Below are 144,179 nucleotides of genomic sequence, written 5' to 3' on the forward strand. Positions count from 1 at the left end.
TTGAGTGTTGGGGAGACTATCATTTGAAGCACAAGAGCAAGGAGTTCATCATCAACACACCATTTGTTACTTCTTGGAGAGTGGTGTCTCCTAGATTGGCTAGGTGTCACTTGGGAGCCTCCGACAAGATTGTGGAGTTGAACCAAGGAGTTTGTAAGGGCAAGGAGATCGCCTAGTTCGTGAAGATCTACCGCTAGTGAGGCAAGTCCTTCGTGGGCGATGGCCATGGTGGGTTAGACAAGGTTGCTTCTTCGTGGACCCTTCGTGGGTGGAGCCCTCCGTGGACTCGCGCAACCGTTACCCTTCGTGGGTTGAAGTCTCCATCAACGTGGATGTAGGATAGCACCACCTATCCAAACCACGGGAAAAACATTCGTGTCTCCAATTGCGTTTGAATTCTCCAAACCCTTCCCTTTACATTCTTGCAAGTTGCATGCTTTACTTTCCGCTGCCAATATACTCTTTGCATGCTTGCTTGAATTGTGTGATGATTGCTTGACTTGTCCTAAAATAGCTAAAATCTACCAAGAACTAAAATTGGGAAAAGGTTAAGTTTTTATTTGGTCAAGTAGTCTAATCACCCCCCCCCCTCTAGACATACTTCCGATCCTACAACCCGAAACGGTCAAACAAGTTAGGAGGTTCCTTGGTCTAGCCAGTTATTGTTGCCGCTTCGTTGAAAACTTCTCCAAAGTGGCCAAACCCCTCACGGAGCTTCTCAAGAAAGATAGAAGGTTTGAGTGGACCCCACAGTGTGAGCACAGTTTTCAGGAACTGAAAATACGCCTGACTTCTGCGCCCATACTCGTGCCACCGGATTTCACTAAAGACTTTGTTATCTATTGCGATGCTTCGCGTCAAGGACTAGGTTGCATTCTTATGCAGGATCATCATGTGATTGCCTATGCATCTCGACAGTTGCATCCACATGAGGAAAATTATCCTACACATGATCTAGAGCTTGCAGCCGTAGTCTATGCACTTAAGATTTGGCGACATTATCTTCTTGGTAACCGTTGCGAAATCTACACTGACCATCAGAGTCTCAAATATATCTTCACCCAACCAGATCTGAATCTCAGACAGAGACGTTGGTTGGAGTTGATCTCGGATTACGACTTAGGAATCACCTACACCCCAGGCAAAGCCAATGTCATGGATGATGCTTTGAGTCATAAATCCTATTCCAACAACCTCATGTTGCAACAATGTCAACCACCCCTCCATGAGGAATTCTGTAAGCTTAATATTCACATAGCTCCTCGTGGTTCCCTTTCTACCTTGGTGGCGAAACCTACCCTTACGAATCAGATCATAGAGGCTCAGAAGCATGATACGGGAATCTCCCGAATCAAGAAGAATATTTCCAAGGGAGTTGCCAACTGTTTCTCTATGGATGAACGAGGTGTTGTTTACTTTGGAAACCGTTTGGTGGTTCCCAAATGTCAACAGATGCAGCAACTGATCCTTAAGGAGGCCCATGAATCCCCTCTCACGATTCATCCCGGTAGTATAAAGATGTATCAAGACCTACGCCAGAGGTTCTGGTGGACTAGGATGAAGACAGAAATCGCTCAGTATATCACCAACTGTGACGTTTGTCGTCGCGTTAAGGCAGAGCATCAAAGACCTGCTGGCACCCTTCAACCTTTAGCTATTCCCGAGTGGAAATGGGACAAAGTTGGTATGGACTTCATCACTGGCTTTCCCAGGACCAAGAAAGGAAATAATGCTATCTTTGTAGTCATTGATCGTCTCTCCAAAGTGGCTCACTTCCTACCTGTTCGAGAGAGTATCACTGCTAGTCAGCTCGCTGACTTATATATCTCCCGAATAGTGTCACTCCATGGTGTTCCACTAGAGATCAATTCAGACCGTGGCACTCTTTTCACCTCTCATTTCTGGGAAAGTTTCCAAACTGCCATGGGCACCCATCTTTCCTTCAGTACCGCTTTCCACCCTCAATCAAGTGGTCAGGTGGAAAGGGTCAACCAAATTCTCGAGGACATGCTTAGAGCTTGCGTTATCTCATTCGGTATGGATTGGGAGAAATGCCTTCCCTTTGCCGAGTTTGCTTATAACAATAGCTATCAATCTAGTCTTAAGAAAGCACCCTTCAAAATTCTGTATGGACGAAGATGTCGAACACCTTTGAACTGGTCAGAAACCGGTGAAAGACAATTTCTTTGGACCGGATATGATCCAGGAGGCATAAGAGCAAGTTCGCATCATTCGTGAGAATTTCAAAACAGCCCAATCTCGTCAAAAGAGCCAGTATGACCGTCGTCATAAGGAAGTGGCTTATGAAGTTGACGACAAGGCTTACCTTCGGGTTACTCCTTTGAAGGGTACCCATCGTTTCGGTATCAAGGGCAAGTTGGCTCCTCGTTACATCGGTCCTTTTCGCATTCTCGCTAAACAAGGAGAGGTTGCTTACCAGTTGGAACTACCCCCACATCTCTCTCGAGTTCATGATGTCTTCCACGTCTCTCAACTCAGGCGTTGCTTCTCGGATCCCATCCGCGGAGTGGACCACGAAACGCTTGATCTCCAAGATAACCTCACTTATCGAGAGTACCCCGTTCGCATTCTGGATCAAGCAGAGCGTGTCACTCGACGTCATAACATCAAGTTTCTCAGGGTTCAATGGTCTCATCATTCTGAGAGAGAAGCTACTTGGGAGCGAGAAGATCGTCTTCGACTTGAGTACCCCGCTTTCTTTCCGCCAACTCCTGAATCTCGGGACGAGATTTTTTCGAGTGGGGGCGAGTTGTCACATCCCTAGTTCTGGTATGGTCCTAGGCTTGCTTTGTGCATCATGGTTATATTTCAAATGAAATTGAAATGGGGATGTTTCAAACCCTAGCACCAAAGCAAATTCAAATAGGTTCAACTTTAAAATGGATTTTCAATGAACCCAAAATGCTATTCAAAAATGTTCATGCTCTTTGGATAATGTTGGGAACAACAACCAGAGGTGATGCACATTTTTGCTACTCATTTTGGATTTTTGAATCAATGCATAAATATTTGATTTGGAGTTGTTTAAATTATATAAATATTTTTAATGGCTCCAAAAATGTTGGGAATTGGTGAGGGCCTCTGGAATATTATATCTAGATGCCACAAATATTTTCAGCATTTATGAAAATGTTTTAACATTTCTTTTAGATACAAAACAAATGTCAGAAATAGAAAAAGAAAATAGAAAAAGGAAAAGGCTTACCTGGCCTTACCTGGTGGCCCAATAGGACCGGCCCAGCTAGGCCCAACCCACCACCGCACCTCGCTGTCGTCTTCCTCCCCGGACTGAAGGACGAGTGCGTGCTCGCCGCGCGCTGGCCACACGCCTCGCCAGCTCCTTCTTGCCGCTCCCCGTCGACGTCCTGGCCTTCTACGGAGACGCCACGCAAACCCCGACCCCCTCTCACTCTCCCCCGTGCTTCTCCTCTCCTCTGTCTCGCTCTCCCCCTCTGTCCCGAGCGCATCGAAGAGCACCGTCGTGCGCCACCACGACCACCGCCTTCCAATCGCCTCTCCGACGTGCCCACGAGGTCCGCCTCATCGCCCTAGTCCTCTCCACCAGGCCACGCGGCGCCGGACGCCCCCGAGCGCCTCCACGTCGTCGTCTTCAACCTCCTGACGCGGGAGATCTCCATCGCCGCCTCGCTTGCTCCGGCCCCTCCCCGAGCCCACCGATCAACCCTGCGGAACCGCTGTGAGCTCGTACGCCCCTCGCCCCTCTCCCCGTCGACGCGTTCGTCCTATAGCCATGATTTCCACCTCGGCCGAAGCTCGATGCCGCCGTCCATGGTCCCGCCGTCCATGGTGCCGCCGCGGCCACAGCTGCTGCCACCCGCGTCCGAGCTCATCAGCGCGCTCAGCGCACCCCTAGGAGCACGGTGCACTCACCAGCTCCTCCCCTAGTGCTCCATAGCTCCGTTTTCATCAATGGCCGAACCACGGCCGCCGCAAACCTCGTCGCCGGCGTCGATTCCGGCGACCATTTGGTCCAGCTCCACCACCCACACACGCGGCTCAGCCCCGGCTCTCCATAGGACCCAACCACGCTCCAAACCGTGGTTTGTAACGCGATCCCGACGCGCTCCGCCGCGTCTGGGCTCGCCGGCGGCTAAACGCCGGCGACCGCTGACCTTTGACCGGAGTGGGTTGACCCCCACAGCCCAGTTGACCTCCCCCCTCTCTCTCACTGACCTGCGGGCCCCGGCCCTGTTAAGTTTTAGTTAGGATTAGTTTAACAACTAATTAAACCTTGTTTAGCTAATTGGGTCACTGACGCGTGGGCCCAACCCCATTAACTAAACCAGTTTAGGTTTATTTTAAATTAGGATTAACCACAGACACTGACGTGTGGACCCCACACATCAGGTTTGACCTGGTCAGCCGCCTTTGACCTGCTGACATAAGCATGACGCTGTGCTGACGCATTATATCATTTTCTGGTATTAATCTAAATCAGGAAATTCCAGAAAGTAGTTAAAACTTCTAAAAATCATAGTAATTCAACCGTAACTCCAAATCAAATAATTTATATATGAAAAATTATCAGAAAAATGCAAGGAATCCATTTATGCCAGTTACATGCATGAAAAACCAACTTATACTTGCTGTATAAGTGTAAACGTAATAATGGCATGTTATATAATTAATTTGGGGTTAGCATATGAACCCTTGGTTCATATGGACTTCAACCAAATTGATGCTAGATGCATTAGGGAAAATCATAGCATCTTTGAAATGTCATCTTCATGCATCATATTGTTGCATATAGTTGTTTATTGATTGCCGACACCGTCCCCTCTCGATAGGTTCCACTCCAGAAGGTGTCCCGAGTACCTGTCTGAGGAGCAGTGCTTCTTCGTGGATCTATCAGGCAAGCAAACCCCCTTGAGCATCTCGATAAATCCCACTCTCTCGCTCCTGCTCCTTTTACTGCATTAGGACAACAACGATTCAAACTGCTACTTTCTGCTGCGGTAGCTGAACCCATTCCTCTGCATGACCTGTCATTGCCATAGTAAATAGTTGAAACCCACTAGCATGAGTAGGAGTTGCTTGAGCCTTGATGTGCCTGCTCATCCATGCTTGTTTTTCTTTATGCCAGCTATGCTTAGAGTTGTGTCAGGTCTGATTCATTGGGAATGAATCGGAGTGGTGAACATGTCCTACCGGTAAAGGCCAAGTGTGTGTGAACACGTTTTGGTAAAGGTAGCGATGAGAGGCCATGTAGGAGTACATGGTGGGTTGTCTCATTGGAACCGTCCTTAAGCACTGAGTTCTGTGTATGTTATCCAAGTCCAGTTACTACCACACATTGGGTTCCGGTTATCCGGCCCCTCTCGGCTTATTAATCCACTTGATCTCTGTCCAGGAGTTGCAACTAGTTTCTGGCGTTTGTAGGTAGTGCTATTTGTCTACCAGGTGGTGTTCGATGGGACGGGCTTGGGACAGACTAGGCACCGTGGCACGGTGTACCAAGTGGCACCCGGATGGTGGGCTTGGGAACCCTGCACACATTGTTTGGGGCCGTGAGCGACACCCCGGCCGGATCTCCTTGCGGATGGAACCCGAATAGGCGATAAACCTGGACGAGAGACTTGTGTGGTTAGTCAGGTCGTGGCCGACACCCTCGCCCGGCTTCCGCTTGAAGGTTGCCGAGGTACATGACGTGTACAGGGCTATAAGTGGCGAGAGCGTGTCTGACGAAGTACACCCCTGCAGGGTCAATATTATCTATTCGAATAGCCGTTTTCCTCGGATATGGAAACTTGGATGACTTATGTAGTACATAGACAATCTGAAGTGGATACTCTAAAATACGCAAGATAAGCGTGAGTGCTATGGATGGCCTTCTCGTAGGAAGACGGGAACGAATCCATAGTGGAGTATTGATATGGTGAACATGTGGACTCGTGTGCGTCTTCTCACCTCAAAGAAGTTTCTGATACTCGTAGTATAGATTAGCCATTGAGTCAAAGCTGGCTTGCTGCTGTTAACTCCACCACCCCCTTTGTTGATAATGTTGCATATGTAGATAGCTCTGATGTAAGACTTGCTGAGTACCTTTGTACTCACGTTTGCCTATTTATGTTTTGCAGTTGGTTACACTAGTGGCTTCGACGAGTAGCTTGTATCCCAGCTACGATCTTGTACCCTCGGGAGGGTCGTGTTTATTCAGGCTTCTTAGTCTTTTCCTTTGTAGTTGTCTGTACTCAGACATGTAATGCTTCCGTTGTTTGTATGCTCTGAATGATGGGTCATGAGACCCCTGTTTGTATTGAATGCTACGTGGCTCTTCTGGGCCGTTATCTATATGAGTTTGAGTTATGTTGTGATGCCATGATGTACAGCACATACTTGCATGTTATGCGTACGTGTAACGTGTATTGCTATGTGTGGGATCCGACAACCTAGTTGTTTACCTCTGATAGCCTCTCTTATGGGGAAATGTAGTCTTGTGCTTCCATGTGCCATAGTAGTCCGCTACAGCCCGGTTCACCGGAGTCCTGCTAGCCAGCACTACTACTCCGGAACACTTGACTGGCCGGCATGTGATTCACTTCGTCCCTGTGTCTGTCCCTTCGGGGAAATGTCACGCGGTGACATCCGGAGTCCTGCCTAGCCTGCTACAGCCCAGGTTCCCGGAGTCAGTCCTGTTAGCCCAGTGCTACAGCCCGGATTCATACGCTGTTGACCGACATGCTCGAGGTTGATTCATGTATGCCTGTCCCTGTAAGTTAGTGCCACTTTGGGTTCACGACTAGTCATGTCGGCCCGGTTCTCTGTCATATGGATGCTAGCGACACTATCATATACGTGAGCCAAAAGGCGCAAACGGTCCCGGGCCAGGTAAGGTGGCACCCGTGGGAATACCGTGCGTGAGGCCGCAAAGTGATATGAAGTGTTACATGCTAGATCGGTGTGACTTAGGATCGGGGTCCCGACATTCGAGCCTCGAACCGAGCTGACATTTTTAGACGGCATTGCGATAAGCTGCCATTTTCGGATCCTTGTTGGCATCAAAGTCCCCATTTATTTGGCATATCGCGAGGTCGAATCCCCGCGCACCTCTAGGCGTTGAATGCCCATGGATACTGCCATCCGGAGACCATGTAGAAGGGCCTCATATTCGGCTGCGTTGTTGGAGTCCGTATACATTATCTGTAGTACGTATTGAACGGTATCTCTTGTTGGGGACGTCAAAACAACGCCAGCCCCTAGACCAGCCAACATTTTGGAGCCGTCGAAGTGCATGATCCAGTTTGAATATGTGTCGTACTCTTTAGGGAGTTCGGCTTCCGTCCACTCAGCGATGAAGTCAGCCAAAACTTGCAACTTAATAGCTCGCCGTGGCTTGTAAGTTATGTCGAACAGGAGGAGCTCAATGGCCCATTTGGCAATCCGGCCCGTCGCGTCGCGGTTGTTTATAATATCGTTAAGTGGTACTTCCGAGGCTACCGTTATCGAACACTCTTGAAAGTAGTGTCGCAGCTTTCGGGATGCCATAAATACCGCGTACGCTATCTTTTGATAATGCGGGTACTGTGATTTGCATGGAGTAAGGACAGTGGACACATAGTAAATCGGCTTTTGAAGGGGTAATTTGTGTCCGTCCACTTCTCGCTCGACGACGAGCACTGCGCTTACTACTTGATGAGTTGCCGCAATGTATAATAGCATTGGTTCGCCAATCTTTGGCGCGGCCAGGACTGGGTTTGTTGCCAATATGGCTTTTATTTCCTTGAGTCTGGCCGTGGCGGCATCCGTCTACTCGAAGTGTTCGGTGCGCCGGAGGAGGCGATAAAGGGGTAATGCCTTTTATCCCAAGCGGGAGATAAAGCGGCTTAGAGCCGCCACGCATCCAGTCAATTTTTGTATTTGTTTGAGGTCTGTTGGGGTAGCCAACTGTGACAACGCTCGGATTTTGGCCGGATTAGCTTCAATACCTCTACTAGAGACAATGAATCCCAGGAGCATTCCGGCTGGTACGCCGAAAACGCATTTTTCCGAATTAAGCTTGATGTCATATGTTCGAAGGTTGTCGAATGTGAGCCTCAAGTCGTCTACTCGAGTTTCGACATGTTTGGTTTTAACGCCCACGTCATCTACATATGCCTCCACTATTTTGCCAATCTGGTTTGCCAGACATGACTGAATCATGCGCTGATATGTTGCACCGGCGTTTTTGAGCCCGAAGGGCATTATGTTGAAGCAGAATGGGCCGTATGGTGTGATGAATGCCGTTGCGGCTTGGTCTGGCTCTGCCATTTTAATTTGATGGTAGCCGGAGTATGCGTTGAGGAAACACAATGAATCGTGTCCTGCAGTAGCATTGATGATTTGATCGGTGCGGGGGAGGGGGAAGGGATCCTTTGGGCAGGCCTTGTTAAGGTCCTTAAAATCGACGCACAAGTGCCAGGATTTGTCCTTCTTTGGTACCATCACCAGGTTTGCTAGCCAGTCCGGATGTTTTATGTCTCTGATGAATCCGGCCTCCAATAGCTTGGCTAGTTCCTCTCCCATGGCTTGTCTCTTAAGTTCGGATTATCCCACAATTTTATTTCGGTTTTCCAGGCACTTTCCATTGCACAGTACTTTCGTACTATGGACACCAAGTCGGCAAAGCATGTAATTTCGCGGCGACTTATGGCGTTGAGGATTCCCTTGTCCGTGCAATTATTGCAGAAGAATGAAATTGCGTCTTCCTCGCGGCAGTCCTTTATCCTGTTCATGACCAGGAGGAATCTGGCCCAGTAATGGTGTACTGTTTCTTCGGGCTCTTGCCTAATTTGGGATAGATCGCGTATGTTTGGGTGGGTGGGTGGAATTGAATCCGAATCCTCACCTAATCTGAGACTCAGGAGCCAAGGAGTTTCCGAACTTGGAAGTTTGGATTCTTGGATGTTTTTCGATAAATCTAGCCCGCTGCCTGATTCTAGGTTCAGGCCTTGAGTGACGTCCTCCCCTCCGCGGGTATCCGACTTGGAGGGATCAGGAATCCGGACATAGCTAGTCCTTAAGATAGATGAAGGGTTGCCGCATTGTTCCTCCACCACTGCAACGTGATGGGTGACCTGGGGAGAGTTGATCTATCTCAGATCGGGTTTAGGCTCAATCTGATCGTAGTCTGTAGCGACTCCCAGGGCGGCGATGCGATCCAAGAGCTCGTTCAGGGAAGGGAGCTCCATTGGATCTAACTGCTCGACAAGTTCCGAGTTGACGTGAAGATTGCTTTCGATGACCCGAGAAGTCATCGTTGACGCAGCGGCCGAACAGGCGGTCATAAGAAAACCACCTAGCCGGAGAGTTTGGCCAATAGCCAAAGCTCCCTCAGCAACAGTGTCGTCTTTAAAGACGGGATGAGACATCCTTCCTGGTGGCGACGGCACAGCGGAACTCTCAATGAAAGCACCAATGTCGGTGTCAAAACCGGCGGATCTCGGGTAGGGGGTCCCGAACTGTGCGTCTAGGCCGGATGGTAACAGGAGGCAGGGGACACGATGTTTTACCCAGGTTCGGGCCCTCTTGATGGAGGTAAAACCCTACGTCCTGCTTGATTGATATTGATGATATGGGTAGTACAAGAGTAGATCTACCACGAGATCAGAGAGGCTAAACCCTAGAAGCTAGCCTATGGTATGATTGTATGTTGTGATTATTGTCCTACGGACTAAAACCCTTCGGTTTATATAGACACCGGAGAGGGTTAGGGTTACACAAGGTCGGTTACAAAGGAGGAGATATCCATATCTGTATTGCCTAGCTTGCCTTCCACGCCAAGTAGAGTCCCATCCGGACACGAGACGAAGTCTTCAATCTTGTATCTTCATAGTCTAATAGTCCGGCAAATGGAGATAGTCCGGCTTTCCGGAGACCCCCTAATCCAGGACTCCCTCACCGCCCATATTGTTAAGCCAAGCCTCTAACCCACCTTGTCCTAGCAAACCATTGTTTGGCTATGTTACCGCTTTGCTCAGCCCCTCTTATAGCGTTGTTAGTTGCAGGTGAGGATTGGAATTTGTTCCTTGTTGGAACATGGAAATTACTGTTGGGATATCACAATATCACTTATTTAATTAATGCATCTATATACTTGGTAAAGGGTGGAAGGCTCGGCCTTATGCCTGGTGTTTTGTTCCACTCTTGCCACCCTAGTTTCCGTCATATCGGTGTTATGTTCCCGGATTTTGCGTTCCTTACACGGTTGGGTTATAATGGGAACCCCTTGACAGTTTGCCTTGAATAAAACTCCTCCAGCAATGCCCAACCTTGGTTTTACCATTCGCCACCTAGCCTCTTTTCCCTTGCGAGTCGCGCTCCCGAGGGTCATCATTATTTTAACCCCCCCGGGCCAGTGCTCCTCTGAGTGTTGGTTCAAACTAGAGCCCTGTGCAGCGCCCCCTGGGGGAAACTCGAGGTTTGGTTTTAGTTGTATGGAGCGCTCATCTGAGTGTTCCCTGAGAACGAGATATGTGCAGCTCCTATCAGGATTTGTCGGCACATTCGGGCGGTATTGCTGGACTTGTTTTACCATTGTCGAGGATGTCTTGTAACCGGGATGCCGAGTCTGATCGGATTGTCTTGGGAGAAGGAATATCCTTCGTTGACCGTGAGAGCTTGTGATGGACTAAGTTGGGACACCCCTGCAGGGATTGAAATTTTGAAAGCCGTGCCCGCGGTTATGGGCAGATGGGAATTTGTTAATGTCCGGTTGTAGAAAACCTGAAGTTTATCTTAATTAAAATACATCAACCGCGTGCGTTACCATGATGGTCTCTTCTCGGCGGGGTCCGGGAAGTGAACACAGTGTTGGAGTAATGCTTGACGTAGGTTGTTCTATGATCACTTCTTGATCATAGTTGTTCGGCCGTGCTTTTGCCTTCTCTTCTCGCTCTCTTTTGCGTATGTTAGCCACCATATATGCTAGCCGCTTGCTGCAGCTCCACCTCATACCTTTTACCCTTCCTATAAGCTTAAATAGTCTTGATCGCGAGGGTGTGAGATTGCTGAGTCCCCGTGACTCACAGATACTTCCAAAACCAGTTTGCAGGTGCCGATGAAACCATGCAGGTGACGTAACCGAGCTCAAGGTGGAGCTCGATGAAGATCGTGTTCTTTATGTTGTTCCGTTTCCAGTTGATCAGTAGTGGAGCCCAGTTGGGACGATCGGGGATCTGTGTAGCATTTGGGGTAGTCTTCTTTTATTTTGGTTCCGTAGTCGGACCTTGATTGTATCTGGATGATGTAATGCTTTATTCATGTATTGTGTGAAGTGGCAATTGTAAGCCAGATATGTATCTCTTTCCCTTATTTATTACATGGGTTGTTGTGAAGATTACCTCACTTGCGACATTGCTTTCGATGCGGTTATGCCTCTAAGTCATGCTTCGACACGTGGGAGATATAGCCGCATCGAGGGCGTTACATCATGTGAATGTACTTCCTCTTCATGCACAACCAGGGGGAGGTTGTACATCCACACAAACACAGGCTAGGTGCTATGTGTGCTTCTCTGCCTGCCAAATGGATTGACTCCATCGGTGCTCGTGCCCAGCACGATGTTCGTTGGATCGTCCCCAAATTCTGGGTGTTTGAAGTTCAACGCTTGCCACTGGCTCGCATCCTTAGGGTGACTCAGCATCTTGTATTTTTTATTTATTTCCGGATCATTTCTGTCATCTTCTCGCTTCTTCTCCTCCCTATCCGCGTGCCAACGCAGGAGCTTTGCTAGCTTAGGGTCCATGAAATACCGCTACAGACGAGGAGTGATCGGAAAGAACCACACCACTTTTCGAGGAGCTTTCTTCCTCTTCTTGTATCGAGTGACGCTGCACACCGGACATATGGTAGACTCCGCGTGCTCGTCCCGATAAATGATGCAATTGTTCATGCACACATGGTATTTCACGTGCGGTAAATACAGAGGACACACGATTTTCTTCGCCTCCTCGAAACTGGTCGGGCACTTGTTGCCCTTGGGAAGACGTTTGTGCCAGAATGACATGTTCTCGTCGAAGCATGCGTTGGTCATTTTGTGTTTTACCTTCATCTCCAGTTCCATGAGTGTTACTTTTAGGCGGGTATCCTCGGGCATGCATCCTTCATACAATGGAGTAACCGCGTCTATCTCCAGTTGATCTAGCTTGGCTTTCTCTCGGGCGGCAGCTCTTGCGTTATCCGTCTGCTTGAGAAGCAGCTCTTGAATATGAGGGTCCTGCACCCAGCCCATCGATGGTCCATCGTCGTCTGCTCCGGCATCTTCATCTTCATGATCATGCCCTTCGTCTACTCCGGCATCTTCCTTATCATCATGTCCGGCATCTTCTACATGATGACTGTGTACTGCATCTACTTCGTGATCATGTCCTGGTGATTCTTCGTCTTCTCACCCGCCCTCGCCGCGGTTGTATTGCTGCCCTTCCTCATTTCTTGCCCGGCCCCCATGGACGACTTCATAATCATCTTCATCACCTTGCCACCGATAGCCATCCATGAAATCACGCAAGAGCAGGTGGTCCCGCACCTGTACGGAATTCGGGTCCATAAGGCTCTTCAGCTTGCATCTTCGACACGAACATCTTATCTCCGTCTCGTTATTTTGAAGCATCTCGGCATTCGTGGAGGTCAAAAACCTATTCATGATGCCTTCGGTCATCGTGCGGACCATGGTCGCCTGCGGGTAGAGGAAAACGATATTTTATAACCAAAAAAATTTTTGGCATGACTTTGCCTAAAAATAGGACCAAAAAGAATGCGTAGTGCCAAATTCTCGCCGAAACGGAAATGAATCAACATTCCGGCAAAATATTGGCAACTATCGCATTTCAAATACCGGTACCCGCAAACACAAACATATGCAACACCACAAACATATGCAACACCACAAACATACGTAGATCTAGGCCATAAAAAGTGCATGTGCACGTTGTTGGAGGGAGAAAAAGGTAGATCTACAACATAAATAAAGCTTTCTCCTTACTTACCTATCAAAAAAAGGTAATTTAACCACTTAATTTGGGTGAATCTATGGTGCAAATGAGGTGAGGAGGAGGAGGCAGCCGAGACAAGCTTGGAGGAGGAGGTGGAGAGAATGAAGTGGGGAAAGTGAGTGTGGTAGGTGGCTGTCCAAAATATATATCTGCTCTCAGGTTACCAATGGCGTACCACCTAAAAATGGTTACTAATGGCGCACCTGTTACGTGGTGCGCCATTACTAGTTTTGCAAAAAAATAAAAAGAATTGTTAGTAGTGGCGCACCGTGGTTGTGGCGCGCCATTACTAGTTTGAACTAGTAATGGTGCACTATACACTGGTGCGCCATTACTAGTTTTAAAAAAATAAAAAAAAATTGTTAGTAGTGGCGCACAAAGCGTGTGGTGTGCCATTACTAGTTAAAACTAGTAATGGCGCATTATGCCCTGGTGCGCCATTACTAGTTTTGAAAAAAAATTGTTAGTAGTGGCGCACCGTGGGAGTGGTGCGCCATTAGTGATATGGACACTAATGGTGCACCTACACATGGTGCGCCACTGCTATATAGCAGTGGCGCACCACATATGTGGTGCGCCATTAATGTCCATATTACCTATAGCCCTTTTCCTAGTAGTGCATGTGATAGTTCAAATTTGAATTATGCACATTAAATGCCTAGAAACTCAATTAATGTATAAAAAAGCCAAACGAACCCGGAATAATTCCAAAATTTAGCACGGTACTTCTATTTGGTCTAATCTGGCTGTGTAAAAAATTAAGGCTGGAGAAGGCAGTGTACGTATGTCGTTTCGCACACGGACACTACTAGAGAAAACCTTACTAGTGGCGATGGTTTTTTACATACCAGTAGTGCGGGCACCCGCGCTACTGCTAGGGCGCTACAGCTATTACTTAACAGTAGCGCATTTCTAAACAAGCGTTGCAGCTAAGATACTTAGTAGTAGCGCCTCTTTCTCTACCAACGCTACTACTATCATCACGTACTAGTAGCGCCCTATTTTCTCCCCACGCTACAGCTAGGTAAATAGAAATAAAAAATAAAAAAAGAAGTCAGATGCAATATTCATGGAAATCAAGACAAGTCCATTGCAAATAAACTAAGTTCACAGAACCATCTCACAAGCATTAACAATAATACCACATTTAATATAACCACACAATCTCACAAACTCATATATAGTAGTCAACAATGCATGGATAGATCATAGTTGATAAGTCTACTAGGTAGTCATACTAGCATATATATGGTTCAGCAGCCACACGCATGCATATGTAGTTCTAGATGATATCGATGATGACCATCATCCTCAAGCCTGGGCGGTGGGTGTTCCTGATAGTAATTAGATTGCCTGTCCAACATGAAGATTCTTGCCAACGAGGAAGCTCTTCCACCCAACCGAGTTGAAGTGTGTGCGACCGTCCATGTCCACGCCGTACGCACAAGTGGTGACAGAGCCCCTCGCGGTAAGGCGTATTCCAGCAGAGCCTTCTTCATCAGGCTTGACACCACAACTCTCAGATAGGCTCTTTGTCAATTTCTGAATAAGAAAAACATATCAATTAATAAGTAGCCTCACACATTCTACACTATCAAAAGACAGTACTACATTTCTGCTAAGCATGAATTCTACTAATAAATATATATGGATTCTACACTATTAACAATTCTTTGGATTCTACACGAAGCATATATATCATCGGATTCACTAAGCATATAGATCATCAAATTCACTAAGCATATATATCATCGGACTCTACACTAAGTATATAACAATAAATCATATATATCATAGGATTCACTAAGCATATAGATCATCGGATTTACTAAGCATATAAGATTCACTAAGCATATATATCATCGGACTCTACACTAAGTATAACAATAAAGAATATAAGATTCCTTAAGCATATAAGATTCACTAAGCATATATATCATCTGACTCTACACTAAGTATAACAATAAAGCATATCATCAAATTACTACAGTAAATGCAACATACCATGATATGCCGATCAACCATGGTACTTGTCAGGTGGGTCACGAATGGCACCCCAACAAAGTCAGCACGTGGCGGAATGATGTCCCATAGGTTGCACACCTCCTTCTCGCTCAACCTCATTCTTTGAGCTATGATGGCTTCACCAAGTGGGTCGTCATCATTCTCATCATCTTCATCATCTTCTGCTTTGTTGACATAAATCATGGCCAGCTTGGGTCTTTCTGCTCTGAAGGAGAAGCAGATCAACTCACCACCGGTGATACATGATAACCCACAAGTATAGGGGGTCGCAACAGCTTTCGAGGGTAGAGTATTCAACCCAAATTTATTGATTCGACACAAGGGGAGCCAAAGAATATTCTCAAGTATTAGCAGCTGAGTTGTCAATTCAACCACACCTGGAAACTTAGTATCTCCAGCAAAGTGTTTAGTAGCAAAGTAATATGATAGTGGTGGTAGCGGCAACAAAACTAAAGACAGCAAAAGTAATGTTTTTGGTATTTTGTAGTGATTGTAACAGTAGCAGCGGGAAAGTAAATAAGCGTAAACCAGTATATGGAAAACTCGTAGGCACCGGATCAGTGATGGATAATTATGCCGGATGCGGTTCATCATGTAACAGTCATAACATAGGGTGACACAGAACTAGCTCCAATTCATCAATGTAATGTAGGCATGTATTCTGTAAATAGTCATACGTGCTTATGGAAAAGAACTTGCATGACATCTTTTGTCCTACCCGCCCGTGGCAGCCGGGGTCCTATTGGAAACTAAGGGATATTAAGGCCTCCTTTTAATAGAGAACCGGAACAAAGCATTAGCACATAGTGAATACATGAACTCCTCAAACTATGGTCATCACCGGGAGTGGTCCCGATTATTGTCACTTCGGGGTTGCCGGATCATAACACATAGTAGGTGACTATAGACTTGCAAGATAGGATCAAGAACTCACATATATTCATGAAAACATAATAGGTTCAGATCTGAAATCATGGCACTCGGGCCCTAGTGAAAGCATTAAGCATAGCAAAGTCATAGCAACATCAATCTCAGAACATAGTGGATACTAGGGATCAAACCCTAACAAAACTAACTCGATTACATGATAAATCTCATCCAACCCATCACCGTCCAGCAAGCCTACGATGCAATTACTCACGCACGGCGGTGAGCATCATGAAATTGGTGATGGAGGATGGTTGATGATGACGACGGCGACGAATCCCCCTCTCCGGAGCCTCGAACGGACTCCAGATCAGCCCTCCCGAAAGGTTTTAGGGCTTGGCGGCGGCTCCATATCATAAAACGCGATGATTTCTTCCCTCTGATTTTTTTCTCATCGAAACTCAATATATGGAGGTAGAGTTGGAGTCGGAGACACAACAGGGGGCCCACGAGGTAGGGGCCGCGCCCTATGGGGGGCGCCCCCCCACCCTCGTGAGAAGGGTGTGGGCCCCCTGGTCTTCGTCTTTGGCGAGGATTTTTTATTGTTTTTTTCTAAGATGTTTCGTGGAGTTTCAGGTCATTCCGAGAATATTTGTTTTCTGCACATAAAACAACACCATGGTAATTCTGCTGAAACAACGTCACTCCGGGTTAGTTCCATTCAAATCATACAAGTTAGAGTCCAAAACAAGGGCAAAAGTGTTTGGAAAAGTAGATACGAAGGAGACGTATCAACTCCCCCAAGCTTAAACCCTTGCTTGTCCTCAAGCAATTCAGTTGACAAACTGAAAGAAAGAAAGAAAAACTTTTACAAACTCTGTTTTCTCTTGTTGGTGTAACTATGTCAAGCCAGCATTCAAGTTTTTAGCATAGATCATAACTAACCACACTTGCAATAATTCTCAGGTCTCATCATTACTCATATCAATAGCATAATCAACTAGCAAGTCATAATAATAAATCTCGGATGACAACACTTTCTCAAAACAATCATAATATGATATAACAAGATGGTATCTCGCTAGCCCTTTCTGAGACCGCAAAACATAAATGCAGAGCACCTTTAAAGATCAAGGACTGACTAGACATTGTAATTCATGGTAAAAGAGATCCAATCATGGTCATACCCAATATAAATTAATAGTGATGAATGCAAATGACAGTTGTGCTCTCCAGCTAGTGCTTTTTAATAAGAGGGTGATGACTCAACATAAAAGTAAATGGATAGGCCCTTCGTAGAGGGAAGCAGGGATTTGTAGAGGTGCCAGAGCTCAGTTTTGAAATAGAGATAAATTGTATTTTGAGCGGTATACTTTCATTGTCAACGTAACAACTAAGAGATGGCGATATCTTCCATGCTAAACACATTATAGGCGGTTCCCAAACAGAATGGTAAAGTTTATACTCCCCCTCCACCAACAAGCATCAATCCATGGCTTGCTCGAAACAACGAGTGCCTCCAACATACATCAGGTCCCAGGGGGAGTTTTGTTTGCAATTAATTTTGATTTAGTTTGCATAAAGGATGGGACTAGGCATCCCGGTGACCGGCCATTTTCTCGTGAGTGAGGAGCGGAGTCCACTCCTCTTGAGAATAACCCGCCTAACACGGAAGATAAGGACAGCCTTGGTTGATACATGAGCTATTCAAGCATACAAAACAGAATGTTTATTTGAAGGTTTAGAGTTTGGCACATACAAATTTACTTGGAACGGTAGGTAGATACCGCATATAGGAAGGTATGGTGGACTCATCTGACATAACTTTGGGGTTTAAGGGATTGGATGCACAAGGAGTATTCTCACTTAGTACAAGTGAAGGCTAGCAAAAGACTGGGAAGCGACCAACTAGAGAGCGACAACAGCCATGTACATGCATTAAAATTAATAAACATTGGATGCAAGCATGAGTAGGATATAATCCACCATGAACATAAATATCGTGAAGGCTATGTTGATTTTGTTTCAACTACATGCGTGAACATGTGCCAAGTCAAGTCACTTAAATCATTCAAAAGATGATACCACCCTATCATACCACATCATAATCATCTCAATAGCATGTTGGCATACAAGGTAAATCATTATATCTCATAGCTAATCAAGCATGGCACAAGCAACTCTGATCTCTAATTGTTATTGCAAACATGTTTATTCATAATAAGCTGAATCAAGAACGATAGGCTCATCATATTTACAAAAACAAAAGAGGTCGAGTTCATACCAGCTTTTCTCATCTCAGTCAGTCCATCATATTTCATCATAATTGCCTTTCACTTGCACGACCGAACGGTGTGAATAATAATAAGAGTGCACGTGCATTGGACTAAGCTGGAATCTGCGAGCATTCAATAAACAAGGGAAGACATGGCAATATGGGCTCTGGGTTAAATCAACAATAATGCATATAAGAGCCACTTCCACAATTTAATTATGGTCTTCTCCTACTGACCCCCAAAGAAAAGAAAAGAAATAAAACTATTTACACGGGAAAGCTCCCAACAAGCAAAAGAAGAGCGGGAAATATATTTGGGTCTTCTTTTTAATTATTACTACTACAGTAGAAAAATAAACTACTACTAATTTTTTTTGTTTTTCTTAAGGTTTATTAAACACACAAGAAGAAAGTAGGAAAAGGAAAATAAACTAGCATGGATATTACAGTGAAAAAGTATGAGCACCGACATCTAGCAATGAGTGTGTGTGAGCATAAATGTAATGTCAGTGAGAAATACGTACTCCCCCAAGCCTAGGCTTTTGGCCTATGTTGGTCTATGGCCACGGCTAGCCTGGCGGATATCCATAATAATAGTTGTTGGGGTCGTATTGCGATGAGGAAGGATAGTTGGGATCATACTGATGTGCAGCGGTTATCGCCTGCTGAGCTGCAGCGTGGAGTCGGGCTGCCTCCGCTCTCCTCTCGTACTCTTCTGCCTCCTCTCTGGTAATAACATATCTTCCTTTTGCCTGTGAATCAAAGAAGGCAGGAGGAGGGAGAGTAATACGGAAAACACATCGTTTATCAAAAATTAAGCGATATAAGAGAGGTGATTCAGGCCTCTCGACAAACTAGTGCGAAGCCATAGAGTCATAATCTAAATATGCAGGAGGCAACTCCGTATCACCCTCACGAATGTCTATCTCAAGAAAATGAGCTAAGCGGGTTGCATAAATTCCTCCAAAGAAATCTCCATTATGTCTATTATGATGCAACCTACGAGCTACAATGGCTCCCATATGATAAGATTGGTCTCCTAACACAGCACTCCTAAGAATGCTGAGATCAGGGACACGCATGTGACATGCTTCATCCTTAGCATTTATGCATCTACCGATGAAAAGAGCAAAATAATGTATAGCAGGAAAGTGAATGCTCCCTATGGTAGCCTGCGTTATATCTTTGGATCCCCCCACAGTTATACTAGCAAGAAAGTTTCTAAATTCAAATTTAGGGGGATCCCTAATACTGCCCCATGATGGAAGTTCGCAAGTAGAAGTGAAATCCTCTAGGTCCATGGTATAATATTTGTCATAAAGATCAAACATGACTGAAGGAGAATTACGCGAAGATGAATACTCAAACCTCCTCACAAATGAACTTGTGAGATCATGATACTGGGGCATTTTTTAGCCTCAAAATCCTCAAGACCGGCATTGCGCAAATATGTTTTGAATTCTTCTTTAATTCCCGCACGGTCCATAAAATTTTCCGACGGCCATTCGCAAGGCCGCACTGGAGCGTCTCTTGGTGGATCCTCGTCAGCATCGCGCATAGCAATTCTGGGTCCTTGCTTCTTAGAGGAACCACCTTGGAACATCTTCCTAAACATATTGTTTTCCTCTGAAAAATTCTAAAAATTTTAGTAACTTCAAAATAAAAGTGAACCAAACTCAATAAAACTGATAGCAACTACTCCTACAAGTGCCTAGAGCCTATATCAAGCATTAGAACTACTTGGAACCATATAAATTTGACATGCAAGCTCAAGAACATGGTCACCTATGCAGCACAAATTTGCAAAGAATAAAGCACTAGAACAAAAACTAATTGGACCAATGGAGGAGTCACATACCAAGGAACAATCTCTCCAAGCAGTTTTGCGAGAGGTGCTTTGAGCAAGGAGATCGAAAATCGCAGCAAAAGTGTCTGGAACTCGTGCTTGAGTTGGCTTTTTGGGTTTGTGTGAGATAGAGGAAGAAGATGGGTGCTGGGATAAGTGGAGGAGGGCCACCGTGGGCCCACGAGGCAGGGGGGCATGCCCACCACCCTCGTGGCCAGGTGGCAGCTCCTCCCGCGGTAATTTTTGCACAGTAAATCCTCAAATATTCCTGAAAAATCATATTAAATTGGCATGGCATTCTGAGGACTTTTATTTTCGGGATATTTTTATATTGCACGGATAAGTCAGGAAACAGATAGAAAATACTATTTTTACTTTATTTAATCTAAATAACAGAAAATATAGAGAGGGTACAGAAGGTTGTGCTTCTAGTTTCATCCATCTCATGCTCATCAAAAAGAATCCACTAACAAGGTTGATCAAGTCTTGTTAACAAACTCATTCCGATAATCATGGAACCGGACAAATTTCGAATAACACTAAGTTACCTCAACGGGGATATGCACATCCCCAATAATAAGAATATCATATTTCTTCTTGACAGTAGGAAGAGGAAATTCAAAACCTCCAATTATAATCGATGGAATTTCTCCAATGGAGTTGATACTATGAACTTGAGGTTGTTTCCTCGGAAAGTGTACTGTATGCTCATTACCATTAACATGAGAAGTGACATTGCCTTTGTTGCAATCAATAACAGCCCCTGCAGTATTAAGAAAAGGTCTTCCAAGAATAATAGACATACTATCATCCTCGGGAATATCAAGTATAACAAAGTCCGTTAAAATAGTAACGTTCGCAACCACAACAGGCACATCCTCACAAATACCAACAGGTATATCTGTTGATTTATCAGCCATTTGCAAAGATATTTCAGTAGGTGTCAGCTTATTCAAGTCAAGTCTACGATATTTCAGCATCAGACATAGAAATATCATTTGGATTATCAGGTGGTTCAGCAATAGGTTCACTAGAAGTTTGCACAGTTCTATCATTTTTCTTCTTCTTCTTTTTAGAAGAACTAGGAACATCAATATTATTTCTTTGAGAATCTTGCTCGATTCTCTTAGGGTGGCCTTTAGGATACAAAGGTTCCTGAGTCATTCTACCAGTTCTAGTGGCCACTCTAACAGCATAATCATTTTTCTTTCTATTCATTTCATCAAGCACTTCTTTTTGAGCCTTAAGTACTTGTTCTACTTGAGTGGTAACCATAGAAGCATGTTTGCTAACAAGTTTAAGTTCACATTTAATATTAGCCATATAATCACCCAAGCGTCTAATCATATAAGCATTTTCTTTTAATTGTCTACCAAAATAAGCATTGAAGTCATCTTGCTTATACATAAAGTTATCAAACTCATCCAAGCATTGACTAGCAATTTTAGTAGGAGGGACTTCAGCTTTATCATATCTATAGAGAGAATTTACCTTTACTACTTGTGTCAGGATATCGGGATCAGGAGGTTCTTAAGTGAATAAATAATTGAGATCATATGTTTCTTCAACAGGCGGTATATTAAGAACATGTATTTCTTCAATAGGAGGTAAATTCTTAATGTCTTCAGCTTTAATACCTTTTTCTTTCATAGATTTCTTTGCCTCTTGCATATCTTCGGGACTGAGAAATAAAACACCTCTCTTCTTCGGAGTTGGTTTAGGAATAGGCTCAGTAATTGGAGCAGGAGATGGCTCAGGAGCTATCTCAGGAGGTTCCCAATTATTTTCATTTGTCAACATATTATTCAATAGAATTTCAGCTTCATACGGTGTTCTTTCCCTAAAAAGAGAACTAGCACAACTATCCAGGTAATCTCTGGAAGCATCGGTTAGTCCATTATAAAAGATATCAAGTATTTCAGGTTTCTTAAGAGGATGATCAGACAAAGCATTAAGTAACTTGAGAAGCCTACCCCAAGCTTGTGGGAGACTCTCTTCTTTAATTTGCACGAAATTGTATATTTCCCTCAAAGCAGCTTGTTTCTTATGAGCAGGGAAATATTTAGAAGAGAAGTAATAAATCATATCCTGGGGACTACGCACACAACCAGGATCAAGAGAATTAAACCATATCTTAGCATCACCCTTTAATGAGAACGGAAATATTTTGAGTATATAAAGGTAACGCGATCTCTCATCATTAGTAAACAGGGCAGCTATATCATTTAACTTAGTAAGATGTGCCACAACAGTTTTAGATTCATAGCCATAAAATGGATCAGATTCAACCAAAGTAATTATATCAGGATCAACAGAGAATTCATAATATTTATCAGGAACACATATAGGTGAAGTAGCAAAAGCAGGGTCAGGTCTCATTTTATCTCTAAGTGATTCTTTGTTCCATTTAATTAATAACCTCTTAAGCTCATATCTATATTTGCAAGCAAAAATAGCGGCAGAAGATTCCATATCAAAAAGATAACCCTCGGGAATAACAGGCACATTTTCATCATCACTATCATCATCGTATTCAGATTCAATAATTTATTTTTCTCTAGCCCTAGCAATTTGTTCATCAAGAAATTCACTAAGGGGCACTGTAGTATCAGGCATAGAAGCAGTTCCATCATAAGTATCATGCATAGCAAAAGTGGCATCATCAATAACATGCGACATATCAGAATGAATAGCAGAAGCAGGTGTAGGTGTCGCTAACTTACTCATAACAGAAGGTGAATCAAGTGCAGAGCTAGATGGCAGTTCCTTACCTCCCCTCGTAGTTGAGGGATAGATCTTGGTTTTTGGATCTCTCAAGTTCTTCATAGTGTCCAGCAGATATAAATCCCAAGTGACTCGGAGAATAGAGCTATGCTCCCCGGCAACGGCGCCAGAAATTTGTCTTGATAACCCACAAGTATAGGGGATCGCAACAGCTTTCAAGGGTAGAGTATTCAACCCAAGTTTATTGATTCGACACAAGGGGAGCCAAAGAATATTCTCAAGTATTAGTAGCTGAGTTGTCAATTCAACCACACCTGGAAACTTAGTATCTGCAGCAAAGTGTTTAGTAGCAAAGTAATATGATAGTGGTGGTAGCGGCAACAAAAGTAAAGACAGCAAAAGTAATGTTTTTGGTATTTTGTGGTGATTGTAACAGTAGCAGCGGGAAAGTAAATAAGCGTAAACCAGTATATGGAAAACTCGTGGGCACCAGATCAATGATGGATAATTATGCCAGATGCGGTTCATCATGTAACAGTCATAACATAGGGTGACACAGAACTAGGTCCAATTCATCAATGTAATGTAGGCATGTATTCCGTAAATAGTCATACGTGCTTATGGAAAAGAACTTGCATGACATCTTTTGTCCTACCCTCCCGTGGCAGTGGGGTCCTATTGGAAACTAAGGGATATTAAGGCCTCCTTTTAATAGAGAACCGGAACAAAGCATTAGCACATAGTGAATACATGAACTCCTCAAACTATGGTCATCACCGGGAGTGGTCCCGATTATTGTCACTTCGGGGTTGCCGGATCATAACACATAGTAGGTGACTATAGACTTGCAAGATAGGATCAAGAACTCACATATATTCATGAAAACATAATAGGTTCAGATCTGAAATCATGGCACTCGGGCCCTAGTGACAAGCATTAAGCATAGCAAAGTCATAGCAACATCAATCTCAGAACATAATGGATACTAGGGATCAAACCCTAACAAAACTAACTCGATTACATGATAAATCTCATCCAACCCATCACCGTCCAACAAGCCTACGATGCAATTACTCACGCACGGCGGTGAGCATCATGAAATTGGTGATGGAGGATGGTTGATGATGACGACGGCGACGAATCCCCCTCTCTGGAGCCCCGAACGGACTCCAGATCAGCCCTCCCGAGAGGTTTTAGGGCTTGGCGGCGGCTCCGTATCGTAAAACACGATGATTTCTTCTCTCTGATTTTTTTTCTCATCGAAACTCAATATATGGAGGTAGAGTTGGAGTCGGAGACGCAACAGGGGGCCCATGAGGTAGGGGGCGCGCCCTAGGGGGCGCGCCCCCCACCCTCATGAGAAGGGTGTGGGCCCCCTGGTCTTCATCTTTGGCGAGGATTTTTTATTGTTTTTTCTAAGATGTTCCGTGGAGTTTCAGGTCATTCCGATAATATTTGTTTTCTGCACTAAAACAACACCATGGTAATTCTGCTGAAAACAGCGTCAGCCCCGGTTAGTTCCATTCAAATCATACAAGTTAGAGTCCAAAACAAGGGCAAAAGTGTTTGGAAAAGTAGATACGACGGAGACGTATCAATACGTATGTGGGCGATGAAATGAACCCATCCATCTCCTCCCACCTACGTCATATTTCGTCCTTTCTCAACCTCCATAGTGTAGGGGGCCCCAGGAGCCTCAAAGGTCAAAGAGTCTCCGGTCAGCTTGTTGAATTCTGACCTCACATTGCATGGGACGATCTGTGTACAAAAATCAAAATGATATATACACGATGCATTAATGCCAATAACACTAAAAACAAAATAGTGGTTACTACTTTCATATAATTTATTACCGCTGCATGAAGAAAACTAGACTCGAAGTAGATGCCGAATAGCATGCCAGTTGCAAGGCTGCTGGCGCACCTTGACTTGCACCGTCGACATGGTGGTGGTGGGGGTGGTGCCATTTCCCTAAAGCAATATGATTAAAGGATTAACGATCCAAAAGGTAAACATAAAGTTTTCAATACACATCAGGTTTTGAATAATATACACATCAGGTTCACATCATAGAGAATACACATCAGGTTCACATGGCAAGCAAAATAACAACTAAATTGTAGTTCTGTTCAGACAATAACCTAATAGAGATCATGTAACCCAAATAGAGCCTAATAATAAGATAAATGGCATATTGCCATTATTGCGCAAGCAGACAAGCAAAAGTAGTTCAATCGAGAGAGAGAACCCATCTCTAAACCCTAGGACACTAGGCACCGCCGCCGCCACCACTAAACAAAAGTCATGGCAGGACGAGAGAGAGAACCCCTCTCTAAACCCTGGAACACTAGGCACCGCCGCTGCCACTACTCCAAGGACAGCAGCCAAAGAAGAAGAAACCAAGCCTCCGCCCTTCTGCTGCGCTTAATCCCCCCCTCGCTCAGGTCAGTTCACTCGCTCCCTTCTGCTGCCCTCAATCCCACCTCCCGCCTCTACCCGCTTCCTTCTCTGTCTCCTGGATTCGACCAAGTTTGGCTGACCAAACTTGTGCATCTGGATTAGTTCCTCACCTAACCCCTCTCTATACTCTCACCTAACCCCTCTCACCTAACCCCTCTCTTGCATCACTGAGGCTCGGCGCCCGGGCTGCTCTCGCCGGGAGGCCCTGCTGCTCTTCTGGGCCGTGCTTGGTGGCACCAACCCCGACTACGTGCTCTATAAGGACGCCACCAAACCATCAACACACGCTGCCTCTCCAGTCCGGTGCTAAAAATGGACAAAACCTGCATCAGCTTCACCGACGAGCAGAGCCGTACTAATAACTACACCTTCACCGCTTTAATCTCCAACAACAAGGGTCAGCGTCAGCAATGAACAGTCACAGTTCGTTTGGCAAGGGCAGCACAGTTCATTCGATTTGGGTCGATTTGGATCCATCAGATACCCTGGCGAATTGCTAACCTAATTAACTTGCCGCCCTCTCCGCCATTCTCCTGCTCCTTCCCCTTCCCATTCTCCCTGGTCCTCTGCTTGCCGACCGCCGACTCCCTGCTCTCTCGCTGCTGCTCCTCCCACCGCGCGCTGTCCAGCAGCTCCCGCCGCCTCCTGTACCTCTCTTGCAGTGCTCCCGCCGCCCAACAAAAAGCCTATACTTCTCTCTCACCTAACCCCTCTCTCCCTACTCTCTCCCCAATCATGTGAGGAAACAAGCCTGGAACACGTCGCATCGAAGCGTGGAGCCACCGTGCAATCCCTAAATCCCTTTCCCCCACGTGAAATCCCAAAACATGGCAAGCCGCCATGGTGAATCGGTCGGAGCCTAGCTAGCTAGTGGTGGCGCACGTGGGGAGGAGGAGATTGAGGGGGACTTACGGGGCTGGAGTGATACGTCTCCAACGTATCTATAATTTTTGATTGCTCCATGCTATATTATCTACTGTTTTGGACATTATTGGGCTTTATTATCCACTTCTATATTATTTTTGGGACTAACCTATTAACCGGAGGCCTAGCCCAGAATTGCTGTTTTTTGCCTGTTTTAGGGTTTCGAAGAAAAGGAATATCAAACGGAGTCCAAACGTAATGAAACCTTCGGGAACATGATTTTCTCAATGAACAAGACCAGGGAGACTTGGACCCTACGTCAAGGAAGAAAAGAGGAGGCCACGAGGTAGGGGCGCGCCTACCCCTCCCCCCCCCCACCCCAAGCACGCCCTCCACCCTCGTGGGCCCCCTGTTGCTCCATCGACGTACTCCTTCCTCCTATATATACCTACGTACCCCCAAACGATCAGATACGGAGCCAAAAACCTAATTCCACCGCCGCAACTTTCTGTATCCATGAGATCCCATCTTGGGGCCTGTTTCGGAGCTCCGCCGGAGGGGGCATCGATCACGGAGGGCTTCTACATCAACACCATAGCCCCTCCGATGAAGTGTGAGTAGTTTACCTCAGACCTACGGGTCCATAGTTAGTAGCTAGATGACTTCTTCTCTCTTTTTGGATCTCAATACAATGTTCTCCCCCTCTCTTGTGGAGATCTATTCGATGTAATCTTGTTTTTGCAGTGTGTTTGTTGAGACCGATGAATTGTGGGTTTATGATCAAGTCTATCTATGAATAATATTTGAATCTTCTCTGAATTCTTTTATGTATGATTGGTTATCTTTGCAAGTCTCTTCGAATTATCAGTTTGGTTTGGCCTACTAGATTGATCTTTCTTGCAATGGGAGAAGTGCTTAGCTTTGGGTTCAATCTTGCGGTGTCCTTTCCCAGTGACAGTAGGGGCAGCAAGGCACGTATTGTATTGTTGCCATCGAGGATAACAAGATGGGGTTTTCTTCATATTGCATGAGTCTATCCCTCTACATCATGTCATCTTGCTTAAGGCGTTACTCTATTTTTAACTTAATACTCTAGATGCATGCCTGGATAGCGGTCGATGAGTGGAGTAATAGTAGTAGATGCAGGCAGGAGTCGGTCTACTTGTCTCGGACATGATGCCTATATACATGATCATACCTAGATATTCTCATAACTATGCTCTATTCTGTCAATTGCTCAACAGTAATTTGTTCACCCATCGTAGAATACTTATGCTCTCGAGAGAAGCCACTAGTGAAACCTATGGCCTCCGGGTCTATCTTTATCATATTAATCTCCTACTACTTAGTTATTTCCTTTGCTATTTACTTTGCCTTTATTTTACTTTGCATCTTTATCATAAAAATACCAAAAATATTATCTTATCATATCTATCAGATCTCACTCTCGTAAGTGGCCTTATAGGGACTGACAACCCCTATTTGCGTTGGTTGCGAGGATTTATTTGTTTTGTGCAGGTGCGAGGGACTCGCGCATAGCCTCCTACTGGATTTATACCTTGGTTCTCAAAAAGTGAGGGAAATACTTACGCTACTTTGCTGCATCATCCCTTCCTCTTCGGGGAAAACCAACGCAGTGCTCAAGAGGTAGCAAGAAGGATTTCTGGCGCCGTTGCCGGGGAGGTCTACGCAAAAGTCAACATACCAAGTACCCATCACATACCCTAATCTCCCGCATTACATTATTTGCCATTTGCCTCTCGTTTTCCTCTCCCCCCACTTCACCCTTGCCGTTTTATTCGCCCTCTCTCTCTATCCTCCCTCTCTTTCTCTATTTGCCTCTTTTTGTCCGCTTGCTTTTTGTTTGCTTGTGTGTTAGTTTGCTTGCTTGTCATGATGGCTCAAGATAATACTAAATTATGTGACTTCACCAATACCAACAGCAATGATTTTATTAGCACTCCGATTGCTCCTCTTACCGATGTTGAATCTTGTGAAATTAATACTGCTTTGCTGAATCTTGTCATGAAAGATCCATTTTCCGGTCTTCCTAGTGAAGATGCCGCTACCCATCTGAATAGCTTCATTGATTTGTGTGACATGCAAAAGAAGAAAGATGTGGATAATGATATTGTTAAATTGAAGCTATTTCCTTTTTCGATTAGAGATCATGCTAAAGCTTGGTTTCGTCTTTGCCTAAAAATAGTATTGATTCATGGAACAAGTGCAAAGATGCTTTTATCTCTAAGTATTTTCCTCCCGCTAAGATCATCTCTCTTAGAAATGATATTATGAATTTTAAGCAACTTGATCATGAACATGTTGCACAAGCTTGGGAGAGAATGAAATTAATGATACGTAATTGCCCTACTCATGGTTTAAATTTGTGGATGATTATTCAAAAAAATTATGCCGGATTGAATTTTGCTTCTAGAAATCTTTTAGATTCGGCCGCGGGAGGCACTTTTATGGAAATCACTTTAGGAGAAGCTACTAAACTCCTAGATAATATTATGGTTAATTATTCCCAATGGCATACTGAAAGATCTACTAATAAAAAGGTGCATGCGATAAAATAAATTAATGTTTTGAGTGGAAAGATGGATGAACTTATGAAATTATTTGCTAATAAGAGTGTTTCTTCTGATCCTAATGATATGCCCTTGTCTACTTTGATTGAGAATAATAATGAATCTATGGATGTGAATTTTGTTGGTAGGAACAATTTTGGTAACAACGCGTATAGAGGAAATTTCAGTCCTAGGCCTTATCCAAGTAATCCCTCTAATGTTATGGTAATTCCTACAACAATTCTTATGGAAATTATAATAAGATGCCCTCTGATTTTGAATCTAATATTAAAGAATTTATTACTTCGCAAAAGAATTTTAATGCTATGATTGAAGAAAAATTGCTTAAGATTGATGATTTGGCTAGGAACGTTGATAGAATTGCTCTTGATGTTGATTCTTTGAAACTTAGATCTATTCCACCTAAGCATGATATCAATGAGTCTCTCAAAGCGATGAGAATTTCCATTCATGAGTGAAAAGAAAGAACCGCTAGGATGCGTTCTAAGAAAGATGCCTTTATAAGAGCGTGTTCTTCTAGTTCCTATGAACATAAAGATGAAGATCTAAATGTTATTGATGTGTCCCCTATTAAATATTTGTTTTTCAATATGAATCTTGATAATGATGGGACTCAATATGATCCACCTTTGCCTAGAAGGCGTTCCAAGAATTCGGAATTTGTTGATCTTGATGCTAAATTTGATAAAAGTGGGATTGAAGAAATTAAAACCCTAGATGTTGCTAAACCCACTTTTATGGATTTCAAGGAATTTAACTATGAAAATTGCTCTTTGATTGATTGTATTTCCTTGTTGCAATCCGTGCTAAATTCTCCTCATGCTTATAGTCAAAATAAAGCGTTTACTAAACATATCGTTGATGCCTTGATGCAATATTATGAAGAAAAACTTGAATTGGAAGTTTCTATCCCTAGAAAGCTTTATGATGAGTGGGAACCAAATATTAAAATTAAAATTAAATATCATGAATGCTATGCTTTATGTGATTTGGGTGCTAGTGTTTCCACGATTCCAAAGACTTTGTGTGATTTGTTAGGTTTCCGTGATTTTGATGATTGCTCTCTAAACTTGCACCTTGCGGATTCCACTATTAAGAAACCTATGGGAAGAATTAATGATGTTCTTATTGTTGCAAATAGGAATTATGTGCCCGTAGATTTTATTGTTCTTGACATAGATTGCAATCCTTCATGTCCTATTATTCTTGGTAGACCTTTCCTTAGAACGATTGGTGCAATTATTGATATGAAGGAAGGAAATATTAGATTCCAATTTCCATTAAGGAAATGCATGGAACACTTTCCTAGAAAGAAAATTAAATTACCTTATGAATCTATTATGAGAGCCACTTATGGATTGCCTACCAAAGATGGCAATACCTAGATCTATTCTTGCTTGTTATGCCTAGCTAGGGGCGTTAAACGATAGCGCTTGTTGGGAGGCAACCCAATTTTATTTTTATTCCTTGCTTTTTGCTCCTGTTTAGTAATAAATAATTTATCTAGCCCCTGTTTTGGTTGTGTTTTTTGTGTTTAATTAGTGTTTGTGCCAAGTAGAACCGTTGGGAAGACTTGGGGAAAGTCTTGTTGAACTTGCTGTAAAAAACAGAAACTTTAGCACTCACGAGAACTGCTATCATTTTTATTTGGAAAGTTCTATTTAGTTAATTATTTTTGCAGATGATTAATAGATAAATTCCTCACGTCCAGAAATTTATTTTAGAACTTTTGGGGTTCCATATCTTGCGCTAGCTACAGATTACTACAGACTGTTCTGTTTTTGACAGATTCTGTTTTTCGCGTGTTGTTTGCTTACTTTGATGAATCTATGGCTAGTAAAATAGTTTATAAACCATAGATAAGTTGGAATACAGTAGGTTTAACACCAATATAAATAAACAATGATTTCATTACAGTACCTTGAAGTGGTGTTTTCTTTTCTTTCGCTAACAGAGCTCACGAGATTTTCTACTTTAAGTTTTGTGTTGTGAAGTTTTCAAGTTTTGGGTAAGGATTTGATGGATTATGGAACAAGGAGTGGCAAGAGCCTAAGATTGGGGATGACCATGGCACCCCCAAGATAATCTAGGGACACCAAAATGCCAAAGCTTGGGGATGCCCCGGAAGGCATCCCCTCTTTCGTCTACTTCCATCGGTAACTTTACTTGGAGCTATATTTTTATTCACCACATGATATGTGTTTTGCTTGGAGCGTCTTGTATGATTTGAGTCTTTGCTGTTTAGTTTACCACAATCATCTTTGCTGTACACACCCTTTGAGAGAGACACACATGATTCTGAAATTATTAGAATACTCTATGTGCTTCACTTATATCTTTCGAGTTATATAGTTTTGCTCTAGTACTTCACTTATATCTTTTAGAGCACGGTGGTGGATTTTTTTATAGAAACTATTGATCTCTCATGCTTCACTTAGATTATTTTGAGAGTCTTAAATAGCATAGTAATTTGCTTAAATAATCCTAATATGCTAGGTATTCAAGAATAAAAAAATTCTCTTATGAGTGTGTTGAATACTATGATAAGTTTGATACTTGATAATTGTTTTGAGATATGGAGATGGTGATATTAAAGTCATGCTAGTTGAGTAGTTGTGAATTTGAGAAATACTTGTGTTGAAGCTTGTGATTCCCGTAGCATGTACGTATGGTGAACCGTTATGTGATGAAGTCGGAGCATGATTTATTTATTGATTGTCTTCCTTATGAGTGGCGGTCGGGGACGAGCGATAGTCTTTTCCTACCAATCTATCCCCCTAGGAGCATGCGCGTAATACTTTGCTTTGATAACTTTTAGATTTTTGCAAAAAGTATATGAGTTCTTTATGACTAATGTTGAGTCCATGGATTATACGCACTCTCACCCTTCCACCTTGGCTAGCCTCTCTAATACCGCGCACCTTTTGCCGGTATCATACACCCACCATATACCTTCCTCAAAACAGCCACCATACCTACCTATTATGGCATTTCCATAGCCATTCCGAGATATATTGCCATGCAACTTTCCACCATTCCGTTATCGAGTTGTAAATGTTGAGTTGTAAGAAAAATAAAAGTGTGATGATCATCATTATTAGAGCATTGTCCTAGTGAGGAAAGGATGATGGATACTATGATTCCCCCACAAGTTGGGATGAGACTCCGGACGAAAAATAAATAAAAGAGGCCAAAGAAGCCCAAATAAAAAAAAGAGAAAGAAAAGAGGCCATAAAAAAGAGAAAAGGCCCAAATAAAAAAATATGAGAGAAAAAGAGAGAAGGGACAATGTTACTATCCTTTTACCACACTTGTGCTTCAAAGTAGCACCATGATCTTCATGGTAGAGAGTCTCTCATGTTATCACTTTCATATACTAGTGGGAATCTTTCATTATAGAACTTGGCTTGTATATTCCAATGATGGGCTTCCTCAAATTGCCCTAGGTCTTCATGAGCAAGCAAGTTGGATGCACACGCACTTAGTTTCTTTTTGAGCTTTCATATACTTATAGCTGTAGTGCATCCGTTGCATGGCAATCCCTACTCACTCACATTGATATCTATTTATGGGCATCTCCATAGCCCGTTGATACGCCTAGTTGATGTGAGACTATCTTCTCCTTTTTGTCTTCTCCACAACCACCACTCTATTCCACCTATAGTGCTATATCCATGGCTCACACTCATGTATTGCATGAAGATTGAAAAAGTTTGAGAATGTCAAAAGTATGAAACAATTGCTTGGCTTGTCATCGGGGTTGTGCATGATTTAAATATTTTGTGTGGTGAAGATAGAGCATAGCCAGACTATATGATTTTGTAGGGATAACTTTCTTTTGCCATGTTATTTTGAGAAGACATAATTGCTTTGTTAGTATGATTGAAGTATTATTATTTTTTATGTCAATATGAACTTTTGTCATGAATCATTCGGATCTGAATATTCATACCACAATTAAGAAGAATTACATTAAAATTATGCCAAGTAGCACTCCGCATCAAAAATTCTGTTTTTATCATTTACCTACTCGAGGACGAGCAGGAATTAAGCTTGGGAATGCTTGATACGTCTCCAACGTATCTATAATTTCTGATTGCTCCATGCTATATTATCTACTGTTTTGAACATTATTGGGCTTTATTATCCACTTTTATATTATTTTTGGGACTAACCTATTAACCGGAGGTCTAGCCCAGAATTGTTGTTTTTTTCCTGTTTTAGGGTTTCGAAGAAAAGAAATATCAAAGGGGGTCCAAACGGAATGAAACCTTCGGGAACGTGATTTTCTCAACGAACAAGACCAGGGAGACTTGGACCCTACGTCAAGAAAGAAAAGAGGAGGCCACGAGGTAGGGGGGCGCGCCTCCCCCCCCCCCCCCAGGCGCGCCCTCCACCCTCGTGGGCCCCCTGTTGCTCCACCGACGTACTCCTTCCTCCTATATATACCTACGTACCCCCAAACGATCAGATACAGAGCCAAAAACCTAATTCCACCGCCGCAACTTTCTGTATCTACGAGATCCCATCTTGGGGCCTGTTCCGGAGCTCCGCCGGAGGGGGCATCGATCACGGAGGGCTTCTACATCAACACCATAGCCCCTCCGATGAAGTGTGAGCAGTTTACCTCAGACCTACGGGTCCATAGTTAGTATCTAGATGGCTTCTTCTCTCTTTTTGGATCTCAATACAATGTTCTCCCCCTCTCTTGTGGAGATCTATTCGATGTAATCTTGTTTTTGCGGTGTGTTTGTTGAGACCGATGAATTGTGGGTTTATGATCAAGTCTATCTATGAATAATATTTGAATCTTCTCTGAATTCTTTTATGTATGATTGGTTATCTTTGCAAGTCTCTTCGAATTATCAGTTTGGTTTGGCCTACTAGATTGATCTTTCTTGCAATGGGAGAAGTGCTTAGCTTTGGGTTCAATCTTGCGGTGTCCTTTCCCAGTGATAGTAGGGGCAGCAAGGCACGTATTGTATTGTTGCCATCGAGGATAACAAGATGGGGTTTTCTTCATATTGCATGAGTCTATCCCTCTACATCATGTCATCTTGCTTAAGGCGTTACTCTGTTTTTAACTTAATACTCTAGATGCATGCTGGATAGCGGTCGATGAGTGGAGTAATAGTAGTAGATGTAGGCAGGAGTCGGTCTACTTGTCTCGGACGTGATGCCTATATACATGATCATACCTAGATATTCTCATAACTATGCTCAATTCTGTCAATTGCTCAACATTAATTTGTTCACCCACCGTAGAATACTTATGCTCTCAAGAGAAGCCACTAGTGAAACCTATGGCCCTCGGGTCTATCTTTATCATATTAATCTCCTACTACTTAGTTATTTCCTTTGCTATTTACTTTGCCTTTATTTTACTTTGCATCTTTATCATAAAAATACCAAAAATATTATCTTAGAGCAGTTTTAACATGGTCCCTCTTACCCCCTCTTTTCACATGAGAGGTAAGAGTATAAAATAGATCTTAGCCATTGATCTTATCAATGAATGGCTTGATTGACTCTTACCTTCTTACCTCACATGTAAAAAAAGGAGGTAAGAGGGACCATGTTAAAATTTGCCATTATCTTATCATATCTATCAGATCTCACTCTCGTAGGTGGCCTTATAGGGACTGATAACCCCTATTTGCGTTGGTTGCAAGGAATTATTTGTTTTGTGCAGGTGCGAGGGACTCGCGCGTAGCCTCCTACTGGATTGATACCTTGGTTCTCAAAAACTGAGGGAAATACTTACGCTACTTTGCTGCATCATCCCTTCCTCTTTGGGGAAAACCAACGCAATGCTCAAGAGGTAGCATGGAGCATCGGAGGAGGCGAGAGGCGACCGCGCGTGGCGGCGGTGCACTGCGCCGTCGACGGGGGGCATAGGTTTCACTAGTGGCTTCTCTCAAGATAACATATATTACGGTGGGTGAATAAATTACTGCCGAGCAATTGATAGAAAAGCGCATAGTTATGATGATATCTAGGCATGATCATGAATATAGGCATCACGTCCGTGTCAAGTAGACCGAAACGATTCTGCATCTACTACTATTACTCCACACATCGACCGCTATCCAGCATGCATCTAGAGTATTAAGTTCATAAGAACAGAGTAACGCATTAGGCAAGATGACATGATGTAGAGGGATAAACTCAAGCAATACGATATAAACCCCATCTTTTTATCCTCGATGGCAACAATACAATACGTGCCTTGTTGCCCCTACTGTCACTGGGAAAGGACACTGCAAGATTGAACCCAAAGCTAAGCACTTCTCACATTGCAAGAAAGATCAATCTAGTAGGCCAGACTAAACCAATAATTCGAAGAGACTTGCAAAGATATCAAATCATGCATATAAGAATTCAGAGAAGAATCAAATATTGTTCATAGATAATCAAATTCATAAACTCACAATTCATCGGATCTTAGCAAACACACCGTAAAAGAATTATATCGAATAGATCTCTAAGAACATCGAGGAGAACTTTGTATTCAAAACCAAAGAGAGAGAGAAGAAGCCATCTAGCTAATAACTATTGACCCGAAGGTCTATGGTAAACTACTCACACATCATCGGAGAGGCTATGGTGTTGATGTAGAAGCCCTCTGTGATCGAATGCCCCTCCGGCAGATCGCCGGAAAAGGTCCCTAGATGGGATCTCACGGGTACAGAAGGTTGCGGCGGTGGAAAAGTGGTTTCATGGCTCCCCTGGATGTTTTCAGGGTATAAGAGTATATATAGGCGAAAGAAGTAGGTCGGTGGAGATACAAGGGACCCATGAGCACTACTGTAGGATGCTGCTAATGCGACACTACGATCAAAGACCCTTCGAGAAACTGTGTGCGATGCAATAATCGCAAACGGTGCTAGGTGAAAACTGTCAAAAATGTGTAAAATGTTTGCGATGACGGATGCATCAAACACGATTCAGTTTTTAGTTGCGTGTGTGATGAAGGGCATATGGTTCAGTTCAATTAACTGTTTGTGATGAGTAGGAACAAAAGAAACGAGCAGCCAGATGAAGGCGTGTGCAATACACAGTATACGGTTCACTCGGATGAACTGTTTGTGATTAGGCAACACAAAAGAAACGGTCAGCCTGATCAAGGTGTGTGTGATGTACAGCATACGGTTCACCCGGATGAACTGTTTGTGATTAGGCAATAGAACAGAAATGGTTCAATATAACAAGATGTGTGTGATACGCGGCAAACAGGTCTGTAATCAGAAATGTGTGCAAAGACCGATAATAACATAGACGATTGCTTCTAATAAGACGTATGTGATGTGCTCTATCTACACAACATCTATTGGCCATTGTGGGGAGGGCAGTCATCCGGATATGCCATAAGGATGTGAAGAGGCATTCCTATCAGCAAGGACTAGTTGTTCCACCAGTAGCTCATGTAAGAAACTATCAAGTTAAGTGTGCTCAGGCTGGAGCAGCCATCGGATGGGTGACTGGATGGGAAGTTGTGTCGATGTTAAATTAGGTGATGGGATGGGTCATTTCAGTCAAATGACCGAAATGCCCCATTCCCTCAGTAATTTAACCTCGAGGTCCTTGTTTTTTAACACATGTTAAAGAAGGTCTACCGCATTACTTTTTGACAATGTGCGATACGTGGCATACAGTTGATCCATCCGACCTATTTGTGATGGAATAGGCCGTGTGTGTTGTGGGCAAACGCTTGCTAGTATTCAGCCGTTTGGGATTGATGAATTCATCACCAACGGGTTCCCTAGTGTGGTTCGTGTTCATCTGATCATCATCTACTTCTTGTGCTAGCTCGATGCTAAGTTTCCATTAATTGATGGCGTTTTATGAACACGCCACCGTTTCCCGCCATTTCCTCACATGTTTCCCGCCACCCTGCTATATTGCGCATAGGGGGCACGCGACGCATGGAGGTGACAAGCGCAGCCTGTAGCACATCCACCTTTTCCAAGCATGCCAACCCACCAAAGCGCCGCCTCTGCCATCAACCTCGTCGACGAGGAAAACAAGAAGGCGCCACGGCCCGTCGAGGCCGAGGCGCTCCCCGGCAACGCGATTGATGACGCCATGATGCGCGTCATCGCCAGGGTTGATCAGACCTTTTGCGCATGGCGCTTGAGCGTCGTGGATCAAGGTAGGCATGTAAGCACCAACAGGTTGCAGCTCGCCGCACAACATGATCGATGGCGCGGCGCAGAGCAAGCTAGGAGCGTCCGTGCCGATAGGCCGCGGCTAGCCGCACGGTGAGACCGTTGGAGCGTCGCAGAGCGAGAGGCGCAGCGCGCCGCACATTAAGAGCGGATCAAGCGGCGCTTGCCTGCTGTCGACACAGTGTCGCAGCTGGGTACACATCCTGTCAGTACCCCCATTTCTCGCCAGGAGTGGGCAGAGGCCCTCAGCGCCGTACTTGCACCAAAGGTCGGCCGCGGCGTACTTGCACCGGACGCCCGCCGCGCCGTTCGCATGGGTGCCGTCATTCGCCTTGTCCCCGGCCCGCTGGATGCCAACGCGCTGGTCCGTAGGCTCGACCGCCTCCTTGGCCCAGGTGTCCACCTAGGCGCAGTAGAGGAACATGGCCATCGCATCCTCGAGCTGGTGATCTCTGATGAAATAGCCAACTTGGAGCTCGAGATCGCGCTCCATATGTACCGCGAGCGTGTCGACCGCTTAGACGAACGCCTGCACGAGTTCAGGCAGAGCCAAGAGCTACCCTAGGCAAGGGCTACTGGTCATGTTCTCATGGACACGTTTTATTTTGAAAAGTCGTTTCGACGTGGATAGCTATGTATTCACAGCAATCGTAGTATTGCTCTGTTTATTGCTCTGTTTCAATGTGTGTACTCTGTTTTCCATTCTTATATGTTATGTTTCAATGTGTGTATTGATAACCCACAAGTATAGGGGATCGCAACAGTTTTCGTGGGTAGAGTATTCAACCCAAATTTATTGATTCGACACAAGGGGAGCCAAAGAGTATTCTCAAGTATTAGCAGCTGAGTTGTCAATTCAACCACACCTGGAAACTTAATATCTGTAGCAAAGTATTTAGTAGCAAAGTAATATGATAGTAGTGGTAACGGTGGCAAAAGGTAACGGTAGCAAAAGTGATATTTTTGGGTTTTATAGTGATTGTAACAATAGCAACAGAAAAGTAAATAAGCGAAGAACAATATATGGAAAGCTTGTAGGCAATGGATCAGTGATGGAGAGTTATGCCGGATGCGATCGATCATGTAACAGTCATAACCTAGGGGGACACAGAACTAGCTCCAGTTCATCAATGTAATGTAGGCATGTATTCCGAATATAGTCATGCATGCTTATGGAAAAGAACTTGCATGACATCTTTTGTCCTACCCTCCTGTGGCAGCGGGGTCCTATTGGAAACTAAGGGATATTAAGGCCTCCTTTTAATAGAGTACCGGACCAAAGCATTAACACATAGTGAATACATGAAGTCCTCAAACTACGGCCATCACCGGGAGTGGTCTCGATTATTTTCACTTCGGGGTTGCTAGATCATAACACATAGTAGGTGACTATAGACTTGCAAGATAGGATCAAGAACTCACATATATTCATGAAAACATAATAGGTCCAGATCTGAAATCATGGCACTCGGGTCCTAGTGACAAGCATTAAGCATAGCAAAGTCATAGCAACATCAATCTCAGAACATAGTGGATACTAGGGATCAAACCCTAACAAAACTAACTCGATTACATGATAAATCTCATCCAACCCATCATTGTCCAGCAAGCCTACGATGGAATTACTCACGCACGGCAGTGAGCATCATGAAATTGGTGGAGGATGGTTGATGATGACGATGGCGACGGATTCCCCTCTCCGAAGCCACGAATGGACTCCAGATCAGCCCTCCCGAGAGAGTTTAGGGTATGCCGGCGGCTCCGTATCGTAAAACGTGATGAACCCTTCTCTTTGATTTTTTTTCTCCCCGAAAGTGAATATATGGAGTCAAGGTTGAGGTCGGTGGAGCGTCAAGGGGCCCACGAGGCAGGGGGCGTGCCCAGGGGGTAGGGCGCGCCCCCCATCCCCGTGGACAGGTGGAGGCCCCCCTGACGTGGATTCTTCTTCCAGTATTTTTTATATATTCCAAAATAATTCTCCGTAGATTTTCATGTCATTCCGAGAACTTTTATTTCTGCACAAAAATAACATCATGGCAATTCTGCTGAAAACAGCGTCAGTCGGGTTAGTACCATTCAAATCATGCAAGTTAGAGTCCAAAAAAGGGCAAAAGTGTTTGGAAAAGTAGATACGACGAAGACGTATCAGTCGGCGTGTTCGATCAACTAACAATCACACACGGCTTCCGGCAGAGAACTGTTTGCGTTAGGCCACCTTGCACAAACGTTTGCACACAAAGAACTGTGTGGGATGTACATACCTACGGAAATGATTTTCTGGGATTCACCGTGTGGGATGTACATACCTACGGAAATGATTTCTGGGATTCACCGTGTGGGATGTACATACCTACGAAAATGATTTCTGGGATTCGCCGTGTGGGATGTACATACCTACGAAAATGATTGGGTTTCCATGCCTCACCCGATCGCACACGGCCCCAGCCTGGGTCCCGGGAGGTCCTATCCCCGACGATTTCTGGGTCGTGTGGGAAGGACCCCCCTATCGCCCACACTCACTTGGCGACGGTTTCGAATGCCGTCGTGGAAAGGGGTTTCAAACCGTTTGTTTAGGATGTCGTTGTACCAGTGCTCTGCATGTTCCCTAGCGCCTACCCTCCCCCACTGCCCAAGTACAACATGCTAGCCCATGAATCTTGCTTGACGCCTTACATGTGTCAAAAAAAGATTACCGTGACGTGCATAATGACTGAATAATGTCAATAAACATGATGGCATGCCCCGTCTCTTGCCAAGTTGTTGGTGTGCCATTGGTAGCGTCAATAAATGCATCTAGAAAGAAAAATGAAGTTGCCTCCGCGTTGCCCCCCAGGGCGACACGGGCGGATCCCCAGTCTCGCCGCGACCGACCCCTCCTCCTTCGCCCCTTCCCTCGCCGCCGCCGATAGTCCCTATCGGACAAAGCCCTGACGTGGGTTGGCAGCGGCGAGGCCGCCCCACTTCTCCTTCCCCTTCATCGCTCCCCATGCTGCTTCTCCCGAACCCCATCGCCTCAGACGCGCCGTCATCGGTTATCCCTGCTCTCCGTCGTCCAGCTTGGGTGGCCGGCCTGGAGTTCGCTGTCAGCGGTGAGGTAGGCTCGCATCTGGCCACGCCCATGGTGCGGGGCTACCATCCCTTGAACTCGTCTCTGCCCATATCCAACTGGAGGTCGGGTCGTTGATCCAAAGAGGCTACGACTAAGGGGGCTGGCCGGTACTGCCCGTCCAGGGGGACGGGCCTGGTTGTCGGGGGACCTCATGTCTCCTAATATAAATCGGCCAGGCAGTGGCCCCCCGTGCTCTTCGTGTGAAGTCCCCGTTCTACATGTGATAAATCCTCTTTGATCTGACCATCAGTGAGTTCCGGACATCTCCTTCGAAGGAAAACAAGGACTAGCATATATGACGCTTTTTTGGACACCTTGATTGGATACGGGCCCGTCGTGTCCACCCGCAATATTCGTATAACCAACTTCACCAGGGTATCGCAAAGCTCTATTTTTGTTGACACCTTGGGACATGTCTGCTCCAAGATTTCCAAGGGATCGACACATGAGGAGAATGCCATGGCGTGATTGGAGGACCTGCAAGTGGCGAAGGCGGGGTCTTGGATGCGATGAAGACTCTGCTTCACAGGCAGTTGTTTAGAATTAGCTTGCAGGGTATGTTCTCGCCCATACCTGGCACGAGTTCCTGTGAACCTGGTGGTAAGTGACTTTTAGTAGTAGCCTCCGCGAGTGGGGCGGCAACATTGGAGGACTTCTTTGTTGGTGGTGCTCTTTTGAGTACCGAGTCGTGATTTCCAGGGTGAAAACCCAAGGTCTAGCCTTTATTAGTTGTGCCACTTGGTCTAGCCTTTATTAGTTGTGCCTGCCAGTGGCCCTGTTGAAGTCACTGTTTTGGGAACGCGGTCTTTCTCCAGAGTGAAAACCTATGATCTTTGATCGAGCAATGATAACACTTGTGCATTGTTGGTGAGAACCTTCTTTCTAGTCCGGGTGTTGTCTTTGGTGGTGTTAAGAGCGCTGCTACTACGAGGTGATTGATCACCGTGTCATGTTTTTTTTCTCTTATTATTTTCTTTTTTGGCCGTGTACATCATGGATGTTCTTACGCGTCTTGTTGGTGCATAGGTTGGGCGTAATTGGTATCTACTTGATATTAATATATTCCTCTTTAAAAAAATCTTTATCCATTAAGCTTAATAAGCTATAATAACATATACAAGCAAAATTAGTAACAACTAGGAACTAGTTGGGAGATTAGCACATCTGGAATTGTACAACTAGGAAGAAATAGGCAAAGTGCCACAATATGAAAGTAATACAAATGTTACTTTAATTTGTGCTTATGTTTAAGATAACATACATGTCCTTTCGATGCATGTTACAGGGCAAAAATAGGAACAAAAATACGATTTCTTGCATCTGCCATCTAAGCAGGGGCGGATCTGGAGCTAATCTTACCCTGATGCACTACTTAACCATGGCATAAATTTTGCAAGCAACCGATGCATTAAATAAAGGCGTGTTTCATAGCTTGTAACACGGATTACCAAACATAAGAGAAGTCATATTGTAAAAAATTAAAAACAAAATGCTACACTCAAACTGTTTAATATAATGCCAAATCAAACAAAAAAATTACTTGAAAACATGTCTTGCATTCTGAAATTTGAAAACACATCATCAGACACAAAGGTTTATTAACCTACAATAACAAAACTAGAATTAAAATTTTGAGTAGAATATAATAAAATGCCTAAATCAAAGTACTTAAATTTGCTATAAAAGTACTTAAAATGTTATAAGTTACCTTTAGTACATTCTCTTCCTTCGAGCCATGAAATACTCAACCACTTGATCATTGGTGACCTTTTTCATTTGTTCCTTCTCCACATAACAAATAACATCATCACTCAAGCTGTCATCGTTGAGGCGATTGCGCAAGCAAGTTTTGATCAATTTCATTGCTGAGAAGCACCTCTCAACTGTAGCAGTAGCAATAGGCCATACAATTACTAGTTTCAACAACCGGTAAAACAAAAGGTACATAATATGCCTCCTCGTCTGCACCATATTTTTTGAAAGCTCGGTGATTGTTGCTATGTTGGAAAAGCTATCATCTGTGCGCACATCAGCAATATAGAGCTGTAGATCCTTATCAAGATCCCTCAAATCCCTGGAATCAAAATCCTTGAGGGTTAGCCATACTCATATTGTAACAGAAGAAGAGAAAATTACGCCGCCGCCGGTGCCGCCTGCCGCTGCCGTAGCTGTGCGGACATTCGGATGATCGGATCAACCCAGAAGACAGGAACGGATCCATGCTGCCGGCTGCCACAAATCGTCAATTCGTCTGGACTAGGGAACATATCAATTCCAATCTTTAAATCTGTAGAAAGATTAGCTACAGCCTACCGACTAGAGTACTACAGTAGAAGATTAGAAGTACTAGCTAGCTAGATTTTGCCTCTTGGCTCGATGGTTGCCGCCGCTGCACAAGTTCTCAATCTGTGAATCGATCGATCGCCACCGGCCACTGCACAAGTCGATGAATCGGGGGTCGGGATAGATTAGGAAATGAGGAGACGTGGTTGTTTTAGTCAGATCGATTGTTCTGTTCGCTACAGAGCACCAGATGGATAGTTTATTGTGTTCAATGGGCTGCTGGAAGCGGACCAAAGGAGGCCTGGTGCGCCTGGAATAATGGGCCCTGTAGCACAATATTCGGTCCACCCTGATGCCCCGAGCTAAATACCTGATATTTAATACGTAAAATAAAATCAGACCCTGTAGCCTGTGCTACAGGGTTGGCCCATTGGGCTCCGCCCCTGCATCTAAGGCGACTACTACAAATAATCCGACTTATTTCCTAGCGAAATCAGTCGGGTCGCCAGCCGTGCGATCCATTCTTTCCAACCCTTGATACATCAACGCACGCTGAGTCGCTGACCCTTCTCTCTCGCGTCGCGTTCAACCAGCCCCCGTGCTTCGATCTCACAGCACCGCATGTCGCCGCAGCACCGGAGAGCCGCCATGACCAGAGCTCCATAGCAACACCAAAACGCTACGTCTAGCGGCTGGCGAGCGCTCCGACGGAGCTGCAATGGAGCCGACGGCGAGCGCTCCAATGCAACACCAAAAGCTTCCCTCGAGAGCCGCCAGCGACGTTGCATCGAGCCGCTGCGGTGCTGCACTGAGCCGTCGGCGAAGCTCCAATGCAGCCGCGGCGGAGCTCCAACGACCCCGGTGGCGCTCCATTGCAGCCCCGGCCACGCTTCATTGCAGCGCCGGCGATGACAGCGGATGCTGCGATGCAGCACGCGGCGGCCATGGCGGAAGTTGCGATGCAGCGCACGACGACGACGGCGCAGGCTGCTTCGCCGGAGCTGCAGTGGAGCAGCGGTGCAGCGACGCGAGGCGACGGCGGTTTGCAGCAGCGGCGAAGAGCATGGCGTGTAGGAGCAGGCATAGTAGAAACGCGAGTGGTGGCGGGCCGGCACTGGTGCCGATGGCACTGCCATGGCTGTGTTGTGCCGCAGGAAGAAGAAAAACGAGGAGAAGAAACAAGCAGCTCAACGCGTGCAGGAAAGAGATAAGAGAATGAAAGGATAAGCAGCTCGTTGGGCCCACCAGACACGTAGCGAGCGTTAAAGGCGACTTACGGAGCGCGTTGATCAGCCGGTTTATTTTAAACGATTTCCGCCATCTAAACACTTACATGCAATACATAGATCCTCAACTTTAATTAATCGGAGCTGCTAAATCTCAGTTATCTGTTGGATGTTTTGTTCGCTTTAAGATTCGTGGTAGGTGGGTTTGTTCTTTGTTTCGGCCTGTATAAGGCGACCAGCCGTTTCCTTCTTTTATTGGGCCTTTTTGTAGCGTGTGTGCCTTGATTTTGTGCTGGGCGGGTGTTCAGGCGGGCCTTTTTTTTCTTCTTTTTTCCTTTTTGTTTTTTTGTCGTTGCTTTCTGCTGCTTTCGCTCTGGATTTTAGCCTGCTTCGCTCCCATTTGTCTTTCCCCATTATTTTTTCTGTTTTCAATTATTATTATTTTTACATAAATAGTACCACCTGTTTGCACATTGATCGATCGCACACAATTGCATGTACATTAAATCGTGTGTAATTATATATCAACTATCGGTGTGCAATTTTTCCTTTTCTTTTCAAGAGTATTGTCATCGGTCACATCCATCGATCATAGGGAGTTCCATGTGCATCAGCCACACACTATTGTATCTATGTCATCCGTGTGCGACTTCTTTTTTTTTCCTTTCTAAAAATATTTTCTTGCCGATCAACTGGAAGTGTCGCCTCGATTGCAATTGCATGTCTTCAAAGCAGCCACAACTTACTAGTGTTTTGTCGGAGAGGGAAGTTGCATGTCTAGCACACTAGGCATGCAACTGCAAGTGTCGTCTCCGACTGCAACTGCATGTCTTCAACGCGATTGCAACTTAGTGTTGTTTTGTCACAGAGAGGAAAACAATTGCATGCCTTGTACTACACACGCAACTGCAAGTGTTGTCCTCGACTGCAATTGCATGTCTTCAACGCGATTTCAAATTAGTGTTGTTTTGACAGAGAGAGGAAAACAATTGCATGCCTTGTACTACACACGCAACTGCAAGTGTTGCCCTCGATTGCAATTGCATGTCTTCAACACGACTGCAACTCTATGGTGTTTTTGTCGGGGAGGGGGTAGTTGCATGTCTGCCACTAGGTAGACAGCTGCAAGTGAAGATCCTGATTGCAACTGCATGTCTTCAACACGACTACAACGCGGTGATGTTTTGTTGGGGGAGGAGAGCCGTTTGCATGTGTAGGCATGCAACTGCAAGTGTAGCCCCCGACTGCAAATGCATGACTTTAATGCGTCTGCAACTGGGCGGTGTTTTGTTTGATGGAGGTGGCTAATTGCATGTCTACCAGTAGTCACGCAACTGCAAGTGTCGTCCCTGGCTGCAACTCAGAGATATTTTGGCCGATAGTGGGGAAGCAGTGGCATGTCTGCACTAGGCATGCAACTGCAAGTGTCGTCCACACAACTATGAGGTATTCTGTTGGGTACGGGATAGCTGCATGTTTGCCCCTAGACACACAATTGCAAGTGCCGCTCCCTACTGCAATTGCATGTCTTCAACATGACTACAACCCAGTGATGTTTTTGTTAGGAGGGGGGCAGTTGCATATATGCCACTAGGGTCACCGTTTCATATCTTTTCTTTTGTAAACGCATGGTGAACATTTTTTAAAATACATGATGTTTTCTAGGAACATTTTTTCCAACACACGATGAATAATTTTAAGAATAAACAAGCACTTTTTCCAAAAAAATATGATAAATGTAAACAAAATGCTACCATTTCATTTTTACAGTGAGCCAATAACTAATTTTCAAAGGAAATGAACATTAAACATTTAACAGACAATAGGAAAAACAGAAAAACCAAACAAAAACAGCAAAAAAAGGATGGAAGGAAAATCATGCAAACTTAGTAATTACTAATGGCCCGGTCATTGTGCAAGAACAAGCAGCATCTCCAGAAACTCTTGATAGAGTCAAAAAATGGCTGGCTGAAAAGCACAGAGCAACCAAGAAAATGACAAAAGGCATTAGACGCAATAGCAGGGCCGGCCCAACAGCGCTAGAAAAGTAGCAGACTAAATGATAAATTAAAAATGGGCTGGGCTATTGTTGGATGATGTCATCTGACTGAGACTTCGACTAAGACCTATACAGACCCTTAATTACTTGGTCTCCTTGATAATAGTATCTCCATCCAGCTATCTCTCATGTAGCCATGCACATGAAAGTTTTCATAGTTTACTTATTGTACTCTTTCCTCCAAACATGTATGTGTAGAGCCTTAGCTTCTTCACAAGGATTAGTGTTATTACTCGTTTGTTTATCTCCTGAAATAAATGCACCAGTCTCTGTTTGACCCGCACGCTTTGTATTTTGAACAACAAAAACTACCTTTTTTTATAGTTGTTCGTCATTGTAGCTTGGCCGCACGTACTCTAATGTATATGCAGCATATTTTTGGACAACACCAGCTTCAGGCGAAACATCGACGACCCTGGTATTTATATTACATGGGGTCATATCACAGAGAGAAGGCCATGCCACTCTAGAAAAGTATAAATGACTCCTTTAACTTGACTGCCATCCTCATGTGAAGTCAATTAAAAAGATTCCTTCCACTTTTTTCAGCCCATGTGTATTTTATATAAATAATAATTCCATGTAGACTCAAACTTATTTAATTCTGGATGGGCAAACTATTTTCAATAGCACTGCCAATGATATAATTCACATATCTGAATAGTCTGCACTATCTTAGTTAACTGCTCCAAATTCCGTGCATGCGAAGAATGGGAGAATCCCTGACCAAACTGCATGCAAGGGTGAACTGATTGTTATCTTTAGCGGAGCATCCAGCATCTTCACAAATGCAATTAGAAACAAAAACCACATAAGAGATAACTAATTAGCAATCCGACAACTAACTAGCAATACTTTTGTTGAATAGCCGTTGCGCGTGAGTAAACATGGCACAAGAGGTAGATACACCTCGTTATTTGTGGTTTGAACCAATCAAATGATTGAAGAAACTGTCGTGTCAGGAAAGACTTGCAAGCCGACCGCAACCAATCAATTCGTTGAGAGAGCAAGGTAGTGGCAAATTATATTTTTAAAGTTCAGGATATTTAATGAGTGATTACAAAAGATCCACATTTGCCACAACCAGAATCACCAAAACATATCAGGATTCAAGAGGACGCGGCATCAGGAATTGACCAAGACTTAATCAAAGCTTCGCATCCTGGTTGCTCACCTACTTTGATCGTTGCCTCATCTTTTGGCACTTCCTCTTGAGCCTCGTCATTCTCTTGTTCTTCCACTGCACATTATTTCAAACGCAATGTACAATATAATTTACATGTAGAGTGCAAGGCAGGACACCAAATGCAATGTACTTTATTTGTTGGAAACAAGAGTATTGGGTGTCCGGATTTAATTCTCATTGTGTGTGATCAGTTTTGTTAAATAAGGACATGTCCTGCAATCTAGTATTTGGCAAATGACAAGATTGTAACAAAAAGGACTACTTATATATGCATTTGACATTCAAGAATATGAGTTAGTAAACCAAAAATGGAATAGTAAAGTTAAAAGACTAGAGAAAATTCCTTATATAACACTATTTTAAATTTTGTTTCCCTATTTAACACTGTAAAACTATTTCTTCCTTATATAACACCTTGTCTAAATTTTATGCCCTTTATAACACTTCTGTCCATTTTAAGCCTTAACAGTGTTAAATGACACATGAAAAGACCTATTTGCCCCTCGTGGGCATGTGACCAAAAATTTCAAGTAAAATGCATTATGTGGTCTCTAAAGTAGTTGACGATGTTCAGAACTGTCCTCTAACTCATGAACTGTCTCAATATGGTTCCGAAACTTACAAATACAGTCTCAATACGGTCGTCAAAATTGATGCGCCGGTCCTCCAATATGCAGTACGAATTGTTAACCACCACCGATACTAGCACTTCATGGAAATTGGGGCCAGATTTTATATAAAATTTCCATCAACCATGGCGCGTGTGCGGCGCGCGTGAGGGCTGGAACAGATCAACAGACCATGTTTACGTACGCATGCAAGTTTGTGGGCAGTGCACAGCTAGAGCTAGCCCAGGCCATGTTCACGTACAAGTACTTGTGTAGAATCGATCAAAGCTCTTTTTTTCGCTAGCTTTGGGTGTATATATTATTTATTGCTCAACAGTGGTAAGGGCATGAGCGGCTTACGTACATGCACTGGCGAGGCATACGAAGAGGCGCTAACATCACCGGTGAACCTGAAGATATAGCACGTGTCCGACATGCAATCGGTGGTCTAAGCTATAATTTTCTGTCCGGTGCCGGCGGTGGTTCATAGGTGCAGCAAGACCAACCAGGGTCGGTTGATTTTGCTTGGGAATTGAATACACACATACACATAAAATTTTGGTCACACATCATCTGAGAGGGAAATAGGTCTTTTTAGGTGTCATGTGACAACTTTAAGGTTTAAAATGAACAAAAGTGTTATAAAAGGCATAAAATTTAGACACCGTGCTAAATAAGGAAGCAAAATAAATCCAGTGTCAAATAAGGCAATAAATTTTAAGAGTGTTAAATAAGGAATTCCCTCAAAAGACGAAGGGCCTGTTCTTTTGGAGCTTATGGCTGGCTGTGGAAACAAGTTGCCCCCTCCTTACTTATAGTTAGGCTTATAAAATGAAATTTTAGGTTGAGCTTGGCAGCTTATTTCCACTCAGCCATAGGCCCAAAAAAACTAGCCCTAAGCATGTTCCCTGAGAATTGCTTCAATCGTCCACATGGGTGTAATAGAATGGATTAAATCAGACTCATCGTCAGTGAAATAGCAGCAAATACAGAAAAGCTGAAAATGACAATAACTAAACGAATACATTGTTGCCATCAGTTCTTGGAGCCATGATGTTCATTAGTGTTTCATTCAAACCGACCACCATTGTTAATCTCATCCAATTCATTACCATGTCTAAGATCAAATTACCGCATGGTGCTTAAGCAATAAATCAAGTTCAGTTGTTCAACTGAGGCTTCAATTCACTGGCAGCTACCAATGCTGGAAGTGTCACTGGTTCAACTTTTGTTTCCCTTGTGAGGTAAAAAGAAAATTAATGAACCTGCAAATATCTTTAGTGTTCCTGGTATTCGTTCATCTAGGAGCAAAGAAAAGGAGCTGTCACACCGCAAAAAGATAAAATAACTGACACAACAAATGCAGGGCCAAAAGGCACAATTCGGAGTACCTCAAGGATAATAGGTGCATAAAATTCAGTCACAAACACATATAATCCTCACATTACATAAAACTCAGTCCTGGAACATAGCCAGACTAGTATTAAACAGCTAAATTTGACCAAACACAGGTAAGGCAACTTCCACAGCCACAACCGCATAACAAATCAGGAATCACTGGGACAATGCCATCATCCCTCAGAGTTTTGCTGCCTGGATGTCAGATGATGCTTCCCCTCCCTCCAAGGCGCCTACTTGGATCGCTGCCTCATCTTTCGGCGCTTCCTCTTGAGCCTCCTCATCCTCTTCTTCTTCCACTGCACATTAACACGAAATGCAGATCATCAGTACAAATTGCATAGTGCTAGATGCGCAGGAACATGAGATAATTCCACATGAAACGAGAAAGTAGTATGTAATTCAGAATCAGAAGATTGAGTGTTTCATTGGATATCATCACGTGATTTTCAGAAACACGGACCAATTGTCCTTCATCATTTCCCAAACTGCCAATTTGGCATTGCAAAAAGAGAACTATTCTAAGAAGGTCGTAGCTATCTACAAACAGGTTAGGCAAAGCAAAGTAGAGATCTGCAGTCGGTTTGACATTCAGAATGAGTAGGAGGATTTTATCATCAAATAGATCAGACGCCAATTGTCTTCCTCATCATGCCAACCGACGCAATTATACAAAATAAAAACAGTGGAAAATGAGCTAAAGAAATGGATAAGCAAACGTTGTTCTCTCAGACAAATGCCTCGATTGTCCACACGGTGTAATAGAATGGATTACATCAGACTCGTCATCTGTTTTCATCATCACAGAGAACAATGGACAAACGAAAACAGCAAAAAAAAACATAAATCTGGCTAACATAACTAGAGGCAGTAATTATATCTCATAGAGCAAGCAAATCTGGTCGAAATAGCAGCGGTTCTCTCAGACAAATTTGCCTCACTTTTGTCCCCACGGTTGAATGGAATGGATTGGATCGGACATCTAATCAGTGTTGATCATCACAGAGAACCACTAATTACGCAAGCGAGCGGTAGCAACGGCGAGAACAAACCCTCGCTAAACACTAGCACATGTCCAGATCTACCTCGGTCGCGGAGCAGCTAACAACAGGGAAGGGAGATGACGGGCAGTACGAACCTTGGCCCTCATCGCGGCGGCGGAGTCGGTCTCGCTCTCCTGTTCGCGGCGGCGGCGGCGGCGGCGGTGTGTGGACGAACTTAGATTGTTGACGGCGGGGGCTCTCGCCTCGTACTTATACGGGCTGGGTGCTGAAGGGGGGGAAACCCTAGCGGGGTTGGACGGGTGGACGGCTCGGATCAGCCAGTGAACGGCGTTCTGATCCGATTAGTAATCTGGTTTGTGGGCCTGTTGGGCCTCCAAACAACGCCTAGGCCCACGCTAACATTTGACTGGACTTGATTTCCTGAAGGGGGGAAAAAGAAACTTGACCAGTCTTTACTTTTATTCTCTTTATTTTATTACTTAAAAAAGGGAAACGTTTCCTGCAGCGTGCCGGCGGAACGCTTGGCCAGTCGCGTACGCTTCGTTCGATCGAAAGCGATCATGCGGCCCACGTGTGGCCTCACCCCCTCGGCCCCACATGCTCCCTCTTCCTTATCCCCATATGTTTCCTTTTCCTTATCCCCTCAAGCACCACTCATTTTTCTTGCTTATCCCTCCATGCCCACCAGTCATCCCATGCACCTCTCTCTCCCCCTGGCCTACCTTCAATCAATAGCTTGCCGGCGATGGAAGACGTGTGTGGCGAGCTGGCAGTCCGGGGCTGCACACATGAAGCCGCGGAGGTGCGTGAGCACGACTCTCGGCGAGCGAAGAGGCGCGACGCCAAAGCTACATCGGCAACTTGGTATTTCCACTTTGCAACCTGATACGACGAGTGGAGGGTGGTTTGCTGCAACCAGTGGCCCCTACTACTATGACCAACGAGGTGGCTGTGCCGTGAAGATGGACGACGGATGCGGCGATTTTTGTGCTGAAACCCACGATAGCCTCTGCTACAACCGGCCAGCCATTTTGCTGGAACCAGCATTGGTAATTGCTGCCATCAGTCACGCGATATGCTGGAACCAAACGCGCACTCGTCGCCGGCGTTTTTTTTTTCTTTTGCTAGAGTTGGGTGTTTGATTTTGCTGGAAGTAGCTATCCTTTTTGCTACAAATCGACCACACGAGTTCTCCCTGTTTTGTTGTTTCTGCTGTATCCAATGTCTTGTTTTGCCGGAAACAACCATCTTTTTTGGTACAAATCGACAACAGGAATTCTACGTGTTTAGTTGTTTTTCTGCTGCATCCGATGTTTCGTTTTGCTGGAACCTAGTATTTTTTTATTCAACCGATCAATGAAGGATTGTTGCTTTCAGATCTTTTTGCTAGATACTTCAGTGCAAACCGACGCCCACGGCGAGCCGAAACCAGAGCATGGTGATGAGCTGGAACCGGCGAGCTTGCTTTGCTGCAATGAGCCGCAAGCTACTATGATCAGCAGGGCGAAGAGCTGGAACGGGCGTCCATTTTTGCTGGGATGGGCGTCCAAATTTGCTGGAACAGGAGTCCCGGGTTGCTGCATCGTTCGCCACACAGGGGAGCTACGATGTTGGCGAGTTGGAACCGGCGCCCAATTTTGCTGGAGCCGGCATCTCGACATGCTGGAACCGTGTGAAGGCAGGCGGCGGCTGAATGGCTGATTCGACGCTAATGGTGTTTTGCTGCGACCAATGATGGAAAAGCTTCTACGGGCACGAGAAAAAGCTTCAACCATCGGGCGAGTTGTCGATGGCGTGAGGGGTGACGCCGGGGTGCTGCGGCCGACAACACGGTCGGTGCTGCGCGTTCTACTACAACGAGGAGTCGACCACTAGTTGTTGCATCCGGCCACGTTGACGTTGCCACCAGCTACAACGAGAAGATGCCATGGCGAGCTTCGTTGCCGACGGCCGGCAGCGAAGGTACTCGTGCGGGACGGTGAGCAGAATTGCGCGCGGCTGCGGCCGCCCGCAAGGGAGAGCCGATCTGGGCCTTCGTTGACTCTCGTGACAAACGAAACAGCAAGGAGGGACCGGCAGATCGAGCGGTTAATGTCACTTCAATCGAGCGGCGCATGAGGAACCGGCCGAAATTTTGAGCCGGTCCGCCGGCGCCTAGTGCTGGCCCTTAAAAAAAGAGTAGCGTTCCTGTTTCTGCCAGACAGAGTGATTCGTCCAACATGTTTTTCTTGGGAACCGCCTTAATCATCTCATCTTTTTGGTTCAAAAAAATCGTCTCATCTTTTATTGACTTATCAAATAAATTATGTTTTCTTTCATAAGTCAAAATAAGTGATTACAAAATAAAATCATGGGTAAGATTTGTTAAGTATTTTTTTACACAATCACATAACATAAAGATGTAAATTATGGGATAATGTATTGTAATATAATATATAATATTTATGCCCCCTAGCGACACGGGCAAATATCTAGTTCTGCTAGCAAAAAGACTAATTACAAAACAATAAAACTGAGCTAGCTACAAGCCACCACAGCGATTCACCGCTTTTGGCCGTCCGATCATTTGTTAGACGCCCCAGATCTTCCAATTGTCCACTGGCGGTCGCTTGGTCATTTTCACCGTGCCTCACCCAATGTAAAAGGGCTGCTGCTCCGGAAAGCAACCTGTGGGTCATGTAGTTAATTGGGCCCAGAAGCAGCCCAATTGGCTGTGTACGTCAGCCCATGCTAGGTTTCCTTTCCACATCGACAGAGAAAAGAAAAGAACAATTCATCCTTCTCCTCTTGTTCATACCCACGGTGCAGGGTGTCTAATTTCTCATGTTCCTTTCGTGCTAGGAAGCTCGTGGGGATTGACCAACTGTCAGTTTGTTGGAGTTTGATCTGTCCCGATGGGCGACAAACATATAGCTGACTGAAGGCACGAGTATGGCCTATGGACTAAAGGATTTGTTCCTTTCCCTCGGTGGCAACATCCTATATGGCAGTACCTTTTCGCCTCCTTTTACCAGCCGTATAATTCAGTGAGTCGTTAGTAACTGTTTTGATTGGTTGTTAGTATTCCGGCACTGCCTTATATATGGATATTCATTGTTGATATGTGTTACATGGTGTGATCCCGATCGACTCCAATATGGACACCCAGGCACCGCACCCAGGCTCATGCAAATGCTCAAAACAGCCCGGTAACGCCACCACTTGTTGATCAAAACGTTGTCCTTCTGAGTACTGATTAGGATTACATGCAACCTTCTTGCTGGAAATACAATTCTGAAAAAAGATGCTAAGCTGGCCTGATAAGATTGGCATTAGGCTTTTGCCGTAGGATCCTGGAACTCTGAATTCTAGGAACAGCACCTACCAGGTTACCTGATGTAATCCGTATCCTTGCATGAGGTTTGGAGTACGTGGTTTTTCAATTTCTGTTGGACAGTTTTAGTCGAGTTAGGTGTGTTCAAGGATTAGCTTTGGTTTTCCCATTTTACTCTCTAAGAAAGGTAACTGAAATTTTGTTTCTGCTCAATTTCATTAGGTTGCAAGAAAATGACTGGTTGAAATTGCTTTCCTAAACAAAGTAATAGATGTACAATATTGATCAACAAATGGGCAACAAGTCAACAACGACCCAGTAGAAATTTTATTGTGCTGAATAGGGCCAAGTATATTATCAAACCATTGTTGGTAAGAGGATAATTTACTATGATTCAGTTGGCAAATAGGCTCTGATCTGCAGTTTAAATGACGAAGAAATACTGGAACATGGGGAAGAGAAGCATGTTTCACAAAAGAAGAAGATCCGCTAATATGGTAATAATACATCCCAGTTAAATAGATTGGTTTTTCTGTATTACGTGCTCTTCTGTCGTGAACTGCAATTGATTACCACAACATGCTATGTTTTCATCCGTTCAAGTCTGAAGAATGGGTACTATCTATCAGTCTATATGTTTGAATTTTTTTCTAATATCTCTACTCCTAATGGAGCAGTTGGTAGCCTGGTACTCCGGTTTTATTTTCGTCCGGTTTTATTTCGTCCCACCTCCCATCACTCCGTACTACTGGTTTTTTATCTATCTACAAATCTCCCCTCCCACTGGTTTAAGCCGGTTATCAATTTTTGGTAATGCAATAAAAGTCATACGGGAATAAATCATATCACGGTCGGCAGTTAATCTCAAACCTGCCAAGAGATTTGGTAACAGAATAAATTCAAAAGGAAGGGTGGGGGAATGTTCCTATACATAAGGATGGTAATCTCCATCGCATACCATTTACTCCAGAATCAATCGCATTAATAATCTCCATCGCATAAATAATTACTCCAAAATCAATCACAATCATAATCTACATCGCATAATTAACTTCTTCCTATGACCACCTCGCTCCACCAATCCCACCTGCCGTTTTCTACCATCACGATCGATTTTCTCGCGTCCTCTCCTGCACGCACAAAAATATAGGCCCAGCCTCGACCGTGGGCTGGGACTCATCCGCCGCGCACTGCCTGCTCTGCAACGACGCCCAACGCAACCTCTTCTTTGTTGCCCCCGCGCACCCCTCGCCGCCGCCACCGACGCCCTGCGCGTTCGCCTCTACGGCCTCGATGATTGCACCCGCTTTCGTGACGTCCTCGCGCTCAAGCGCCGCCCGCGCATCCACGCCTGCGTCAGCCATGCCGAGGAGGTTGAGGAGCCCCTCGAGCCGGCCCTCGCCCTCGCCTACGTCAACGACCCCGCCCATCTTGGCGGGGTCGATTCCCCCATCGCCCGACTCACCTCCGACGAGTATGGCGTCGGTGGGTACGCCGCGTCGTTCGTATGCTTGGCAGGTTCCAGAACACCCCGTGACGTGTATGAGGCTGCTAAGCTTGACCATGGCGAGGGGCTCGTGCTCGAGCTCGACGAGACGCAATTCGATCTCGGAACCAACTACGAGCTGGATGGTGAGACTGCATAGCAGGCAGGGGGCGCGACGAAGATGGAAGTGGCGGCAGTTCAAGCTTGTCGCTGCCGAAGACCCTAGAGAGGTGCGTGAAGAGACCTGGTTAGATTTGTTGGGCCCCACTGGTAGATGCTCCATGTCTCCTCCTCTGGTTCCTTGTGCATTATTGGGTTGTCTTAATTTTCAGTCTGGAACACGTAGCCGTGAATTTTTTTGATTAATATTGATGTCATCGTTACATATTGGTACCGGGTAGATTTGATGTATTATCGTTAAGCTCTCACGACCAGGCCTGGTTTTACAGATGTTTAGCGCACCGGTTCCTGTTCATTTACAACACAGCCATGCGATCTATTAAGTGATGTTTCTCTGAATTTATGACAGGTAAACTGCGGTAATAACAAATCAGATGTCATCTCTCATCTTGCCGATTCAACCTTGGAAGATATGGTGGAGACGAGAGGCGGTTTGGTCCATCTGGTGGAAGGGGGAGTGGAGATAGTAGGAGTGGAAAGCAACTCAGTCCATCCTGGCGGAAGGGATATATATAGGCTGACATGTCATCGGTGCTGGGCACCACAGGCAAGTGCTGTTTAGTTGAGTCCCACTCACGAATTAGAAAAAAATTCTTTGGGTTCTTGGATAGATGCTTATGGTTTGTTGCGTCATTTTTCAGGTTCAATATGCTGGCTGGCGCCGAGCCTCACTACTGAGTTGAAGAAATACTTACAACGGTTGCCAAAAGTTGTGTTAAAAAAATAGGCCCACCTTCATAAGGATGATGTAAATTGCAGCCATACTCAGGTATATTCTTTGTTCCCTGCATATTTTTATTTAACCACGTTATGTTTTAGCCACTAGATGGAAAATAGAAAAAGGAAACGGAGAGAATCACTTATTTTCGTGATATGATATTTATTTAATAGTGATTGCTATTTGTTTTGAATATTTAAGCATAAGGATACCATAATTAAATTATGGTTACAACACGAAAGTTGTAGAGTAGTTAATCTCTATCTCTACTCCTAAAGGGGGAGTTGGTAGCCCGGTGCGCAGGTTTATTTTCGCCTCACCGATTTATTCTCCCTCACCTCCCACCATCCCCTCCACGCTGGGTTTTCTCCGTCCGACTAAAAACCGAATCAATTTGCATGATCCTCCTTGTTTGTTTTTCGGCTAATGTCCTCCTATCCTAGAGCATGTTCATCTGACTAATCTTCTTAGTTAATGCCCTCCTTGCCTGGATCATGTTCATCCGATTGACAAAGGCTTGGCCATCTTGTAATAGTAGATGGTGAAGTGGATATATATACTACTCCCTCCGTCCGAAAATACTTGTCATCAAAATGAATATAAAGGGATGTATCTAGAACTAAAATATGTTTAGATACATCTCCTTTTATCCATTTTGATGACAAATATTTCCGGACGGAGGGAGTGCTTCAGTTTGCATGAGAACAACCGCTTATATGTGTGCCTCAATAGTAAAGTAGGATTGCTTGGATTATTTTCTGTAGTATTTTGTCCAGTTTTAAATGTTTAGTTTCTTAACTTATTATGAGGCTTGCATCGATCAAAGAAATCATGCTCCCTTGGCTTAATCAAATGTACTTATGTTTGCTAATTTATTTTTAGTGTGTGTTTCCTCCTACTATCTTATTATTCTATAGCTAACTATCTTTTGGAATCTGGTGGGTGCAAAGAAAATGGCAGTTTCTAGATTTCTGTAGTATTTCTGGGTAACAACAGGTTCCAAAGTGACGAGCATTGCTAAATCAGATAACATACTATTCAAAAAGAGAACACATTCATCCCTTCATTTTAGAGATTCAATAAAGCAAGCAAAACTTGGAATCCAAGTCAGAATACCAACTATTGTACTACTGAATGCACATTTATTTGCCGACATGAAACTATCTATCACATGTAGGTGTGTTTGCTCCTCGGAGCATAGCAAAATGATATGCTCTTACATAAACATTATCTTGCTTACAGTGTTAATTCAAAGCCTTAATTCAAGGTCGGATCTTGCTTACAATGTCAATATAATCGCTTTTAATCTCTTTCAAGATTAATAAACTGCACATGCATGGCACGCAAATAGGACAAACTTGACTAGATCCACACATATATTTTTATCACTTCTAATATCTCATCGACTGTTTACATGCCATATTGCATACCAAGAATACAAGAGTGCTGACTTTATTTTATTTTACTTTATTTTATTTCTGAAATAGTTCCCAATTAGGCTTACAATTATTTTATATTAGTGTTACTTCCTTTGTCAAGCTTATGAAGAATGTATTCCCTTGAACAGTATTTCATCCATTTGGATTTAGGTGACATGTGTGGTGGCACGAGAAAATGGAAGGCCCTAAGCTGAAGGAGAGCATCAATTGACATGAGTGATAAGCAATATCTATTAGAAACACATACTATCAGGCTAATGCAAACCACTTGGGTATGAAGTATACTTACCACAACTTTCTATGTGTTGATCAACTTGTGTTTTCTTGTTAGTAAAAGAAACATGTTGTTTATTTGTGGTTCATGGATTCATGCTCAATGTTGAATTATTATCTGATCTGCAGAAGCATGTCTTACGTCTGCTCAAGGTCACATGATTTATAATTTATAACTACAATTATTTAAATCAGTATCTTGCACGAAGTCCTGACATCTGGCTTTATCAAAGATTCCACTATGTTTATTTCTCCATCATATCGCACAATGAATAATAACAGTAGATAGATATCCCCTTTTTATGCAATGAATTTCATGAAATAAAACAGCGTCCATCACCGTCTCTGATGTAATCTTAAGTGCACATGCATGGCTTAATGTCACTGCTATCTCGTAGTTTCACATGCTATTCAAGTTTACGGCATATAGTACTTAACATATAAGTTGTGTCATAGTATTAGTGTCATCTTTGGCTGCTTCCTTTCTTGAATTTTCCGATGACAGTGTACATGCCTTAACATATTCGAAGTTGTTGATTTTTTTTTTGCAAATATAATATTTAGTAATTTAACGTGAGCCCTTGCAGGTCCAATTAAAGCTATTTGACCAGAAGCTAGGTGATATGTGCTCAAAAGAATCTACCCCTGTTATGCACCAGTTTTTTGCCTTAACATTGTTTCTGCAATTACGCTATATATCTTGTATTAACTGGATTTTTAAGATGACGATTAAGGAATTCATCTACAATTAGGAACTTACTTCGCGACAAGGAAGGTCCAGTGGTTGGGCAACAACATGTGGAAGGATAATTACTGGATACATTTTTTTAGCGAACAACAGCGGAGCGATTTGATGTCTCAAAACATGTAAGCTGACTTGCCCTCCATGGAATGGAATGACTACAAAAACTTTTGTCATTTCATATAAGAATATTTTAAATTAGTTAATAAATCATACAGACTTGATATTTTCTTGGTCTCATGCAACTATGTGTGGTTTCTTACTTTACTCCACAATCATCTGTGGCAATTATGAGGTATTTTTCGCCATTCGTATTTATTCCTTAATTTTACTATGAATATATGAGAGTACACACCAAGGGGTTCGCAAAAAGTACAAAAAAACTAGGAGACAAGCACGAGTCACCTTATGAGGTGATGATGTAGGAGACACAATGAGGTGAAAGAGACGTGATGGACATAGAAGAGTAAACCCACGAGGATAAAGAGATGTCATGCACATAGAAGGGGGAAGCGAGGACCTCGATCCACATTATCAAAGACATAGATAAGAACAAGAGTATCACACTTCCCACATCGACCAACTAATGACACATGTTGCTATTGGGGCATATCACCCTCCCTTGCATTATACATATTAATATTAAGATGAAACACTTCGTTGAATGCATTTCTCTTATATTGTTCTATGGCAACACCCGAGCATTCTGCTAGAACGGATGCTCGGGTGTAGACAGAATCATATATTATATCATTATTAGTATCAACATGTTTCTAAATGTTTTCATACTCAGTATATGATGTTAGATTCAACATGAGATCTAAAGTTTTGTGTGAAGCCAAATATGCAGGTATTAGCAATACTGTTTGATAGCTTGGGGGTACGATGTGGCAAACGCACAACGGCTGGCTAGCTGTGTGGGAGAGCAAGAGATGTCCAGCGAGAAACATCCCACTACATGTTGGGGAACGTAGTAATTTCAAAAAATTTCCTATGCACACGCAAGATCATGGTGATGCATAGCAACGAGAAGGAAGAGTGTTGTCTACGTACCCACGCAGACCGACTGCGGAAGCGTTGACACAACGTAGAGGAAGTAGTCGTACGTCCCGATCCGACCGATCCAAGCACCGTTACTCCGGCACCTCCGAGTTCTTAGCACACGTACAGCTCGATGATGATCCCCGGGCTCCGATCCAGCAAAGCGTCGGGGAAGAGTTCCGTCAGCACGATGGCGTGGTGATGATCTTGATGTTCTACCGACGCAGGGCTTCGCCTAAGCACTACAACGATATGATCGAGGTGGAATATGGTGGCAGGGGGCACCGCACACAGCTAAGGAATGATCTCAAGGATCAACTTGTGTGTCTAGAGGTGCCCCCCTGCCCCTGTATATAAAGGAGCCAAGGGGGAGGGGCTGGCCGGCCAAGGAGGGCGCGCCAGAAGAGTCCTACTCCCTCTGGGAGTAGGATTCCCCCCCAATCCTAGTTGGAATAGGATTCCTTAAGGGGGGGGGAAGAGAGAGAGGGGGGCCGGCCACCTCTCCTAGTCCTAATAGGACTAGGGGAGGGGGGAGGCGCGCGGCCACCTTGGGCTGCCCCTTTCTTCTTTCCACTAAAGCCCACTAAGGCCCATATAGCTCCCGGGGGGTTCCGGTAACCTCCCGGTACTCCGGTAAAATCCCGATTTCACCTGGAACACTTCCGATATCCAAACATAGGCTTCCAATATATCAATCTTTATGTCTCGACCATTTCGAGACTCCTCGTCATGTCCGTGATCACATCCGGGACTCCGAACTAACTTCAGTACATCAAAATGCATAAACTCATAATAACTGTCATCGTAACGTTAAGCGTGCGGACCCTACGGTTCGAGAATAATGTAGACATGACTGAGACACATCTCCAGTCAATAACCAATAGCGGGACCTGGATGCCCATATTGGCTCCTACATATTCTACGAAGATCTTTATCGGTCAGACCACATAACAACATACGTTGTTCCCTTTGTCATCGGTATGTTACTTGCCCGAGATTCGATCGTCGGTATCCAATACCTAGTTCAATCTCATTACCGGCAAGTCTCTTTACTCGTTCTGTAATACATCATCCCGCAACTAACTCATTAGTTGCAATGCTTGCAAGGCTTATGTGATGCGCATTACCGAGAGGGCCCAGAGATACCTCTCCGACAATCGGAGTGACAAATCCTAATCTCGAAATACGCCAACCCAACATCTACCTTTGGAGACACCTGTAGAGCTCCTTTATAATCACCCATTTACGTTGTGACATTTGGTAGCACACAAAGTATTCCTCCGGCAAACGGGAGTTGCATAATCTCATAGTCATAGGAACATGTATAAGTCATGAAGAAAGCAATAGCAACATACTAAACGATCGGGTGCTAAGCTAATGGAATGGGTCATGTCAATCAGATCATTCAACTAATGATGTGACCTCGTTAATCAAATAACAACTCTTTGTTCATGGTTAGGACACATAACCATCTTTGATTAACGAGCTAGTCAAGTAGAGGTATACTAGTGACACTCTGTTTGTCTATGTACTCACACATGTATTATGTTTCCGGTTAATACAATTCTAGCATGAATAATAAACATTTATCATGATATAAGGAAATAAATAATAACTTTATTATTGCCTCTAGGGCATATTTCCTTCAGTCTCCCACTTGCACTAGAGTCAATAATCTAGATTACACTGTAATGATTCTAACACCCATGGAGTCTTGGTTCTGATCATGTTTTGCTCGTGGAAGAGGCTTAGTCAACGGGTCTGCAACATTCAGATCCGTATGTATCTTGCAAATCTCTATGTCTCCCACCTGGACTAGATCCCGGATGGAATTGAAGTGTCTTTTGATGTGCTTGGTCCTTTTGTGAAATCTAGATTCCTTTGGCAAGGCAATTGCACCAGTATTGTCACAAAAGATTTTCATTGGACCCGATGCACTAGGTATGACACCTAGATCGGATATGAACTCCTTCATCCAGACTCCTTCGTTCGCTGCTTCCGAAGCAGCTATGTACTCCGCTTCACATGTAGATCCCGCTACGACGCTTTGTTTAGAACTGCACCAACTGACAGCTCCACCGTTTAATGTAAACACGTATCCGGTTTGCGATTTAGAATCGTCCGGATCAGTGTCAAAGCTTGCATCAACGTAACCTTTTACGGTGAGCTCTTTGTCACCTCCATATACGAGAAACATATCCTTAGTCATTTTCAGGTATTTCAGGATGTTCTTGACCGCTGTCCAGTGATCCACTCCTAGATTACTTTGGTACCTCCCTGCTAGACTTATAGCAAGGCACACATCAGGTCTGGTACACAGCATTGCATACATGATAGAGCCTATGGCTGAAGCATAGGGAACATCTTTCATTTTCTCTCTATCTTCTGCAGTGGTCGGGCATTGAGTCTGACTCAACTTCACACCTTGTAACACAGGCAAGAACCCTTTCTTTGCTTGATCTATTTTGAACTTCTTCAAAATCTTGTCAAGGTATGTGCTTTGTGAAAGTCCAATTAAGCGTCTTGATCTATCTCTATAGATCTTTATGCCTAATATGTAAGCAGCTTCACCGAGGTCTTTCATTGAAAAACTCTTATTCAAGTATCCCTTTATGCTATCCAGAAATTCTATATCATTTCCAATCAGTAATATGTCATCCACATATAATATCAGAAATGCTACAGAGCTCCCACTCACTTTCTTGTAAATACAGGCTTCTCCGAAAGTCTGTATAAAACCAAATGCTTTGATCACACTATCAAAGCGTTTATTCCAACTCCGAGAGGCTTGCACCAGTCCATAAATGGATCGCTGGAGCTTGCACACTTTGTTAGCTCCTTTTGGATCGACAAAACCTTCCGGTTGCATCATATACAACTCTTCTTCCAGAAATCCATTCAGGAATGCAGTTTTGACATCCATCTGCCAAATTTCATAATCATAAAATGCGGCAATTGCTAACATGATTCGGACAGACTTAAGCATCGCTACGGGTGAGAAGGTCTCATCGTAGTCAACCCCTTGAACTTGTCGAAAACCTTTTGTGACAAGTCGAGCTTTGTAGACAGTAACATTACCATCAGCGTCAGTCTTCTTCTTGAAGATCCATTTATTCTCAATTGCTTGCCGATCATCGGGCAAGTCAACCAAAGTCCATACTTTATTCTCATACATGGATCCCATCTCAGATTTCATGGCTTCAAGCCACTTTGCGGAATCTGGGCTTACCATCGCTTCTTCATAGTTTGTAGGTTCATCATGATCTAGCAGCATGATTTCTAGAACAGGATTACCGTACCACTCTGGTGTGGATCTCGCTCTGGTTGATCTACGAGGTTCAGTAGTATCTTGTCCTGAAGTTTCATGATCATCATCATTAGCTTCCTCACTAATTGATATAGGTGTCGCAGAAACAGTTTTCTGTGATGTACTAATTTCCAATAAGGGAGCAGGTACAGTTACCTCGTCAAGTTCTACTTTCCTCCCACTCACTTCTTTCGAGAGAAACTCCTTCTCTAGAAAGGATCCATTCTTAGCAACGAATATCTTGCCTTCGGATCTGTGATAGAAGGTGTACCCAACAGTCTTCTTTGGGTATCCTATGAAGACACATTTCTCCGATTTGGGTTCGAGCTTATCAGGTTGAAGCTTTTTCACATAAGCATCGCAGCCCCAAACTTTAAGAAACGACAACTTTGGTTTCTTGCCAAACCACAGTTCATAAGGCGTCGTCTCAACGGATTTTGATGGTGCCCTATTTAACGTGAATGCGGCCATCTCTAAAGCATAACCCCAAAACGATAGCGGTAAATCAGTAAGAGACATCATAGATCGCACCATATCTAGTAAAGTACGATTACGACATTCGGACACACCATTACGCTGTGGTGTTTCGGGTGGCGTGAGTTGCGAAACTATTCCACAATTTTTCAAATGTACACCAAACTCGTAACTCAAATATTCTCCTCCACGATCAGATCGTAGAAACTTTATTTTCTTGTTACGATGATTTTCAACTTCACTCTGAAATTCTTTGAACTTTTCAAATATTTCAGACTTGTGTTTCATCAAGTAGATATACCCATATCTACTTAAATCATCTGTGAAGGTGAGAAAATAATGATATCCGCCACGAGCCTCAATATTCATCGGACCACATACATCGGTATGTATGATTTCCAACAAATCTGTTGCTCTCTCCATAGTACCGGAGAACGGTGTTTTAGTCATCTTGCCTATGAGGCACGGTTCGCAAGTACCAAGTGATTCATAATCAAGTGGTTCCAAAAGTCCATCAGTATGGAGTTTCTTCATGCGCTTTATACCGATATGACCTAAACGGCAGTGCCACAAATAAGTTACACTATCATTATCAACTCTGCATCTTTTGGCTTCAACATTATGAATATGTGTGTTACTACTATCGAGATTCATCAAAAATAGACCACTCTTCAAAGGTGCATGACCATAAAAGATATTACTCATATAAATAGAACAATCATTATTCTCTGATTTAAATGAATAACCGTCTCGCATCAAACAAGATCCAGATATAATGTTCATGCTCAATGCTGGCACCAAATAACAATTATTTAGGTCTAATATTAATCCCGAAGGTAGATGTAGAGGTAGCGTGCCGACCGCGATCACATCGACTTTGGAACCGTTTCCCACGCGCATCGTCACCTCGTCCTTTGTCAGTGTTCGCTTAATCCGTAGTCCCTATTTCGAGTTGCAAATATTAGCAACAGAACCAGTATCAAATACCCAGGTGCTACTGCGAGCTCTAGTAAGGTACACATCAATAACATATATATCACATATACCTTTGTCACCTTGCCATCCTTCTTATCCGCCAAATACTTGGGGTAGTTCCGCTTCCAGTGACCAGTCTGCTTGCAGTAGAAACACTCAGTTTCAGGCTTAGGTCCAGACTTGGGTTTCTTCTCCTGAGCAGCAACTTGCTTGCTGTTCTTCTTGAAGTTCCCCTTCTTCTTCCCTTTGCCCTTTTTCTTGAAACTAGTGGTCTTGTTAACCATCAACACTTGATGCTCCTTCTTGATTTCTACCTCCGCAGCTTTCAGCATTGCGAAGAGCTCGGGAGTAGTCTTGTTCATCCCTTACATATTATAGTTCATCACGAAGCTCTTGTAGCTTGGTGGCAGTGATTGGAGAATTCTGTCAATGACGCAATCATCTAGAAGATTAACTCCCATCTGAATCAAGTGATTATTATACCCAGACATTTTGAGTATATGCTCACTGACAGAACTGTTCTCCTCCATCTTGCAGCTATAGAACTTATTGGAGACTTCATATCTCTCAATCCGGGCATTTGCTTGAAATATTAACTTCAACTCCTGGAACATCTCATATGCTCCATGACGTTCAAAACGTCGTTGAAGTCCCGATTCTAAGCCGTAAAGCATGGCACACTGAACTATCGAGTAGTCATCAGCTTTGCTCTGCCAGACGTTCATAACATCAGGTGTTGCTCCAGCAGCAGGCCTGGCACCCAGCGGTGCTTCCAGGACGTAATTCTTCTGAGCAGCAATGAGGATAATCCTTAAGTTACGGACCCAGTCTGTGTAATTGCTACCATCATCTTTCAACTTTGCTTTCCCAAGGAATGCATTAAAATTCAACGGAACAACAGCACGAGCCATCTATCTACAATCAACATAAACAAGCAAGATACTATCAGGTACTAAGTTCATGATAAGTTTAAGTTCAATTAATCAAATTACTTAAGAACTCCCACTTAGATAGACATCCCTCTAATCCTCTAAGTGATCACGTGATCCAAATCAACTAAACCATAACCGATCATCACGTGAGATGGAGTAGTTTTCAATGGTGAACATCGTTATGTTGATCATATCTACTATATGATTCACGCTCGACCTTTCGGTCTCCGTGTTCCGAGGCCATATCTGCATATGCTAGGCTCGTCAAGTTTAACTTGAGTATTCTGCGTGTGCAAAAACTGGCTTGCACCCGTTGTAGATGGACGTAGAGCTTATCACACCCGATCATCACGTGGTGTCTGGGCACGACGAACTTTGGCAACGGTGCATACTCAGGGAGAACACTTCTTGATAATTTAGTGAGAGATCATCTTATAATGCTACCATCAATCAAAGCAAGATAAGATGCATAAAAAGATAAACATCACATGCAATCAATATAAGTGATATGATATGGCCATCATCATCTTGTGCTTGTGATCTCCATCTCCGAAGCACCGTCATGATCACCATCGTCACTGGCGCGACACCTTGATCTCCATCGTAGCATCGTTGTCGTCTCGCCAATCTTATGCTTCTACGACTATCGCTACCGCTTAGTGATAAAGTAAAGCATTACATCGCGATTGCATTGCATACAATAAAGCGACAACCATATGGCTCCTGCCAGTTGCCGATAACTCGGTTACAAAACATGATCATCTCATACAATAAAATTTAGCATCATGTCTTGGCCATATCACATCACAACATGCCCTGCAAAAACAAGTTAGACGTCCTCTACTTTGTTGTTGCAAGTTTTACGTGGCTGCTACGGGCTTAAGCAAGAACCAATCTCACCTACGCATCAAAACCACAATGATAGTTTGTCAAATAGACTCCGTTTTAACCTTCGCAAGGACCGGGCGTAGCCACACCCGGTTCAACTAAAGTTGGAGAGACAGTCGCCCGCAAGCCACCTATGTGCAAAGCACGTCGGGGAAACCGGTCTCGCGTAAGCGTACGCGTAATGTTGGTCCGGGTCGTCTTGTCCAACAATACCGTTGAACCAAAGTATGACATGCTGGTAGGCAGTATGACTTATATCGCCCACAACTCACTTGTGTTCTACTCGTGCAAATAACATCAAACCATAAAACCTAGGCTCGGATGCCACTGTTGGGGAACGTAGTAATTTCAAAAAAATTCCTACGCACACGCAAGATCATGGTGATGCATAGCAACGAGAAGGGAGAGTGTTGTCTACGTACCCACGCAGACCGACTGCGGAAGCGTTGACACAACGTAGAGGAAGTAGTCGTACGTCTTCCCGATCCGACCGATCCAAGCACCGTTACTCCGGCACCTCCGAGTTCTTAGCACACGTACAGCTCGATGACGATCCCCGGGCTCCGATCTAGCAAAGCGTCGGGGAAGAGTTCCATCAGCACGACGGCGTGGTGACGATCTTGATGTTCTACCGACGCAGGGCTTCGCCTAAGCACTACAACGATATGATCGAGGTGGAATATGGTGGCAGCGGGCACCGCACACGGCTAAGGAACGATCTCAAGGATCAACTTGTGTGTCTAGAGGTGCCCCCCTGCCCCTGTATATAAAGGAACCAAGGGGGAGGGGCTGGCTGGCCAAGGAGGGTGCGCCAGGAGAGTCCTACTCCCTCTGGGAGTAGGATTCCCCCCCCCCCCAGTCCTAGTTGGAATAGGATTCCTTAAGGGGGGGAAGAGAGAGAGGGGGGGCGGACACCTCTCCTAGTCCTAATAGGACTAGGGGAGGGGGGAGGCGCGCGGCCACCTTGGGCTGCCCCTTTCTTCTTTCCACTAAAGCCCACTAAGGTCCATACAGCTCCCGGGGGGTTCCGGTAACCTCCCGGTACTCCGGTAAAATCCCGATTTCACCCGGAACACTTCCGATATCCAAACATAGGCTTCCAATATATCAATCTTTATGTCTCGACCATTTCGAGACTCCTCGTCATGTCCGTGATCACATCCGGGACTCCGAACTAACTTCGGTACATCAAAATGCATAAACTCATAATAACTGTCATCGTAACGTTAAGCGTGCGGACCCTGCGGTTCGAGAATAATGTAGACATGACTGAGACACATCTCCGGTCAATAACTAATAGCGGGACCTGGATGCCCATATTGGCTCCTACATATTCTACGAAGATCTTTATCGGTCAGACCGCATAACAACATACGTTGTTCCCTTTGTCATCGGTATGTTACTTGCCCGAGATTCGATCGTCGGTATCCAATACCTAGTTCAATCTCGTTACCGGCAAGTCTCTTTACTCGTTCCGTAATACATCATCTCACAACTAACATCTTAGTTACAATGCTTGCAAGGCTTATGTGATGTGTATTACCGAGAGGGCCCCAGAGATACCTCTCCGACAATCGGAGTGACAAATCCTAGTCTCGAAATACGCCAACCCAACATGTACCTTTGGAGACACCTGTAATGCTCCTTTATAATCACCCAGTTACGTTGTGACGTTTGGTAGCACCCAAAGTGTTCCTCCGACAAACGGGAGTTACATAATCTCATAGTCATAGGAACATGTATAAGTCATGAAGAAAAGCAATAGCAACATACTAAACGATCGGGTGCTAAGCTAATGGAATGGGTCGTGTCAATCAGATCATTCAACTAATGATGTGACCTCGTTAATCAAATAACAACTCATTGTTCATGGTTAGGAAACATAACCATCTTTGATTAACGAGTTAGTCAAGTAGAGGCATACTAGTGACACTCTGTTTGTCTATGTATTCACACATGTATTATGTTTCCGGTTAATACAATTCTAGCATGAATAATAAACATTTATCATGATATAAGGAAATAAATAATAACTTTATTATTGCCTCTAGGGCATATTTCCTTCACTACAATGGGAAACCGAGCGGGAAGGGGAGAGTCAGACAGGAATACCGAAGTTTTTGTCGTGGGATGGGGGTTTTGTGTTGCGCCCGTGGGTTGGAGATAACAAATGGCGGATAGTCCGGACAATGACATTTCTCCCCCACATATGATCTGGATTTCGGAAAGTCTGGACTGTCCAGACGGTTGAATTTTGGGGAGCCCGTTGGGCACCGGACGTATGAGGAAGAAATGAGTTTCGAATTTAAAGACGACTTTAATCATTTATTTAATTCATTTATGTGTGTTGTAGCCCGTAGCAACGCACGGGCATTCTACTAGTATAAGTTATAACTCTGCTATACTGCCAATTTCTTGCATGCTCATATGTATGTTGTATGGCGTTTAATTTCTTTTGGTGGTCCTTTCCCTCTTTGAATTGAATGCCAACATAGTAGAACATGTACTGCATAAGGTACAGCAGGCTGGGTCTAACAAGGTAAATCATTATTTCTCATGCGGAAGTTTGCAGGATTATGCACACACATTGTTTTGTTTCGTTGACCATAGAACATGATTTGCTCTTTATTTTCTCTCCTATGCCTAAGGCTTTGAGCTCCTTTGAAATCATTACTATAATGAAAAGGATGAGAAGTGAGTCCTTTAGACATGGAACACACATAAGTTCTTTGAAGATCATTTTATTTGGGATGTCAATAACAGTTCTACCAATTTGCATCAATTGTTTATATGCTATACAAACCATCACTTGGCCCTCTATTGTCATTAATCAGATGCACGGAATTTGTGAATATATAAATATTCTGGCTGAAGATAGAACCAACTTGTGATGGTTCCATGTGGTACATATAACTGAAATTGGTCAGATGTTTCTATATTTCTTTCGTTAAGACATCTTTTTTCCTTTGTTAAGATGTGTCTAAGATGGGCGGGCGCCGCAACGCGCACCTTTATGATCTAGTACAGCGTGATGGCGCTGGTGCGCAACTGGTGGTGCAGCACATTCACCATTAATTATATTGTTTTTAACACAGTATAAACGTAAGTGCTCATATATTTATACGCGCATATATTCACCCCTTGTGAATGCACGTATGCACACCCTATCCCTATGAGCACCTCTGAAAGACTAAGTTAGTATATTATCTAAATTTTACAAAGTCACCATAAGCGCCTATCCAGGATAAATGCAAGCATCATGACTTGAATTCTGATGGGCTGGGGATATCACTGTGCTCCTAACCATTCAACCACATATTGGTTCGCCAGGACTAACCATACCGGTGTAGCCAAGTCTTATTTAAAAACTATGGACCAAACTTCATCCCATATAGTTGAACAACACTAGGGGTGGAAACGGATCGGATGTGGATCGGATAGTGCTCTTGCCATTTCCATTTTCATATTTTCAAAACGAATACGAATTCGAATACGGATGTTATCGGATACGGATGCGGCTTGGATATTATTCAAATACGGATACGTATCGGATATTTTCTTGATTCGGAACGGATACGAATAATATCAACATATTGCTTAAGTAAATCAGTCGATAGCTATGTGAACTGAAATAATCAACTTGTGACATACAATAAGTCAATGATAAATAGGTTTATGAATAAATACTATTGTAATGCATAATAATTTATAAGTTTAATCATATAAAGAGTAAAATTTGACCACTTATTTGGCTTTTATGTTGGATAATTGGAATATTGAGTCTAGAAATTTGAAAATTACCTCCCATAATTTTATTTGGATACGGATATATCCACTTTCATATCCATATTTGTCTCAAAATCTCCTACCATATTTTATTTTTTATTTGTTTAATAAATTCGGATACGGATAATTTCCATTTCCATTTTGGTTCGGATGCGGATGTTTCGGATACAAATAGGCATTTTCTTGAATACGAATATCGGATATTTCGGATTATCCGCTACCAATTTCCACCCCTAAACAACACGCTGTTGCGGTCTGATGTAGTTGCTACTCATTTGTTTCTAAAGTAACTTGTAATCAACTACTTCTTCCGTTTTGAAATAGATGACTCAACTTTATATAAAGTTAGTATAAAGTTGAGTCATCTATTTTGAAACGGAGGGAGCACTTCTGATGAGAACAAATCGATAAAGTACCTTGTAATCAAACTACTGAGATAATTTGTACCTTCTCTCCGTACCCATGTATAATCAAGTAGCCTCTTAATGTACTTTTCCTTTTTCTTCTTTGAAGCAAGTTTATGAAGAAAAGAATGATGTATTCTGATCTCCATGAAGCAACCAATTAGCTCGTCCTCTCTATAAAAACAATTCTTCATGATACCGAAGATTCTCAATATCTAGCCTAACAAAAAGAAGGTTATCAATATTTGAAGATCTTTTTTATCCCTAATCTCCCCGTCAGATCACTTTGTCTCCATTTCTGAAGGTCTTTTTTTAGCTTCGATATCCTCTTATTTGGGCCTTTCAGAACCTCCAGATCCCTCTGGTGTAGATCTTTATGAACAGCCTTGGTACAATCAGGCAAGGGTGGCCTAGCTTGCTGGATCCCAAGCCAATTGGACTACCGCATTGACGGTTTCTTCACACAACCAACGGGCTTCAAACTATTTTCGGGCCTTCGGTTGTTGAGACAAAACAGATTTTAAAAAAATATGAAGGAGAATAGGTCAATGGTCTGAATGGACACGGTGCTCATGAACCAACGCATATGGCAATTTATCCGCACACGCCTCATTACTTGGTGATGCCCTGGCTCCAGGTAAACTGATCACCAATAACAGTGGTCTGTTGAAGTCCACACAACCTCTGAAATTATGCATCAACTGTTGAGGTCGAACATTACCACCCTCCTTCTCACTTGCAACCAATCTCTCATTAAAATCACAGTAACTAACCATGGACCAGCCGCATTCCGTTGCGCAAGTATGTCCAGGACAGGTGCTTCCTATCCCAGGTTGGTTGTCCATAATATCCTGTCAAGCGCCATGAAGCATCATTTTCACCCATAACAATTGCATCAATAAATTTTTCGGAAGAATAGTTCAACACCACTTTATTAGATTGGTTATAAAAAAGGACAAGGTTCCCCGAGCGACCATCACTCTTTTTTTTTCAAGAAACTTCCAATCTATTTATCGTCAATCATGGTGGTACAACAAACACCAGAAATAATAAAAATTACATCGAGATATGTAGACCACCTAGCGACGACTACAAGCACTGAAGCGAGCCGAATGCGCGCAGCCTTCATTGCCCCTCCCACACACGCATACCTTACCACTATGAGTACCTCCGACAAACTGAGGCGGCATATCATCTTGAGATGGACGAAGTCACCAAAGGCGTCTCGTAGTCGACGGGAACGTCTCCTCCCATTGAACGCGCATCGCTGAAAATCCTGAAATAAATCCAGCAATAAATGTGAGCAAAAGGATATGAACTCTGGTGGACTGGGGATACCACTGTCCACCTAACCATTCAACCACAGATTGGTATTGCTATGTACAATTTGGGGTCATGATGACCGGATAGCAGATTGTGGAGCTTGTATTTTTTTTGTTTCTATAATAGCCGCATGACCTGAAAGGTTTCTTTCCATCCGGGGCAATTATCGTGTCAGTTAATGGGGGTGGGGGTGGATAAACTGGTCACACGATGCATAGTTTTAACTTTCTACACCGTGATAAAATAAAGGAAACGATTTTCTTCACCTGGCCTATCCATCGCGGGGCATCCGCCGCCTCTAGTGTGCAGACGCGTGTCCTATGTGGACCCTATGCGTCGCTCTATATTTTTTCTTATTCCCACCCATGGTTGACCTTTGTTGAAGAAAAAGCTACAACAAGACCTCTGTTGCAAAAGTTTATATATGCAGAAGACCTCTATTTTTGCAAAAAAAAAAAAGGATTCTACGACATGACCTATGTTGCAATGATAGGCAATAAAGAAAAAGAACAAAAGATTAAACAATTTGCAACAACTCTCTTATTGCAGAAGGCAAAGCACAATAAGGCTCATGTTAGATAGATCGGAGGAAGAGAAAAATGGTTTGAGGCTTTTTACGGTTAGTTCGTAGTTCGAAGCCTTTTGCAACAAGTCCTCTGTTGTAGAGAGACGGGTGCAACAACATGCTTGTTGCAACTTCGTTTGCTCATGTGAAGAAGATGTAGTGACTTTCTTTGTCTTAGTCCGACGGCTATGGAGGTGGACGATCTTTTCCATTGCTTAAACCGGCCAACACCTAGTGCGGCCCATAAAATAATTCCCGGTGCCTTTCAAGCCTATGCAACTCGTATGGAACACACTTTCTACTCTCTTGATGTATGGATTGTCTCATCGTTTCTAGAGGAAAATAATTTGAAATTGAGAGGCACGGAAGAGATTGATGTTTATCAGTTGAGAATTGATGACATGAAGGTGCCCCGCTGCCCACCGCATTGCATGGTTTTGTGTGGGCCCATAATATTTCAGCACCTATAAATGAGCTCAGTTTGGGCATCATGACATTTATGTGTGTCAAACCACATATTTGTCGCGTCATAGGCTCTCACCGATTCCACGCCTCCCAACTATAAACATTCACGAAGAATTAAAGCATACAACCAGCCTACTATATCAAGTTGTGCTGAGAGCAGAGCATCTCCAATAACTGCCCTATAATAGGGCACCAAAATTTGCTTGAAGTAAAATTTGGGATACAAAAAAGTGTTTTTAGGGCACGAGAAAGTGAGTGTCTCCAAAAGTTGCCCTAAAATGGGGTATTGAATAGGGCACCATTGCTCCAACAACTGCCATAAAAATAGGGCAATCGCACCACATCTTTCTTCTCCACATATGGATAGAAATTAAACTTTGCAAGATTTCCTTGAGTGTCTTCTCCACCAACAGCTGCTCACAAAATTCAATTACTGAACTTGAGTGTCTTCTCCACCAACAGCTGCTCAAAAAATTCAACTACTAAAACCAAATCTAACAGGAAGACCGACAAAATCAAAGTAGATACTAAATTTGAGTGTCTTCTTTTAATTTCTTTGTATTGCACAGAACTACACACCAAAATGACATGGGATACAATTTCAGCGAATAACAAACGAAATTGACAAGAAGTTCCTTTGTAACTTTCTTCAGTAAAAGGAACACTGAAAGTCTGAACTTTCTGAAAACTAACACCTGCATCTTGGCCTCTTACACTTTCGTCAGAAAAAGGAAAGCTGGAAACTGAACTTTACTAATGAATTACATCGGGACTAGCAGCGGCGCATTCAAGCAGCACCTCCACGACCCGTACAAACTCCAACAACCCATTCTGCAGCACCACCACACAAACCACTAACTAGCCATCAGGCTTTCATTTAGCTTTGTACTCTCTATGTAAACTAATATAAGATTATTTAGGTCACTAGAGGGAATATATGATAAATGTGTTTGCTTTCGCAAAAAAATATATATGATAAATGTGTTTGGAAGAGGGCTAACTTGCTTTATTTGGAATCGCCAAGGTGAATCTAACTTCCTTTTTTTTGGCAAAACAAAATAACTGCACTATCGTGCTACAATCAGCAACAGAATTGGTCACTACCCATGCCATGCAATTCAGCTCAATTCACTCTATTAAAAAACTTCAAGTCATAGCACGAGAAATTTCCACTTTAAAGGAATCGAAACATCCTCACCACGCAACCCAGTAGAAATGCATTTCTACTCTATGAAACAATCCTACATGCTCAACCCACAACAACGGAAGCTCCGAGCCGCACTAGCCCCGGGTCACCGCAATTGCATTTGAGAACTTAGCCATGGCCTCGACAACAACATTGAAGAAGGCGTCGGAGCCAGCCCTTTGTCTGGATGTGCTAGCAAAGCTCCGCCACCATCCATGGAGCTCGCTCAGCTTGGATGGGTGGCCGGAGCCGAATCTCGCAGGGATAGAGATCAAATCGGACCTAGGGAAGAGGGGACGAGGTGAGGGGCGCTAGAGTTGGGGGAGGCATCAACCGCAGTGATGCTCGCAAGAGTAGAGGCAGGAAGGGCACGTGGGAAAACACCCGACCGACGATTTTGCGACAGCAGCCCAAGTGTAGAGTTGGATCAGCCGACGGTGATTTGCAGGTGTAGAGGCAGGAAGGGTGCGTGGAAAACGCCCGACCGGCGGTTTTGCGACAGTACTTTATGCTGTATTTTTGGGCAGCGCTGGAAATTTTGGAGCAAATTTTACATTAAGGGCAGGTATTGGAGCAGTGTTTCTGGCCCCAAATGCCCTAAATACGTTATGGGGAGATTCTCTGAGTTGATGGGGAGTTTAGGTGTTTACACACATTCCAAATCACAAGTCTTACAACGGTTGTTTCAGGCCCTAAATAAACACACTTGAAAAATCTGTCAGGCAGATTAACGTCTTACACCCACACAAACGGTAATCTTACACCCACACAAACGGAAGCAATTTGCTTGGCTTTACATCCATCCAAGGTAACATTTCTAGATCTGTTGGAGAAGCTCGTATACATTGGGTGCATTTTGCATGGAGAAGCTCATACAAGTTAAATGTGCATGCTGAATTTGGTATCCAAGTCGATCAGCTCAGGTACAATGAGGAAAAGTACTTAGTTTCACAGTATCTCTAACAATGGTTGGAGAAGCTACACATTTAAATCTCAGACATGCATGTATTTCGGAACGGAGGCAGTAGTTTTTTACAGAATGTGACATTTGGACCTATAGACTGTTCTTTACAACTACTCAGAAGGCATAACAGATATTAACTAAAATTTCAGAAACATCTATGAGAAAGAAATAGAACAGCATCACATCAAAAAAAAAGATGGACGCAGGGCAGAATTACATATATCAAGAGTACTGCAAAATTAATAGCTGCATAAAATTCAGTCACAAACACATATAATCCCACATTACATAAAACTCAGTCTTGGAACAAAACCAGACTAGCATTAAACAGCTAAATTGGACAGAACACAGGTAAAACAGCTTCACAGCCATATCAGCAAACACGCCAGGAATCACTAGACCATGCCGTCCTCCCTCGATGCCTGGCAGCCTGGATGTAGGATGATGCTTCCCCAACTCCAAGGCGCCTACTTGGATCGCTGCCTCATCTTTCGGCGCTTCCTTTTGAGCCTCCTCATCCTCTTCTTCTTCCACTGCAAATTTAAGTAACCGCACAGTTCATCAGCACAAATTGCGTAGTACTACTCTAGGAGATGCATGGCCAAATAACAAGAAAGTACAATTTGTTTTGGAATCAGAAGAATGAGTGTTTCATTGGATATCATCACGTGATTTTCAGAAACACGGACCAATTGTTCTTCATCATTTCCCAAAGACTGACAATGTTGAAAAGGCAAATAGGAAACAACCAAACTAAGATATCTAAAGAACTAGCTAAGCAAAGTAGAGATCTGCAGTCGGTTTAACATTCAGAATGAGTAGGAGGATTTTATCATCAAATGGATCAGACGCCAATAGTCATCCTCATCATGCCAACCGACGCAATTGAACGAAAGAAAGAACAAGTCCAGAAAGAAACACTGGCAAAGAAAACACTGTTCTCTCAGACAAATGCCTCGATTGTCCACATGGTTTTATAGAATGGATTACATCGGACTCGTCATCTGTTTTCATCATCACAGAGAACTATAAACAAACATGCGCAAAAAATATCAACTCGGTCAACAGAAACTACATCCTAGAATCTCTGAGAACAGGCAAATCGAACTATAATAGCAGGTTCTCTCAGACAAATTTGCCTCATTTTTGTCCCCACGGTTGAATGGAATGGATTGGATCGGACATCTAATCAGTGTTGATCATCACAGAGAACCACTAATTACGACATCGAGCAACAGCAACAGCAGGAACGAAAGCTCGATAAACACTAGCACATGCCCAGATCTACCGCGGTCGCGAAGCAGCTAATAGGAGAGAAGGTAGACGAAGGGCAGTACGAACCTTGGCCCTCATCGCGGCGGCGGAGTCGGCCTCGCTCTCCTTTTCGCGGCGGCGGCGGCGGCGGCGGCGGAAGGGTGTGGACGATCCCGATCTCCGTAGATTGTTGGCGGCGGGGGCTCTGGACTCGTACTTTATAGGGGTGGGGTGCTGGGAAGGGGGGAAACCCTAGCGGGTGGACGGCTCGGATCAGCCGCTGAGCGGCGTTCTGATCCGATTTGGTCGGTCTCTGGTTCGCAGGCCTAATGGGCCTTCAAACCAACGTCTCGGCCCACGGTCACATCTAAGATGATGGGCTTCCCTTCACCTGTTCTTAAACTGGGCCTCCTCCTCGCTTGCTTGACTCGGCCTGATCGGTTCTGCTAAAAAGAAACAAAAATTTCTCATCTCAGAACTAAAAAACAAGATGAAAATCATCCGTGGCTCGACTGCTTGATGTTCTCCATGTGTTGATGAGGAGCTAGTTGAACGACTTGCAGGATGCAGATCATGTATCATGTTCCACCACTGGCAAGGTTTTGAGGAGACCGCTTGTCGCACTTCATGAGAAGATCTTTCAGAGAGTGAAACAGGGGAGGCAAGCATGCACTGGAGGGAAGCTCTTTTTGGAGCTAGATGAATAGCAACTTGCCGACTTCAACAGCTCGTTTATACACACGTCATGGAGACAAAAGAATTGATGAAAATGCACAAACATGACGGTAATAACTTCAAAAAGATGATCACAGCTGCGCACCTCAGAATTCATAATCGCATAAGATTAACTCGGACAAACAACAACTACCACGGACCGAGCACTCCCCTCGGTCGCTCCCGCGGGCGACCAGGGAGTGAACCCCGCCCAGCCGCCAGCGCCTCTCACCGGCGCTCCCTCCCCTCGCCGCCGCCGGCAGGGGGCGCCGGGCGAAGCCCGCGCGGCTCGGCGATGGCAGGGCCCTCTTCCTCCTCCTCGTGGTCGCGCAGCGCGGCGCGTCACATCGGGGGAGCTCCAACTCGTGGTCGCTGCGGGCGGCGCGGCGAGGCGACAAGGCGGCGCAGTGTGGCGGCTGAGCAGCGACGCTTGGTGCGCGGGCTGACGCGGTCGGGTGTGGGGTCCCGCGGCGTGGGGCGCTAGCCCAGGGACGGCCGGATGTGCAGCGAGCGGTCGCGGCGGATCTGGCGCTGTGCGGCCGCGTTCGGTCGCGGGGAGGCGTGCACGGCGTGGTTACGACAGGAGAGGCCGCGGATCTGGCAGGGTCCGCGCATGTTTGAGAGGCGCGGCGGCTGCTGCACCACGATGAGGAGTCGGTGGACGTCGACCGGAGATTGTGTGCTGCGCAGTGCTTCGGATCTGCTCGGATTCGGAGGTTGAAAGGATCGATATGGTTTGACTAGAGGGGGGTGAATAGGCAACTAACAATTTTTAACTTTTCTTTACCAAATTAAACTTTGCATCAAAGTAGTTGTCTAGAAGTGCAACTAGGTGAGCAACCTATATGATGCAATAACAACAAGCAAACAAGTAACACTAAAGAGATTGCACAAGTAAAGGTAAGAGATAACCAAGAGTGGATCCGGTGAAGACGAGGATGTGTTACCGAAGTTCCTTCCTTTGAGGGGAAGTACGTCTCCGTTAGAGCGGTGTGGAGGCACAATGCTTCCCAAGAAGTCACTAGGGTCACCGTATTCTCCTCACGCCCTCACACAATGCGAGATGTCGTGATTCCACTATTGGTGCCCTTGAAGGCGGCAACCGGACCTTTACAAACAAGGTTGAGCAATCTCCACAACTTAATCGGAGGCTCCCAACAATACCACGAAGCTTCACCACAATGGACTATGGCTCCGTGGTGACCTCAACCGCCTAGGGTGCTCAAACACTCAAGAGTAATAAGATCCGCTAGGGATGAGTGGGGGAATTGAAAATCCCTTGGTGGAAGTGTAGATCGGGGCCTTCTCAATCACGCCCGAGCAAATCAACAAGTTTGATTGGCTAGAGCCAGCGGTACTGCCGCTCCAGCTGGCGGTACTGCCGCGCAGAGGAGAGCAACAGGGATCTGGACCCAGAGCGGTACTACAGCGGTGGTAAGGGCGGTACTACCGCTCCGAAACGGTACTACCGCCTCTACTGCCGCAACTAGTGCCGCAAAACCCGACACAAGATAAGGAGCCCTCGAGTCGAGGCGGTAGGAGACAGACAGACCAGCGGTAGTACAGCTGCGGAGTCATGGGCGGTACTACCGCTGCGGAGCGGTACTGCTGCTTGTGACCCTTCGGCGGTACTACCGCTGGGACACAGACAAGAGAGAGAGAGGATCTCTCCGTCAGGCTGAGGACGAGGCGGTGGTGCCAGGCAGGCCAGCGGTAGTACCGCTGTGGAGTCACCGACGGTACTACTGCTGCGGAGCGGTACTGCCGCTTGTGACTCCTCGACGGTACTACCGCTAGGTTGCACGGTACTACCGCTGGAACCCAGACAGGACACAAAAGAGAAGAGATCTCTCCAACTAAGTGGAAGAGTTCTGAGAGTGAGAAGCTGATGTGTACGTATTGATTCCACCCAAGCAATACCCCAGCGGACCCCCTCTTGATAGTACGGTGCCCTCTACGCAACTAGACCACCGAAAGAGAAACGAAAGAGCTACATCGTCTTGAATGACACTCCGAAGGGAAGAAATCGTCTCGTGCCAAGGATGAATCTGTGAAATACTCAAAGCACACAATTAGTCCGCAAACATGTTATCATCAATCACCAAAACTACATCGAGAGAGATATGCCTCAACAGAGGTGTGGCTCGCTCTCGACATTGGTTGGGTGGCATCCTTGTCCCGCTTGGGCGGTGGGGGTGTCGGCTCGGTCGATGCGCCCCAGAGGGGGCGGTCTGACTCTATGTCGGGGCGGCGGCCCCGGATATGGTGCGATATTCGTGGTCTGCGAGCGGTTGCCCTAAGCAGCGTGGGCTGCGGGCAGCTGGGCTGTGCGGCGTTGCTGCTCGAGTAGAGCGGTGGTATGTTGGGGCGGCGACCTCGGAAGGCGGTGCCGGTGGAGTGCACTGGGCGCAACGGAGCGGTAGATGTCGGGGCGGCGACCCCGAGAGGATCTCTGTGGCGACCAGGCTTTTGTGGCAACGATGATGGTGGGAGCGATGTTGGTGACGCGACAATGGTTGCGGTAGTCGGCTCTTCTCCGCCGTGTCCGCGGTTTTGCCTCGGTTTGTTTGTTGCTGTGGAGTCGAAACTGCGGCGGCGAGGCCCTATGGTATACGATGACTGGCTACAAGTGGCCCGTTCGGCAACAGCTTTCGTCTAGTTTTGTTTTTCCAAGTTCTCCGTCAAAGTCGGAGCGGCCATAGGTCGACATGTTGTCGATTAGGATGGGCTTTGCCCTGAATGTGCTTGTCTCTGGGAGTGGGCTTGGTCCTTGTTGTTTCTGTTTTTGCCCGGTTTTCCGTAATTAACATGAGCAATTCTCTTCTGTTTAATTAATAGATGAGGCAATCTCTGCCTCCGTTTCAGAAAAAATAACTCGGACAAACATATAGACATAAGAACTCGCCAAAGGAAAACCTCACATATCTGAAACTCCCAGACAGCAAGCATATAAACAGCCCACGCCTTAGGATTCATTCCCTCAGGATTAATCACAAATCATCTCGCTGACACTGTCCACACTAGGATTTTTCTACTCCTGCCTGGAACAGTTATCATACATCTGTCCTCCAACAGCATATAAACAGCGGGAGCAAAGCTCAAATTATACCGATCGGGGCACAGGACATCCATATCCACGTTACGGCAATGCCTGAGATTAAAAGAGGATTCAAGCTACAAAAGATCATTCTGCCAAGTCGATCGTTGCTCAAATGCCAGATAAAGGGGTTTGGATACATGATTGATTCAACTCATAACATCAAAACATTACGACAAGTAGTAATAGTTCTTGAACACAATGACTACAGATAGGTGAAAGCAATCTAGAAGAGGGATGTTCCCTTGCCCTTCTTGTCTCCACCGATCTCAAAATGCTTGCACCTCTGCAAAGGAATAAAGACAGACTGAGCAAAGCATAACGGAACAAAAATAAATGTTCAGTTCAAGAAAAAAAGGAACAGACCTTGATGGCGCGCTGGGAGTAGTGCTTGCAGCTCTGGCACTGCAGCTTCAGCACAATCTTCTTGGTGGTTTTTGCCTGAAGAAAAGGTCACGTAATTAGCATTTCCCAACTGGCTTTAATCTTTATCTGATTTTACACTAACCAGACACACCATAAGTAGATGGCAATGAAATTGATAGACAAATCAGATCGATTGACAATCACACGCAAAGATGTTGCCATACCTTCTTGTGGAAAACGGGCTTGGTCTGACCACCATATCCCGACTGCTTCCTGTCATAACGACGCTTTCCCTGGGCAGACAGGCTGTCCTTACCCTTCTTGTATTGAGTGACCTTGTGAAGGGTGTGCTTCTTGCACTCCTTGTTTTTGCAGTAGGTTTTCTTGGTCTTCGGAACGTTCACCTATTTAGCATTCGCAACATAACTAATGTTAAAACAGGGTTTGCATGAAACTGCATACAGTTTCAGATGACACTGCAATAGCTAAAAAAGTAGCTCTAGAAACAAGTTCAGTAAATGTTCAAGAAATACTAAAAAAGCCACTACTACAATAAACAATTAGCTCCTCAGAAACATGCTTATGGTTGTCATCACAAGGATAATCAGGTCTCAAAGATTTCATGCCATCATAGGACCCCATAATTAAAATAGCAAACATTAAACAGTAAGAATTGAAATTGCAGCATTACTTGCATAACAAAATCATATTATCACATGGTAAGAAAGAAGTAATTAATGGCAGATGGTCTGCTTGGGGCAATACATGCAAACAATGGCTGTAAGTTTAGTTTTAGGTTAGCTAAGAATAAAAAGCTCGGATGTCAAACACACCAAACAAAATCACTAATACTCCACAATATGGCCAACTGCAGTGGGTTTTAGATGTATCACGTAATGTGAAGCTGCATGAAGCACGTTCATAATATGACAGAATGAAAGATGCATAAATACAAACTATAGTCGATCTAAACACATACTAAAAACTAAATCAGACTTGTTTCTGACACGACGATCAGTCCATTCCATCTTTGAAAAAAGACCAGCTGCCTGATATAAACTAGTACCAGCTTATACATATCTAAAGCACATCTCATACACAGTAACTAGAAACCTAGAGCAGTACTAAATTAAGCTAAAATACAGCTCATCAGTGCACAAAAATCCAGCGTGCACAGAGAGAATATAATTCAATTCTGTGCTTTTAGACATCATCACATGGTTTTCAGAAACACGGGCCAATTGTTCTTCATCATTTCCCAAACTGAAGTTAATTTCAAAGGCAAAGAGGAAACAACTATTCTATGATATCTACACAACTAGTTCAGCAAAGTAGAGATCTGCAGTCGGTTTGACATTCAGAATGAGTAGGAGGATTTAATCATCAAATAGATCAGACAAGAATTGCCTTCCTCATCATGCCACCAACGCAATTATACAAAAATGGTGGAAAAAGTGAGCAAAGGAAATGGCTAAGCAATCAATGCTCTCTCAGACAAATGCCTAGATTTCCACATGGTGTAACTGAATGGATTATATCAGACTCGTCATCTATTTTCATCATCACAGAGAACTATCAAAATAGCACTCTAGTCTTACACAATAAGCACATGGAATTCAAGCAGCAGCATGACAGGGCAAAGGCATAACAGAACCAGTGTTCTCTCAGACAAATGCCCCGTTTTGTCCCCATGTTTTAGCGGAATGGGTTGGGTCGGACATCTAATCGGTGTTGATCATCACAGAGAACCCACAAGCACCAGCGCGTGAGCCGCGGAGAAAAAGAGGCAACAATTGGTAAACACGAGCGCATCTACCGCAGTCGCAAAGTGATCCTCTAGCAGGAAATCGCATCCTAAGGTAGGTGGACGGGGGAGGAGCACAGGCGAGGGACAAACCATGGCGGCGGCGGCGGCGGCGGTGCTCGCGCTCGGTCGGTTAGCGTCGTCGTCGGCAGCGGCGGCGGCGGAAGCGTGTGGAAGATTGGCGGCGGGGGCTCTCGCCTCGTTCTTATAGGGCTTGGGTACTGCGGAGGTGGACGGCTCTGATCAGATCGGCCGCTGCACGCAGTGATCCGGTCGCGTCTCTGGTTGGTGGGCCTAATGGGCCTTCGAACCGACTCCTAGGCCCACGCCCACGTAAGATGAGATGACTGCTCGACTTGGTCTGTTCTGATCGGTTTCCCAGAGGAGTTTGTTGGGCGAGATGACCTGCGGCGACCTCCCCAGCTCGCCGGCGCCGGAGGTGGCGGCCCCGCTGGAGGACGAGAACCTCCTCCCGGAGATCCTCGTCCGGCTAGCCCCGCTGCCGTCCGCCCTCCCTCGCGCCTCTCTCGTCTGCAAAAGCTGGCGCCGCCTCGTCACCGACCGCCGCTTCGTCCGCCGCTTCCGCGCGCACCACCTCCGCAGCCCACCTCCCCTGATCGGCTTCTTCGAGGAGGTGAGCCGCAAACCCGACGCCCCGAACCCCGCCCCGGACGCCCCCGAAGTCCTCTCCTTCACCCCTATCCTGGATCACCCCGACCGCGTCCCGGTCGAGCGCTTCTCCCTGGGCCTCCACGACGGCAGCGGCCGCTCCAACATCGGCTGCCGCGACGGCCTCGTGCTCCTCATCGACCCGGCGGGCTTTGACATCGAGGTCCTCGTGTGGGACCCCGTCACGGGCGACCAGCACCGCTTCCTCATCCCCTGGGTGATCGACGACGGCCAGGGCACCGAGATCTTAAACGGGGCGGTCCTTCGCACCGCCGGAATCCTCGACGATCGCCCCTTCCGGTTCCAGGCGGTCTTGACCGGCGTCGACAGGCAGAACAAGCGGCTGTTCGCCTGCGTTTACTCGTCCGAGACCGGCAAATGAGGCGATCCAATCTGGGTATCCGCGGATTTTACGAGCGGCGTAACCACCATGATTGAGATGCGTGTTTCCAGTACCCTGGTCGGGAATTCCCTCTACTGGTCCCTTTGCTCAATTGCTTGGGAGGTAGCTGCCATCCTTCAATTTGATTTGGATACACAACACCTGGCTGTCATATACACTTACCCTGCTTGGGTAAGTGTAGTAGGAATGGCAGCCGGACCTTCCGGGCTATGCCCGTGGACGGTGGTGAGCTTGGCGTCCTTGAGCTGTTAGACGCCAACCTCCATTTGTGGAAAAGGAAGATCGACCGTGATGGTGTTGTTTCATGGGTGCTGGGGAAGACTATTGGATTGGAGGAACTTCTTTATATAGATAAAAGGAAAATGGGCCCAATGATGCTCGGGTATTGCGAGGACAATAATGTGGTGTTTATATGGACATATCACGGCATTTTCATGGTCCAGCTTGAGTCACTGGAAGTGTACAAGCCTCCCATACAGACATTTTACTGTTTGGTTCATCCATTCACAAGTGTCTACACTGCAGGTAAATGCCCAAGTAATTTTCTATAATTGATTGATGAATTTTTTAACCCCTTGTTGTTAGACTAATAATATAAATTGAATATCTGTCAACTGTTATTTTGCTGCTTGATGGGTTATTTGAATAGATAATCATAATGTTTATCATATTATTATTGTTATGATGATGATGATGATTGTCAAACTATGTGGTTCAACCCAGAGGTAGCAAGCACTATATGTTAAGTCTATTTGATGAACAAGAAATATATTGTTATGCAAAAGCCATATGATGCCAGTGATTTACTTTCCCTCGAGATTAATACCAGCTGGAAACAGGAAAACTAAGCTTGAACCAACTGCAACAGTGAAATGCCTAAATGGGTAGCTCAATTGTCACATGTAAAGGCTTAAAACTAGTTATATCCTCTGGTCCATTTTTTGTTTATAGTAATCTTGCTAACTTAAATCCATAATGAAGGCTTAGTTTGATCTTGACAAGATAATTGTTCATTTTTACCACTTATTGAAGATTCGCAAGTGCCACAGTATATTTGTACTAGAGGATAAGTGAATTGAGTTTGTTTCATCTTTTCAAGCTAAAGTTATTTAACTCTGAATTGTCGTTATTTCTTTGTTCTTAATTTTTTTTGGTTTGAATACATTATATTTTGTCAACTTCAGATAACACAGGGCAAGATTAGAATAACTCTTTCTAATCAGCTAATATTATGTGCATGCCATTGTGTTTTAGGAGGTTACTTAGTATATATACCGTTCTCAGAAATATTCTTTGCAAGGCAATAGATGTGCTTTTGTGTTTATCTATTCCAATGTTGAAAAATGTGTTTTTCCTCTCTCAATTTTGTCTTGTGTAAATATCTCGTTGTTATCCCATCATATCTTTGGTCTAAATATCATTGGTTGTTTGGCTTATGCTTGTAGACATGGGCATTGGTGGTGAACCTGATGAAGCCAAATTTCTGAGCAATGCAATGCATAAGGTGACTTTATAACATTGGTTTACAGGTAATGGAAGCTTATCTTCGTATTTCAGTTTAGGGATCATAACCGTTACCTTTTGTTTTTGTTACAGAAATGTTCCCTTTACGACCATTTTTGAATAATTAAATTTTGAGTGAGGACTAATTCCCGACGACCCTTTGCTCAGCTGTTCCCTCCTTCCGTAATGCTATTATGGCAAACTGCCACTGGGCTCTTTTATCCTGATGCTGCTTCTTCTATTCACCTTTTATGAGGCTTACCCTGCAGCTCCATTCCTTTCCTCAGCTGCTCTCTCATACCTCCTATCCTCTCTCCTGGACGAACTCTTTTGCTTAGCCTACATTCCATCCAGCTGCCTTGCTACCGGTTTGCCTCGTCCCTAGTGCTACTGCTCTAATGTTTGGTTGTTTCCTCCTTGTGGCTCCTCGGATGGCTGATAGCTTTGGACATTTCCCATTCCCAATTTGTGCATATGTTCTTAATTGCACATAGATGAGAATGCTGTCGTGCTATGCAGTATGTAATAGAATGGAACACAACCCCCTTTCCTCCCTATAGCTCGTGGGATGTATCACGTCCTATTGTGATTCTAAAGTTGTCACCTTGATGTAAATATTTGATAAGTAGCAATATACACGCTTATAACTACGCCCTTCCACATTGATGCTCATTTTGGATAGTTATGATACTTACTTTTCTGAGCGAAGTTCCAAAAACTGTGCGCATGTTTCATTATAAGAAGAGAAGAAGGTTTTGATTCGATACAAGAAAGCCATGTGTGGCTAATTCACTCTTAAGGAGAGGGAGATCACAATAAGAACCAAAACAACATGGAACGAAGGCTCTACTGCCTCCACTGTGGTTAATGCGAATTATTGTTGAAAGCATGATGACGTCTATCTGCCTCCAATTTATTCTTGGCCAACACCGTGTCCATGTATGTGCTCTCGCCTTAGAATGCGCTGCTCTTCCTCACAGAAATCCCTGCGCCGGTCCTTGTGCGCCTTCTTCTTCCTTGATAGCCACCATGCTGCATAGTGTCCAGTACACAAGATCGCAGCGTTGCTGCCATGGCCAGACCAGTGAGGATTGCTCAGCCAAATCTGGCAGATCTACGTGCATCACACAGAAAGATGCTTGGCCATCTCCTGATGCTGCGCAGCCCAGGTTTTTCAGCTTCTGGCGCTCGAGGTGGTTGGCAGTACAACAGCGATGCTGAAGGTCCACCAAATGAAGAAGCGGGTGACTTCGCCTTCCAGAGGACCTTTTGGCAGTTGTTATATTTTTAATGCTGTAGAGTGTTTGAAAAGGTAATGTCTATTTTGGACCGATGGAAGTATCAGTTTGTAGTACGATGCATGATCCCTTGTTTGAGGCTTCTACTGCATGATTTGGTTGATTTAAAATTTTTAATTAGTAACTGGCTATTTCTTACACTTCAAAAACATGTGACTTTGGGCTAGAAGGCAGATGTATCTGCTTTCAACTCCATGAATCCCTCGTATGCCCATGAGGCAGTCTTTTTCTATCTTTTTTTGAATCTTTTCTGATTTTGGTGTCGGTTTTGTTCCACCTTTGGAGGTTTGATATAAGTTCCGCAAGCAATACAAACTTTGACTTTTAATGGCTTTTGCCTTATCAACCAGTGGTACAAATTGGTTTGACAAGTGACTGTTTCCGCAGGTATCTAGAGTTCTCATCCGGTTTCTGATTTTGTTGCCGGCTTGTAATGATGAAGTTGATGTTTATGCTTTTAAGTAATGCAAATGCTTTGACATATTATTACTTTAATGGCTTTTGCCTAATCAATCAGTGGTACAATTGGTTTGACAAATGAGACTGTTCTGCAGGTATCTAGAGCTCTTATTCGGGTTGCTGGGCAGCGGAATGGCTTACCGGTGCGGTGCAGGCTCCGTCCATCTTCTAGGCAGCAAGCATGTTCTGTCAACTGCGATGTAGACTTGTAGGATAGATTTATTTATTTGTCCAGTTTGGTAACTTCCTTGCGTACCTGAATAATTGTAGGACAAGCAGCAACTTGCTTGGCCTCATGAATAAGGCAGTGGCATAGGCTTTGCCTCTGTCAGCTCATTGCCGCCTCCAGTTTCATTCTCTCTGTGTCTTTCATGCAACTGATTGGTACAGAGTGCTTATGCTCCGTGTTTCCATGTTGTATGCTATGCGGAGACTTCAATCTCGAATCTCTGCTGCTGGTAGTACCAAAATGTTGTTGGATTGCTTGGCTTGAGGACGAGCTTGGAAATGTCTTTGGTTGCACAGCAACCCATGGCAGCGGCCACCGCCTTTTGCTGCCTGCTTGTTCTAAGGCTTGATCTCCACTCCTATCAACAGCTGAATGGCGTCCGGCTCCGGTTGTAGGACGATTGGTGGTTCAGTAATTGGCGAGCCTTGGCCCATGCTTGGAAAATGGATTTTTTTTTCTTTCATTCAGCAGCACTATTTATGTATTTGGTTCAGTGAATTGAGCAAAGAAAAAGTGGTGGGAATTCCTTTAATCTCACTTTTAAAGAAAAAGGAACTTCACCATCCACTTGGACCACTTTTTTGCAATGTTTGACAAGAATCTAGTTACAATTTCATGTGTTTTGACTTTGACTTGATTGTGTTTTTTCTATTCCTTTCAAACAAAAAAAAGGTGAAAATGAGTGTGTTGAACCGCCTCTACCTCCCAATCTCGCAGGTAGTGGCATAGCTATATTCTGGGTCAAGGTGGTCCAATCCTCGATACAGAAAATTCCCACAAAAATAATATGCCGACAGACGAGCGTAATATTCATCAAAAGCATAGAACATTTTATTGGATTTATTGCATGGGCAGCATGCTTGATTGTCCAAACCCTCCCCTTACATGTAACAGCTGAGGCAAATGACAAGACACTTCAGAGCAAACACATTACGATGATAGGAGGGGATTGACCACATGACCGATGAATAGAACCACACCGGAAGTGTCTTCCCGGATAAGGAAGAGGAAAGGATGATCCGCGATGAAATCCAAGACCGAGGGCGGTGGTGCTTGTCGCAGGACTGCTTTAGCAATAGTTGTTGCTGCAGCCTCGGTTCCTGTTTCGTTCACTTCGACAAATGCTTTGTGGAAAATGGATGAGATGTAGAGGTTCTGTGCCATTGGGGAATCCACCATCTCTGAAAGATCTGCTTCAGCACCGAATGGCAGTTGCAGACCCAAACCTTTGAGCAAATCAGATGCCTCAATTCCAAATGATATCTTGAACTTGGGGAGCTTGAATTGCCTGAGTGCAACCTTCTGTCTTGGGATATGCTGCTCCAGGAACTCTGGTTCGGCACTCAACTTTTCTGCCAAGCTCCAGATACCACTTCGTGCTTCTGGAAGAAGGATGTACATGGAGAACTGCCTCTTGTCCCCACCTTGCTTGTAAGGAAGCTTCAGTACCTTCAAGCCATCAGAAGAAGAAATGTATTGTTTTTCTGAGCTGTACATGAATGGTGTTTGAATTGAGCTCCCATCAAGAAGGTAGAAGTAGTCGATTTCTGTTCCACGTGGATCAAATTGATCTGTCCAAGCTCCTTTGAAATAAAGGGCATTGCCAAGAACAAGTCTAGTGTTATTGTCAATAGATCCTGCGGGGAGAATATCTTTGATGAGACCGGTTGTGACTTTCTCTACCCATGAGTTCACTTGAGCAGTAACTTCTGCGGCCTAGACCAAGGCAAAATAAAGAAAGGTCAATTATGTAATGAAAATAAATTGAAAATACTGTTGCGCCACCAAAGTTTGAAAAACAAATCCTCTCAACGTATGAAATACTATAGTTGTGCCGAGTATGCAAAGCGGAATACTAATGTTTTGTAAAGCATTTTTATATATAGTAAGGTTTCTCCCACACATAGTAAAATCATCACATGCAACCATGGATGACAGTTTTTTTTTCATATGTGCACATGAAATTGATTAAATGGTCATCACAACATCTCGAAGCAATATTATGCAATACCTAAGGGAGTTCAGCTCATAGAGATCGATTATACATATTCCTATATGTATGCTACTCTGGAGTACAATAAGCAATATGACAGCACAACGATGAATTTTACCAAAGTATCATAAATTTATGTAAACAACAACTACAATTCAATAAGAACGCTGCTATGCGAACGACAAAGTTGTGCCCGATTGACGACCGACACACAGCGGCCACCATTGGATGCAGTTGGCCATCAATTCTACCCCGCTGGATTCAAGTGTCGGGTGCATATCGGCCAGAAAACATCGTGTGCACAGCAGTTTCGATTCAATAATTAAGTTGGACACGGTTTAAAAGTAGGATATATTAAGTCGAATCTATTTTATTTTACCCAACCGGCCGAAATACTATATGTATGTACCTATAGAAAGTTGGAAACTGTTCTAAACTTCTAGTGTTAAAAACAGTGGTGTAGAAATAACTGCTAAATTTCAATGGAAAGGACTATAACAAATCTTGAACAGTTATGAGGTTTAGCTAAATGTCAACATGAACACGGTACCTTTGGGAGAAACAATTGCATGACATACTTAAGCCTCAAAGTGATTTTACACTGTACATAATTATGCCATAGATAACGGACAAATTATTTTACTCTGTATTTGTTTACTGGTAAAAACCTTGCCATCATTTCGAGAAGGAGCTAGACAAGGAAGGGGGATCACCTTAGTTTGGAAGTCCACGGACTGGGCCTCGGCCTTGTACTTGCACACTGCGAGCTCCTGGAAGGATGGCTTGAGCTGCAGCGACGCGTCCACGAAAACGCCGTTGGCGAAGGCGACGCGCGGACCACCGACACTGGACGCGTCGGCGAGCACGAACTGCACCACCTGCTCAGCAAGCGCGTGGAGTCCCTCAACCTCGCCTTCTCCCAGTGTCGTGGCGAGTTGGTTGCGGGTGGCGCCCCCCGCGCCAGCGGCGATGAGGCTAAGCGCGACATGGAGGGAGACCGGAGAGAATGCGGCATTGTTGATAGTAGACTCGGGGTTGGATGAGATAGCGGAGGCGAGGCGGAAGGCAAAGCGGGTTTGGTGCGCAATGGAGAGGCGAACGTCAGTGGCGAGGGTGGTTGCCATGGCTGGGGTGGAGGTTCGCTGGGCTTTTGTTAGAGTTGAGAGGAAATCGGATGACTGGGAAGTGTTGTTTTCATGGCTGATTTGTGGCTATTTAACGGGAGCAACAAGCCCAAGATATGCAAAGCAGGTTCGAAGCATCTGCGCCATAAAGCAAGATAAGTGGTTTGTTGTCTCTTGTTTAATTAGTCATCGTCGTGTCATTTCGTATATATGTAAGAAACCTGAACTTATCCTATCTCGAGTTAGCTGGTGCTTGTGGTTTGTTATTCCCGTACGTCTGAGTTTTGTAGAACATTGGATTTGTGGGAGATCACTACGTATACGCCCCTCGTAACCTTTTAACTGATCGTTTTAGAAGCATTGTTTGTTTTCTCAAAATCACACAACCGATTAGCAATACTATTTCCAAGCTTGAGATAGTGGTGCCAACCTGTAAAGTTGTAACTAGTAAAGAAGATGTGCATGTCATTGCATAATTAGGATTTGCATCACACAACTGATTAGTAGTACTGAATTCCAAGCTTGAGATAGCTATCCCTGTGTGTAAAGTTTTAACTAGAAAAGAGGATTTGCACAATATTGCATGACAAAGCCTAATTGGGATTTGCATCACTTGCCGTGGGGTGTGGGCTTAACTTATAGTCAAATTAAAGTTTATGATCCAACAGATGACACGGTGACATATACGACGCTACCCGTAGAACATGACAAACTGATAATATGTGCTTTTCATCACTTTTGCTAGTTTCCTTAGAACATCCGATTTATGTGGCGTCTCGTGACCTTTTTGTTGTTTAGAGTAGTTTAGAAGCATGGTGTTTTCTTAAGATCACACAATTGATTAGCAATACCGAATTCCAAGCTTAAGATAGCGGTGCCAACCTGTAAAGTTTTAACTAGTAAAGAAGATGCGTATGGCATATCATAATTAGGATTTTCACCATACAACTAATTAGTAGTACTAAATTCCAAGCTTGAGATAGCTATACCAATGTGTAAAGTTTTAACTAGAAAAGAGGATTTGCATGAGATTGCATGACAAATCCTAATTGGGATTTGCATCATTTTCCGTGGGGTGTGGGCTTAACTCGTGGTCAAATTAAAGTTTATGATCCAACGAATGACACTGCTGCAGATCCGACGCTACCCCTAGAAGATGATAAAACTGATAATATGTGCTTTTCATCACTTTTGCTAGTTCCCTAGAACATCCGATTTATGTGGAGTTTGCTACACGTCTCGTGACCTTTTTGTTGTTTAGAGTAATTTAGAAGCATGTTGTTTTCTTAAGATCACACAACTGATTATCAATACTGAATTCCAAGCTTAAGATAGTGGTGCCAACCTGTAAAGTTTTAACTAGTAAAGAAGATGTGCATGGCATAGCATAATTAGGATTTTCACCATACAACTAATTAGTAGTACTAAATTCCAAGTTTGAGATAGCCATACCAATGTGTAAAGTTTTAACTAGAAAAGATGATTTGCATGATATTGCATGACAAATCCTAATTGGGATTTGCATCACTTGCCATGGGGTGTGGGCTTAACTTGTGGTCTAATTAAAGTTTATGATCCAACACATGAAACTGCGGCATATCCAACGCTACCCCTAGAAGATGACAAACTAATAATATTTGGTTTTCATCACTTTTGCTAGTTCCCCTAGAACATCCGATTTATGTGGGGTTTGCTACACGTCTTGTGACCTTTTTGTTGTTTAGAGTAATTTAGAAGCATGGTGTTTTCTTAGGATCACACAACTGATTAGCAGTACTAAATTCCAAGCTTGGATTTCCAATGCCAACGTGCAAAGTTTAACTTGTAAAGAAGATTTGCATGATATTGCACCATATACCAAATTGGGATTTGCATCATTTGTTGTGGGTGTGGGCTTAGTTTCTGGTAGTTAAAGTGTTATGATCCAAAGCAGGGACGGATCCAGAAAAAAATGGAGTGTGTGCACACTTTGTTTTAAAAAGAGGTTTATTTCGATTGGTTTGGATGGGCCTTGAAAATCAGATTTTTTGCAAGGAAAAGGTGAATTGAGTCATCAAGCAACAACCAAGTCTGCATTACATAGTTTCGGGACCTCGTCTGGACCCGATCGAAACCATTCTGTAGTGCGCTTCTTAATTCGACCAAAGTTTGCTAAAAAGTGAATAACAACGTTTTGTTCTCTCCTCACATGCTTGATTAAGAATTCACCACGATCCTGAAGAAGAGCAATAATGTCTCTAACCATCATCATATGCTCCAACCAGTCATCTACTCCTTCCTTGATCAGCTTTACCACTTCAAGGCAATATGTTTAAATCGCAATTAGCAACACAGACCACTGGGAAGCAAGGGAGATGCCCTCAAAACAAGCAGCTAATTATTACTACATGGTAAAAAAATATTTCCTAAAATTCTAGGTGTGTCATGGCACACCCCTTAGGTACATCCCCTAAGAGAAAATTCATAACATATAAAAAGATGTTCGTGACATTTTCAAAAAATATTCTAGCACTTCAACATATGCATGCACGTTTAAGAAAACATTCATGTCACTTTTAAAAAATGTTCAACATGCGTTTAAAACTTCTCACTATATATCTACAAAATGTACATTGTGCATTTTAATAATATCCAACATGTATTTAAAAAAATTTGAGCGGGTACCTTGAAATGTTTGATTTGATTTACAAAAAAACATTCATTTTTATTCACTGGATCCACCTCCCCTCCGCTTGCTACTCAGATAGCCACTGGATCCACCTCACTACGCTTACTACTAAGATGGCCGGTGACCGGTAGATATGTGACTAGCAGATAGGACATTCATTCGAGCTTGTGGATCCACCTCCCCTCTGCTTGCTACTCAGACCCGATGCCTTGGCTCTAACTAGTTGTTGTTGGGGAACGTAGTAATTTCAAAAAAAATTCCTACGCACACGCAAGATCATGGTGATGCATAGCAACGAGAGGGGAGAGTGTTGTCCACGTACCCTTGTAGACCAAAAGCGAAAGCGTTAGCACAACGCGGTTGATGTAGTCGTACGTCTTCACGATCCGACCGATCAAGTACCAAACGCACGGCACCTCCGAGTTCAGCACACGTTCAGCCCGATGACGTCTGAGGGAGTCCTGGATTAGGGGGTGTCTGGATAGCCGGACTATACCTTCGGCCGGACTCCTGGACTATGAAGACACAAGATTGAAGACTTCGTCCCGTGTCCGGAAGGGACTTTCCTTGGCGTGGAAGGCAAGCTTGGCGATACGGATATGTAGATCTCCTACCATTGTAACCGACTCTGTGTAACCCTAGCCCTCTTCGATGTCTATATAAACCGGAGGGTTTTAGTCCATAGGACGAACAGCAATCATACCATAGGCTAGCTTCTAGGGTTTAGCCTCTCTCATCTCGTGGTAGATCTACTCTTGTACTACCCATATCATCAATATTAATCAAGCAGGACGTAGGGTTTTACCTCCATCAAGAGGGCCCGAACATGGGTAAAACATCGTGTCCCCTGCCTCCTGTTACCATCCGGCCTAGACGCACAATTCGGGACCCCCTACCCAAGATCCGCCGGTTTTGACACCGACATTGGTGCTTTCATTGAGAGTTCCTCTGTGTCATCACTTTTAGGCCCGATGGCTTCTCCGACCATCAACAGCGATGCGATCCAGGGTGAGACTTTTCTCCCCGGACAGATCTTCGTATTCGGCGGCTTTGCACTGCGGGCCAATTCGCTTGGTCATCTGGAGCAGATCGAAAGCTATGCCCCTGGCCATCAGGTCAGATTTGGAAGTTTGAACTACACGGCCGACATCCGCGGAGACTTGATCTTCGACAGATTCGAGCCACAGCCGAGCGCGCCGCACTGTTACAATGGACATGATTTAGCTCTGCCGCCGAACAGTGCCCTGGAAGCCGCACCTGTGTCCACTCCGACCCCTAGCTCGGAGCCGATCACACCAATCGAGGATGGGTGGTTAGACACCGCCTCGGGGGCTGCAATCTCTACGGCGATCGAGCCGAACACCATCCCTATTCTCTGCGAAGCCCGTGACTCCAAGGAGCCAGACTCCTCTCCAGACTCCGAGCCCTCCGCGCCCCGACCGATCGAACCCGATTGGGCGCCGATCATGGAGTTCACAGCCGCAGACATCTTTCAGCACTCGCCCTTCGGCGATATTCTGAATTCACTAAAGTCTCTCTCTTTGTCAGGAGAGCCCTGGCCGGACTATGGTCAGCAAGGTTGGGATGCGGATGATGAAGAAATTCAAAGCCCACCCACCACCCACTTCGTAGCCACTGTCGATGATTTAACCGACATGCTCGACTTCGACTCCGAAGACATCGACGGTATGGACGCCGATGCAGGAGACGATCAAGAACCAGCGCCTATAGGGCACTAGAAAGCCACCTCGTCGTATGATATATACATGGTGGACACCCCAAAAGAAGGCAATGGCGATGGAACAGCGGAGGATGACCCCTCCAAGAAGCAGCCTAAGCGCCGGCGTCAGCGGCGCCGCTCTAAATCCCTCCAAAACAAAAACGGTGATTCCGGCATGGGAGATAATAACACCCCGGACAGTGCCGAAGACAACCACCTCCAGCAAGATTCAGCACAGGAGGATAGAGAAGCCAGCCCTCATGAGAGAGCGGCAGACAGAGAGGTCGAGGATGATAATTATATGCCTCCCTCCGAAGACGAGGCAAGCCTCGATGACGACGAATTTGTCGTGCCAGAGGATCCCGTCGAACAAGAGCATTTCAAATGCAGGCTTATGGCCACGGCGAGCAGCCTCAAGAAAAAACAGCAACAGTTTAGAGCTGATCAAGATTTGCTAGCCAACAGATGGACTGAAGTCCTTGCGGCCGAAGAGTATGAACTCGAACGCCCCTCCAAGAGCTACCCAAAGCTTAGGTTGCTACCCCAATTAGAGGAGGAAGCACCTAAACCTACATCACCAGCGCATGATGCGGCCGACCGGCCACCCCGTGGCCGCGACAGAGAGGCCTCTCGGCCCTCCACTCAAGCTGCACCCCGATGCTGCTCAAAAATACCAAGGCATGGGAAAATGCGCCAGACCTGCGAGACATATTGGAGGACAAGGCAAGGCAAACAAGATCGATCTATGGATCACGTGGGCGCCCCATGGCATGAGACGGTACTCGTCATGCCGGATACAGTAAATCCGGCCGGGCCGAACATAGTAGACAAAGCTCGTTTGAGCTGCGTCGTGATATAGCCCAATACAGAGGCGCCGCACACCCACTATGCTTCACAGATGAAGTAATGGATCATCAAATCCCCGAGGGTTTCAAACCCGTGAACATCGAATCATACGATGGCACAACAGATCCTGCGCTATGGATCGAGGACTATCTCCTTCATATCCACATGGCCCGCGGTGATGACCTACACGCCATCAAATACCTCCCACTCAAGCTTAAAGGACCAGCTCGGCATTGGCTTAACAGCTTGCCAGCAGAATCAATTGGTTGTTGGGAGGACCTGGAAGCCGCATTCCTCGACAATTTCCAGGGCACTTATGTGCGACCACCAGACGCCGATGACCTAAGCCACATAATTCAGCAGCCAGAGGAATCGGCCAGACAATTCTGGACACGGTTCCTAACCAAGAAAAATCAAATTGTCGACTGTCCGGACGCAGAGGCCCTAGCAGCCTTCAAGCATAACATCCGCGACGAGTGGCTTGCACGGCACCTAGGACAGGAAAAGCCGAAATCTATGGCAGCCCTCACGAAACTTATGACCCGCTTTTGCGCGGGAGAAGACAACTGGCTAGCTCGTAGCAATAACATGACCAAGAGCCCTGGTAATTCGGATACCAAGGACAGCAGTGGCAGGTCACATCGCAACAAGCAAAAGCGCCGCATTAACGGCGACAACACTGAGGATACGGCAGTTAATGCCGGATTCAGAGGCTCTAAACCCGGTCAGCGGAAAAAGCCATTCAAAAGAAATACTCCGGGCCCGTCCAGTTTGGACCGAATACTCGACCGCTCATGCCAGATACATGGCACCCCCGAAAAACCAGCCAATCACACCAACAGGGATTGTTGGGTGTTCAAGCAGGCAGGCAAGTTAAATGCCGAAAGCAGAGACAAGGGGCTGCATAGCGATGACGAGGAGGAGCCCCGGCCGCCGAACAACAGTGGACAGAAAGGTTTTCCCCCACAAGTGTGGATGGTGAACATGATATACGCAACCCACGTCCCCAAGAGGGAGCGGAAGTGTGCGCTAAGGGACGTATACGCGATGGAGCCAGTCGCCCCAAAGTTCAACCCATGGTCTTCCTGCCCGATCATTTTTGAACGAAGGGACCACCCCACTAGAATCCGTCATGGCGGATTCGCCGCATTGGTTCTAGACCCAATTATTGACGGATTTCACCTCACCAGAGTCCTTATGGACGGCGGCAGCAGCCCGAACCTGCTTTACCAGGATACAGTGCGGAAAATGGGTGTCGATCCCTCGAGGATTAAACCCACTAGAACGACCTTTAAAGGCGTCATACCAGGTGTAGAGGCCAACTGTACAGGCTCAGTTACACTTGAAGTGGTCTTCGGATCTCCGGATAATTTCTGAAGCGAGGAGTTAATCTTCGACATAGTCCTGTTCCACAGTGGCTATCACGCACTACTCGGGCGAACTGCATTTGCTAAGTTCAATGCGGTGCCGCACTACGCATACCTCAAGCTCAAGATGCCAGGCCCTCGAGGAGTCATCACGGTCAATGGGAACACCAAACGCTCTCTCCGAACGGAGGAGCATACGGCGGCTATCGCAGCGGAGGTACAAAGCAGCCTCTCAAGGCAATTCTCCAGTCCGGCCATTAAACGTCTGGACACCATCAAGCGCGCCCGGAGTAACCTACAACAAGACCGCCTGGCACGTTCCGAGCAAGCGTAGCAATGCGGCCCCAACCCCAGCCCTCGCGAACTTGCGAAACCAGTGTTGCGCGTACATAACTACGCTCTGAAAATACCATGGGCACAGGGGGAGGGGCACCATCACGGCACGCCCGAAACATGGCTTAAACCGCACTAGGGGCTGCCGATTTCTTAATTTTCTCTTATTTTCAGGACTCCATTCTTCGGAAGGCTTGTCTGGCAGTATAATTGCCGCACAAACGATACAACCAGGGAAGCAGAAAGCTACGCCGCACTACGGAACTCTAAGGTGGTCTCTATAACGAGCAGTATACCTATTTCGCATAACATTCCGCAGCTCGCCCCTGGAAAGGACATATTTGATAGTCCCATCTTTTGCTTATCGCACTATTTGTATCGTCCTGCTTTGATCGCAGCCTTTTTTAAATAAACAATGCATAGCTTCCGTCTATTATTGCATTACTCTTTTTCACAAATATATGTTCATTAATGACATGTTGCACCCGTACACTTTGGTACGGCCAATACGCCAGGGGCTTAAGTACCCCACAACATGGTGTGAGAAGTCCGAACACTTTCACAAGTGCGGCACCCTGAACTTATAGCATTATATGCATCGGCTCCGAATCATGTCTTGGGTCAATAGTTGGGTTTGCCCGGCTCCTATGTTTTGGTACCTTACGTTCCGTTATATCGGCTAAGGTAGTACTAGGAGAACTACTGCGATTGATGGGGCGAGAGCTGGTCGCTGTTCGAGAGGTTTTCGAGTCCCTAAAGACTTATGCCGCTTAGAGCGAGGAGTCGGCTTTGTCCAGCCTAGGCGTGGATAGCGCCCCGAACTCGGTCTTCCGAACACTAGGGGCTTCGCCGAAATTTAAAATTATAGAATTCTATGGCTAAGTGAGAGTGTTCAAGCATTATAGTCCGATTGCCTTATTCGTTGTGTTGAGCGCCTCCCTCGAAGGACCCAAGAATGGGAAAAAGAGCGCTCATGTTTATCCCGAACACCCCAGCACTCGTGCCATGGGGGCAGAAGCCGACGACTCGCCATCTCTCAAATTTGATAAACGGCCGCATAGAAGGTAATATTTTAAATTCAAAAAGCATTGCTTAGTGCACATGAACAAGTTTTCAGTGCACATGACAAAATGAGCGAGTTTACTGAAAAATTACATTCATGGAACATTCATCCGCCACAAGGCGGGCACCCTTCAGAATGCCCTCATAATACATCTCGGGCTTGCGATGCTCCTTGCCCGGCGGTGGCCCGTCCTTCACAAGCTTCTCAGCATCCAGCTTGCCCCAATGCACCTTTGCACGGGCAAGCGCCCTACGGGCACCCTCGATGCATACAGAGCGCTTGATGACTTCGAGCCTTGGACAGGCCTCCACCAGCCGCCTCACCAGCCCGAAGTAGCTACCAGGCATGGCCTCTCCAGGCCACAACCGGACTATGAGGCCCTTCATGGCCTGTTCGGCCACCTTATGGAGCTCGACCAGCTGTTTCAGCTGGTCGCTTAAGGGCACCGGGTGTTCGGCCTCAGCATACTGAGACCAGAACACCTTCTCCGTCGAGCTTCCCTCCTCGGCTCGGTAGAAGGCGGCGGCATCCGACACGCTACGGGGCAAGTCTGCGAATGCTCCTGGAGAGCTCTGGATTCGGGTAAGTGACAAGTAATTCACTTTTACGTACTTGCTTTGCATAAAGAATGCCTTACCCGCCGCTATCTTTTTTATTGCCTCAACCTCCTGGAGGGCCTTCTGGGCTTCGGCCTTGGCAGACTTGGCATCTTCAATGGCCGCCGCGAGCTCAGACTCTCGCGTCTTTGAGTCAAGCTCCAAACTCTCATGTTTTTTCATGAGAGCCTAGAGCTCTTGCCGCACCTCGCCAACCTGCATCTCATGCTTCTCCCGCTCGGTGCGCTCCGTGGCCGCCCTCTTTTCGGCCTCGGATAGTGTTTGCTTAAGGGTCGCCACCTCAGTTGTGGCCCCTATAATAGCCGCGTTAATCCTGTCACTTTTTGCAATTGCACCTTTCACATATTTCAATAAGGTATTTCTTATCTTCCTTCTCCTCGAGCTGCTGCTTGGCTACGCCGAGCTCTTGCTCGGACCACTCGAGGTTCTGCTTCAGCGTATCCACCTCCGCAGTCAGTGCGGCGGAGGCCAGCAGCGAAGCCTGCATACGCATATTGACTTGATTATATTAGACTCCTGCGAATGTTATTAGATCCTCTATTCGGCTTTTCTTTCCGAACGCCGAACAGAGCATCAGGGGCTACTGTCTATGCGGTAATATTTTTACATATTCTTTACTTACCTCAAAGCCTGTTAGAAGGCTGGCACAGGCTTCAGTCAGTCCGCTCTTGGCGGACTGAACCTTCTGGATCACAGCACTCATAATAGTGCGGTGCTCCTCGTCGATGGAGGCGCCGTTAAGAGTCTCCAGCAAATTGTCCGGTGCCTCCGGTTGGATGGAGGTCACCGGCTCGGTAGGCTTGCTCCTCTTGGAAGGAGGCTGCCTACCGGAGTCCGGAACCGTTGAAGGTTCCGGCGCAGTGTCCGGCTCAAAGCCGGAATTAGAGCCCTTGGGGGTTCTACCCCCTTCACGCCTGGAGTCCGGGAGGTCGCGTTGCGGCGCCTCCAGGGCCACCTCCTCCTGGCTTGGAACCTGTCGGGACAGCACCTCGGCGTCGTCCGTAGGGTGGGGGGAGGTAGCCGTCGGAAGCGAATTCACATCCGATGAATCCAGAGAACCGCTCGACAACATGTCGAGCCGGTCTTTGGGTGGACTGCATAAACATGTTCGACATAAGGAAAAGCTGTGCAATGGAGGAATACTATGAATCACTCTGGTATCCGGACGCTTACGATCTCGCCAGGGGCTTGGCCCTGTGCGGCCACTCCTCTTCACCGTCGTCGGCGTTGGTGGAGCCGTCCGGAGGAAGGGTTTTCCCCTTCTTGGACCCTTCGGCCTCCCCAGTTGGGGCGGCCTTCCTTTTCTTCTCTCCCCCCGCTGGAGGGGGAGAGGTCTCTTCTTCCTCCTCCTCGTCTTCACGGGAGGAGTGCGTCTTGGAGTCGTCGGATGATGAATCCGACACCCCCAGGCGCCGGGCACTCTTTCGAGTCCCCGTGGCCTTCTTCTTGGCCTTCTTCTCCAGCACCACATAGGGTGCCGGAACCAGCAGCTTCGCCAAGCGAGCGTCCGCTAGGCCTTCGGGCAAAGGAGCCGAACAGTTGATCTGTCCGGACGTCTCCTGCCAATCCTATCAAAGGTAAGGGAGCTTAGATCCCGCATGGAGTCAAACTATGAAAAACTAATACCTTGTAAAAGGTTAAAACAGCTTACCGCACAAGCGCGACGCTGCGTGCTGAATCCGCGATCCTCGGTAGCGGATGCGGGGGCCTCGGCACCCTTGAAAAGCACCTTCCAGGCATATTCGTACGTCGTGTCGAAGAGTCTGCTCAGAGTTCGATGCTGCGCCGATTCGAACTCCCACAGGTTGAAAGCCCGTTGTTGACATGGGAGGATCCGGCGGATGAGCATAACATGGACTACGTTGACAAGTTTGAGCTTCTTGTCCACCAGGGTTGGGACGCATGTTTGGAGTCCGGTCAGCTCTCCTTCTTTACCCCACGACAGGCCCATCTCTTTCCAGGAGGTGAGCCGCGTAGGGGGTCCGGATCGGAACTCGGGGGCTGCGACCCATTCAGGGTCGCGCGACTCGGTGATGTAAAACCACCCCGATTGCCACCCCTTTAGGGACTCCACGAAGGAGCCCTCGGGCCATAGGACTTTGGGCATCTTGCCCACCATGGCGCCTCCGCACTCCGCCTGGGTGCCGCGCACCACCTTCGGCTTGACATTGAAAGTCTTGAGCCATAGGCCGAAATGGGGGCGGATGCAGAAGAAAGCCTCGCACACAACGATAAACGCCAAGATATTGAGGACAAAGTTCGGGGCCAGATCGTGGAAATCCAGGCCATAGTAGAACATGAGCCCCCGGACAAATGGGTGGAGAGGGAAGCCTAGTCCACGGAGAAAATGGGGGAGGAACACCACCCTCTCATGGGGCCTAGGGGTGGGGATGAGCTGCCCCTCTTCGGGAAGCCGGTGCGCAATGTCGTTAGATAAGTATCCGGCCTTCCTTTGTCTTTTGAGGTGTCCCTCCGTGACGGAGGAGACCATCCACTTGCCTCCCGCTCCGGACATGGCTGGAGAAGGTTGAGGTGGGGTGTGCGGACTTGGGCGCTGGAGCTCGAGTGTGCGGAAATGGATAGGCAAAGGAGGAAGAAGGCGTGGATGAAAAGGTGGATCCTTATCCCCTTATATGGGCGGACGCGACTATGCGCCCCCACTAGGGTTGGAAAAAAAGCTCGAAGCTCGCGAGCTAAACGAGTAGCTCGTGACTCGGCTCGAATCGACTCGAACTCGAAGAATAACGAGTCGAGCCGAGCTTTAGTTTAAGATTGTTTATTGACCAAGTTAAACGAGCCAATCTCACGAGTACTTGTGTAACTCGTTAGACTCGGTACAAAATATCAGCCACTTCCAATACAAAAAAAGATCAGCCACTCAGCACCCTATGTCCCAGACGCACAACACAAGGCCTAGCCATTGAAGGCCCAGCCGCCTAGGAGACTCATGTGTTACAAGGAAATTACTATTGTTTAGTGATATATATATATATGTTTAATATATACATAATTATTTTTATAATATTTGAGGGTTTTATGTTCATATCTTTAACGAGCTTAACAAGCTAAACGAGCCAGCTCGCGAGTTATACGAGTCGAGCCAATCTTGGATTTGAGCTCGTTATAATAACGAGCCGAGTCGAGCTAGCTCGTTAACGAAACGGGCTCTAGCGAGTCGAGCCAAGCTGGCTTGACTCGGCTCGAATTCCAGCCCTAGCCCCCACCAGCCTGGTAAAACTCGCTTATCTCCCAAGCGCCATAGTCAATGGCGCGGTTGGGTTACCCACACCCGTATTGATGAGAATCCCGGAATAAGGGGACACGATCTCTGCTTTAACAAGACATGCCAAGGAAACTGTCTCGCTAAATGCACCGACGTGGGACAGTAAAACGATTCGAATAAAGACTTGGCCGTGGTGTGATGTCACGTTACGGAATACGTCAGCAGATTAGATTTGTGTAAATATTATTCTCTCTATGGCAATATGTGGAAACTTATTTTGCAGAGCCGGACACTACCTTTGTGTTCAAAATCTTCTATGAAGTATTTGGAGGAGGAACCCGCCTTGCAATGCCGAAGACAATCTGCGCGCCGGACTCGTCGTCATTGAAGCCTGGTTCAGGGGCTACTGAGGGAGTCATGGATTAGGGGGTGTCCGGATAGCTGGACTATACCTTCGGCCGGACTCCTGGACTATGAAGACACAAGATTGAAGACTTCGTCCCGTGTCCGGAAGGGACTTTCCTTGGCGTGGAAGGCAAGCTTGGCGATACGGATATGTATATCTCCTACCATTGTAACCGACTATGTGTAACCCTAGCCCTCTCCGGTGTCTATATAAACCGGAGGGTTTTAGTCCATAGGACGAACAACAATCATACCATAGGCTAGCTTCTAGGGTTTAGCCTCTCTGATCTCGTGGTAGATCTACTCTTGTACTACCCATATCATCAATATTAATCAACCAGGACGTAGGGTTTTACCTCCATCAAGAGGGCCCGAACCTGGGTAAAACATCGTGTCCCCTGCCTCATGTTACCATCCGGCCTAGACGCACAGTTCGGGACCCCCTACCCGAGATCCGCCGGTTTTGACACCGACAACGTCCCTCGAACTCCGATCCAGCCGAGTGTTGAGGGAGAGTTTCGTCAGCACGACGGTGTGGTGACGATGATGATGTTCTACCGACACAGGGCTCCGCCTAAGCACCGCTACAGTATTATCGAGGTGGACTATGGTGGAGGGGGGCACCGCACACGGCTAAAAGATCAAACGATCAATTGTTGTGTCTCTAGGGTGCCCCCTGCCCTCGTATATAAAGGAGCAAGGGGGGAGGTGCGGCCGGCCTAGAGGGGGCGCGCCAGGAGGAGTCCTACTCCTACTGGGAGTAGGACTCCCTCCCTTTTTCTTGTTGGACTAGGAGTGGAGGGGGAAAGAGGAGGGAGAGAGGAAGGAAAGGGGGGAGGGGCGCGCGGCCCTGCCTGGCCACCTCTCCTCTTCTCCACAAGGCCCACTATGGCCCATTAAGCTCCCGGGGGGTTCCGGTAACCTCTCGGTACTCCGGTAAATCCCGATTTCACCCGGAACACTTCCGATATCCAAACTGTTGGGGAACGTAGTAATTTCAAAAAAAATCCTACACACACACAAGATCATGGTGACGCATAGCAACGAGAGGGGAGAGTGTGATCTACCGGGAGTAGGACTCCCCTCCCTTTCCCTAGTTGGATTAGGACTTGGGGGGGGGGGGGGAGGAGAGGGAAGAAAGGAAAGGGGGGGCGCCCCCCCTCCTTGTCCAATTCGGACTTGGGAGGGGGGGAGGAGCGCGCGGCAGCCCCTAGGCCTCCTCTCCTCTTCCTCCACTAGGCCCATTAAGGCCCATTAGGTTACCGGGGGGTTCCGGTAACCTCCCGGTACTCCGGTAAAATGCCGATTTCACCCGGAACACTTCCGATGTCCAAACGTAGGCTTCCAATATATCAATCTTTATGTCTCGACCATTTCGAGACTCCTCGTCATGTCCGTGATCACATCCGGGACTCTGAACTAACTTCGATACATCAAAACTCATAAACTCATAATATAACTGTCATCGAAACCTTAAGCGTGCGGACCCTACGGGTTTGAGAACAATGTAGACATGACCGAGACATGTCTCCGGTCAATAACCAATAGTGGAACCTGGATGCTCATATTGGCTCCCACATATTCTACGGAGATCTTTATCGGTCAGACCGCATAACAACATACGTTGTTCCCTTTGTCATCGGTATGTTACTTGCCCGAGATTTGATCGTCGGTATCTCAATACCTAGTTCAATCTCGTTACCGGCAAGTCTCTTTACTCGTTCTGTAATACATCATCTCGCAACTAACTCATTAGTTGCAATGCTTGCAAGGCTTATGTGATGTGCATTACCGAGAGGGCCCAGAGATACCTCTCCGACAATCGGAGTGACAAATCCTAATCTCGAAATACGCCAACCCAACATGTACCTTTGGAGACACCTGTAGAGCTCCTTTATAATCACCCAGTTACGTTGTGACGTTTGGTAGCACACAAAGTGTTCCTACGGTAAACGGGAGTTGCATAATCTCATGGTCATAGGAACATGTATAAGTCATGAAGAAAGCAATAGCAACATACTAAACGATCGAGTGCTAAGCTAACGGAATGGGTCAAGTCAATCACATCATTCTCCTAATGATGTGATCCCGTTAATCAAATAACAACTCTTTGTCTATGGTTAGGAAACATAACCATCTTTGATTAACGAGCTAGTCAAGTAGAGGCATACTAGTGACACTCTGTTTGTCTATGTATTCACACATGTATTATGTTTCCGGTTAATACAATTCTAGCATGAATAATAAACATTTATCATGAAATAAGGAAATAAATAATAACTTTATTATTGCCTCTAGGGCATATTTCCTTCAGTCTCCCACTTGCATTAGCGTCAATAATCAAGTTCACATTGCCATGTGATTTAACACCAATAGTTCACATCATTATGTGACCAACACTCAAAGGGTTTACTAGAGTCAATAATCTAGTTCACATCGCTATGTGATGAACACCCAAAGAGTACTTAGGTGTGATTATGTTTTGCTTGTGAGAGAAGTTTAGTCAACGGGTCTGCCATATTCAGATCCGTATGTATTTTGCAAATTTCTATGTCAACAATGCTCTGCACGGAGCTACTCTAGCTAATTGCTCCCACTTTCAATATGCATCCAGATTGAGACTTAGAATCATCTGGATCAGTGTCAAAGTTTGCATCGACGTAACCCTTTACGACGAACCTTTTGTCACCTCCATAATCGAGAAACATATCCTTATTCCACTAAGGATAATTTTGACCGCTGTCCAGTGATCTACTTCCTAGATCACTATTGTATTCCCTCCCTTAACACAGTGTAGGGTATACAACAGATCTGGTACACAGCATGGCATACTTTATAGAATCTATGGCTGAGGCATAGGGAATGACTTTCATTCTCTTTCTATCTTCTGTCGTGGTCGGGCTTTGAGTCTTATTCAATTTCACACCTTGCAACACAGGCAAGAACTCTTTCTTTGACTGTTCCATTTTAAACTGCTTCAAAATCTTGTGAAGGTATGTACTCATTGAAAAAACTTATCAAGCATCTTGATCTATCTCTATAGATCTTGATGCTCAATATGTAAGCAGCTTCGCCGAGGTCTTTCTTTGAAAAACTCCTTTCAAATATTCCTTTATGCTTTCCAGAAAATTATACATTATTTCCAATCAACAATATATCATTCACATATACTTATTAGAAATGCTGTAGTGCTCCCACTCACTTTCTTGTAAATACAGGCTTCACCGCAAGTCTGTATAAAACTATATGCTTTGATCAACTTATCAAAGCGTATATTCCAACTCCGAGATGCTTGCACCAGTCCATAGATGGATCGCTGGAGCTTGCATATTTAGTTAACACCTTTAGGATCGACAAAACCTTCTAGTTGCATCGTATACAACTTTTCTTTAATAAATCCATTAAGGAATGCATTTTTGTTTATCCATTTGCCAGATTTCATAAAATGTGGCAATTGCTAACATGATTCGGACAGACTTAAGCATAGATACGAGTGAGAAACTCTCATCGTAGTCAACACCTTGAACTTGTCGAAAAACCCTTTTTGTGACAATTCTAGCTTTGTAGATAGTAACACTACTATCAGCGTCCGTCTTCCTCTTGAAGATCCATTTAATCTCAATGGCTCGCCGATCATTGGGCAAGTCAATCAAAGTCCATACTTTGTTCTCATACATGGATCTCATCTCAGATTTCATGGCCTCAAGCCATTTCGCGGAATCTGGGCTCATCATCGCTTCCTCATAGTTCGTAGGCTCGTCATGGTCAAGTAACATGACCTCCAGAACAGGATTATCATACCACTCTGGTGCGGATCTCACTCTGGTTTACCTATGAGTTTCGGTAGTAACTTGATCTGAAGTTACATGATCATCATCATTAGCTTCCTCACTAATCGGTGTAGTAGTCACAGGAACAGATTTCTGTGATGAACTACTTTCCAATAAGGGAGCAGGTACAGTTACCTCATCAAGTTCTACTTTCCTCCCACTCACTTCTTTCGAGAGAAACTCCTTCTCTAGAAAGGATCCATTCTGAGCAACGAATATATTGCCTTCGGATCTGTGATAGAAGGTGTACCCAACATTTTCTTTTGGGTATCCTATGAAGCCGCACTTTTCCGATTCGGGTTAGAGCTTATCAGGTTGAAACTTTTTCACATAAGCATTGCAACCTCAAACTTTAAGAAACGATAGCTTAGGTTTCTTGCCAAACCATAGTTCATATGGTGTCGTCTCAATGGATTTACATGGTGCCCTATTTAACGTGAATGTAGCTGTCTCTAATGCATAACCCCAAAACGATAGCGGTAAATCTGTAAGAGACATCATAGATCGCACCATATCAAGTAAAGTACGATTACGACATTCGGACACACCATTACACTGTGGTGTTCCACGTGGCGTGAGTAGTGAAACTATTTCACATTGTTTTAACTGAAGGCCAAACTCGTAACTCAAATATTTTACTTCTGCGATCATATCATAGAAACTTTTATTTTTGTTACGATGATTCTCGACTTCATTCTGAAATTCTTTGAACTTTTCAAATATTTCAGACTTGTGTTTCATCAAGTAGATATACTCATATCTGCTCAAGTCATATGTGACGATCAGAAAATAATGATACCTGCTGCGAGCTTCAATATTCATCGGTCCTCATACATCAGTATGCATGATTTCCAACAAATCTGTTGCTTGCTGCATTGTTCCGGAGAACGGAGTCTTAGTCATCTTGCCCATGAGGCATGGTTCATAAGCATCAACTGATTCATAATCAAGTTATTCCAAAAGTCCATCAGCATGGAGTTTCTTCATGCGCTTTACACCAATATGACCTAAACGGCAGTGCCACAAATGAGTTGCACTATCATTATTAACTTTGCATCTTTTGGTTTCAATATTATGAATATGTGTATCACTACGATCGAGATCCAACGAACCATTTTCATTGGGTGTGTAACCATATAAGGTTTTATTCATGTAAATAGAACAACAATTTATTCTCTTACTTAAATGAATAACCGTATTGCAATAAACATGATCAAATCATATTTATGCTCAACGCAAACACCAAATAACACTTATTTAGGTTCAACACTAATCCCGAAAGTATAGGGAGTGTGCGATGATGATCATATCAATCTTGGAACCACTTCCAACACACATCGTCACTTCACCCTTAAGTAGTCTCTGTTCATTCTGCAACTCCCGTTTCGAGTTACTACTCTTAGCAACTGAACTAGTATCAAATACTGAGGGGTTGCTATAAACACTAGTAAAGTACACATCAATAACATGTATATCAAATATACTTATGTTCACTTTGCCATCCTTCTTATCCACCAATCACTTGGGGTAGTTTCGCTTCCAGTGACCAGTCCCTTTGCAGTAGAAGCACTTAGTCTCAGGCTTAGGACCAGACTTGGGCTTCTTCACTTGAGCAGCAACTTGCTTGCTGTTTTTCTTGAAGTTCCCCTTTTCCCTTTGCCCTTTTCTTGAAACTAGTGATCTTTTCAACCATCAACACTTGATGCTCTTTCTTGATTTCTACCTTCATCGATTTCATCATCATGAAAAGCTCGGGATTCGTTTTCGTCATCCCTTGCATACTATAGTTCATCACGAAGTTCTACTAACTTGGTGATGGTGACTAGAGAATTCTGTCAATCACTATCTTATCTGGAAGATTAACTCCCACTTGATTCAAGCGATTGTAGTACCCAGACAATCTGAGCACATGCTCACTAGTTGAGCGATTCTCCTCCATCTTTTAGCTATAGAACTTGTTGGAGACTTCATATCTCTCAACTCGGGTATTTGCTTGAAATATTAACTTCAATTCCTGGAACATCTCATATGGTCCATGACGTTCAAAACGTCTTTGAAGTCCCGATTCTAAGCCGTTAAGCATGGTGCACTAAACTATCAAGTAGTCATCATATTTAGCTAGCCAAACGTTCATAATGTCTGCATCTGCTCCTGCAATAGGCCTGTCACCTAGCGGTGCATCAAGGACATAATTCTTCTGTGCAGCAATGAGGATAAACCTCAGATTACGGATCCAATCCGCATCATTGCTACTAACATCTTTCAACACAATTTTCTCTAGGAACATATCAAAATAAACACAGGGAAGCAACAACGCGAGCTATTGATCTACAACATGATTTGCAAAATACTACCAGGACTAAGTTCATGATAAATTTAAGTTCAATTAATCATATTACTTAAGAACTCCCACTTAGACAGACATCTCTCTAGTCATCTAAGTGATCACGTGATCCAAATCAACTAAACCATGTCCGATCATCACGTGAGATGGAGTAGTTTTCAATGGTGAACATCACTATGTTGATCATATCTACTATATGATTCACGCTCGACCTTTCGGTCTCCGTGTTCCGAGGCCATATCTTTATATGCTTGGCTCGTCAAGTATAACCTGAGTATTCCGCGTCTGCAACTGTTTTGCACCCGTTGTATTTGAACGTAGAGCCTATCACACCCGATCATCACGTGGTGTCTCAGCACGAAGAACTTTCACAACGATGCATACTCAGGGAGAACACTTCTTGATAATTAGTGAGAGATCATCTTAAAATGCTACCATCAAACTAAGCAAAATAAGATGTATAAAAGATAAACATCATATGCAATCAAAATATGTGACATGATATGGCCATCATCATCTTGCGCCTTTGATTTCCATCTCCAAAGTACTGTCATGATCTCTATCATCACCGGGATGACACCATGATCTCCATCATCTTGATCTATATCAATGTGTCGTCATGTGGTCGTCTCGCCAACAATTGCTCTTGCAACTATTGCTATCGCATAGCGATAAAGTAAAGCAATTATTGGGCGCTTGCATCTTATGCAATACAGAGACAACCATAAGGATTTTGCCAGTTGCCGATAACTTCAACAAAACATGATCATCTCATACAAAAACTTATATTTCATCACGTCTTGACCATATCATATCACAACATGCCCTGCAAAAACAAGTTAGACGTCCTCTACTTTGTTGTTGCAAGTTTTACGTGGCTGCTACGGGCTTAGCAAGAACCGTTCTTACCTATGCATCAAAACCACAACGATAGTTTGTCAAGTTGGTGCTGTTTTAACCTTCGCAAGGACCGGGCGTAGCCACACTCGGTTCAACTAAAGTTGGAGAAACTGACACCCGCCAGCCACCTGTGTGCAAAGCACGTCGGTAGAACCAGTCTCGCGTAAGCGTACGCGTAATGTCGGTCCGGGCTGCTTCATCCAAGAATACCACCGAACCAAAGTATGACATGCTGGTAAGCAGTATGACTTATATCGCCCACAACTCACTTGTGTTCTACTCGTGCATATAACATCTACGCATAAAACCTAGGCTCTGATACCACTGTTGGGGAACGTAGTAATTTCAAAAAAATTCCTAAGCACACACAAGATCATGGTGATGCATAGCAACGAGAGGGGAGAGTGTGATCTACGTACCCTCGTAGACCGACAGCGGAAGCGTTATGACAACGTGGTTGATGTAGTCGTATGTCTTCACGGCCCGACCGATCAAGCACCGAAACTATGGCACCTTCGAGTTCTAGCACACGTTCAGCTCGATGATGATCCCCAGACTCCGATCCAGCAAAGTGTCGGGGAAGAGTTCCGTCACCACTACAATATTATCGAGGACTATGGTGGAAGGGGGCACCGCACACGGCTAAGAGAACGATCTTAGAGATCAACTTGTGTGTCTAGGGGTGCCCCTGCCTCCGTATATAAAGGAGCCAAGGGGGGGTGCGGCCGGCCCTAGGAGGAGGCGCGCAGGAGGAGTCCTACTCCTACCGGGAGTAGGACTCCCCTCCCTTTCCCTAGTTGGATTAGGACTTGGGGGGAAGGAGGAGAGGGAAGAAAGGAAAGGGGGGGGGGGCGCCGCCCCTCCTCCTTGTCCAATTCGGACTTGGGGGGGGGGGAGGGGCGCGCGGCAGCCCCTAGGCCTCCTCTCCTCTTCCTCCACTAGGCCCATTAAGGCCCATTAGGTTACCGGGGGGTTCCGGTAACCTCCCGGTACTCCGGTAAAATGCCGATTTCACCCGGAACACTTCCGATGTCCAAACATAGGCTTCCAATATATCAATCTCTATGTCTCGACCATTTCGAGACTCCTCGTCATGTCCGTGATCACATCTGGGACTCCGAACTAACTTCGTTACATCAAAACTTAAAGATAAACTCATAATATAACTGTCATCGAAACCTTAAGCGTGCGGACCCTACGGGTTCGAGAACAATGTAGACATGACCGAGACACGTCTCCGGTCAATAACCAATAGCGGAACCTGGATGCTCATATTGGCTCCCACATATTCTACGAAGATCTTTATCGGTCAGACCGCATAACAACATACGTTGTTCCCTTTGTCATCGGTATGTTACTTGCCCGAGATTTGATCGTCGGTATCTCAATACCTAGTTCAATATCGTTACCGGCAAGTCTCTTTACTCGTTCCGTAATACATCATCTCGCAACTAACTCATTAGTTGCAATGCTTGCAAGGCTTATGTGATGTGCATTACCGAGAGGGCCCAGAGATACCTCTCGGACAATCGGAGTGACAAATCCTAATCTCGAAATACGCCAACCACTGTTCAAGATATCTTCCGATATGCCGATAAATCGGCCGATTTATCGCTTACCACTGTCAGACCGATAAGATAAATCGGCCGATAAATCAGCCGATATGGCGATAAATCGGCCGATATGCCGATAAACTGGCCGATTTACCCCTTATCATGGGTCGACCGATAAGTTCCCGATAAGCGATATCCCCAACATTGACGCCAACCCAACATGTACCTTTGGAGACACCTGTAGAGCTCCTTTATAATCACCCAGTTACGTTGTGACGTTTCGTAGCACACAAAGTGTTCCTCCGGTAAACGGGAGTTGCATAATCTCATGGTCATAGGAACATGTATAAGTCATGAAGAAAGCAATGGCAACATACTAAACGATCGAGTGCTAAGCTAACGGAATGGGTCAAGTCAATCACATCATTCTCCTAATGATGTGATCTCGTTAATCAAATAACAACTCTTTGTCTATGGTTAGGAAACATAACCATCTTTGATTAATGAGCTAGTCAAGTAGAGGCATACTAGTGACACTCTGTTTGTCTATGTATTCACACATGTATTATGTTTCCGGTTAATACAATTCTAGCATGAATAATAAACATTTATCATGAAATAAGGAAATAAATAATAACTTTATTATTGCCTCTAGGGCATATTTCCTTCACAAACATAGGCTTCCAATATATCAATCTTCATGTCTCGACCATTTTGAGACTCCTCGTCATGTCCGTGATCGCATCCGGGACTCCGAACAACCTTCGATACATCAAAACATATAAACTCATAATATAACTGTCATCGAAACGTTAAGCTTGCGGACCCTACGGGTTCGAGAACTATGTAGACATGACCGAGACACGTCTCCGGTCAATAACCAATAGCGGAACCTGGATGCTCATATTGGCTCCCACATATTCTACGAAGATCTTTATCGGTCAGACCGCATAACAACATACGTTGTTCCCTTTGTCATCGGTATGTTACTTGCCCGAGATTCGATCATCGGTATCTCAATACCAAGTTCAATCTCGTTACCGGCAAGTCTCTTTACTCGTTTTGTAATACATCATCCCGCAACTAACTCATTAGTTGCAATGCTTGCAAGGCTTAAGTGATGTGCATTACCGAGAGGGCCCAGAGATACCTCTCCAACAATCGGAGTGACAAATCCTAATCTCAAAATACGCCAACCCAACAAGTACCTTGGGAGACACCTGTAGAGCACCTTTATAATCACCCAGTTACGTTGTGACGTTTGGTAGCACACAAAGTGTTCCTCCGGTAAACGAGAGTTGCATAATCTCATAGTCATAGGAACATGTATAAGTCATGAAGAAAGCAATAGCAACATACTAAACGACCGAGTGCTAAGCTAACAGAATGGGTCAAGTCAATCACATCATTCACCTAATGATGTGATCCCGTTAATCAAATGACAACCCATGTCTATGGCTAGGAAACTTAACCATCTTTGATCAACGAGCTAGTCAAGTAGAGGCATACTAGTGACATTCTGTTTGTCTATGTATTCACACATGTATTATGTTTTCGCTTAATACAATTCTAGCATGAATAATAAACATTTATCATGATATAAGGAAATAAATAATAACTTTATTATTGCCTATAGGGCATATTTCCTTCAGTCTCCCACTTGCACTAGAGTCAATAATTTAGATTACACAGTAATGATTCTAACACCCATGGAGCCTTGGTGCTGATCATGTTTTGCTCGTGGAAGAGGCTTAGTCAACGGGTCTGCAACATTCAGATCCGTATGTATCTTGCAAATTTCTATGTCTCCCACCTGGACTAAATCCCGGATGGAATTGAAGCGTCTCTTGATGTGCTTAGTTCTCTTGTGAAATCTAGATTCCTTCGCCAAGGCAATTGCACCAGTATTGTCACAAAAGATTTTCATTGGACCCGATGCACTAGGTATGACACCTAGATCAGATATGAACTCCTTCATCCAGACTCCTTCATTTGCTGCTTCCGAAGCACCTTGTACTCCGCTTCACACGTAGATCCTGCCACGACACTTTGTTTAGAACTGCACCAACTGACAGCTCCACCGTTCAATGTAAATACGTATCCAGTTTGTGATTTAGAATCGTCCGGATTAGTGTCAAAGCTTGCATCAACATAACCGTTTACGATGAGCTCTTTGTCACCTCCATAAACGAGAAACATATCCTTAGTCCTTTTCAGGTATTTCAGGATGTTCTTGACCGTTGTCAAGTGATCCACTCCTGGATTACTTTGGTACCTCCCTGCTAGACTTATAGCAAGGCACACATCAGGTCTGGTACGCAGCATTGCATACATGATAGAGCCTATGGCTGAAGCATAGGGAACATCTTTCATTTTCTCTCTATCTTTTGCAGTGGTCGGGCATTGAGTCTTACTCAACTTCACACCTTGTAACAAAATCAAGAACCCTTTCTTTGCTTGATCCATTTTGAACTTCTTCAAAACTTTGTCAAGGTATGTGCTTTGTGAAAGTCCAATTAAGCGTCTTGATCTATCTCTATAGATCTTGATGCCCAATATATAAGCAGCTTCACCGAGGTCTTTCATTGAAAAACTCTTATTCAAGTGTCCCTTTATGCTATCCAGAAATTCTATATCATTTCCAATCAACAATATGTCATCCACAGACAATATCAGAAATGCTATAGAGCTCCCACTCACTTTCTTGTAAATACAGGCTTCTCCAAAAGTCTGTACAAAACCAAATGCTTTGATCACACTATCAAAGCGTTTATTCCAACTCCGAGAAGCTTGCACCAGTCCATAAATGGATTGCTGGAGCTTGCATACTTTGTTAGCTCCCTTTGGATCAACAAAACCTTCCGGTTGTATCATATAGAACTCTTCTTCCAGAAATCGATTCAGGAATGCAGTTTTGACATCCATTCGCCAAATTTCATAATCATAAAATGCGGCAATTTCTAACATGATTCGGACAGACTTAAGCATCGCTACGGGTGAGAAGGTCTCATCGTAGTCAATCCCTTGAACTTGTCAAAAACCTTTCGCAACAAGTCGAGCTTTATAGACAGTAACATTACCGTCAGCGTCAGTCTTCTTCTTGAAGATCCATTTATTCTCAATTGCTTGCCGATCATCGGGCAAGTCAACCAAAGTCCATACTTTGTTCTCATACATGGATCCCATCTCAGATTTCATGGCCTCAAGCCATTTCGCGGAATCTGGGCTCACCATCGCTTCTTCATAGTTCGTAGGTTCGTCATGGTCTAGTAACATAACTTCCAGAACAGGATTACCGTACCACTCTGGTGCGGATCTTACTCCGGTTGACCTACGAGGTTCAGCAACAACTTGATCTGAAGTTTCATGATCATCATCATTAACTTCTTCACTAATTGGTGTAGGTGTCGCAGAAACCGGTTTCTGCGATGAACTACTTTCCAATAGGGGAGCAGGTATAGTTAACTCATCAAGTTCTACTTTCCTCCGACTCACTTCTTTCGAGAGAAACTCCTTCTCCAGAAAGATTCCGAATTTAGCAACAAAAGTCTTGCCTTCGGAACTCTGGTGCGGATCTTACTCTGGTTGATCTACGAGGTTCAGTAGTATCTTGATCTGAAGTTTCATGATCATTATCATTGGCTTCCTCACTAACTGGTGTAGGTGTCACTGAAACAGTTTTTTGTGATGTACTAATTTCTAGTAAGGGAGCAGGTACAGTTACCTCATCAAGTTCCACTTTTCTCCCACTCACTTCTTTCGAGAGAAACTCCTTCTCTAGAAAGGATCCATTCTTAGCAACGAATGTCTTGCCTTCGGATCTGTGATAGAAGGTGTGCCCAACAGTCTCCTTTGGGTATCCTATGAAGACACATTTCTCCGATTTGGGTTCGAGCTTATCAGGTTGAAGCTTTTTCACATAAGCATCGTAGCCCCAAACTTTCAGAAACGACAACTTTGGTTTCTTGCCAAACCACATTTCATAAGGCGTCGTCTCAACGGATTTCGATGGTGCCCTATTTAACGTGAATGCGGCCGTCTCTAAAGCATAACCCCAAAACGATAGCGGTAAATTAGTAAGAGACATCATAGATCGTACCATATCTAGTGAAGTACGATTACGACGTTCGGACACACCATTACGCTATGGTGTTCCGGGTGGCGTGAGTTGCGAAACTATTCCGCATTGTTTCAAATGAAGACCAAACTCATAACTCAAATATTCTCCTCCACGATCAGATCATAGAAACTTTATTTTCTTGTTACGATGATTTTCAACTTCAATCTAAAATTCTTTGAACTTTTCAAACATTTCAGACTTATGTTTCATTAAGTAGATATACCCATATCTGCTTAAATCATCTATGAAGGTGAGAAAATAACGATATCCGCCATGAGCCGCAACATTCATCGGACCACATACATCTGTATGTATGATTTCCAACAAATCTGTTGCTCTCTCCATAGTTCCGGAGAATGGCGTTTTAGTCATCTTGCCCATGAGGCATGGTTCACAAGTACCAAGTGATTCATAATCAAGTGATTCCAAAAGTCCATCAGTATGGAGCTTCTTCATGCGCTTTACACCGATATGACCTAAACGGCAGTGCCGCAAATAAGTTGCACTATCATTATCAACTCTGCATATTTTGGCCTCAATATTATGAATATGTGTATCACTACTATCGAGATTCAACAAAAATAGACCACTCTTCAAGGGTGCATGGCCATAAAAGATATTACTCATATAAATAGAACAACCATTATTCTCTGATTTAAATGAATAACCATCTCGCATCAAACAAGATCCAAATATAATGTTCATGCTCAACGCTGGCACCAAATAACTATTATTTAGGTCTAATACTAATCCCGAAGGTAGATGTAGAGGTAGCGTGCCGACTGCAACCACATCGACTTTGGAACCATTTCCCACGCGCATCGTCACCTCGTCCTTAGCCAATCTTCGCTTAATCCGTAGCCCCTGTTTCGAGTTGCAAATATTAGCAACAGAACCAATATCAAATACCCAGGTGCTACTGCGAGCATTAGTAAGATACACATCAATAACATGTATATCACATATACCTTTGTTCTGAAGGAAATATGCCCTAGAGGCAATAATAAAGTTATTATTTATTTCCTTATATCATGATAAATGTTTATTATTCATGCTAGAATTGTATTAACCGGAAACATAATACATGTGTGAATACATAGACAAACAGTATGTCACTAGTATGCCTCTACTTGACTAGCTCGTTGAATCAAAGATGGTCTTGACGGGGTCATTTGATTAACGGGGTCACATCATTAGAGAATGATGTGATTGTCTTGACCCATTCCGTTAGCATAGCACTTGATCATTTAGTTTGTTGCTATTGCTTTTTTCATGACTTATACATGTTCCTATGACTATGAGATTATGCAACTCCCGTTTACCGGAGGAACACTTTGTGTGCTACCAAACGTCACAACGTAACTGGGTGATTATAAAGGTGCTCTACAGGTGTCTCCGAAGGTACTTGTTGGGTTGGCGTATTTCGAGATTAGGATTTGTCACTTCGATTGTCGGAGAGGTATCTCTGGGCCCACTCGGTAATGCACATCACTATAAGCCTTGCAAGCATTGCAACTAATGAGTTAGTTGCGGGATGACGTGTTATGGAACGAGTAAAGAGACTTGCCGGTAACGAGATTGAACTAGGTATTGAGATACCGACGATCGAATCTCGGGCAAGTAACATACCGATGACAAAGGGAACAACGTATGTTGTTATGCGGTTTGACCGATAAAGATCTTCGTAGAATATGTAGGAGCCAATATGAGCATCCAGGTTCCGCTATTGGTTATTGACCGGAGACGTGTCTCGGTCATGTCTACATAGTTCTCGAACCCGTAGGGTCCGCACGCTTAAAGTTCGATGACGGTTATATTATGAGTTTATGTGTTTTGATGTACCGAAGGAGTTCGGTGTCCCGGATGAGATCGGGGACATGATGAGGAGTCTCGAAATGGTCGAGACGTAAAGATCGATATATTGGACGACTATATTCGCACATCGGAAAGGTTCCGAGTGATTCGGGTATTTTTGGGAGTACCGGGGAGTTACGGGAATTCGTATTGGGCCTTAATGGGCCATACGGGAAAGGAGAGAAAGGCCTCAAAGGGTGGCCGCACCCCTCCCCATGGGCTGGTCCGAATTGGACTAGGGAGGGGGGGCCTTCCTTCCTTCTCCTTTTCCCTTCCCTTTCCTTCCCTCCTACTCCTACTACTTGGAAGGGCTCCTAGTTCTACTAGGAAAGGGGGAATCCTATTCCCGGTGGGAGTAGGACTCCCCTAGGGTGCGCCATAGAGAGGGTCGGCCCTCCCCCTCCTCCACTCCTTTATATACGGGGGCAGGTGGCACCCCAAAGACACAACAATTGATCTCTTGATCTCTTAGCCGTGTGCGGTGCCCCCCTCCACCATAATCCACCTCGATCATATCGTAGCGGTGCTTAGGCGAAGCCCTGCGTTGGTAGAACATCATCATCGTGACCACGCTGTCGTGCTGACGAGACTCTCCCTCAACACTCGGCTGGATCGGAGTTCGAGGGACGTCATCGAGTTGAACGTGTGCAGAACTCAGAGGTGCCATGCGTTCGGTACTTGATTGGTCGGGCCGTGAAGACGTACGACTACATCAACCACGTTGTGCTAACGCTTACGCTTTCGGTCTACAAGGGTACGTAGACAACACTCTCCCCTCTCGTTGCTATGCATCACCATGATCTTGCGTGTGCGTAGGAATTTTTTTGAAATTACTACGTTCCCCAACAGTGGCATCCGAGCTAGGTTTTATGCGTAGATGTCATATGCACGAGTAGAACACAAGTTAGTTGTGGGCGATATAAGTCATACTGCTTACCAGCATGTCATACTTTGGTTCGGCGGTATTGTTGGATGAAGTGGCCTGGACCGACATTACGCGTACGCTTACGCGAGACTGGTTCTACCGACGTGCTTTGCACACAGGTGGCTGGCGGGTGTCAGTTTCTCCAACTTTAGTTGAACCGAGTGTGGCTATGCCCGGTCCTTGCGAAGGTTAAAACATCACCAACTTGACAAACTATCGTTGTGGTTTTGATGCGTAGGTAAGAACGGTTCTTGCTAAAGCCCGTAGCAGCCACGTAAAAGTTACAACAACAAAGTAGAGGACGTCTAACTTGTTTTTGCAGGGCATGTTGTGATGTAATATGGTCAAGATATGATGCTAAATTTTATTGTATGAGATGATCATGTTTTGTAACCGAGTTATCGGCAACTGGCAAGAGCCATATGGTTGTCGCTTTATTGTATGCAATGCAATTGCGCTGTAATGCTTTACTTTATCACTAAGCGGTAGCGATAGTCATGGAAGCATAAGATTGGCGAGACGACAACGATGCTACGATGGTGATCAAGGTGTCGCGCCGGTGACGATGGTGATCATGACGGTGCTTCGGAGATGGAGATCACAAGCACAAGATGATGATGGCCATATCATATCACTTATATTGATTGCATGTGATGTTTATCTTTTATGCATCTTATCTTGCTTTGATTGACGGTAGCATTATAAGATGATCTCTCACTAAATTTCAAGATAAAAGTGTTCTCCCTGGTATGCACCTTTGCCAAAGTTCGTCGTGGCCAGACACCACGTGATGATCGGGTGTGATAAGCTCTACGTCCATCTACAACGGGTGCAAGCCAGTTTTGCACACGCAGAATACTCAGGTTAAACTTGACGAGCATATGCAGATATGGCCTCGGAACACTGAGACCGAAAGGTCGAGCGTGAATCATATAGTAGGTATGATCAACATAGTGATGTTCACCATTGAAAACTACTCCATTTCACGTGATGATCGGTTATGGTTTAGTTGATTTGGATCACGTGATCACTTAGATGATTAGAGGGATGTCTATCTAAGTGGGAGTTCTTAAGTAATATGATTAATTAAACTTTAATTTATCATGAACTTAGTCATGGTAGTATTAGCATATCTATGTTGTAGATCAATAGCTTGCGATGTTGCTCCCCGTTTAATTTTTATATGTTCCTAGAGAAAACTAAGTTGAAAAATGTTAGTAGCAATGATGCGGATTGGATCCGTGATCTGAGGATTATCCTCATTGCTGCACAGAAGAATCATGTCCTTGATGCACCACTAGGTGACAGACCTATTGCAGGAGCATATGCAGACATTATGAACGTTTGGCTAGCTCAATATGATGACTACTTGACAGTTTAGTGCACCATGCTTAACGGCTTAGAATCAGGACTTCAAAGACGTTTTGAACGCCATGGAGCACATAAGATGTTCCAAGAATTGAAATTGGTATTTCATACTCATGCCCGTGTCGAGAGGTATGAGACCTCTGACAGTACTTTGCCTACAAGATGGAGGAGAATAGCTCAACCAGTGAGCATGTGCTCAGATTGTCTGAGTACTACAATTGCTTGAATCAAGTAGGAGTTAATCTTCCAGATAAGAGAGTAATTGACAAAGTTCTCTAGTCACTATCACCGAGTTACTAGAACTTAGTGATGAACTATAATATGCAAGGGATGACAAAAGTAATTCCCAAGCTCTTCGTGATGCTGAAATCGACGAAGGTAGAAATCAAGAAAAGCATCAAGTGTTGATGGTTGACAAAGACCACTAGTTTCAAAAAGGGCAAAGGGAAGAAAGGGAACTTCAAGAAGAATGGCAAGCAAGTTGCTGCTCAAGTGAAGAAGCCCAAGTCTGGACCTAAGCCTGAGACTGAGTGCTTCTACTGCAAAGGGACTGGTCACTAGAAGCAGAACTGCCCCAAGTATTTGGCGGATAAGAAGGATGGCAAAGTGAACAAAGGTATATTTGATATACAGATTATTGATGTGTATTTTACTAGTGTTCGTAGAAACCCCTCGGTATTTGATACTGGTTTAGTTGCTAAGAGTAGTAACTCGAAACGGGAGTTGCAGAATGAACAGAGACTAGTTAAGGGTGAAGTGACGATGTGTGCTGGAAGTGGTTCCAAGATTGATATGATCATCATCGCACACTCCCTATACTTTCGGGATTAGTGTTGAACCAAAATAAGTGTTATTTGGTGTTTGCATTGAGCATTAATATGATTTGATCATGTTTATTGCAATACGGTTATTCATTTAAGTAAGAGAACAAATTGTTGTTCTGTTTACATGAATAAAACCTTATATGGTTACACACCCAATGAAAATGGTTCGTTGGATCTCGATCGTAGTGATACACATATTCATAATATTAAAACCAAAATATGCAAAGTTAATAATGATAGTGCAACTTATTTGTGGCAATGCCGTTTAGGTCATATTGGTGTAAAGCGCATGAAGAAAATCCATGCTGATGGGCTTTTGGAATCACTTGATTATGAATCAGTTGATGCTTGAGAACCATGCCTCATGGGCAAGATGACTAAGACTCCGTTCTCCGGAACAATGGAGCGAGCAACAAATTTGTTGGAAATCATACATACTGATGTATGTGGTCCGATGAATATTGAGGCTCACGGCAGGTATCATTATTTTCTGATCTTCACAGATGATTTGAGCAGACATGAGTATATCTACTTGATGAAACACAAGTCTGAAACATTTGAAAAGTTCAAAGAATTTCAGAGTGAAGTGGAGAATCATCGTAACAAAAATAAAAGTTTCTACGATATGATCGCAGAAGTAAAATATTTGAGTTATGAGTTTGTCCTTCAGTTAAAAACAATGTGAAATAGTTTCACTACTCACGCCACCTGGAACACCACAGTGTAATGGTGTGTCCAAACATCGTAACCGTACTTTATTAGATATGGTGCGATCTATGATGTCTCTTTCTGATTTACCACTATCGTTTTGGGGTTATGCATTAGAGACAGCTACATTCACATTAAATAGAGCACCATCTAAATCCGTTGAGACGACACCGTATGAACTATGGTTTGGCAAGAAACCTAAGCTAGCGTTTCTTAAAGTTTGAGGTTGCAATGCTTATGTGAAAAAGTTTCAACCTGATAAGCTCAAACCCAAATCGGAGAAGTGCATCTTCATAGGATACCCAAAAGAAAATGTTGGGTACACCTTCTATCACAGATCAGAAGGCAAGATATTCATTGCTGAGAATGGATCCTTTCTAGAGAAGGAGTTTCTCTCGAAAGAAGTGAGTGGGAGGAAAGTAGAACTTGATGAGGTAACTGTATCTGCTCCCTTATTGGAAAGTAGTTCATCACAGAAATCTGTTCCTGTGACTGCTACACCAATTAGTGAGGAAGCTAATGATGATGATCATGTAACTTCAAATCAAGTTACTACCGAACCTCGTAGGTAAACCAGAGTGAGATCCGCACCAGAGTGGTACGGTAATCATGTTCTGGTGGTCATGTTACTTGACCATGACGAGCCTACAAACTATGAGGAAGCGATGATGAGCCCAGATTCCACGAATTGGCTTGAGGCCATGAAATCTGAGATGAGATCCATGTATGAGAACAAAGTATGGACTTTGATTGACTTGCCCATTGATCGGCGAGCCATTGAGATTAAATGGATCTTCAAGAGGAAAACGGATGCTGATAGTAGTGTTACTATCTACAAAGCTAGAATTGTCGCAAAAAGGTTTTCGACAAGTTCAAGGTGTTGACTATGATGAGAGTTTCTCACTCATATCTATGCTTAAGTCTGTCCGAATCATGTTAGCAATTGCCGCATTTTATGAAACCTGGCAAATGGATAAACAAAAATGCATTCCTTAATGGATTTGTTAAAGAAGAGTTGTATATGATGCAACCAGAAGGTTTTGTCAATCCTAAAGGTACTAACAAAATATGCAAGCTCCAGCGATCCATCTATGGACTGGTGCAAGCATCTCGGAGTTGGAATATACGCTTTGATAAGTTGATCAAAGCATATAGTTTTATACAGACTTGCGGTGAAGTCTGTATTTACAAGAAAGTGAGTGGGAGCACTACAACATTTCTGATAAGTATATGTGAATGACATATTGTTGATCGGAAATAATGTAGAATTATTCTGCAAAGCATAAAGGAGTGTTTGAAAGGATTTTTTTCAAAGAAAGACCTCGGTGAAGCTGCTTACATATTGAGCATCAAGATCTATAGAGATAGATCAAGACGCTTGATAAGTTTTTCAATAAGTACATACCTTGACAAGTTTTTGAAGTAGTTCAAAATGGAACAGTCAAAGAAGGAGTTCTTGCTTGTGTTACAAGGTGTGAAGTTGAGTAAGACTCAAAACCCGACCACGACAGAAGATAGAAAGAGAATGAAAGTCATTCACTATGCCTTGGCCATAGGTTCTATAAAGTATGCCATGCTATGTACCAAATCTATTGTATACCCTACACTGTTTTTGGCAAGGGAGTACAATAGTGATCTAGGAGTAGATCACTAGACAGCGGTCAAAATTATCCTTAGTGGAATAAGGATATGTTTCTCGATTATGGAGGTGACAAAAAGGTTCATCGTAAAGGGTTACATCGATGCAAATTTTGACACTGATCCAGATGACTCTAAATCTCAATCTGGATACATATTGAAAGTGGGAGCAATTAGCTAGAGTAGCTCCGTGCAGAGCATTGTTCACATAGAAATTTGCAAAATACATATGGATCTGAATGTGGCAGACCCGTTGACTAAACTTCCCTCACAAGCAAAACATGATCACACCTTAGTACTCTTTGGGTATTAATCACATAGCAATGTGAACTAGATTATTGACTCTAGTAAACCCTTTGGGTGTTCGTCACATGACGATGTGAACTATGGGTGTTAATCACATGGTAATGTGAACTATTGATGTTAAATCACATGGCGATGTGAACTAGATTATTGACTCTAGTGCAAGTGGGAGACTGAAGGAAATATGCCCTAGAGGCAATAATAAAGTTATTATTTATTTCCTTATATCATGATAAATGTTTATTATTCATGCTAGAATTGTATTAACCAGAAAAATAATACGTGTGTGAATACATAGACAAACAGTATGTCACTAGTATGCCTCTACTTGACTAGCTCGTTGAATCAAAGATGGTTAAGTTTCCTAGCCATACACATGAGTTGTCATTTTATTAACGGGGTCACATCATTAGAGAATGATGTGATTGACTTGACCCATTCCGTTAGCATAGCACTTGATCGTTTAGTTTGTTGCTATTGCTTTCTTCATGACTTATACATGTTCCTATGACTATGAGATTATGCAACTCCCGTTTACTGGAGGAACACTTTGTGTGCTACCAAACGTCACAACGTAACTGGGTGATTATAAAGGTGCTCTACAGGTGTCTCCGAAGTTACTTGTTGGGTTGGCGTATTTCGAGATTAGGATTTGTCACTTCGATTGTCGGAGAGGTATCTCTGGGCCCACTCGGTAATGCACATCACTATAAGCCTTGCAAGCATTGCAACTAATGAGTTAGTTGCGGGATGATGTGTTATGGAACGAGTAAAGAGACTTGCCGGTAACGAGATTGAACTAGGTATTGAGATACCGATGATCGAATCTCGGGCAAGTAACATACCGATGACAAAGGGAACAACGTATGTTGTTATGCTGTTTGACCGATAAAGATCTTCGTAGAATATGTAGGAGCCAATATGAGCATCCAGGTTCCGCTATTGGTTATTGACCGGAGATGTGTCTCGGTCATGTCTACATAGTTCTCGAACCCGTAGGGTCCGCACACTTAAAGTTTGATGACGGTTATATTATGAGTTTATGTGTTTTGATGTACCAAAGGAGTTTGGTGTCCCGGATGAGATCGGGGACATGACGAGGAGTCTCGAAATGGTCGAGACGTAAAGATCGATATATTGGACGACTATATTCGCACATCGGAAAGGTTCCGAGTGATTCGGGTATTTTTGGGAGTACCGGTGAGTTACGGGAATTCGTATTGGGCCTTAATGGGCCATACGGGAAAGGAGAGAAAGGCCTCAAAGGGTGGCCGCACCCCTCCGCATGGGCTGGTCCGAATTGGACTAGGGAGAGGGGCGCCCCCTTCCTTCCTTCTCCTTTTCCCTTCCCTTTCCTTCCCTCCAACTCCTACTACTTGGAAGGGCTCCTAGTTCTACTAGGAAAGGGGGAGTCCTATTCCCGGTGGGAGTAGGACTCCCCTAGGGCGCGCCATAGAGAGGGCCGGCCCTTCCCCTCCTCCACTCCTTTATATACGGGGGCAGGGGGCACCCTGAAGACACAACAATTGATCTCTTGATCTCTTAGCCGTGTGCGGTGCCCCCCTCCACCATAATCCACCTTGATCATATCGTAGCGGTGCTTAGGCGAAGCCCCGCGTCGGTAGAACATCATCATCGTCACCATGCCGTCGTGCTGACGAAACTCTCCCTCAACACTCGGCTGGATCGGAGTTCGAGGGATGTCATCGAGTTGAACGTGTGCAGAACTCGGAGGTGCCATGCGTTCGGTACTTGATCGGTCGGGCCATGAAGACGTATGACTACATCAACCACGTTGTGCTAACGCTTCCGCTTTCGGTCTACAAGGGTACGTAGACAACACTCTCCCCTCTCGTTGCTATGCATCACCATGATCTTGCGTGTGCGTAGGAATTTTTTTGAAATTACTACGTTCCCCAACATGTTCACCTTGCCATCCTTCTTATCCGCCAAATACTTGGGGCGGTTCCGCTTCCAGTGACCAGTCTGCTTGCAGTAGAAGCACTCAGTCTCAGGTTTAGGTCCAGACTTGGGTTTCTTCTCCTGAGCAGCAACTTGCTTGTTGTTCTTCTTGAAGTTCCCTTTCTTCTTCCCTTTTCCCTTTTCCTTGAAACTGGTGGTCTTATGGACCATCAACACTTGATGCTCCTTTTTGATTTCTACCTCCGCAGCCTTTAGCATTGCGAAGAGCTCAGGAATCGTCTTATCCATCCCTTGCATGTTATAGTTCATCACGAAGCTCTTGTAGCTTGGTGGCAGTGATTGGAGAATTCTGTCAATGACACTATCATCCGGAAGATTAACTCCCAGTTGAATCAAGTGATTGTAGTACCCAGACATCTTGAGTATATGCTCACTGACAGAACTATTCTCCTCCATCTTGCAGTTGTAGAACTTATTGGAGACTTCATATCTCTCAATCCAGGCATTCTTTTGAAATATTAACTTCAACTCCTGGAACATCTCATATGCTCCATGACATTCAAAACGTCGTTGAAGTCCCGGTTCTAAGCCGTAAAGCATGGCACATTGAACTATTGAGTAGTCATCAACACGTGACTGCCAGGCATTCACAATGTCTGCAGTTGCTGGCGCAGGTGGTACACCTAGCGGTGCTTCTAGGACGTAACTCTTCTATGCAGCAATGAGGATAATCCTCAAGTTATGGACCCAATCCGTGTAATTGCTACCATCATCTTTCAACTTTGCTTTCTCAAGGAACGCATTAAAATTCAACGGAACAATAGCACGGGCCATCTATCTACAATCAAACAAAGACAAGCAAGATACTATCATGTACTAAGTTCATGATAAATTTAAGTTCAATTAATCATATTACTTAAGAACTCCCACTTAGATAGACATCCCTCTAATCCTCTAAGTGATCATGTGATCCATATCAACTAAACCATGTCCGATCATCACGTGAGATGGAGTAGTTTCAACGGTGAACATCACTATGTTGATCATATCTACTATATGATTCACGCTCGACCTTTCAGTCTCCGTGTTCCGAGGCCATATCTATTATATGCTAGGCTCGTCAAGTTTAACCTGAGTATTCCGCGTGTGCAACTGTTTTGCACCCGTTGTATTTGAACGTAGAGCCTATCACACCTAATCATCACGTGGTGTCACTACAAAAAAATACACTTCCGTGATGATACATGTTTGTCACAGTAGGTCGTGTTTTTTGTCATGCATGTACATCCATGACAAATTTATGACAGAATCAAGATAGTCATACCTGTGTTGTCGTAGAAGTGTTCCAGGAACATTACCAAAATTATCATCACGGAAGTGTCCACTTCCATGACAATAAATCGCGCGTCACAGAAGTGCTTTCGTCAAGGGTGACCGACACGTGGCATCCACCGTAACGGAACGCCGTTAAGCTATCAGGTCGGGTTTTGGATCCGATAACCCGTTAACAGCCCCGACCAATGGGGATTTTCCACATGTAAAATCATCATTGGCTGGAGGAGACATGCGTCAGGTCCGTGTTGGCACAGGTGTCACTCATCCAATGGGCGAGACGCGCCTATGATATGTTGACACGTGGACCGACCCATCAAGTTTAAATGGGCCGGCCCAACTGAAGGCCCACAAGATTTTGTGGACCATAATGGGCTGGCCCAGCTAAAGGCCCACGAGATTTTGCGGACCATAATGGGCTGGCCCAGCTAAAGGCCCACAAGATTTTGCGGGCCATAATGGGCCGGCCCAGGTAAAGCCCACAAGATTTTTGTGTGCCATAATGGGCCGGCCCAGGTAAAGGCCCACAAGATTCTTGTGTGCCATAATGGGCTGGCCTAGGTAAAGGCCCACAAGATTCTTGCGGATCATAATGGGCCGGCCCAACTAAAGGCCCACGAGATTTCACCGACATTAATGGGCCGGCCCAGCTGTAGGCCCACAAGATTTTGAGGACCCTAGTAGACCGGCCCATTAACTGGCTGCCATGTTTTGGGCCAAATGCCGGCCCATATTTGACCCGATCCATTAATGGCCTGCCACGCTCCGGGCCTAATAGTGGCTCATATGAGATCCGGCCCGTTAAAAGCCTACCATGTTCTGGGCCAAATTACGGCCCAGATCAGGTTCGGCCCTTTAAGAGGCTTTGGGCTTAATTATGGCCCATATCAGATTCGGCCCGTCAACTGGACACTATGCTTTTGGCCCCACTTGCTAAAGGCCCACTTAGTAATTCGGCCTGATATTAGTTTTGGCCTGTTAAGGGGCCGTTTAACATTTCGGCCCGATATTAATTTTGGCCTGTTAAAAGCCCGTCATATAGTTGGGCCTAACTACGGCCCGGTTTGCATCCGGCCTGCTCGCAGCCGATATCTGATTGGGCCAAACAAGGACCGAGACAATTTTGGCCTATTAAAAGCCCGTGATTTGATTCGCACAATCATGGGCCGGGGTTCATTTCGGGCTGCTGCCGGCCCGTGAGCTGTTCGACACGTTTCAGGCCCAACCTACATCGTGATTGCATGATGGCCCGATTATGTACCGTAATTTTACGGTTTGGCCGGTTTACTGCGAAGACAGGATATATATACAGTAAAATAACTGCAGCATCGTGAATAAGAAAAAACCTAGACTATACAATAAAGAAATTACGACATATTATATCCACTGGGCATCAAAGTTCGCCACTATGATAATAAAGCACAAGCAGACAGCAAATTACATACAATGGGCATCAAAGATCGCCACCAGTGCAAATAAACACGCCGACAAAATAATAACAAAACCAACAGCACTTCAATAGAGTTCAAGAAAGGTTAGCCCTGCTGGGGAGCTGCAGCGCAAGCAGCTGAGCAAGATGATGAGACTGCGCTTGTTCAACACTTATATCTTCCTCACTCTGAAAGATAAACAAGCAGATAGATGACAGGTTTTGCACATAAAAGTATCAGTGCTTCTTACCGACGAATAAAGTGACACAGTTTAAAATTGCATTAACACAACATGGTATTGTTCAGGTCAAGACATGGCAGGAAATGACATTGTGAAGGAGTTGGCAGCTTCACGACACCACTGGATTACAGATCAAGAACTCATAAGTATCAATGGTTAGTGTGCTGTCAATTTATACCATTTCAGATTGGCAAATAAAGAGACGGTTTAAATAATAGTAGAATGATATGACATTGTTCATAGTTAAGACATTGCAGAATATGACATTGTGCTGTAGTGGGTAGGTTCACCACACCACTGGATTACGGATGAAGAACAGAAGCATACATGTACTGCAAAAGAAGATCACTTGCTCTGTATAGTTTAATTTACATGGTATGAAGAAGGAACTTGGTTGTACAACTGAAAACTTAAATTGAGAAAGGACAAACTTTTGTTTATGAACTACATAATAAACTTTAAACAAGCAATTCGATGTAAACACCAAAAATAAACAGCTGTTGCAGTCATGCCTAACCAAATATATACAACAAAGCTTGAAGGCTTGAGATGGACAAACTTACATTATTGGTGAAGACAAGCTCTATAAAGGCCTTGTCCATGCTGATGGGGGGGGGCAATTCAAGAACTTTACCACAGAATCTTCTTCAAAAGCATTGCCTTTATTTTATATTTTGTTAAGAGTAAATATAGATGTGATAATATACAAAAAAATGGAGAATATTTAAGATAAGATGAAGAGTGGTGCTACATAACCTAGTAGCTATAAATGTAAGTGCAACGATACAGGCAAAAGGTACAGCCAAGAGCAATGCACAGCTAAACTTCTTTAGTACCAACCTTATGGTAAGAGTAAATATAGATCTGATGTGTAGAAAATGGAGGGCAAAGGAAAATAAGCCGCAGAGCGATGGTACATGAACAACTACCTGTCATTATAAGTACACTGATAAAGGACATCATGTACTTACAAGAACAATGCAGAGCTAAAAAAACATTGGCATTGGATATATTCTACACTAATGTAACCATTCATACAGATCCGATAATTTGGAGCGAACAATTGATAAGCAAGCCATCATGCATACTGCTGTCACATAATGAACCAGGTATGTATGCAAGTACAGTGATACGGGACAACAAGTACTAATAAGAGCAAAGCAGCGGGCATCATATTTGCGATATCCTGTCGTTCTTGTCAAAACCGGGATTCTTCTTCGAGCAGATTTCCTGCAAAAAAGATCCATAAGGCACATGCGGAAAAGTAGAAGTTCAAATTGTCATGTGATTTCATAGACGATACCTCATCCTGGGAACGAGACCAGTGCATAACAAGGTTTTCCCATTCAATGTCTTCTAAATTTAGCACATGAGACTTCACCGGAAATTCGTTTATAGACTTTCCATCAAAGTGTGATTTCCTCAGGTAACACCGATACTGCTGCAATGCTTCCTTGAAAAGCATAAGCAAGCTTTTCTCGTCATGACTATCCAGATTGACCCTCGCCTAGTTACAATAGTGTAATGTAAATCATTGATGTGTTCAATCAGCAGAAAACAGGAAAATAATAACCATGAATAATAGCACTTACACGTAAGTTGGACAGGAAGATGTGAAAATGGTGTTTCTCTTCACAATAATCTTCCCATGATGGGAATATATGCACGTAGTCCCTAAAAATATTGAAAGCATTGTCTTTTAAGCTGGGAATAAATGGAATGGGATTCCAATCAGCAGGAATTGGTCGTCTCTGCAGTTGGGATAGGTCTTCGGCCGGTGGACTTGCTATACTTTTTGCTGGAGTGGGATTTTTCTGTGGTACAGCTGGTGCTATGGCAAATGAAATCGGTATACATTTTGCTGGAGTGCAGGTCCTGTGTGGTGGGGCTAGTGGTGTGGCCAGTGAAGTATGGGTACAGTCTGCTGGAGTCGGTCCTACGTTTTGTGTCACTAGTTGTACAGCCAATATAAGTGGGGTGTTGTCTGATTTCTCCGGCACCACCACGTTTTTCAAGGACTTTGCTAGTGCTCCTTCAGGTTCGGCAATCACCCTCTTCCTTTTTGATGTCTGATGCACAAGAACAACATTTGAGTGGAAAAACATGGTATGATGACAGATGGAATATGTATCGATAATGGATGGGCATGGCATATCGACATATATGATGAGTAAACTAAGCAGATGGCGGTGCAACAAAGTAGAAGAAATGCAAGACAACATATGCAAGATACCCGCAATCAATAAAACATTGCCAAATTAGAACAGGCACCTTGATGGGTGAACAGGACAGGCCATCTTCCTTTGACTCCTCGAGGTTAGAATAGTCACTAGGATCATATTCTGAACAAGAATCAATAGGTGGGGAGCGTATGAGTTTCATTGCATCCAGAATGGCACTCAATGCCTTGGTGCCAATTTTGTAAGTCATTGCATTGTTTAGCTTCAAGAGTGGACTGCTGCTAGTGCGACACAAAGCAGCTACACAGATCATAGTGTAGATATAACGGGAAAACCTTAAGCATCAGAGTAAAATCAGCAAAGTGTAACTTGCTGGAATATATGTGCTAGTATTGCCGGTATGGCTAGAAAGGCTTCGGATACCAGCTCTCTTCAAGTGAAGGTGCGGTACTGTTAATATCAGTGCAACTCTCAAAGGCGACACAGCTCCTCGCATTTCCTTGCTATTCTTATAGGATTCAAGTGGGCAGGCCACTACAAATCCTATTCATATGTTTACAAGATCCTACGAATCAAAGAGGCTCAAAGTGTCCATCACAACCGACCGTATAGACCTCTACACTGCAAATGTCCCTGCTCATCTTCAGTACAAGGAACATACTGTACTACTATCATACTCCCTCCGTTCCAAAATATAAGTCTTGGTAGAGATTTCCACTATGGATCACATACAGATGTATCCAGATACATTTTAGAGTGTAGATTCACTCATTTTGCTCCATATATAGTCCATGGTGGAATCTATACAAAGACTTGTATTTAGGAACGGAGAGAGTACCTATTAAAGAAGAACGAAAGAGGAACATGGTAAAGAAGAGCAAGCAGATTTTGGATAATAAAATGTTGGTTGCGCAGTGCCCACACATGATGAACCTGTAACACCCTCGATGCGACTATATCTCCCACGTGTCGAGGCACGACTTAGAGGCATAATCGCATTGAAGGCATATGTCGCAAGTCAGGTAATCATCACAAACATCCCATGTAATATAGATAAAGGAAAGGGATAACATAGTTGGCTTACACTCGCCACGTCAATCAAGTACATAAATAACATACATCAACCAAACACTCATGGCTCGACTACGGCGCCAAAATAGAAGAAAACCCAACATGCGACACGGTCCCAATCACCCCCAACTGGGCACCACTACTGATCATCAGGAAAGGACACATAGTATCGTTGAGAGTCCTCGTCGAACTCCCACTTGAGCTCGTACGCGTCACCTGGAGCGGAATCACCTGGACCTGCATCTGGTGTAATAGTAATCTGTGAGCCACAGGGACTCAGCAATCTCGCACCCTCGCGATCAAGACTATTTAAGCTTATATGTAGGGTAAGGTAAATATATGTGGAGCTGTAGCAAGCGACTAGCATATATGGTGGCTAACTTATTCGCAAAAGAGAGCGAGAAGAGGAGGCAAAGCGCGAGCGAGAAACTAGAGAGCAACCTGCGCAAATATTACTCCAACACCGTGTCCACTTCCCAGACCCCGCCGAGAAGAGGCCGTCACGGTAACACACACGGTTGATTCATTTTAATTAAATTAAGGTTCAAGTTATCTACAACCGAACATTAACAAACTCCCATCTGCCCATAACCACGGGCACGTCTTTCGAAAGTTCAATCCCTGCAGGGGAGTCCCAACTTAGCCCATGACAAGCTCTCACGGTCAACGAAGGAATAGACCTCCACCCGAGACATTCCGATCAGACTCGGTATCCCGGTACGACAAGACATTTCGACAGGTTAAAACAAGACCAGCAACACCGCCCGAATGTGCCGACAAATCCTGATAGGAGCTGCACATATCTCGTTCTCAGGGCACACTCAGATAGGTCAAGCTACGAGTAAAACCAACCCTCGAGTTTCCCCGAGGTGGCCCCGCAGGCTGCCTGGTTCGGACCAACACTCAGAGGAGCACTGGCCTGGGGGGGGGCTAAAATAAGATGACCCTCGGGCTCCGGAAACCCAAGGGAAAAGAGGCTAGGTGGCGAATGGTAAAACCAAGGTTGGGCATTGCTGGAAAAGTTTTAATCAAGGCGAACTATCAAGGGGTTCCCATTATAACCCAACCGTGTAAGGAACACAAAAATCCGGGAACATAACACCGATAAGAAGGAAACTAGGGCGGCAAGAGTGGAACAAAACACTAGGCGAGAGGCCGAGCCTTCCACCCTTTACCAAGTGTATAGATGCATTAAGATAACATAGCAATATAATGATATCCCAACAAGTAAATAAATGTTCCAACAAGGAACGACTCCAATCTTCACCTGCAACTAGCAACGCTATAAGAGGGGCTGAGCAAAGTGGTAATATAGCCAATCAACGGTTTGCTAGGACATGGTGGGTTAGAGGTTTGACATGGGAATTGGGAGGCTGACAAGCAAATGGTAGGCATCGTAGCATTGGCATAGCAAAGAGCGAGCAAACTAGCATAGCAAAGATAGTAGTGATTTCGAGGGTATGATCATCTTGCCTGCAAAGCTGTCAGAGTTGACTGGATCCTCGAAAGCAAACTCAACGGGCTCCTCGTTAGCGAACTTGTCTCCTGGCTCTACCCAAACAAGACAAACAAGCAACAAGGATACAATCAACCACGCGCAAGCTCAAACAATAAGATGCAATGATGGTATGCTATGCGGGATGCGATGCGGGATGCAAAATGCAAGATATGACAGGAAATGCATGAACCTGGCCTCAACTTGGAAAACCAAGTGTGCCACTGGAAAGATGAGATGAACTCGCTTGAAAACGATATAAAGATCGCCGGAATCGGAGTTACGATTTGGAAATGGCAAGCGATTCAAAATTGGCACCGGTCTGCGATTTACAGCAAGTAGGCATCTAAATGCAATGAAATGAACATGCTACAGCACTCAAACATGGCAACAAAATACATGGTAGGGAAGCATTCAAGATGCTTAACAAAAGTCTAGCACTGAGCTATGGCCAATTCATCCATTAACAGGTTCAAACAAGTATGGCAAAAACGCAAATGGTAAACAGATCTCAGACTTAGTGAAATTAACACTTGTCTGAAATTTCAGATCATATAGCCCTCTTCGGAGCAACAAAACAACATGCTACAGGACCTGAATATGAGAAAGAAGAACATGGCATGGAGCTACTCAACAAGATTAAAAAAAGTCCCTTAGTGCCCTTGAGCCAAAAGGGATCCGAAAATATACTAACAAGCCCACGAACATAGCAAAAACATAATCAGTTTTCAGACTTAGTGAAAACTGACACATGCTGAAATATAACTCACGTAGGCATGTTAACGAGCTCGATGCACTCACTACGGTGCAAGTCATGGCAAGACAAGCATACATCCATTAAGAAGGCACAAAATTCAAGCTAGACATGGCAAGAACAATGGCATAGCATGCACGGATCAACTACAACATCACCGGCAAAATTGCAAACGAGTTGACAATCTGCCCAGATTCACAACGAAGCAAAAGTAGAGCTCGATTTACTCAAGATAGGGTGCTCCATAATTGCAAGCAAAGACATGGATGTATAGAGCACTACAATATTAACAAAACTCCTTTACTGATCATCCTCAAAAGAGGCACGGATCACTAGGAAACAGCATGAACATATGGCATCGTGAACTAAACAATCCCAGGACTTAGTGAAATTACTAAGTCCCTAAAAACAGAATTACCGGGTGCCTCACTTTGCAAGCTTGCACTAGTTACCACACACATCACAAAAATACATGGTTTGCACCTCTGGAAAGATGAAAAAACTCTTAACAAAACATATGTAGAGCATCAGGTCATAGCATGCACACATTAATCATGGCAAAAAAGACAAATGTCTAAGATGAAGTAGCAGATCTGACAATTAACTCAAGTAGCCCTCTTCTAACAGCATTTCAGGCATCAAGATGAACTCTAATGAAAATGATGCAATGGAATGAAATGATGTACTCTCTGAGACGAACATTTTGATATGCTATATGCCCAAATCGGAGCTACGAATGCGGAGATATAGCATGATGAAGAAGGGCACATGAGCTAGGGTTTCGGAAGAAAAAGTCAACCGTCAGATCCAGATCCAGATCGGGCGGTTACTGTAGCGGCGCGGGGATCGAGGTTCGACGGCCGGAGCTTGTCGCCGGACTTGACGGGGAAGAAGACTGCGGCCGGAGGAGGACGGCGGGGAGGCTCGCCGGAGAGGACCGGGCGTGGGGCGGCGGTGGCCGGGCGGCGAACGCCGGCGTCGAGGAGGCGGCGGCCTCGGGCGGCGGGAACGGCGCGGCGGGGCGTTGCCGGACCGGGGAGGCGGCGCCGGGAGGCGATGTCGGCCGCGGCGGCACGGTGGCCCGGCGACGAGGTAGAAGGGCGGCGCGGCGAGGGAACTCCGGGCGCGGGCGGCGAGGCGGCTTCGGGCCGGGGAGGGCCCGCGGCGGGCTTGCGGGCCTCGGGCGGCGGCGGTTCGCCGGGGTGCCACGTGGCACTGCGCGGTTGGCGGCGGTGGGATCCGGACGTTGTTCGGCTCCATCCGGACACGTCCGGCGGCGGTAGAGACGGATTTTTTTTAGGGTTAGGGGGGAGAGGACCCGCGAATTTGGAATGAGGGTGTATATATAGGCATAGGGGGAGCTAGGAGAGTCCAAATGAGGTGCAGTTTTCGGCCACGCGATCGTGATCGAACGCTCTAGGTGATGGAGCAGAGTTAGGTGGGTTTTGGGCCAAATTGGAGGGGTGTTGGGCTGCAACACACGCGAGGCCTTTTCGGTCCCTCGGTTAACCGTTGGAGTATCAAACGAAGTCCAAATGGTACGAAACTTGACAGGCGGTCTACCGGTAGTAAACCAAGGCCGCTTGACAAGTCTCGGTCCAATCCGGAAATTTTTAATCCCCACACACGAAAGAAAGGTAGAAATGACCACCGGAGGAGAACGAAGCGCCGGAATGCAAAACGGACAACGGGGAAAATGCTCGGATGCATGAGATGAACACGTATGCAAATGCAATGCACATGATGACATGATATGAGATGCATGACAACGACAACAACACACGAAGACAAAGACCCAAACCCGAGGAAATAAATATAACTTAACGCCGGAAACGGCAAGAGTTGGAGTACAAATTGGGAAAGTTATATCCGGGGCGTTACAGAACCAGAGCGCATTAAGAATGCAACTCCCAGCTGTCTCTCGACCATTTCAGGCGGTTGGATGAAGATCCTACGTCTCCTAACCCTTCTTCTTCCTCGTCTCTGATTCTTCCCATACAGAACACCGCACGGGCCGCCAGCCGGACCACCGGCCCCCACCGCCTGTGTTCCTCCGGCACCCCCCCCCCCCCCCCCCCCCCCCCCCCCACCCGCGTCGAGTTTTCTTCATTCGGCAAGGCCCCACAACCACCCGAGCCCCTTCGATCGCACCGGCGAACTCCGACGAGCTCTGAAAAATCGACTGACCCAATTTTGAAATTTAGCCTACTGTGATTTAACTAGTGTGGAATATAAAAGGGGAAAACCATAAGCATTGGGAGTATAGTGTTGAGCGTGCCATGGCCGATCTGAAGGTGCAAACCGGACAAAGGCAACTTCGCAACCAAGACAAGAAATCAGAGTAAAGCAGTGACGATATATTTTCTTGCTACGATAAATAAGTTGAGCAGATACAGAAGAGTACCGCCTCTGGTGCGGCGCCCTGTACGCATCTGCTGAGAATTTGATGGTGCTGCGATAGCGATGGCTGTCGGCGGCGTGGAAGCAGATCTAGGAGGGTAGACGGTGGCGGCAGGGCGCGGTGGACAAGACAGTCGTAGGAGCGGTGCCGGCAAGGTGGACGACGGCGGGGATGAAGCAAGAGGACGGGATGCAAGGATCCCGGTCCGAAGCCGTGGATGAGAGAGGTCGATCTCTTGTAATGGACGGTGGCGTCGGGGTATCAGCTCCAACATGGTGGAGGAGGACGGCGGTGGATGGGGTGGCGGACGGCGGCGGACGGAGGAGGGTGGGGTGGAGAGGGTGTTTTGGTGCCCACGGAGTACGAATGGGGAAAAGGGAGGTAGAGAGGAAGGGGGAGCCATGTATTCAGGACACGCTTGTCTCAAATGCGAGGAAATTTACAAACTTAGCCCCCGTTTCAAATTTCTACTACATCACAGCAACATTAGTCGGTTGGGGATAGGACGGTAATCTCACATACACCGAATATTTGCCGACGAGAGTTTGTTTTTAGCGCCTACCGTGTATGAATATGAATCGGGGAGGGAGTCGATTTCGGCTGAGGACACACTGTGTTTTGGCGCCCACCGTGTATGAATCCGGGTGAGAGGCGGTTACGTCACGTTTGGGTGAAATTACAAACCTACCCCTATCGAAACCTATAGAAATCCAGCAGATAGGCTTTGCGTGGCAGGGATAGGTTGCTAAATGTTAGTAAACTCGAAATAAAAGGCTGCGGAGTAAACGGAGACTAGCTAAAGGTGAGCTGGCAATATGTGTTGGAAGTTTTTCCAAGCTTGATGTGATCAAGCATCACACGGTCCCTCTACCATTGAGATTGGTGTTTGAGTTGAGCATAGACATGATTGGATTATGTCTATCGCAATACGGTTATTCATTTAAGGAGAATAATGGTTACTCTGTTTATTTGAATAATACCTTCAATGGTCTTGCACCTAAAATGAATGGTTTATTGAATCTCGATCGTAGTGATACACATGTTCATGCCAAAAGATATAAGATAGTAATGATAGTACCACCTACTTGTGGCACTGCCACGTAAGTCATATTGGTATAAAATGCATGAAGAAGCTCCATGTTGATGGATCTTTGGGCTCACTCATTTTGAAAAGTTTGAGACATGCGAACCATGTCTATTGGTGTATATGCATGAAGAAACTCCATGCAAATGGACCGTTTGGACTTACTTGATTTTGAATCACTTGAGTCATGCAAATCATACCACATGGGCAAGATGACTGAAAGCCTTGTTTTCAGTAAAATGGAACTAGAAAGCAACTTGTTGGAAGTAATACATTTTGATGTGTGCAGTCCAATGAGTGCTGAGGCGTGTAGTGGATATCGTTATGTTCTTACTTCACAGATGATTTGAGTAGATGTTGAGTACATTTACTTGATGAATCACGAGTCTGAATTATTGAAAGGTTCAAGTAATTTCAGGGTGAAGGTGAGAGATCGTCGTGACAAGAGGATAAAATATCTATGATATGATCATAGAGATGAATATCTGAATTACGAGTTTGGCACAGTATTAAGACATTGTGGAAATTGTTTCACAACTAATACAGCCTGGAACACCATAGTGTGATGGTGTGTCCGAACATCATAACTGCACCCTATTGGATATGATGCATACCATGATGTCTCTTATCGAATTACCATGATAGTTTATGGGTTAGGCATTAGAGACAACCACATTCACTTCAAATAGGGCACCACGTAATTCCGATGAGATGACACCGTATAAACTATGGTTTAGAGAAACCTAAGCTATCATTTCTTAAAAGTTTGGGGATGCGACGCTTATGTGAAAAAGTTTCAGGCTGATAAGCTCGAACCCAAAGCGGATAAATGCATCTTCATAGGACACCCAAAACAGTTGGGTATACCTCCTGTCTCAGATTCGAAAGCAATAAGGGATTGTTTCTAGAATCGGGTCCTTTCTCGAGGAAAAGTTTCTCTCGAAAGAATTGAGTGGGAGGATGGTGGAGACTTGATGAGGTTATTGAACCGTCTCTTCAACTAGTGTGTGGCAGGGCACAAGGAGTTGTTCCTGTGGCACCTACACCAATTGAAGTGGAAGCTTATGATAGTGATCATGAAACTTCAGATCAAGTCACTACCAAACTTCGTGGGATGACAAGGATGCGTACTACTTCAGAATGGTACGTAATCCTGTCATGGAAGTCATGTTGCTAGACAAGAATGAACCTACGAGCTATGGAGAAGCGATGGTGGGCCTGGATTCCAAAATGGCTCGAGGCCATATAATCCGAGAGAGGATCCATATATGAAAACAAAGTGTAGACTTTGGAAGAACTACTTGATGGTCGTAAGGCTGTTAGGTACATATGGATTTTAAAAGGAAGACGGACAATGATGGTAAGTATCACCATTAAGAAAGCTCGACTTGTCGTTAAGATGTTTTTTTCGACAAGTTCAAGGAGTTGACTATGATGAGACTTTCTCACTCGTAGCGATGCTAAGAGTCTGTTGGAATTATATTAGCGATTACTGCATTATTTATGAAATCTTGCAGATAGGATGTCAAAACATTGTTTCCTCGACGATTTTCTTGAGGAAAGGTTGTATGTGATACAACCGGAAGGTTTTGTCAATCCTGAAAGATGCCGATAAGTATGCAAAGCTCCAGCAATGCTTCTAAGGACCGGAGTATGCATCTCGGAGTTGGAATGTATGCTTTGATGAGATGATCAAAGATTTTGGGTGTATACAAAGTTTATGAGAAACTTGTATTTCCAAAGAAGTGAGTGGGAGCACTATAGAATTTCTGATGAATATATGTTGTTGACATATTGTTGATCAGAAATGACGTAGAATTTCTGGAAAGCATATAGGGTTATTAGAAAAGTGTTTTTCAATGGAAAGCCTGGATTAAGCTACTTGAACATTGAGCATCAAGATCTATAAGGATAGATCAAAACGCTTAATGGTACTTTCAAATGAGCACATACCTTGACATGATCTTGAAGGTGTTCAAGATGGATCAGTCAAAGAAGGAGTTCTTGCCTGAGTTGTAAGGTATGAATTTAAGACTTAAAGCTCGACCACGGCAGAAGAAAGAGGAAGGACGAAGGTCGTCCCCTATGCTTTTTTCATAGGCTCTATACGGTATGCCATGCTGAGTACCGCACCTGATGTGTGCCTTGCCACATATCTGGCAAGAGGGTACAAAGGTGATCTAGGAGTAGATCACCAGATAGCGGTCAAAATTATCCTTAGAGGAATAAGGATATGTTTCTCGGTTATGGAGGTGATAAAGAGTTCGACGTAAAGAGTTACATCGATGCAAGCTTAACACCTATCCGGATAGCTCTGAGTAGAGATACCGGATACGTATAATGGAGCAACAATTTAGAATAGCTCCAAGTAGAACAGTTATTTGAAATGGCTCCAAATATAGCGTAGAGATTTGCGAAGTACATACGGATCTGAATGTTGCAGATCCGTTGACTAAAACCTCTCTCACAAGCATAACATGATCAAACCTAGAACTCATTGAGTGTTAATCACATAGTGATGTGAACTAGATTATTGACTCTAGTAAACTCTTTGGATGTTGGTCACATGGCAATGTGACATGTGAGTGTTAATCACATGGCGATGTGAACTAGATTATTGACTCTAGTGCAAGTGGGAGAGTGTTGGAAATATGCCCTAGAGGTAATAATAATTGGTTAGTATTATATTTCCTTGTTCATGATAATCGTTTATTATCCATGCTAGAATTGTATTGATAGGAAACTCAGATACATGTGTGGATACATAGACAACACCATGTCCCTAGTAAGCCTCTAGTTGACTAGCTCGTTGATCAATAGATGGTTACGGTTTCCTGACCATGGACGTTGGATGTCGTTGATAACAGGATCACATCATTAGGAGAATGATGTGATGGACAAGACCCAATCCTAAGCCTAGCACAAGATCATGTAGTTCGTATGCTAAAGCTTTTCTAATGTCAAGTATCATTTCCTTAGACCATGAGATTGTGCAACTCCCGGATACCGTAGGGGTGCTTTGGGTGTGCCAAACGTCACAACGTAACTGGGTGGCTATAAAGGTACACTACAGGTATCTCCGAAAGTGTCTGTTGGGTTGGCATGAATCGAGACTGGGATTTGTCACTCCGTGTAAACGGAGAGGTATCTCTGGGCCCACTCGGTAGGACATCATCATAATGTGCACAATGTGATCAAGGAGTTGATCACATGATGATGTGTTACGGAAAGAGTAAAACAGACTTGCCGGTAACGAGACTGAACAAGGTATCGGGATACCGACGATCGAATCTCGGGCAAGTATCGTACCGCTAGACAAAGGGAATTGTATACGGGATTGATTAAGTCCTTGACATCGTGGTTCATCCGATGAGATCATCGCGGAGCATGTGGGAGCCAACATGGGTATCCAGATCCCGTTGTTGGTTATTGACCAGAGAGTTGTCTCGGCCATGTCTAGATGACTTCCGAACCCGTAGGGTCTACACACTTACGGTTCGATGACGCTAGGGTTATAGGGAAAGTATGTACGCGGTTACCGAATGTTGTTCGGAGTCCCGGATGAGATCCCGGACGTCATGAGGAGTTCCAGAATGGTCCGGGGGTAAAGATTGATATATATGAAGTATGGTTTTGGCCATCGGAAGTGTTCCGGACATCACCGGTAGTGTACCGGGACCACCGGAGGGGTCCGGGGGTCCACCAAGTGGGGCCACCAGCCCCGGAGGGCTGCATGGGCCAAGTGTGGGAGGGGACCAGCCCCATGTGGGCTGGTGCGCCCCCCACCAAGGCCCAAGGCGCCTCCAAGAGGGGAAGGGGGCAAACCCTAGGGCAAATGGGCCCTAAGGCCCACCCCAGGTGCGCCTCCCCCTCTCCCCCTTGTGGCCGCCACCCAGATGGGATCTGGGGGCTGCCGCCACCCCTAGGGAGGGAACCCTAGGTGGGGGCGCAGCTCCTCCCCTTCCCCTATATATACTTGAGGTTTGGGCTGCCCAAGACACACGATTCAATCTCCTTCTTGGCGCAGCCCTACCCCTCTCCCTCCTCATCTCTTGCGGTGCTTGGCGAAGCCCTGCTGGAGTACCGCGCTCCTCCACCACCACCACGCCGTCGTGCTGCTGCTGGATGGAGTCTTCCCCAACCTCTCCTTCTCCCCTTGCTGGATCAAGGCGTAGGAGACATCACTGGGCTGTACGTGTGTTGAACACGGAGGTGCCGTCCGTTCGGCACTAGGATCATCGGTGATTTGAATCACGACGAGTACGACTCCATCAACCCCGTTCACTTGAACGCTTTCGCTTAGCGATCTACAAGGGTATGTAGATGCACTCTCCTTCCCCTCGTTGCTAGATTACTCCATAGATTGATCTTGGTGATGCGTAGAAAATTTTGAATTTCTGCTACGTTCCCCAACAGGATCTGCCACGGGAAGAGCGAGAGAAAATTGTGTTTTTAATGGTCCCAAGAAGAACTAACTCAAATAAGCACCTCTTGGGTGGGTTAGTTGAATCTAACCCAAACTAACCCTCCTGTTTGGATATTTTTGGGTTAGCTGAGTCCAAACTAACCCAAACTAACTCTAACCCATATCCAAATAGGGCCACGATCTTTGAGCACAGTTCGTAGTCGTTCCACGCTCGGGCATTGAAGTTTGTAACTATTTTATATTAGAATATACTACTCCTCCGGTGCTAGTAGTAGAGTAGAGTCCTACTCTACTACTCTACTCAAGAAAGTTAGGGCATAGCACTGTAAGGAGTACCAGTACTGTGATCACTCAAGCAAGTTGTCTGGCATCGACATGACCCTACGCTGCTGGTATGTGTCTCGTAAGTCAAGCGACGTGATGTAGTCATCATCACCTGTCCACTTTCCATAGCACATATTCGCCTCTCCATCTTTGTCCGCACATAATCTCGTCCAATCTTCCATCCCCGCTAACGCGCCTCCCCCCTCGTCCGAAACCCAAGCACTAACAATGGCAGAAGCGAGCAGCGTCCGCCGAAAGAGTGGCTGGAATTCGCTCCCCACAGAGGTAATCAAGCTCATTGTTTCGCATGTGGACAATCTCAGTACCATGCAAGGATCATGATGGCAGCGCGGTTTCGTTCATCAGGCAAAACTTGTGTGTACACAGCGTACCATGCGTCTCTGCATGCACCATACCCTGATATGTGCCGCCACGCTCTGCAGCCCAAAGTAGAAGAGAGGGTCGCAAGTATCAGACTTCGACCTGCTGGCTGGAGTTTCCCCCGTCAGGCACCCATCTGGTTCAAGCCATCAGCCAATCTCCACAGCTTAATAAATAGTAACGTCTAACTGAGCCAGTTAGTTAGATGCGTACACTTGGTGTAGTAGGATCTTTATTTAGTTTGATGCATACACTGTTCTTTTTTGGTAGCCTTTTTGTAATGATGGCTGATGTTTGGTTTGGAAGAGAGAGCTGCGTCTTCACTCTTCTGGCCTGCTTACTGCTTCTGTTGCACCCCCAGCCCTGGTTGCTGTTGCTGTTGTTTTCAATGTACAATCAGTAGTATATTTTGTCTGTTGGTTGAATAAATGTGTTGTTAGAACGACAAACACAATGTTTTGGAAGTCGTTGCATGGTTCGATCCTTTAGTGCCCCGTACCGTACGTAGCGCATACTATTTTTTGTACGGAACACATTTTCCACTTGTTGATAACATGCAGCCCACTGATGAAGGCCCAATAGAGAAGCCCATAATTAACTGGAAGGGAGGCTCTCACATGAATCCGGCCCAGGTACATGCTCATGGTCCCCTAAACATAAATAAGTAAATAAATAAATAAAGCTAAATGTTCATTCACCAGTTCTTTGGGAAAATAGGTAGCCGAGTATTTCTTTTTGAATAATACCCAAGCTAGGCCTATTTGTTTTCTTTGAATTACTGGGCTACAAATCTTTCAAGACGAGGAGGGATGCATTTCGGCCTGGCTTAAGAGTATGGTCAATGTCTGTTAAAAGTAATACCAAAAGGGGTTGAAAATTCCAAAAAAATTATAGCAAATGGGATATAAGTTTCTTTTTTTGTTTTTGTTCTTCACTAATATCTTATACGTATTTCATTGGATTTAACATGACATAGTACTAATTTATTTTTAAATTTGTTTTAGTATGGCTATTAATTTTTGGATTAAGAATATTTTGTTCCAGCAAAAATTTACGAATTTTCAAAATTTCCCACATATTTAGTTAATTTTTTGACCCTGGTACTGACCAGAAAATGGCCAGCAATTCTAAAAATGGAAAACGGGCTACAATAAATTCCATATGAATTAGAAAATGAGTAAAAATTATAAAAATAATAGCAAATGGGCTGTACACGCCACGGATTTCGAGGCTGACTTGTTTACGCAAGGCTTTGTCAGTGAACACACGATTCTAGTAGAAGTGACTGTTGGATGTCCATCCAACGGCCGACGTGTTTCTTCAATCTCTGATCTTTCTGCTCCAGCCGCCTAAACTAGCGCCGGCGGGACTGCCTGCTCCCTCCTCTTCTGGCCCGATGTGATGTCACGCAGGCTTCCCCGGCGCACCCTACTCCCTCCGCTGGCCTGGCCGCACGCAATCAACTGCCTCCTTATTATGCGAAAATAATATTCCTCCCACTGACATCTGGGGCGCACAGGTTGGGAGGCTGACCTGTGGGCCTACTAAGTTGACGCGTACGCAGGGCTTGTCAACTTAGTCAACAAACGATTCTAGCAGCAGTAACCGTTGGATTTGAATCGAACGGTCATGCTGCTTCTTCAATCGCTGCTCTTCTTGCACCAGCCGCCCAAACCAACGCCGGGGAGACCGCCTGCTCCTGCCTCCAGTGGCCGGCTGTGCTGCTGTTGAGACCTCATCGCCCCCTACTACTCCCATCGCTAGCCAGGCCCTGCGGCGATCGCAGCCTCACACAGCAGCCGAACCAGTGAACACTCGTACTCCTCTCCGTGTGGGCATCCACTCCCGCGTCTTCCTCCGCTCCGCGTCGTCCCCTTCCTAGGCCTCTCCGTCGTCCACCGTCTTGGTGCTCTCGGCGCGGCGTGGTCAACTTTGTCAACGACATTCCATCGGAAGAGTACTGTACGTGGAGAGGCTGACAGCTGGGTCCATGGCCACAGCCCAGTTTTTTTGATTTGCCAAGTAAGTCACTTTGTCAGGCCTGTTAGGCTGCAAATCTTTCAAAACGAGGAGAGCTTTCATTCGGCTGGCCGAGAAAATGGCCCATCAGTAATGAGAAATAGGTTGTACATTTTTAAAACACATCAAACCGGCAATTAGTTTCAAATATCTTTTTTTTCATTTCGAGATTTTAAATTACATTAATTTTTATGCGTGGAGAATTTGTTGGATTTTATATTGATATACATTTATTTTTAAAATCAGTTTGAATGTGAGTCAAAATTTCGGGATTAAAAACAGTTCGGACCGCACCGAAATATGCAAAATTTCGTATAATTTTTTAACCGTGACCACAATATGGACTGTAATGCTAACAAAAAGAATATGGGCTCCAAAAAAACATTAATAATTAGCAAATGGGTTGTAAATTATTAAAAATAATGGCAGATGGGTTGTATGCTATTTTCCACAGATTTGAGGCTTTCCTAAAAAAGGTTGACGCACAAGCAGTGACTGTTGGATGGCCATCCAACGGCCGTCGTGTTTCTTCAATCTCTGCTCTTCCTGCTCCAGCTGCTCAAACAAGCACCGGCGGGACTGCCTGCTCCCTCCTCTCCGCGGCCGGCTCTGCTACCGCGCAGGCCTCATCGCCCCACCGTACTCCCATCGCTGGCCTAGTCATCCCTCTACTCACCCACACTTGTTGTTATTCTCCGGCGACGGCAGACGAACCAGTAAACCCTCGTACAGTCGTACTCCCCTCCGCGTGGGAAACAACTACCGAGTCTTCCCTGCCTCCGTGTCGTTCCCTTCCTAGGCCTCGCCGTCATCCACCGCCCTGGTGCTCTCGGCGCGGCCTGGCCAACGTGGTCAACGACCGACATGCATATGAAGTGGACTGTACGTGGAGAGGCCGACTGCTGGGTCCACGGCCGCACGCAAGGAAATGCCTCCTTATTACGCGCAAAATAATGATTCCTCCACCTGACATCAGGGGCCCACCGATAGGGCCTCTATATTTCATGAAAAAAACGTTACCGTCGCTGACAGCTTGGACCCATCAGCTATATCTTTGCACGCAAGGAAGTGCCTCCTTATTACGCACAAAAAATGAATACTTCCCCTGTTAGCTGGGACCCAGTATAGTGGCAGGCTGACTTGTGGGCCTACTAAGTTGACGGGGATGGAGGGATTTGTCAACTTAGTCAATATGCATGATTCTAGTTCTAGTGACCGTACGATGTCCATCCAACGGCTGTAGTGCTTCTTCAACCTCTGGTCTCCTTGCTCCAGCCGCCCAAACCCGCGCCGGTCGTGCCTCGTGCTCCTACCTCCCATGGCCGGCTGCGATGCGGCGGAGGCCTCACCGCCCCCTACTCCTCCCACCGCTGGACAGGCCATCCCTCTACTCACCCACACCCCCTGTTATTCTGCAGCGACGGCAGCCTCA

At 44.8% G+C, this 144,179-nt stretch overlaps 4 protein-coding genes, 12 non-coding genes and 2 pseudogenes across 16 annotated transcripts; 3 read left to right on the forward strand and 15 right to left on the reverse strand.

Moving 5' to 3' along the window:
- Positions 1-49,103: 49,103 nt before the first annotated feature.
- LOC125511731 lies at positions 49,104-49,184 on the reverse strand. Its single transcript, XR_007285086.1, has one exon. It is a non-coding gene; the product is annotated as a small nucleolar RNA SNORD18 (small nucleolar RNA).
- Positions 49,185-49,290: 106 nt separating this feature from the next.
- Positions 49,291-49,357, reverse strand: LOC125511749. Its single transcript, XR_007285101.1, has one exon. It is a non-coding gene; the product is annotated as a small nucleolar RNA Z105 (small nucleolar RNA).
- A 65-nt stretch (positions 49,358-49,422) lies between these two features.
- Positions 49,423-49,509, reverse strand: LOC125511913. The gene has a single exon (XR_007285183.1). It is a non-coding gene; the product is annotated as a small nucleolar RNA SNOR75 (small nucleolar RNA).
- A 107-nt stretch (positions 49,510-49,616) lies between these two features.
- Positions 49,617-49,707, reverse strand: LOC125511924. Its single transcript, XR_007285193.1, has one exon. It is a non-coding gene; the product is annotated as a small nucleolar RNA SNOR75 (small nucleolar RNA).
- Positions 49,708-50,344: 637 nt separating this feature from the next.
- On the forward strand, positions 50,345-52,031 carry LOC125510804. Its single transcript, XM_048676069.1, has 2 exons — positions 50,345-50,752; positions 51,081-52,031. Exons 1-2 carry the CDS (start codon positions 50,381-50,383, stop codon positions 51,402-51,404), a joined length of 696 nt encoding a protein of 231 aa, XP_048532026.1. The 5' UTR covers positions 50,345-50,380; the 3' UTR covers positions 51,405-52,031.
- Positions 52,032-54,075: 2,044 nt separating this feature from the next.
- On the forward strand, positions 54,076-55,445 carry LOC125507397 (annotated as a pseudogene).
- Positions 55,446-74,377: 18,932 nt separating this feature from the next.
- Positions 74,378-76,747, reverse strand: LOC125507398. Its single transcript, XM_048671977.1, has 4 exons — positions 76,618-76,747; positions 75,810-75,864; positions 75,506-75,753; positions 74,378-74,697 (listed from the first exon to the last, which is right to left on the reverse strand). Exons 1-4 carry the CDS (start codon positions 76,745-76,747, stop codon positions 74,426-74,428), a joined length of 705 nt encoding a protein of 234 aa, XP_048527934.1. The 3' UTR covers positions 74,378-74,425.
- LOC125511729 lies at positions 74,795-74,875 on the reverse strand. The gene has a single exon (XR_007285084.1). It is a non-coding gene; the product is annotated as a small nucleolar RNA SNORD18 (small nucleolar RNA).
- LOC125511751 lies at positions 74,974-75,040 on the reverse strand. Its single transcript, XR_007285103.1, has one exon. It is a non-coding gene; the product is annotated as a small nucleolar RNA Z105 (small nucleolar RNA).
- LOC125511909 lies at positions 75,103-75,189 on the reverse strand. The gene has a single exon (XR_007285179.1). It is a non-coding gene; the product is annotated as a small nucleolar RNA SNOR75 (small nucleolar RNA).
- LOC125511923 lies at positions 75,285-75,375 on the reverse strand. The gene has a single exon (XR_007285192.1). It is a non-coding gene; the product is annotated as a small nucleolar RNA SNOR75 (small nucleolar RNA).
- A 2,518-nt stretch (positions 76,748-79,265) lies between the features above and the next one.
- Positions 79,266-81,625, reverse strand: LOC125510807 (60S ribosomal protein L36a). The gene is made up of 4 exons (XM_048676070.1): positions 81,493-81,625; positions 79,820-79,999; positions 79,596-79,670; positions 79,266-79,515 (listed from the first exon to the last, which is right to left on the reverse strand). The coding sequence occupies exons 1-4, from the start codon at positions 81,493-81,495 to the stop codon at positions 79,456-79,458; spliced, it is 318 nt and encodes a 105-aa protein (XP_048532027.1). The 5' UTR covers positions 81,496-81,625; the 3' UTR covers positions 79,266-79,455.
- Positions 80,160-80,231, reverse strand: LOC125511774. The gene has a single exon (XR_007285113.1). It is a non-coding gene; the product is annotated as a small nucleolar RNA R66 (small nucleolar RNA).
- Positions 80,953-81,019, reverse strand: LOC125511747. Its single transcript, XR_007285099.1, has one exon. It is a non-coding gene; the product is annotated as a small nucleolar RNA Z105 (small nucleolar RNA).
- On the reverse strand, positions 81,081-81,166 carry LOC125511917. The gene has a single exon (XR_007285186.1). It is a non-coding gene; the product is annotated as a small nucleolar RNA SNOR75 (small nucleolar RNA).
- Positions 81,255-81,342, reverse strand: LOC125511921. Its single transcript, XR_007285190.1, has one exon. It is a non-coding gene; the product is annotated as a small nucleolar RNA SNOR75 (small nucleolar RNA).
- Positions 81,626-81,790: 165 nt separating the features above from the next.
- LOC125510806 lies at positions 81,791-86,085 on the forward strand (annotated as a pseudogene).
- A 684-nt stretch (positions 86,086-86,769) lies between these two features.
- Positions 86,770-89,155, reverse strand: LOC125506048 (serpin-Z2B). The gene is made up of 2 exons (XM_048670926.1): positions 88,667-89,155; positions 86,770-87,676 (listed from the first exon to the last, which is right to left on the reverse strand). The coding sequence occupies exons 1-2, from the start codon at positions 89,075-89,077 to the stop codon at positions 86,891-86,893; spliced, it is 1,197 nt and encodes a 398-aa protein (XP_048526883.1). The 5' UTR covers positions 89,078-89,155; the 3' UTR covers positions 86,770-86,890.
- Positions 89,156-144,179: the final 55,024 nt, after the last annotated feature.

This window comes from Triticum urartu, chromosome 5, assembly GCF_003073215.2.
Source record: "Triticum urartu cultivar G1812 chromosome 5, Tu2.1, whole genome shotgun sequence".
Taxonomy (NCBI): domain Eukaryota; kingdom Viridiplantae; phylum Streptophyta; class Magnoliopsida; order Poales; family Poaceae; genus Triticum; species Triticum urartu.

Coding starts and splice junctions, on each gene's coding strand:
- LOC125510804 (XM_048676069.1), top strand. CDS start 50,381: ATGCCCACCAGTCATCCCATGCACCTCTCTCTCCCCCTGGCCTACCTT. Junction 50,753..51,080: donor TTTTGCTGGAACCAGCATTG/GTAATTGCTGCC, acceptor TGTTGCTTTCAG/ATCTTTTTGCTAGATACTTC.
- LOC125507398 (XM_048671977.1), bottom strand. CDS start 76,747: ATGCGCGGACCCTGCCAGATCCGCGGCCTCTCCTGTCGTAACCACGCC. Junction 75,865..76,617: donor GCACATCCGGCCGTCCCTGG/GCTAGCGCCCCA, acceptor GTTTCTTTTTAG/CAGAACCGATCAGGCCGAGT. Junction 74,698..75,505: donor CCGCCGCGATGAGGGCCAAG/GTTCGTACTGCC, acceptor TTAAATTTGCAG/TGGAAGAAGAAGAGGATGAG.
- LOC125510807 (XM_048676070.1), bottom strand. Junction 79,671..79,819: donor AGCCCGTTTTCCACAAGAAG/GTATGGCAACAT, acceptor CCTTTTCTTCAG/GCAAAAACCACCAAGAAGAT. Junction 79,516..79,595: donor ACTCCCAGCGCGCCATCAAG/GTCTGTTCCTTT, acceptor ATTCCTTTGCAG/AGGTGCAAGCATTTTGAGAT.
- LOC125506048 (XM_048670926.1), bottom strand. CDS start 89,077: ATGGCAACCACCCTCGCCACTGACGTTCGCCTCTCCATTGCGCACCAA. Junction 87,677..88,666: donor CCGTGGACTTCCAAACTAAG/GTGATCCCCCTT, acceptor GCCTTGGTCTAG/GCCGCAGAAGTTACTGCTCA.